General features: G+C 46.8%; 3 protein-coding genes across 3 annotated transcripts; 2 read left to right on the top strand and 1 right to left on the bottom strand.

The window, feature by feature from the left end:
- Positions 1-13044: 13044 nt before the first annotated feature.
- On the top strand, positions 13045-31898 carry ANXA4 (annexin A4). The gene is made up of 12 exons (XM_063311576.1): positions 13045-13110; positions 15997-16084; positions 16661-16755; positions 21609-21722; positions 22476-22566; positions 25926-26005; positions 27067-27123; positions 27722-27815; positions 28276-28371; positions 29648-29706; positions 30203-30325; positions 30730-31898. The coding sequence occupies exons 4-12, from the start codon at positions 21615-21617 to the stop codon at positions 30787-30789; spliced, it is 768 nt and encodes a 255-aa protein (XP_063167646.1). The 5' UTR covers positions 13045-13110; positions 15997-16084; positions 16661-16755; positions 21609-21614; the 3' UTR covers positions 30790-31898.
- Positions 31899-32122: 224 nt separating this feature from the next.
- Positions 32123-41297, bottom strand: TSR1 (TSR1 ribosome maturation factor). The gene is made up of 15 exons (XM_063311564.1): positions 41173-41297; positions 40684-40787; positions 40363-40579; positions 40102-40236; positions 39121-39542; positions 38873-39032; positions 38175-38332; positions 37847-38037; positions 37460-37622; positions 35883-35996; positions 35233-35365; positions 34071-34187; positions 32983-33123; positions 32558-32632; positions 32123-32470 (listed from the first exon to the last, which is right to left on the bottom strand). The coding sequence occupies exons 1-15, from the start codon at positions 41279-41281 to the stop codon at positions 32292-32294; spliced, it is 2418 nt and encodes an 805-aa protein (XP_063167634.1). The 5' UTR covers positions 41282-41297; the 3' UTR covers positions 32123-32291.
- Positions 41298-41552: 255 nt separating this feature from the next.
- Positions 41553-70472, top strand: GMCL1 (germ cell-less 1, spermatogenesis associated). The gene is made up of 14 exons (XM_063311572.1): positions 41553-41764; positions 43056-43179; positions 47509-47605; positions 49413-49510; positions 49979-50091; positions 51942-52007; positions 52141-52225; positions 52858-52948; positions 53349-53489; positions 55026-55095; positions 60015-60090; positions 60484-60629; positions 66178-66265; positions 68830-70472. Exons 1-14 carry the CDS (start codon positions 41568-41570, stop codon positions 68956-68958), a joined length of 1521 nt encoding a protein of 506 aa, XP_063167642.1. The 5' UTR covers positions 41553-41567; the 3' UTR covers positions 68959-70472.
- Positions 70473-103343: the final 32871 nt, after the last annotated feature.

Here is a 103343-nt window from a genome sequence, read left to right as displayed (position 1 = left end):
AAAAGGCAGCAGGAAAATACCATCAAAGCAGAAAGAGGCTATCAAATGCATCTGATATCCCAGCCCTTGTGTATCCCAACCCTGATCTTCCAAGCACGTGATATGAACCCACAGGTGACTTTATTTATCTAGAACAATGTTTCTCAACCTTGGCAACTTTAAGATGTGTGGACTTCAGCTCCCAGAACTCCCCAGCTAGCCATGCTGGCTGGGGAACTCTGGGAGCTGAAGTCCACACATCTTAAAGTTGCCAAGGTTGAGCAACACTGCGTTAGAAGGAACCTCATCTATTCATCAGCTTTAAAGCTTTGTGATCCCATTTTTACCTTTCAAAGCCCAATGTGGGTCCTCCTTAATGGAAATGCTCTTCATTTATCCAAGATGGCTTTCTTGATTTTCTGCTTCTATAAATTCTTCTTAATTGCCACGCCAGTTTCCTCATGTTCAGACTCCAAACGATTAGATTGTGGCTTTGTATGTACAGCAGAATACCAGCTTGGTGCTCTGTCAGCCCTTTAATCATGGAATCATCGAGTTGGAAGGGATATTAGAGGTCATATAGCCCAACCCTCTGCCCAGTGCAGGATTCAGTGGAGCTCCTCTGACAGAGGACCATCCAGCCTCTGCAGAAGACCTCAGTAAAGGAGACCACCATGAGGCGACCTGTTCCACTGGCTGGCAGCTTGTAATCTGGAAGTTCCCCCGGACATTTAACCAAAGGCCTTTCTCTGATAGAAAGGACCACATTTTATGCATTTATTTCTTTTCACTTATCTTTTGTTGTACAAATCTGCCCCTTGTAGATCAATTTTATTACAGCCTTTAGCCAGCAAACAAAACAAAGATAAAAGAGGAAAAATAATCAAAACAGACACCAATAAACGTATAAAGCAATCCATCTTAATTCCTACGATGGATCCCTGCCAAAGCCTCAATGCTAAATATCAAAACTCGACAAATTTGTAGGTTGTGGAAGAAATCTTATCCGCGAGCAGAAAATCGACATAGAAGCTGTCAGATTGTCTGGGGACTGCTGCTAGAAGGGGAAAAATAAGGTTGGTTGATTGATTGATTGATTGATTGATTTCAATTTATATGGCTGCCCATCTCACCATCATGACTCTGGATGGCTAACACACTATAACAACAACATCACAATAAACACATAAATTGGGAGATTTGAAAGGTGCTGTATAGAACCTGCAATACAGAAGAACGTGGATTATCGATGCTACTTCTTGGGTGCCATTGGGGCACAATCTGCACCTTATTCTCTTTTTTTATCTGCCACTCCTTTAGAGCATCCATTATTAGGCACATTGTTTTCTATTAGCAGTTTCGGAATACGGGTATAGCACAAGCCACAGTAACACTCATTTTTCTTTGATCACATCATCTCTATAACTTTTTAGAAAAGTTTTCTGAAAAAAAATTTAGGAGTAGGTAATCTTTCCCTATATTTTGGTCTTCCCTCATAATCAGGTTCATATCAACTTGTGTATGTCAACTTTGTTTTTCTGTTCAGGCCTCATCAGGATTCAGTGGATATTTGAATAATTCACTGGCTATTTGAATAATTTGATATTTGGATATTCGACATTTCAATATATTCATAGCCAGTTGCTTTTCAGCCTTTCTGGATGAGTTGAGTTGATAATCTGGAACCGAACCCTTCTTCAACTCTCTCTTAAACCATTGAATTTTCACTCGTCTTTTAGTCACCTTAATTTCTATATCTAAAAACAAAAACTGTCAGTTTTACACTTTTCACTTTCTTCATTGCATTACATACTTCACCCACCATCACCCATGACATCCGGCAATAGATGTAAAGCCGATTGTAATGTCATCACAAGGACTACATCACAATTCAGGCATAAATTCTGAATGGCAGTAGTAGAAGTGATCACTAGCAATGGAGCTAAATAGCTAAACCATTTAAAAATGGTTTCTAAAAATCAATTAAAGTGGGGGAAAAAAGTTAAAATTTCTCTAAGTAAGTAAGTCAGTCAGTCAGTCAGTCAGTAAGTAAATGGAGAACTCTGCATTATGTTTGTTTTTTTTAAAACTCCCTTGATTTATAGGACCATCCTGTCTAAGGCATTTTCATCTTCTGCTCTGAACACTTAGGTGGGAAAAACCAGCATTTAGAATGAAAAATGCTGATATAAATGCTCAGTGTACAAACACCAGTGTTTCCAGTTGCGCAGAACCCGCTCCTTCACTACGAAATGTTTTACACAGAAGGAAGGTCCCCATCGCTGTGGGAAGCAGCATCAGCTCCAGGGCTGTGGTGCAAAGGAGTTAATAAATGCACGATCGGAAAGTGTCTGTCCGATAATGTGGTTCTCCAGGTTTCCGATTTGTCCAGCTGGACTGTTGCCTTGGTGTTAGTCACAGTGAAGGAGACACCACGTCAATCCATATTATATTGGGTTTTACACAATTCTACAATAAGGTCGAGTGATGGGGGCCCCTAATCACCCCTACCGTTTATGAAAAAGGGAGTTGAGGGCCCTGGTTAGAAGAATCCATTACAAATATCCATTCAGAAAATGCCAGGAAATGAATGGATGATCGCTACAGATGCCCAACACCTGCACTTGGTATGGTCAAAAAAGTCAAGATGGTGGCCACACTGATGCAGTGGAAGCTTCATGTGTTTTTTGTGTGTGATGCATGTAAAAACAGGTGGAGCAATGATTGTACCATACCCTGCACACACTTCTGGTGGCCACCAAAGCTGAACTTCTTAAACTTACAATCCTTTCCATCCATTTTTAGAGCCAGTCCTGAGACATGCCAGGCACATTGCTGTTCAGATTATTTTATTATTTCATTTAAAAGTAAACATATTTTAACTTAAATGTAAGTTAACGTAACATAATAAGTTGGTCATTCTTCCTAAAAAGACTTATTATCTGGCAGCAGAGCAAATTCCATTGTATCCTTGCATTCATGATGGTTTTAATTAAGTTTAAAAAGAGTGCCGCGTCTTCCTTCTTTCCTCCCTTTCTTTCTCAAGTCTGGGCTGCGAAACTCTTGACGTCCACTAGGTGGCAATGAAGAGGTACAGAAAGCTCTGAAATGCTGCCATCTAGTGGATGTTGAGCTTCTTACAGACTAGATCCAGCATTCTGCAGTCAGTGATTAACAAGCAGGTTCCTTCCCGCTGCCCAACTTTTCAGGAAGTGGAACCAGTTCTGAAGCATGAAATGGGGATGGAGGGAAATGCAAGGTCCTTTTTTAAAAATGTCTTCCATAGCTCACCTGGCTGTCCAAAGGCCCATCCTATAAAACTGGGAGGGCAATGGGGAGAAGTAAAGGCAATTGGAACATCTCATTAGCTTCCTCTGTCTCTTGCTTTTCATCCCCGTGTCCTACCAGTCCGTAATTGGATTGGTTTCATTGGCATTCAGCTGATGTTCCTGTTTTGAGAAGGAGGGGGGGGATTTTTTTTTTTTTTAAAAGGAGAGCCTTAATCCTCAGATACCAGGCGATGGTGGAAGGGCCTGTTTTCTGCACACCCCGAAGCACCACCATCTTGGAAGATGGTCTAAGCGAGCACCTAATTCCAAAACCGAATGCAGGTGTGCAAAGGGACGCAAACGGCCTCAGGATTTCCTTGCTGGACCAGACGCAGGTTCTGTTTTCACCCTTCCCACAGCAGTCACCCAAACCCCACCAGGGCTCTCTGGTTGCCTGGACTGAGGACCTTCCCTCTGCATCTTCCACCATCTGGGGAGCATCTTTGTTAGAAAGGTGGGAAAAGCCAACTCAGCTGGAACTCACAAAGAGGAAGCAAAAATGTGAACGGAGCAGCAGAGAAAATGACGGAGAAGTGAGGGATGCTGGGTTTCTGGTGTGCCTGTCCCTTCCTGGCAGCCTTCAGCACTGATTGCAGATGAACCTTTTGGCTCAGTTCCTCCATTGATAAGGAATGCATTGTGGTTATCAATATTTATTACTTGGATATGTGTATTGGCATTTTATTGAAATGGCTTTATTATGGCTTATGTTTTACCCTGTTGGTATTTTTGTACACTGCTTAGGGATTATTTTAATGGTAAGTGGTTTACTGGCTTAAATTTAATGATAAGATTTAAATTTAGTAAGTAGAAACATGGCCTGACTGTATTTGGCAGTTCAGATGCAGAGTACCTTGACTGCAATTTTATGTCTCCGATTCTCCTTCTCCTATCAACTTCTTACAGACGAGAAACTCCATAAAATAAGAGCTTCTTTGCCAGGAATTTGCTGCCGACTGTCAGGATACATTAAACTGACCATCTTTTCCTTTTTTTCTACCTGGTGGTGATCTGATGCCTCTAAGAGGGTGGTTAAGCAATCCAGGCCTTTCCTTCTAGAAAGCTGCCAGCTGAGCAGAGGCATTCACCTTGATCCAAAGGGGGGGGGGCTTCAAGGGTGTGGCTGCTGATGCCATCTTGCCTTTTTTGGACACCCCCCTCAGGCAGAGGCCCCTGGTCCCCCGCTGTCACTTTGCAGCTGGTGTTGGTGCCCCTTGTGTTCCAGAAAAGGATGTGGGGGAATGTCTCGCTGTCTTCGCCAAGGCTTGTTGCAGGTGATTGCAATCCCTGCACACACGGGGCGGCCCACCTGTGGTGGTCTCTCATGAAGGATACACAGGCTGCAAGTTTTCTCGGGATGAGAGCTTGTGGTCTCTCATGAAGAATGTAGGAAGAATGCACAGACACAACTTCCTCGGGATGAGAGCCCCGATTCAAGCCGTAAGCTCTCTTTTATTTTCCCCCAGCTAAGCAAGTGCACTAAAACAGTAATTCACATAGCAGAAGGCCGATTGGTCCAAATAGCAATGCATACCTCAGGTAAACACCCCCCCCCCCATAGCCTCCTGGCACAGCTCAGGTTACAGCTCGTGTTGCCTTGTGAGGAAAGTTTTTGCTACAACCTTATTCACTATGGAAGTTCAAGGAAGGTTCAATGTAAATAAGCATCTTGCACAGCTGTTGTGGTTTGCCAGCCAACAGCGTAGCATACAATGCTCTCTACACCCACCCTTAGGCTTGCCAGATTTCAGGCAGAGGAGGACACGGACCATTGGAAAGGAGGAGGCACTAACAGTTTAACCTTCTTGGCGTCCACAACAAAGATAACAGCGAGAAACTGCCGAAGAAAGAACTTAGGCCCACATGTATATGAAATTACTTTTTCCAGCAGCAGAAAGGCTGGTTTTTCAATCGCCATATTTCAATTATTTCAATCAGGAAATCAATTAAATCACGTAAATCTAGGCTGTCGAGTCTGTGGAAGATGGGGGAAAAGAGTGTCAATGACTATTGTTGCAAAAACAGTCCGAAATAAAACATATATACAAACAAGACACTCCAAAAATCGTACAATACTGGATTTTAAGGCGCTGCCTGTTGGACGGAGGACATGAGGACGAAAAGCAGACGCGTCCTCCATTTGCCGGACGTCGGGTGGCTCTACTGGACCTGGCCTCTTCCTTGGAGCGGGGGATTGACCTGGCCCGGGAGGAGCTTTGCCCGGTGCGTGGCGGTGCCGGACGTCGCGTGCATAAGCCAGAGCTGGGGAAACCCGGGTCGAGCGGCTCCGGTTGGGGCGGCATCTGCGCTCTTCCCTCCAGCGCAACAGCTGCTTTCCCGGAAGCGCTGCAACCCGACCCGCGAAGCTCCTGGCAGCCGGTCGGCGTCCGCCCAGCGGGGGCGGGCCTTGGAGTCCTCCCGGGGCGGCGTCCTCCCGGGGCGGGCCTTGGCGTCCCAGAAAAGGGAAGCGGAGCCGGGCAGGGCCGCTTCCAGGGCTGGCGGGCGCGCAGCAGGTAGGCAGGCGGGCGGGCGGCGGAGGCCAGGCGGCCCGGCCGCGGGGACCGGCGCGGGCGCCTGGCGGAGGCGCTGCTTCGGCCGGCCGTTCCGCTTCCCTCGGCCGGGCGCGCAGGGCTCCTCGCTGGGGCCGGGCGGCTGCGGACGACCTCCGGGCGGGCGGGGGCCCGGGGGGGCGGGGTCCTTCCCGCGGGCGAGGGCGGCGGGCGAGCCCGGGCTGGTTCCGAGCAAGCGGGCGCAAGTCCCGCACTCGGACCCAGCTGCGGCGCCCGAGGGCGGCGGGCAGGGCGCGCCCGGAGAGCCCGGCTTGCCTGCCTGGGAACGCGGGAAGCGGCCTCTCCCCGCTGCCTGGGACCGGGCGTCGCTCCGCGCGCGGGTGACGCGGGGAGGGCGCCCCTGAGCGCCTGCAGAGCGCCTCGGTGCCGGGATCGCCCGCCGGAGGCCGGGAGGGGTCGGGTGCGGCCTGGCCCGGCCCGCGGCGGAGTCGCCCGCTTCGGGTCGGGGACCTGTGGTTTCGCCGGGTGCGCTCAGCCACAGAGGGGACGAAGCGCTGCGTCGCGGCTGGTTCGAGCCCGGGTCTGTGGCGGGACGAGAGTCGCAAAGCGTTTCGCCCGCGTCGTGGGAGGTCGTCCCATGAATCGGTCCGCAGCGATCGTTGGTGGGAGCGCGGCTTTTTTGTCCCCGACCCCCCCCCCCGCTCCCTCCGCCGCCTATCGCGCTAGGGGGATCCCCAGGGGGTCCCCGGTTGCGAAGGGACGGTTCGCTCTGCGGAGCCGCCTAGGCGGGCTTGCGGTTCGGCGGTCAGGCTGTGCGGCCGCGACGCGGGTCGTTTGGGGACGGGAGCGCCGCCGCTCCGATTCGGGGTTCCGCGTGTTGCACCCAAGGGTGGGCTTGGCCCCGACCCAAAGGCCGCTGAGTGGGTCTGAGTGGAAGGTCTACAGGCGAGCAGCTTATGCTGCCCCTTGACTCCGTTTCTTAAGGCGGCTTTGACGCTTTCCTGCTTTAGGAAAGACCCACTGCGGAGCAGCCGCCACAATCCCTGCGGAGCTCGTCGTTGGAGGGGCGCTGACGGCTGGGCAGCTTTTGAGTTTGAAGGGGAAGGCAGAAGCTGCAGTGCCTTATTTCTGGCCTGGATGGGGCCGGCACCAATTGGTCCCTTCCCGTCTGCTGCTCGCCATAAGTAATAGCCCGGGCCCGGCTTGGATGGGCAACTCGCACTTTCTTGCTCAACAAGCAGGCAGCTGTTTTAAAGGCGCCTTTTAAAAAGTGTCCCCCCTTTATCGCAAGTTGGGTGACTTGGAAGCACCCTTCTCCCCCGCTGTGAAGTGCCGGGGGTGTGTGGTGTTCCTCGACCTGTGGAGTATGTTTAAAGCCAGAAAAGCTTCTGGACTGGATTGCCTCGAGCACCTCAGACTTGGGAAGCCGTGGCTGAGCGGCTGCAGTGCGCAGGGCGAGTTGGGGTTGGAAAGCGGAACGGTGCCTCCGTTCTCCACTTGGCTGCGATGACGGCCTTTGAGAGCAAGGTAGAAAACGAGCGGAGCCAGCATATCGAGGGGTAAACGTGAGCAAATGGACTGCCGACTGCGTTACGGGCTCAGAATGACCATGCGGCCCTGAGCGTTGGTGCTCGGACGTCAGTCCCAAGGACCGGGCTTTATCCCCCCACACTTAACCGGCTGCCTTTGCTCAACGTGCTCAGCCTGGTTAGCTGAAACCTCGGTTGGGTTTGTGGTGGTTCGGCAGGTGCAAACTGAGTGCCCGTGGTTTGTTGATGGCTCAGGGCGCTGCTTGCATGCAGAAAATGAGTTAATTTGGCCACCTGGTGAAGCGTAGGGGGAGAACCTTGCTGATGAATTTGACGGAGCATCGTGCCTGTTCCTCGCCTTAGCCAACATGGTGGGTCGGAGAATTTAAGGGCTGTGCACCCTGTGACTCTGGGGCTCGTTCTGCAGCACCCCAGGCCAGGGGGCCAGCTGGCCAGCACTTCTGACCTTCTGTGAACATGTACGTGAAGAGATGGCATGGAGGGATCCTGGCATGACTTTGCCGCTCGTAGTACTCTCCCCCTGGGCCCCCCGGTCTGGATCCAGAAGGAGGAAGAGGGAGCTGGGCGAAGAAAGGTGGCTTCAGTTGGGAAGCTGTTTGTAGGCCTAGTGGTTAAGACTCTGGGCTAGAAACTGGGAGGCAGTGAGTTCTAGTCTTGCCTTAGGCGTGGAAGCCAGCTCGGTGACCCTGGGTTAGTCCCTCCCTCTAAGCCCAACCACCTCACGGGGTGGTTGTTGTGGGGAAAAGAGGAGGAGGAAGGAGTACTTGGTATGTTCACCGCCTTGAGTTATTTATAAAAACAATAAAGGTGGGATAAAAAAATCTGAAAAAAAATCCTCTAAATAAAGCAAGCATCACCTTTGCTCTTTTTTAGCCAGAGAATGTAATTACAGGTAGTCCTCACTTAACAACCATTTGTTTAGTGACAGTTCAGACTTACAATGTGTTGAAAAACGACTTACGACCAGTTCTCACACTTATGACCATTGCAGCGTCCTCTCGGTCACATGATCACGATTTGGGTGCTTGGCAACTGGTTCATATTTATGACCGTCGCAGCATCCTGTTGTCATGCGATCGCCATTTTTGACCTTCCTGGCTGGCTTCTGGCAAGCAGAATCAATGGGGAACCGCTTGATTTGCTTAACAACCACATGGTTTGCTTAATGACTGCTGCAAAAGTCGTAAAATGGGTCGGATTTGCTTAATGACCACTACACTTAGCAACCAAAATTCTGGTCCCAATTGTGGTTGTTAAACGAGGACTTCCTGTATGCCTGGTTCATCCCTAAGGGCTGTTCCTGGGATCTACAAATCCCTAAGATGCCTCAGTTGTGATCAGGGTCTGCAACGTTGGAGTTTCAATTACAGGCTTGGGGCTGCCCTCTTGACTTTTTTGACCCTATCTCTGTGGACACCCCTGACTGGGATGTTGCAGAACCTCTGGTGCCAAGGGAATAACAGCATGATCAGTATTCTTAAAACCATTTGGACAAGTCTTGCCCCTTGGATCCAGGGGAGGAGATGCGTTTGTGTGTTTCCTGACTGTCCTAGCCTGCTCTTTGCAAACCAGGCAATTAGATTATTTCCCTCTGTCCTTCTTTACATCTTTTGCCTTTTTCTGGACTGAGTCCCTATTTTTAAAAAAAGGTCTCTAACAGACAAACTCTTTTCTCTAATTGTGTATAATCTCCCATGCAATCTTACTGTTTTTAGCAATTTCCCTGTCAAACAAATGGCACCGAACCCATTAGTTTGTCTCTGCAAGATTTCATCAGGCATGATCCATTATGTCGCCACAGTTTAAAATCATGAGGGCTAGAATCTTGCCCTTTAAATGAGTACATTTGATGGCCTGATGTGTCTATTGGCTGAGGGTGACTGCTGGCTGGGGAATTCTGGGAGTTGAAGTCCATATATCTTAAAGCTCCTGAGATTGAGAAACTAATCTAATCTAATCTAATACTTCTGGAACTGGGTTGGAGAAGGATGCTGAAGAGAAGGCGGAGCCATAAGGGACAAAACTGGTGCCTTAAGCTTTTGAAACCAGAAGCCTCCTAAAATTGGCCTGTTTCTCAGTTTTGGGAGCTGAATGTTCTTTGATCCCCATGCATCAAATGAGTAACAGTGGGTCCAAAATTAACCCTATCTGCTGTCTTTGAGACTCAGCCCCAAGGGGAAGAGGTGGTGCAGGCCAAGTTTCTCTCCAAGATCTCGAGCTGAGGGACAGGACCCCCAACCCGGGAAAAACACTGCAGGAGAAGAATAGGATGGACTGATCTCCGGGCTCGGCATCTTCAGGTGGAAATGGATTATGGCTTCCCCCTTTCTCCTAGAGCCCCAGGAGAGACAGACAGTGCCTCCCCACTGGGCCAGTTGGAAGGAAGTGGGCTGTGGGGCTCGGTTGTGTTTTTTTATTTTTAATTTATTTTTAATTTATTTTATTTTTATCCCGCCATTATTATTTTTATAAATGTCTCGAGGCAGCAAACATACCCAATACTCCTTCTTCCTCCTATTTTTCCCCACAACAGCAACCCTGTGAGGTGGGCTGGGCTGAGAGAGAGGGACTAGCCCAAGGTCACCCAGCCGGCTTGGGGGGGACTGCAGGGATGTGGGGGGGGGAGAGTCAAAGTCAAGATGGCCGCTGCAACTGCATGATCCAAGTGACACACGTATCAAAGGGCAGGGCTTCGATTGTGTAGTTGCGGCCACCACCTTGACTTTTTTGACCCCCGTCCACATGGATGCCCTCATTCTGTTCATTCCAGTGAGGGGCCAGAATCCAAGTCACCCGGCTTCACTGCTGCTCAAAAGGAAACTGCAGCAGGAGTGGGTTGAGTGAGAAAATGTGGACCATGAACGCTTGGCGTTAATTCTATAAAACGTTCCTCCTCGGTAGGACTTTTGGCAGTCCTTTAAAAAGGAGACTTTTCATTCCTTGCGGCGACCAGTTCTATGTGGATTGTTTGCCGCTTCTGCCGACCTTCTAGTGTTGGGCCATCAGTCGCGCGATGGCTTGGAAAAGGGTTAGACCAGCCTTTTGAAGGCAGTCGACTACGCACCTTGGACAAGATGTTGCTGGCCCATCTGAAAAAAGGGAGGTGATCGTTCTGAAGGGATCAGCCATGCTCTTCTCTGGCCAACCGCTCGGAGTCAGTAGCCCACTTTTTCCAAATGAGGCCCAGAGTGGAACAGGGGCAGAGCAGGAAACGCAGCTCCAAAATTTTCCGTCGCTCCATGCGGAGCAGTTGCAAAGTAGATGGAAATAAGACCAACCAATGCAATAGCCAGTGGGGAGAGACCAGATTCACGTTGCTTGACAGAGCTCCAAGGCAAGATGCCAAAGGGAATTACTGGATTTATATTCAATCTGTGGAGTTCTTTAGTGTGCCTTCAGTTTTTTAACCTTTCTGTTTGGTTTCAGTTACTTATTAAAGCTCCGAGGCATTAATAAGTATGCCACCTGACATGGAATTGATTTTCTGCCTATGCAGAGATTGTCTCCTGGGAAAGAATGGGGCGGGGGGCGCAGTATGGGCTGCCTTGGAGAGAACGTGCCAGTTCATCAAATGGATGCCAGGCAGATTAAATCTGCTGGCTTTATACGGTCATGACTCATCCAGCTTTTGCCACATCGCAGGCCTGGAGCAGATGTGCAAATTTCCACCTCTTGCGAGGGAGGCTGTGGAAACTCTCCTCCGGTTTCAGCCCAGCCCACATTAGGGGCTCCTTTGCAGCTGTTCCCAACCTGATGCCCTGAAGGTGTGTTGGGACTGCCAGCTCCCAGGATTCCCTAGCCAGCCAGACTGGCTGGGGAATTGTGGGAAAGCATCCCCAGATTCTGGAGGGTGCCAGCCTGTAGGGAAGGCTGCATTCAGGGCATAGTTTGGCCATTCTGAGCAAGAGGTTGAATTGTATTTGCAAGGAGCTCCATAGCCACAATTCGTGGCCATGAGGTCAGCCTCACCAGGCAGAACAGGCCGGGGAAAACTGTACAGGAAGGCTAAAGCCACCTTTATCGAGGTGGGCCGTAAGAACAGAATCTTGCGAGTTTGATAGTGCTGGACCTCCTCCTCCATATACTCAAGTGAAATTAGGAAGGTGTCTGCCTGATCTGCTTCCAAACATTATCTGGATGTTCTGGACTTAAAAATGGCTTTAGTCCCTTTGCCTGGACTTTGCTCCTGCCTGTCTCCATCAAGGTCATCTTCCTTCCTTATGATTTAGTATAGATTTTCTGACTTCAGCCATGGTTCGGTGTTCTCTGAACCCAGATCAGAAGCGGGGCTCTGCCTGGAGGAAAGGTGGATGCGTGGGAGTCCCTGTGGGCAGCAGCATTTCCCCCTCCCCTCCCAGGCATGTGCAGGTGATGAAAGAAGGACGCCAAGCGTTGGGTGAGGAGATGCTCAATCTTCTCCCATCCTGGGCAATCCCAGCTGGTCCTTCGGAGAGGGAGAGAGGGAGAGACTGCTTGCTTGAAGGAGCTGCCAGACAAAAACAGGTGGTGCCAGCCAGTTGGCATAGCAAAGGTGGCAGGGAGGCCAACCCGCCTGCCAAGAGGGATGGCAGACCAAGGCCTGGGTGTACCTCATGCCATCCTGCAGGACAGCCACTCTGGGAAGGCTCTTCTGAATGGCTGGGATTAGTAAGCCAAGTTCTGCATGTTGTGTGAATACACCTTCAGCGTGCCTTGACCAGCTCTTCGATCCTTGTGGACAAATAAATCTCTCCGCAGATTCTTTTTGGCACCTTTTGCAGAAGTCCCATTCTTGGGGCTTATTCAGGGAGGGAGCAGCTGAGTTGTAGTGGCAGTGGGAGAAGACTGTATGTATCTGCAAGCTTCAAAGAAACAGTTCTGAGAACAACCGTCATGTGTGGAAGAGAGGAATTTTACAAAGTAGACCAGTGTTTCTCAACCTTGACAACTTTAAGATGGGAGGACTTCAATTCCCAGAATTCCCCAGCCAGCCATGCTGGCTGGGGAATTCTGGGAATTGAAGTCCTCCCATCTTAAAGTTGTCAAGGTTGAGAAACACTGAAATAGTTTGCAATGAACCCACTGACAGATGCATAAAATATGACTTGGGTATGACTTAAAGATGGGCACGCACCGCTGTCTATTCGGACATAGTCCAAGGTCAAAGTAGGCTTTGCCATGATCAGCAAAACCTTAGACCCTTTTGAACAACTTCACACATTCAGTGGGTAACTGAATTCGTCCTGTTACGGTGTTTATTCTGGGAGTTTGATGTTTTTGCAGCTCAGTTTGAGGACACTGCCCTGTTGGAGCCTGTAATGCCTTGGGCAAGGGTGTGCTGATTTTTCGCCCAACCTATCTTTTGTGTAGCTTGCATTCAATTAAATGGAATGAAATTATTTGCGTACGCTTAATGTGATTAGTTCCTCTTTTAAAAGTGGCAGTTTCATGCAATTAGGGGGGCGGGGCTTGGGCGGCCCACGTTCATGGTCTTCAGGGCCCACGTATAGCTCTAGGGCCCGTATGTTACATGTATCCCTACTGGGGATGTTCATGCCCTCCCATAACCCCTCCAAGCATCAAACATTGTTTCATGTTCCTCTTTCATATTAGAAGGTACCACAGAGGTTAATAACTGCTCCTTTCTTGTAAGAGGTGCCCCGTGTTTGCTGAGCCTTATCTGAATTTATTCCCTTTTTTATTGCAGGGACCATCTGCAGGGCTGACTGGCTGCTAGAGGATCGCGGACGTTTTATTGCCATGGTACGTGGTTTTGCTTGCTGGCAGTACCAGGCGGTGGCTGGAGCACCCTGGATCTGATAAACAGGGTCAATGTCCTGAGCTGTTGGTTCAGGGTAATTAAACAGACAGAAGTCTTCTTGTCAGGGTTTATAGCACCATCGGGTACCGCTACAAGGGCTTGATGGGGCAGCTGAGGTGGCAGTTGGTCAGTGGTGGTGTTGCCCCAGGAAGCCTGGTTTCTTTAAACCTGGCATGCTTCGCCAATTAACAAGCGCGGCAGAAATCTCTTTTACAGCTTTATTCTGTACAGGATAATGGCACTTGGAAATTGGCTTTCAAAGCAAGTGCAGAAGAATCCTAGGGCATCAGGGTTTGAACAGCTACTATCAGAAAATCATTACGTCGTAAGCAAATACAATTCCGTTGGCAAAGAATAATTATTCGCACCCTTGGGTGGGCAAAACACTCCCAAAAGGTGGGCACTAATGCCCAAGAGTGGGCACTTGCTGATGCTAAGGGAAATACGAGCTCAGCTGGTGCCTAATCCATTAGGTTAGAAGCCCTCCCCACTGCCGTCCATTCTCCACTTCCCACTCTGGCTGATACCACAACAATACACAAAGGGAATGCGATTCAAACCCGATTTGCAGCTTTATTATCTGCTTCTTCCCAGCAGTTTGTGACAGCCAGTTCTGGAGCCATCACGTTTCTGCTGCCTTCTCCAAATTTACCCTAAAATCACCGTTCCATCAGTGTCAGTTGCTGTCTGTAGTTTTCATTCTGCCGTACCACATAACTGGCCTTTGAGGACAAGAGCCTTTCTGGGTCATGCTAAATCGAAATATGGTTCCTTTGGTTTGGGTTTAGCGAATGGGGTGACGCCAGCCACTGTGGGCTGTAAATGGTGGTTTACGGCTGTGCTTCTTGTGCCAAGGCAGCCAATTGTGGTTTATTCAGCAAGCCATAGTTAAACCTTGGTTTAGCACAATGTGCAAACCCAATTCACTTTCCTCTCTTTCCCTCCCTTCTGTATTTGCCTTGTGTAGACAAGCTCCGAGGCTCTTTCAAGCTGTTTTGTGCCAGCCGGGCCGCCAGTCCACGGGGTGCAGCGGGGCCTGCTCCGGCTCGTGAGGCTCTGGGGCAGGGTTTCCTCCAGTCCTTTCAGTAATTGGCAGTGGCCTTTCTGCCAGCAAAGCTTCTGTTGCAGCCCAGAACTCGACCCAGTGGAGGGGCATCTGTGAGATGCCCCTGCATCTCGGCCTCCTCTGCGGGTGACCCTGAAAGCTGCTAAAAATTCTTCATCACTTCCGGGCATAGGATGGATAACATAGGGCCCTAACAACTTCCTTGGGAGTCAGTTTGGTGTACTGTAGTGGTGAAAGGCACCAGACCAGGAGCAGGGTTCTAGTCCTGCCGTTGGCACGGAAGCCAGGTGGGGGAATTTGGGCTGGTACCCCCCTCTCAGCCCCAGGAAGGAGGAGGCCAGGGCAAAGCACTTCTGGAAATCTTGCCAAGGCAACCGCAGGGACTGGTCCATGTGTAGGTCAACAGGAGTCACGGCTGACTCAAATAAAGCCAGTTTGGTGTGGTGGTTGAAGGCACCAGGCTGGAAACCAGGAGACTGTGAGTTCTAGTCCTGCCATCGTCACAAAGCCTACTGGGTGACCATCCAGCTTCCGTGCCGGTCACTCTCTCTCAGCCCGAGGAAGAAGAAAGGGGCAGGGGCCTGTCCAGGTAGTTACCAGGAGTCAAGATTGACTTGAAGGTGCGCGCGCACACACACACACACACACTCCTTATTCTGTGGCTGAACAGGGCTTGATGGGCTCAGTGGCCCTTTCCAGTCCAGTTCTGGGATTACTGCCTTTGATCTCTGCCTTTGTTCTTCTGATCTTGCCCTCACCCCACAGAGAGGCCAAGGGGTGTGTGCCCGTCCTGGAAGATAATAGATATTAGAAGATAAACGTCTTTACTGTGTCTTTTGTGAAACTGAGCAGCAGGTGATACAATGAACAAATGGAACAGTGTTCTTTTCCTGTTTGCCACTAGTTGCATTGAAGAGTTAAGAGAAGGGAAAAAAGGTCTTATCTTCAGACTGACAAGGAGTTGCTGGGTTGGCACTCTTGTCCCCTGAGGTCAGGTACAACCAACCTGCTCTTTAAAATTAAGTCTGGTTTCCTCTTCCTGCTCGGGCAGTCCAGCAACATCCCAATGGACCTGGGTTGGTTGAATTTCTCCCCTCCCTGCTTACACCGAGGGGTTTTATTCTGGGGAAATCGATGCCTTCCCCAAAGCAGTTCCCTCTTTCCTATCCCTTCCTGTGCCCCCCTTTGAGCTGAGCTGCAGCTTTGGGTGACTTGCTTATCAGGTCTGCGACGCAGACTTCCATGATGCCATCCCACCCACCATGGTGTCGTGCAAAATGATACTTCTGTATAGCTGGCAGCACAGTGAACAAAAAGGAGGGGATTCTCTCTGTCCTTCCCTGCTATGGCCTTATCCACAATTGTAAGCATCTGCTCCAGTTTTAATAGGACAATATTGCATGCAAATGCGGTCAGCAGGAGTTGATGCTGAAATACATTGATTGGCCTTCAAGGTGCCCCCAGACATTGGTGGCTTCCATTGCGAAAGTTAACACAACCACTAAGAGTGTACTAGGATACTTGTGAGATTCCTGCTGGCTAACTGGGAAGGATTTTGCAAGGCCTGAACTCTGTTTTGGTGTTCAGGGGGGCCCGATCCTAACACATGAGGTTGGGGGAAGTTGGTCTGATTTCAGAGCTGCCTCCCTAGCCACGTTCTCTTGCTGCTCCAAAGTCCAGAGGGATACTTCAGGGTCTTTTCTTGCTGACTCTGTTGTTCCATCTCTTCTGGTGTTTGACTGTGGATGTTCTGTGGCTTTAGGCAGGAAACAGAGGAACCATCAAGGGAGCTTCCAACTTCAACCCCAATGCTGATGCCCAGAAGCTCCGCAAAGCTATGAAAGGGTTGGGTGAGTTGTGTGCTTTATTCTTCGTGCCTCTTGTGCATGTTTGTGATTTTTTGCTCTGAAACGCTAATGCTTCTGCCTCACGGTCTCCTCTGATCAGGCCATTAGAAAGCATGCAGTGTTCTAGATCATCTTTTCCTACCTGGCACCCATCAGGAGTATTTGGACTGGAGCTCCCAACATTTCCAACCAGAAGATTATGCCAGCTGGGAATTGTACTCCCAGCCCAGCTGGAGGTGGAAGGGCTTACCTTCCTTTGTGCAGAGAGTATTCATAAAAGAAATCTGACAGAAGTGCGTCAAACAGACCGTGAGAAATGGCCTTGTTCTGAGTTAGGTCCAAACATCGGTCTCCATCACCTGATATTATCTCCCCTGGCTTGTGTTACCTTTTGCCTTGGTCTTTGACCTGGAGGCCCTGAATACCTGGCCTTTCCTGCTTGCCAAACTTGTACTTGACCGCACCTGCCTCTTTCTGAAGCCCCACTAGCTCTTCCCCACATTGTACTCTGTGGATCTTAGTTTCTGTTCCTTGGTCAACCTCCTTGCCCTTCTCTGAATCTTCAGTCTCTTGTCCCAGGTACCGATGAAGATACTATCATTGAGGTTTTGGTCAGCAGGAATTTGTCCCAACGGTAAGAAATTAAGACGACCTACAAAGCTACTATTGGTCGGGTAGGTAGCACCGAATGTGAACTCTGGGACTGGATTCACATATAGACTGTGCCAGGGATGGGCAAACTTTGGGGGCTGAGGGCTTCCCAGAATGTTTTGGAGTCAGCCAACGGCAGCAGTGGGTGGACTGCTGAGAGAAATTGGGAGGAGCTGTGTCAGATATGTGTGAATCCAGGGCTTTTTGTTTCTGGATATGGAACCGAATCATTCTTGGATGGTCATCACAGAGAGAGTGACTTGTTGGTTTTCCTGGATCTTTTCCTGGTTTTTGATGCCACAGTGACTTACCTCCTTCTGGGTTGGGTCTATGGGCTTAAAAATAAGATCCTGGTGTGACAGAATTGTTCTCCTGCCCACAGGGCCATGTTCAGAACACAGCACTGGGTTCAGCCGCATGGCAGTAGTGCTGTGAGATTCCTTAGGCATCCTTTTTGTTGTGACACTGTTTAGCTTCTGTATGAAACTTTTGAGAGCAATCAGAAGATTTTGAATGATGCTTCAGCCGTCTGCTGATGACACTCAGCTTGACTTCCCATCTGAGGGAGAAGAAAGAGCACAGGCCCTGCTCTGGCTTCTGGATGCAGTAGTGGGCTGGATGAGAGTCAGAAAGCTGAGACTAAATCTTGGGAAGCTGGCAGGATGGACAGGCGGTTCCTCTATCAAGGAGTTAGAGCGATTTTCTGCTTTGGATGGAGAAAATCTGTGAAATCTGGGGTTCTTCTAGAGCCATTGTGGCATACTCTAAATCAAGGGGCCACCCAGGAGGAAACAGATCCCCTATCAACAGGTGGCAAACCCCACCTTCCCTTCCCCTAGATGGGTAATAAAACCTCTACAAGCCAACAGCCCAGCTCAGAGCGCCCCCGCGACTCCGCAGTTCAGCCCTGAGCTACAGAGAGTCTCTTAGAGCCATCGTGATTGATGGAATTGATTCTAGAGCCAGAAAGCACCTCTTTCTGCTCCTGCTGGTTCAATTACACACAGACTTGCTCCAAAGCCACCTCACCGACTGATGACCCAACATCAAGCAAGTTTAAGACACTTTTGGTGACATTTGAAGCCTCGCTATTTCAGAAGCGTCTTTCCCCTTTCTGCTAGCTGAGATCTTGAGGGAATCTCTTGAGGGACCCAAGAGAGTAAGACAGATGTCCTGATGGTGAAGTTCCCTCCCTGCTGAGGGATGGTCGGTGCTGAGCTTTCTAAGCTTGAGGGACCAGCTTAAGAGGCATCGGGCCTGGTTACAGGAGGGACTGCTTGTGGCCTACAGTATCTGCCCAGCTGATTCGACCCAGCAGGGTTGGCGCGCTCCAGGTCCCCTTGATCAAGCAACGCCATCTCCTGGGACCCTGGAAGCGCGTCTTCTCTGCCATGGTGCCTGCCCTCTGGAGTGGGGTTCCCTTGAGATTTGGATGGCCCCCACCTCACAGGTATTTTGGAGAGCCTTGAAGACCTGGCTCTTCACCAGCCTTTGGGGAGTGAAGCCCCCTTCTGCATCAGGTGGGCTTGCTGTGGTCGTTGTTCGGTTGGTGCCATCTTTAGTTCTTTGTTTTTATGGTTGTGTTATTTTATTCTTCTGTATGTTTGCCCAATATCCCAGCCCAAAGCAGACAAGCCATCTCATGACATATGTGTGAATCCAAGCCACCCTCTCTTTGTTCATTAAGAGCAATCCACATGCTTGTGGGTTCTGTTCCAGGCCCTCCTGTTGGAAGAATTGTTACAGTCATTTTGTTCTTCAGAATTAAAGCATAATCTCATTAACCCAGGATGTCTCTCTAAAGAATCGATTGCTTTTACTGTTAATGCCAAAACCTTTCTTTGTTTGGAGATTGTTTGATTTCCCAATATTTCTCTCTGTCTCCCTCTCTCTCTGGAAGATACAGCCACTCTGTAAATGTTTAAATAAGGAACTGAATCAATTATTATTAAATAGAGAGGGACCGGCCAAGGTCACCATCACCTGGCTTCGTGCCTAAGGCAGGACTAGAATTCACGGTCTCCCAGTTTCTGGCTTGATGCCTCAAATACTACATCAAACTGGCCCTCTTTCCTTTGATATTGTGACATATTTATAGGCTTCCTGGTACAATATATGTTTTCTTTAGCCTGGGACTGATAGAGATTACCCTAGGCTTGAACCCTGAGCTTTCCTCCAACCTGTCTTTCTAACCACAACTCCTAAATCCCCATTCCCTCTGGAAAATAAACAAGGAGGAGATGCCCTGTGTTACAGGCAGCTGCTCTGGAAAAAATCTGGAACAGCAATACCAGCCATTAGAGGTGTGGCCATCCCATGGGAATAGTGCTCTCTGGATAGATTTATTTCCATGCTGTGTGGTTGAGTCCAGCACATCAAGGGTTCTTGGGCATGGCAAGCCTCAACATTCTTGCCTTTGATGAACCTGGTGCCATGAACACCAATTGGATGGTGACCCTTGTGCTGGGTAGTCTAGAGGAGTGTTTCTCAACCTCAGCAACTTTAGGATGTGTGGACTTCGACTTCCGGAGTTCCCCAGCCAGCAATTCTGGGAGTTGAAGTCCACATGTCCTAAAGATGCTGAGGCTGATAAACACTGATATAGAGGACAATGGTCACCCAATCAGTTGCCTGGCTCACACTGAGAATCTGCTCCAGGACTCATTTTGCCTTTGTGAGAACTTCCTGCTTTTCCAACAAATCCTGTGCTACATCTGGAAAAGGTCCAGTTTCTGCTTGGAAATCCTCTTCTCCTTCTGAAAGAGTGGATTCGTGCAAGATGGGCAGTGACGAAATTTGAAATATAAACTTGGTCTTTTCCCTCCTGGCATATTTCCTGGAGAGCACCAGCTGCAAGCACCATATGTTGGAGGCTTCTGGGAGGGTTATGGAGATGTCCCATCGGCTTAGTTTGGACAGGATCAAAATTTGTCCTTGGGAACTCTGTCCCAGACCTTGCTGGGCTTCTGCTTTTGTGCAAGGGGTGGGAGAGCTGCCTGCCACACCCAACTGAGATACCTTCAAGGGTCTGCAGGAGTGTGAAATTGTATGTGTGAAAAGACAGGTAAACTCCTTCCTTTATATTCCACACTTCTGCTGTGGTAGTGTCCAACTGTATGTGTGAAAAACTGAAACTGCCTCCCTTCCGGTTACTCTTTTGTGCCCAGAATCCAGCAGAGAAGGATCTCGGGCACACACCCTGAGTTCTTCCAGGGAGATGCCAGGACCGAAAGATGGGCTGTTTGTGACTTGCTCTAAAATTGTCCAAGCATTGCTCACAGATTTGGGGAGCAAAGACAAGGGCTGGGCCTTCTCCTAATGCTTCCCTGCCCCAGAATTCTTCTCCAGACGTCTTCGAATTCTTGGAACTGAGATGCCAGGTCCAAGCCCAGGGGCAGCACTGCTCTGACTGCTAGTCCTCAGGCCGTGTTCGTGGGAGCCTTTCCACTCAGGGGTGGGCAGCTTGGGGGCCTGAGGGCTGCACTGCTGTCATCCAAAGGCGATCTTACCGGGGCATGGGTAGCAAAAGTCAGAAATGGAAGGTTTTACGCCGCAGGACCCTTGTCCCCAAATTATGGTCCTAAAATTGCAGTGCCAGAATTGAGCTATTTTCTTGCTGCTGAGGTTGATTCTGTGGGATCTGCCTGTTTTCTGGGAGAATTAGAGGGACGTTTCACTTCCCAGTTTTACTTCACTTCACATTCATTTACCAGCCTTTATTTCCACCAGAAGCCCTAAATCGCACTGCTGAACCGGATTCCTGCAGCACCCTCTCCAGATGCCAGCCGGACTGTAAATGGGGTGCTAAGAGATACTTGCGAGGCGACCCTCCCTTATGTGAAGAGAGGCAGTTTACCCGTCTTAGATGTACAGTGCGATTAAGCCTGCAGGGGAACATACTGCGGATTCTTCAAAGTGGCAGATAGCCGCTTGCTTGGTCACCTTTGGTGTGCTGGAATCCTGCCAATGCAAACGGGAAAAATCTTTCCCTCCTCCTCCTCCCTTTATATTCCACACTTCTGCTCTGGTAGCTTCCATGAGATTAATATTGCCAAAAGTCATTGCTAAAACAGAAAAAGGTGAATCGAATGAATAAGAAATGTAAAAGGCCTTTAAAAACCAAGGGGGCCATACGTTACAAAAACATTAAAGGGGGATTAGTGTGGTAGGTAAACACATTTATTTTGTCTTGTGCAGCTAATACCTTAAAGCAGTGTTTCTTGACCTTGGCAGCTTGAAGATGTGTGGACTTCAGCTCCCAGAATTCCCCATGCTGGCTGTTGAAGTCCACACCTCTTAAAGTTGACAAGTCAAGAAACACTGCCTTAAAGCAATGCATGATGAACTGTGGTTAAGAGAATTAATTAAGGGGTTGTATGCACCTATAGAAGGACAGACTTTATGGCTTATTTTAGGAGGGTGAGCCTGCACAAATCACTTTAGCGTGAGGTGCTGTGATGTAACAAACTCCCTAAATCCAGGCGTGGCTTTAGTATGATCAACCACCATGCCACAAAGAACATTCAAGCATTTGTCTTTATCCAACGTAGCACATACAAGAAGCAGGAGGTGGAGGAAGAAACAAAAGTAAAAAAAAATTGGCCATGTGGATTTTCATTAGTCACTGCTAAGTTGCCAAAGATCATGTGAAATGTGGGATTCTGCGGTCAACGAAACAAAGACTGATCTGTGTTTATATTCTGAAGACTGAAAAGCCAGCTGTAGTGCAGGTTTGCCTTCTGCTTTCAATGAAATACACCAAGTTCTAGAAGAAAATTAGAAGTGAAGATTTAATTTTGGGTGGTGCACTTGAGAGAGGAAAAAAACAACAGCTGGTAGGTAGTGTGATGTTACCTAATCCTTTTCTTCCCAACAGGATTTAATGGATGACTTGAAGTCCGAGCTAAGTGGGAAGTTTGAGAAAGTGATCATTGGATTGATGACCCCCATCACCCTGTATGATGTGGAGGAGCTGAAAAGAGCGATGAAGGTTTACAAAAACTTTAACTACCACACAGTACCAGTGATTTGTGTAGAATTGTCCATGGGGTTGTTCCATACCAAACCAAGACCTGCATCTCAGGAGGCAATCTGGAATATACTCTTCGAGCAGTTGGCTTCAAGGTTCCAGGATGTGGGACTGGGTAGCATGGGGTGCCTTGCTCACCTGTAGATGTGGCATTACAACCTGGATTCCGCTGGGGTGTTGCAGGAGGTCAAAAAAGACAAGATGGTGCCTGAAACCCCATAACTGAAGCCCCACCCTTTTTGTACAAGGGTTGACACATGTAAAAAAGGGGCAGGCTTGAATCACACAGTTATGGCCATGACTGTATCTCTACTTTTTGCCTCCCCTTCCCCTGGCTCAATTTAGCATATTGTAGACTCTGTAGAGGATGTCAGGATGGGAGGAAGGAAATCTATTCAAAGTGAATCAGGCTGCTGGTAAATCTTCACGTCACTTGAGGTCTTCAAACAGAGGCTGGATGCTCACCTGCCACAGATGCTGTAGTGGATCCTGCAATGAGCTGGGTTGGACTAAATGGCCTCTAAGGTCCCTCCCAACTCTGTAATGCTATGAAACAGAACTTCCTGAGGGGTTAGTCTGCTTGACAGTAAAAACGTGACACACGATACCTTAAAGATGTGCTGTTGCAAAAGCTTGTGTGGGTTGGAGCCGCCTTTGATTATATGTAGAGCTTGATAGCTTCAACTCTCTTGAAGCACTTCGTCTGTCTTGCAGGGGGCTGGGACAGATGAGGGCTGCCTGGCAGAAATCTTGGCATCTCGTACGAACGAGGAAATCCGGAGGATTAACGACACCTACAAACGTCGTAAGTATTCTGTCCAGTATCTCCCACCACTCACCTGTCCAGTATCTCCCACCACTCACCTGCAGCCAGTTCATGGAGCTTTCTAGAACCCAGATGGCCAGCTGTGCACTAACAGCAGTTTTGCCTTTAATATCATTCCCTCAAGTGAGCAGTCTGGCTTTATTTCCTGGAGGATGGACTGGTTGGATCTTCTTGCAGTCCAAGGCACTCTCAGAATTTTCCTCCAACACCACAGTTCAAAAGCATCGATCTTCCTTCGCTCAGCCTTCCTTATGGTCCAGCTCTCACAGCCATATGTTACTACAGGGAACACCATTGCTTTAACTATGCGGGCCTTTGTTGTCAGTGTGATGTCTCTGCTCTTAACTATTTTATCGAGATTTGTCATTGCTCTTCTCCCAAGGATTAAGCGTCTTCTGATTTCCTGACTGCAGTCAGCATCTGCAGTAATCTTTGCACCTAGGAATACAAAGTCTTTCACTGCTTCTACATTTTCTCCCTCTATTTGCCAGTTATCAATCAAGCTGGTTGCCATCATCTTGGTTTTTTTGAGGTTTAGCTGCAAGCCAGCTTTTGCACTTTCTTCTTTCACCTTCATCATAAGGCTCCTCAGTTCCTCTTCGCTTTCAGCCATCAAAGTGGTATCATCTGCATATCTGAGATTGTTAATGTTTCTTCCAGAGATTTTAACTCCAGCCCTGGATTCCTCAAGCCCAGCTTGTCGCATGATGTGTTCTGCATACAAGTTGAATAGGTAGGGTGAGAGTATACAGCCCTGCCGTACTCCTTTCCCAATCTTAAACCAGTCCGTTGTTCCGTGGTCTGTTCTTACTGTTGCTACTTGGTCGTTATACAGATTCTTCAGGAGGCAGACAAGATGACTTGGTATCCCCATACCGCTAAGAACTTGCCACAATTTGTTATGGTCCACACAGTCAAAGGCTTTAGAAAAGTCAATAAAACAGAAATAGATGTTTTTCTGAAACTCCCTGGCTTTTTCCATTATCCAGCGGATATTGGCAATTTGGTCTCTAGTTCCTCTGCCTTTTCTAAACCCAGCTTGTACATCTGGCAATTCTCGCTCCATGAATTGCTGAAGTCTACCTTGCAGGATCTTGAGCATTACCTTACTGGCATGTGAAATGAGTGCCACTGTTCGATAGTTTGAACATTCTTTAGTGTTTCCCTTTTTTGGTATGGGGATATAAGTTGATTTTTTCCAATCTGATGGCCATTCTTGTGTTTTCCAAATTTGCTGGCATATAGCATGCATTACCTTGACAGCATCATCTTGCAAGATTTTGAACAGTTCAGCTGGGATGCCGTCGTCTCCTGCTGCCTTGTTATTAGCAATGCTTCTTAAGGCCCACTCAACCTCACTCTTCAGGATGTCTGGCTCTAGCTCACTGACCACACCGTCAAAGCTATCCCCGATATTGTTATCCTTCCTATACAGGCCTTCTGTATATTCTTGCCACCTTTTCTTGATCTCTTCTGCTTCTGTTAGGTCCTTGCCATCTTTGTTTTTGATCATACCCATTTTTGCCTGGAATTTACCTCCAATGTTTCTAATTTTCTGGAAGAGGTCTCTTGTCCTTCCTATTCTATTGTCTTCTTCCACTTCCGCGCATTGCTTGTTTAAAAATAATTCCTTATCTCTTCTGGCTAACCTCTGGAATTTTGCATTTAATTGGGCATATCTCCCCCTATCACTGTTGCCTTTTGCTTTCCTTCTTTCTTGGGCTACTTCTAGTGTCTCAGCAGACAGCCATTTTGCCTTCTTGGTTTTCTCTTTCTTTGGGATGTATTTTGTTGCCGCCTCCTGAACAATGCTGCCAACTTCTGTCCATAATTCTTCCGGGACCCTATCTACTAAGTCCAGTCCCTTAAATCGATTCCTCACCTCCACTGCATATTCCTTAGGAATATTAGTGAGCTCATATCTAGCTGATCTGTGGGTCTTCCGTAATCTCTTTAGTCTGATCCTAAATTGTGCAAGAAGAAGTTCGTGATCTGAACTACAGTCAGCTCCAGGCCTTGTTTTTACCGACTGTACAGATGTCCGCCACCTTTGGCTGCAAAGGATGTAATCAATCTGATTTCGGTGTTGTCCATCTGGTGAAGTCCATGTATAAAGCCGTCTCTTAGGTTGTTGGAAGAGAGTGTTTGTTATGCAGAGCGAATTGTCTTGGCAAAATTCTATCAGCCTATGTCCTGCTTCATTTTGTTCTCCCAGGCCATACTTTCCTGTAATTCGAGGTGTCATTTGACTGCCCACCTTAGCATTCCAGTCTCCTGTGATGAAAATAACATCTCTTTTAGGTGTGTTGTCCAGTAGGTGCTGCAGATCCTCATAGAACTGCTCTACTTCAGCTTCTTCAGCATTTGTGGTTGGGGCGTATATTTGGATCACTGTGATGTTAGATGGCTTGCCCTGAATTCGAATTGAGATCATTCTGTTGTTTTTTGGGTTGTATCCAAGCACTACTTTAGCCACTTTACTATTAATTATGAAGGCTACTCCATTTCTTCTGTGGTCCTCTTGTCCACAGTAGTAGATCTGGTGGTCATTTGATGTGAAGTGGCCCATTCCAGTCCATTTCAGTTCACTGACGCCCAGGATGTCTATCTTTAATCTTGACATCTCACCAAGAACCACATCCAATTTGCCCTGGCTCATAGATCTTACATTCCAGGTTCCAATGGTGTGTTGATCCTTAGAACATCGGATTCGCCGTTCACCACCAGCACCGTCGGCCGCTAGCCGTCCTTTCGGCTTTGAGCTAGCTGCGTCATCACGTCTGGGGCTAGTTGAGCTCATCCTCTGTTCCTCCCCAGTAGCATTTTGACCATCTTCCGACCTGGGGGTCTCATCTTCCGATGGTATACCGACATATCTCTGGTTGTACTGATCCATTTAGTTTTCACGGCAAGAATACTGGGGTGGGTTGCCATTACCTTCCCCAGGGATCGCATTTAGTCTGACCTCTCTGTCATGACCTTCCCGTCTTGGGTGGCCCTTCACGGTTTAGCTCATGGCATCATTGAGGTGCTCAAGCTCCAGCACCACGACAAGGTAACGATCCTTTGCTGAAGTCCTTTGGGCTTAGCTTTCTCTTATCCTCTTCTCCAACCACTTGGCTGTGGTTCTTCCTCCTGTTCCTCAAGATGATTCTCACAGCCCATTACATCTGGAGACACCATCTCGAACTTTTTTGACCATGCCCTGCAGACACCCCTGTAGTTTAAGGGTTGCTTTTCAAAATGTCACTGTAGTTGTGAAGCTTCCCTCAGTTCCACCAATTCTCTGGATATGACAATTGTGCTTTTTTGAGATATATATCTGGACCTTTTTGCAGATTACGGAACCAGCCTTGAGAAAGACATCGTTTCAGATACTTCCTCCATGTTCCAGAGAGTCCTGGTATCCCTGGCAACTGTAAGTATTTGGCTCTTCTTGTCATGCCTCAGACTGCTCTTCACATAGGAGATGCATCCCACCTCGCCCTAAATCATTTGCTTTAGCCACCCTTTGTTGAACAACCCAGAAGCAAGCATTCTTGCAAATGAGCAAATGAATCATGGCTTGTTTGAGAACATTTTGTTTTTTTGTCCTTCCCTTGCCGCTCTATGGTATGGTTCAAAACTTGTGTGTGCGCAAAAACAAGCCAGGAAGAAGCCAGGAACCCAAAAAGTAAACCACATGTCCCTTGTGGGAGCATGATGTTAAACTGCCATTGCTGCAGTAAGCTAGCAATGAACCATGGCTTCCAGCTGTGTTTCCCATTCAAAAATACTCAGTGATTTTCACTATGTTGATTGCACCCACTGGATTCCCATCCTCTATTCCAGTGACCTTTTCAAATTGCGTTGAACATCTAAGACAGTGTTTCGTCAGCCTTGGCCACTTGAAGATGTGTGGACTTCAACTCCCAGAATATCCCAGTCAGCATGGCTGGCTGGGGAATTCTGGGAGTTGAAGTCCTTGGATTTTCAGCACATTCTATTGAAAAATCACCCTCTGTTTTGGAGGCTTTCTTGGGCCTCCTGCATGGACAGGGTCACAAATTCTAAACTGGGGGAAAAATGCAGTGTTGAGAACTTGTGGGTGGAGAGGAACTTTCTCAAAGGCAAGTGCATCCATGTGAGAGTTTCCTTCTTTCAAGCTTGCATGGACCAGGGTTTCAGGTGAAGATTTGGTGCCATGCTGAATTTTTTTCAGCTTATTTATGGCCCTCCACCCCAACCCGGTAAGACGGCTTTGTTGGGCTACCCTCCTCTGCGGTTGGGTTGATGGACCTGTTCCAATGACCCAGGGAGCGATCTCCCTGCCTTTTAAAGGATTTGTGCCCCTGCCCCAACTATTTGTCTTTCTGCATCCCACTGATGTGGCAGATATTTCTGCTAAAGATCCTTCTTGTTCACTCCTTCCCACTAGTCATGCTGTATCTGAAATTGCTGTTAAGCTTCACTTGCCTCTTGCCTGACTCTTCTTCCCAGGGCAACCGAGATGAGAGTCCTCACGTTGACCAGGGGCTGGTCCAGCAGGATGCCCAGGTGAGTAGCCCATTTGCAGGAACGAGTAAGCAGTTTGCTCCTTCATTTCCCAACTGGTTTTACTTTAAATAGGATGTGACTTAACTCTTGATCTCAGCCTCCTTACATCTTCCAGAACAGAGCAGGGGAGCACAGGTGGACACTGCAGGCCTCTTTCAGGGCCACAAAAATTTAGCAGCCAAATGGTAATTTTCAGTGACACCATTTTTCTCTCCTTCTCCCCACCCCATTATACTGTATACCACGTACAGACCATTATACCAGGTGCATTAAGACCCTGGTAAGCTTAAAACACTTTATTTTGAGCAACATTGCACCCCCAGGGCCAAAACAGTTAGCTTCACCTCTCCAATCACATCCCTGCTTTACCATGATGCCCCTTACAGCTCTTGGAGGCAGAGATTTCTGCACGTTTATCTGGGTAAAGTTGCCCATCCCCACTGTCTGTGAAAACGTGAAGGAAGCTGCCTTGTGGCCTGGATTGGTGCAGATGCTGGGCTGTGGCTCAGCGGTCAGAGCCTCAAACTCCCCCCATCCCCCTTCCTGTTCTTCAGCTACGGCTTTTGCAAAATCTGTTGTTTGTGCTCCTTTCCTTTAGTGCCTGTATGAAGCAGGAGAGAAGAAGTGGGGCACAGATGAGGGCCAGTTCGTAACCATCTTATGCTCCAGAAGCAGGAACCACCTGTTAAGGGGTAAGGCAGGGAAGGTGGCAGTGGATTTTTGCAAAAAGGAATCATCCTGGGAATCTGTAGGGTATTCTAGAATGAACGCTAAGGAGGGATCCACCCTCCAACTCCTTCCTGTACTGAGAAGCATCATAACGATCAGTTGGTTGTATGCTGGGAATGAGAATTGCAGCAATGGAGATGTGTTGCTTGACTCAAGGCAAGATGGTGCGATTCCCCATCGCTTTTGGCCACCACAGACTAACACAAGTCTTTTCCTGTCCTATTTCAGTTCGTTTCCAGGACATCTGCTGTTTTCTATCTTTTTTAGAAAAAAAATATGAATATGGAAATTGGAAATATTGGAAATTTGAATATGGAAATAACAGAACAGAGGATGCTCGTAGACATATCTGAGTCTCCAGGTTTGGGGAACTCTGGCACAGCTTTTTTTTTGGCTAATAAAAACCTTTATTTATTTTTTTAGTATTTGATGAATACAAGAACATTGCTAAGAAAGATATTACGGAGAGTATTAAATCTGAGATGTCAGGAGACCTTGAAGATGCCTTATTGGCAATAGGTGAGGATTCTATATCAGCTTGTATTCTTCTCTAGCTGGCGATAGATTTGCTTTGCAGTGGTTGTTGTCAACAACTTGATCCCAACTCATCCACAGGGAGAGGTCAAAATCTGTGCAACGGCGGGCATGATGCCTTGGCCCAAGCCCTTCTGTATGTGACGCAATGCTGCTGCTTGGTCCTACCATACTTTAAACTGCAGTGAAGAATAGTTGTTGCATTTGTTCTTGTTTTAACCTCCCCAAAGTCCTGGGAGTGAAACAAGGCTAAGAGATGGTGGTTCAGGATCACCCTGGGACTTCCTGTAGGGCAAGGATATGTTTCCTCCCAAGAAAATTGGGAGGTTTGCAGAGGAGGCACATTTGGTTGGGATGTGGGAGAAACAAGGTAGACTTGCTTGCCGTAAGATATTAGTCTCTCTTGACCACTTCTTGTCTAGGAGATCCTTGGCCTGCTAAGCTAAGCTGCTTGCATAGGTTTGAGTGGACTGATTCATGCTTTGGGGCACATTTGTTTTTACGCCAAATTATTTTATGTCCGGTAACTATGGGAAGTTGAGCCGAGTATTGATATAGAAGGGACATGCATTGGTTGCCCTCTGGGTGAGTCAATTCTAGGACTTGGATTTCCACTCTCAAAGCCTTGAAAAGGATGGCTTAGTTTCTGTTGCTTCGAAAAGGGGGGCAAGGAAGCAAGAACTACACAAATTTCAGCAAGGTCTCGTAATCCTCGCCTGGGATAAGTATGGAGTGTGGGAAACTTCGAAGCGCTTTTTCCCAGGTTCCTGGCCACCTGGGCTGAGTTTTGTCATTGGCAAAATCAGCTGCCAACAGACCTGCCCTCTGCCCTCTTGTCTAAGTCTCCCCTCTCTCTTCCATTCCTTTCCCAGCCTCCCCACAATCTCTCGGGGGAGGAAGAGACCTGGAATTTGAACCCTGGAGCTAGGCATGTATATAAGCACTGACTTGTGGGTGTGCAGATGACTTCATTAGTGCAGTGAAGCAACAACTCTACTTGTGTTGTGTTGTATCTGGGGGCTTCTGCCCAAAGCAAGTTCCTGGATCTAGGATAGCTGAGCAGATTCATTGCTGTTTGGCCCAAAGCCTGCTGCAGCCATGTTCTGAGATGGTCCACACACCTGGAAGACACTGCAGCTCCAGCATTTTAGATATTGGATGCTTTAATAACATAGTAATTCTGAGGTTTTAATTTTTTCCCCCAAGGATGACTGAGTGTTGCTATGCTAACTGCCCTTCCTTTATTCTCCTCTCCTCCCAGTGAAGTGCATGAGAAACAAGACTGCCTACTTTGCTGAACGGCTGTACAGATCCATGAAGGTAAACCCATGAATAAAAGTAGCTGTAAACTCCACAGGAGCTTCCTTATTAGGTGTATTCGGTTAATTGACTGATACCCTGTAACTGCAGGGTGGGTGGATCAGTTCCTCGTAATTACAGGGTTGTTTGTGATCCAGACGCAGGCTTTGCATGAAAAAGGCTGGCATTTAATCCCTGGCATCTCCAGGAAGGGTTGGGGAATTCTCCCCTCTCCTGGAGGTTCTGCAGGGCGCCAGGGTGAACAGGATGGACCAGAGCAGTGTTTTTCAACCTCTACGACTTTAAGATGTGTGGACTTAGATGATGGCTGGGGAATTCTGGGAGTTGAAGTCCACACATCTTAAAGACACCGAGGTTGAGAAACACTGGACTAGAGGCTCGGCGTAGCACAATTAGCAGCCGCCTGGCTTCGAAAGGGACAGAGTGCTGCGCTGGTTCAACTTGGGCACGTGGCGTGACTTGGCTTACCTTCTTTCTTTTCCTTCCCCCAAACCAGGGGTTAGGGACAGATGACGACACTCTCATTCGAGTGATGATCTCCCGCTGCGAGATCGATATGATTGATATCAAGGCAGAGTTCAAGCGCACGTATGGAAAATCCCTCCACTCTTTCATCAAGGTGAGCGTCAGGGTTAATCTTGTGGAGTTCCTGCACACAGGATTACAGCTGTGCCAGGCGGGCTGTCCCGACCTTACTGGAATACTTCCAACCAGAGGCGCCCGTAGCTTGCAGTCATAAATGTCAAGATGGCAGCCGCAACGGTATGACAAGCGCTGCCAATTTTCTGCATGTCGTGGATCTTTGGATGCATCATCATGGCCGCCATCTTGACTTTTCTGACCATACCTTGTGGGCTTCCAGTGAAGGTAAGAGCAGTCCGTATTAAAAACATTTTGAACTTTGTTCTGGACACCTGTAGTTCAGATGTAAATGCTAAGGCAGGAGCTGTGAGACTTCCTTTGCTAGAATTTGCATCCTTTTAATTAAATAAAAGTTAATTGGGCTTTGTTTTCCCCCTTTAGGGAGACACCTCAGGGGACTACAGGAAAATTCTGCTCCTTCTGTGCGGTGGGGAAGACTAAGAGATACAAGATATTTTTTCCCCCGTTGACATTACATAGCAGCTGTGTGGCTGGCAGTCCCTGTAGGAGATGCCAAGTAGTCCTAACCTTTTGCAGTAGTGCTTTTAAAAATGCCAACAAAATCATGTCAGCATTGATTTTGCCTGCCTCTCCCTCTAAATATAAATTTAAAAATTGCCTTGAAAAGAATTAGTCCCTGCTTTGAAACAGGTGGACAATATGCAGCATAGAATGCACAATATAATCCAATCTTTTAAAATCTCAGCTCCTTCGAGTCTATCCTGCAGAAAGGTGAGGAAGTTCAGTGGAAGCTGAGAAATGCCAAATTTCCTATGATGGCTGGACATTTCTTTCCCGTTGGCAAGGCGGAGGGCCCTTGTATTCAGTCCCACATATGTATCTCTCACCTCCACCCCCAAAAGATGATTGATCATTAACTGAGCTCGTGATGCCGTATTTCACCCTCATGCGGGGAGTCTGTCCCGCTTACAAGGGCTTAAACTCCAAGTTGGCAGAAATCTTGCAGGAAGAATATGCAACTTCAGACACACTAACACCACTTCCGAGGTTCCTGCTAATTCCCACTCCCACAGCAGCTCATATCAAGTGAGTTGTGTTAAAAAGCACAAATATAGGGTGTAAGCCTTTCTTTATGCTGGATTTTAGTAATTCAAGGGAGCAGTTTAAAAAGAAAATTCCCAGCAAACTCCTTTATACAGGTATTATACTCCAGCCTTTCTAGTTTCTAAACATGAGCAATTTGATATTCACACTGGACCAGTGCACCCTGAAACATGCCAAGCAATCTAGAAATCCCAGCTAGTGATCTTTTAAAAAGGCTATCTAGAGCCTCATTCGTATATTTAGCTGCAAATAGCCACCCGTTGTACGTGTCCCACACCATGCCAGATTTTGGTATTCCCGTCCAAGTGATGCAACGGATCCTTGTTTCCCTGGAACACAAGCAGAGGAGCCCCACCCGCACGGAGCCGTAGCCGAAAGAAGAGCGCTTTAACTTTTGCCTGATCTAAACTGCTCTGGAAGCAATCATGAGCTGTGATGTATTTTCCAGATCAATAAAGAGAGGAATCTTGCTGTTTCAATAAAAATGTTGTTTTAAGATGAGGAATACCTAAGAACGTAATAAAATAGTAAGGTTTACTCTCGCCTCTGCCGGTAAGAGGCTCAAATCTCGTTTTAAGGCTCCTCTTCAGGAGTTGGTGTCTCAACATATTGTGCTTTCTCTCTCTGCTAGAGAAGGAAGCCTTGCTACACAGAACCAAATTTTACCCTAAATAAACCCCTGCGTTTGCGAGAGAACTACTCCAGTGGCTCCATTAAGTGTGAAGCCTATTAAGGCAAGTCAAACAAGGGACATCCTGGCTGCTTCGTGGATACCTCAGGATGTTGGACCACCAGGAGAAATGCTAAATAACCCAGAAGTTTATTCTTGCAGCAAACAGTATGCTTCCCTGCGGTAAATAGTAGCCCAACTTGAGCTGCTAGTCCATTTTTTCCTCTTCATCCAGGCCATGCTGGATGCGGTCCCTCCACCTCGCCGGCTCTGGCACGTAAGGGTCGAATGTCCATCTGGGAAAGACCCGCTTGTACAAGGTCATCAGCACCGTGTCCTGGGACTTCAGCTGCCCGTCAAACTGGCATTTCATGTGACCATGGGTTCCTGGCAGGGAGGAGGAGATTGGGGGTCAGGGCAGGCAGGCAGGCAGCGAGGAAGGGGGATTTGCGGGGCCACCGGTGTCCCACTCACCCAGAGGCTCCTTGATGTGGCCGCGGCGGCCCCACTTGGTCCGGAGCTCCACTGGTTTGAACCACAGGATGTCCTCTGCAGGAGAGGGATATGTAAGAACTCAGGCAGGGTTAAAAGCAACACCAGAGATGATAACCACAGAAAACCAGGAGTTGCATAAATTCTATAAAGTGAGGATGTTTATACAGCATAGACCTGAGGGAGGGGGGGGGAGTGGGAGGGGGGTGGGAGAGAGAGAGAATGTGTGTGTTGGGGAGGGAGTGGATCCCTGAGACACTGCATGTGGGAAGCTGCTCTGGCAGAGCAACACATGGACAGGTCAGCCTTGCACTCCTATACGCTGAATGGATCCGTTGCCATTTCTCTATAGCTGCTACTGCAGCTCCCCTGCCCCCCCACCCCTCCCCGGTCTTTAGGCACAATACCTCTGTTGAAGAACATGTAGCGCACAACAGCCAGCTTGCTGAAGATCTTGAATGGGTGGCCACTGAGCACCACCCGTTTGATGACCAGCCGGTTGGGATCTACGCTGAGCAGGGAGCCCGTAGCTAAGAGCTTATGTGCTCCTACAAAGAAACACAAGCGCCTGTCATATGGCTAAGCGGCGAATGGCCTCAGGGCACTACAGACAGGCCCAGGGCACAGCTTCAGCCTGGGCAATCTATAAGCAGTATTTGCATTGCCAAGGAATCGAGTCCAACTGACTCCAAGGTCAGCAAAGTGGCAGAAAAAATACCGAGGCTTAAATCCAAACGACATTTTCAGCTATCCTCACTGGTAATGTGCTCACCAATCAGGTAATTGTATGGCACAGATAGGCAATACCCTATTCACCACAGTGGACGGGGCTGTTGGGAACTGTAGTTCAGCAACAGGTTTATCCCTGCTGCATGCAAGTTTTAATACAAATCTGAATGAACCAGAGCAGTGTCACCAATAAAACAAGTGCAAGGCAAGGCATGAGGTCCTTGGCGAGCTTTGCTGGGGAAGCCCCACGCTGCCTGTCCCCCCAGGAAAAGGCTTTGCTCTGGGACACTCTTCCTCCAGGCCCTGAAGGGATCACAGCAGAGACTGACAAACTAGGGCAGTGTTTCTCAACCTGGGCAACTTTAAGATGTGTGGACTTCAGCATGGCTGGTTGGGGAATTCTGGGAGTTGAAGTCCGCACATCTTAAAGTTGCCCAGGTTGAGAAACACTGCCCTAGGGGGCTGGGGCAGCATCTCACAGAGGAAAATGCTGGCTTTCCCAGCTGCTGCAGAGGCACGTTTCCCCTCCTGGCACCCTGCAGACATTCTGAGATGCAAATGCCATCTTTTCAAGCCTTAGAGTAAAGGGGCTAGTAGTCCAGCACACCCGACCCATCGGCAGGGAACAGGTAGAGGCGGCTGCTGGAAAGGAAGGCAGGAGCTAGAAATGCCAGCAGAAGTGGCGGGGACGGCGGCAGCAGCTCACCAGGGGATGCCGAAGCATGCGAGCCCAGGTTGAGAAACACCTTCCCAATTTCCAACTCACCGTTACTTTCCTGTTTGAACAGCAGCACGGAAGCAGGTGGAAAAGTGATGGGGGCATAGATCGTGGCCACCACGGCAGCATCAGCATGCAGAAACTTCTCCAGCTTGTGTTTATCCGCTGGGGTGGGGAATTTGCATGTTTAGCTTGGGAACAAATTCTGACATTAAGCTACTTTGTTTATAAATTAAAAGAATTGCTCTCTCACACTCCAGATGAGAAAAGCTGCTGAGCAGCTTACAAAGATCAGAAATAAAAAAGTTTGCCTTTGCATTTACCATTTTAAATGGTGTGGCACAAAAGGAAATGGACTGGGGGAGGAGCTAAATAAACAAACTCGTTTTAGCAGCTTAAGCTTTAAAATCACGGTTGACTGTTGCAAAGCTCAAGCGACCCGCAAAAGGCTGCAGCTTGAATGTGGGGAAATCCGCAGATTCTGAGTTTTCTCCCAGAACTCGGCTGCGCGGTTTCTTCAAGGGAAGGTCCTATGTGAAATCACTGATTATGTACCATCAGATTGGTGCTGACGCTTAGCAACCACATGGTAGACTTTCTCCATGATGGTCTGTCCCTAACCTGGTCCTTCAGGTCTCCCAAGGGTGTCCCCACTGCCCTGTAACTGAGTCCCTCCATCTTGCTGCTGGTTGTCCTCTTCTTCCCTTCCCCAGCATCAGAGCCTTCTTCAGTGGGCTGGGGCTTCGTATAATGCGTCCGAAGAAAGATAATTTGAGCCTGGTTGTTTGTGCCTCAATGTGAGAACTCTGGGTTGATGTGTTCGATGATCCATCGGTTTGACACATCACAGCATGTGAATATCTTTTCCAAATATGCATGATCAAAAGGAGGCAGAAAGAAGCGGATCCACCTTATCTTTCCCCTGCATTCTGAACTAGATTTGAGCCCACTTGAGCCCAACTGGGTTGGGTGGCCGATACCCTGAAAGAAGCGTGTTAAGACACATCCTTTGATTCAGCCTTGCCAAACGCTCTCCACAACAACCAGGAGTTTCAGCCAGCCCTGCCTCTCTGCTGACCTCCTCCCATTCTCCCCAGCCCAGAGTCACTGAGCAGCAAAGAAACCCAAGGATTCCCACCCCTTTTTTTAGAGAGGAACCTGCAGGGACTTAATCTCCCCTTGGGAGGGCTTGAGGACAGTATTTCCCCACCTGAAGTGTGCTGAGAGTAGAGAGGGGAGGCCCGGAAGCGGCGGAATCCACAATGGACAATCACATCCTCTTTGGCCTGGACTGGCTCACTGTATCCTTGATGGCGTCTCACCAGCAGATTCAGCACAGACATCTGGAGACCATGAAAGGGAGGGGAGGACTCTGAGGCTGAATTCCTGCCCTGGGGAGGCAGATGGCAGCCCAAACTCACCCCCCCCACGCACACACACCCATTCAGGCCCAAGAAATCTCAGACCATCAAGGGATCATCAGTTGGATTCAGGAACATTAGAGCAGTGTTTCTCAACCTTGGGAACTTTCAGATGCGTGGACTTCAACTCCCAGAATTCCCCAGCCAGCCATGCTGAAGTCCACACATCTTAAAGTTGCCCAGGTTGAGAAACACTGCCCTAGTTTGTCAGTCTCTGCTGTGATCCCTTCAGGGCCTGGAGGAAGAGTGTCCCACAGCTGGCTGGGGAATTCTGGGAGTTGAAGTCCACGCATCTGAAAGTTCCCAAGGTTGAGAAACACTGCATTACAGGAAAGTCATCTTAGCCTCTTCCAGGCCTTGAGCCAGTCCCAATCAAGCCAGCCCCTCAGATGCCTTGCTCCAAAGAAAGAATACGACCGCCCCCCTCCTTCGGATTCACCTTCTGCTCATAGGGAAGCAACGTGAAAAGGACCAGAGGCTCCTGCTTCTCCCGGAAGCTCTCCATAACAGAAAGTGGGACGTTGCAGAGGTGGAGCGTAACGTACCATCCCACCTGTGGAAGGAGCACATGTGCCAGTTACAAGGAAATCACAGCACAGAGGGCAACAAAGCCAGGTTACGCTCTGCGTAAGGTTCACACACTTAGCTCAACGTCTTCCCCCCCCAAACACTGCAGAAAACCAGTTCTGAAATACCAGGTTGACAGCGTTGCCATGACCACGATCCAAGTTTCCACCGTTTTCCTCTCTATGGCCGCCTCCCTTGGCTGAGCATTATAGGAACTAGTACCAGTGGTCCTCGGGTTAACCCGCCCGTGACACTTACAAACGCGCTGAACGACTGGTCGTTACGACCAGTCCTTGGAATTCCGGCTGTCGCAGCATCCACGCAGTCACGTGACCATAACCCAGACACACAGGTTGCAATTACTACATTGCAGCGAGCTGCAGTCACGTGACCGCCATTTTCGACATTCCCTGCCGGCTTCCCACAAGCAAAGTCAATTGGGAAGCCAGCAGGAAGTTGAAAGTTGTGGACACGCAAGGTCCTCACTTAATGACCTGCATGGTCCTCCCTTAACAATGGCAATGGGAACTGCTGTTGCTAAGCAGCAAGGTCATGTGACATCATGCTTTACAATGGCAATTCCAGTCCCAATTACCATTGTAAACCAAGGACTACCTGTAGTTTAACATGTCAACACAGCATCTGGGTTTCTGATAGCTGCGCAAATAGACACTCTGTGAAAACAAATTTTGGACACAGGCAGAGTGCCCGCACTGCTACCAGAGTCCATCAATATTCATAAGCTATGCCAAGGATATTATAAATATGGATTGTTAGCTTCAACAGTGGTGGAAGGCAGGTCCTTGTAGCCTCAGGTCTGCACCAGCACCCTTCCAGCTCAACGTGAACAGCCACATGAGGAATCAGGCATGAAGCAGTCTTTGCAACCATTGGAAATTTAGGCTACATTTTCAGCAGAGGTTCAAGCTTGGTTTTGAAGCTACAGCGGCTCAAGACCTGCCTTTAAGTTCGGAAAACTCAAGTAGCTGAATACTGTGTTCAAAATGGGTGTAGCACACTGAAATTAGGTAAACCCAAGCCGTCCTGCTCATACACCCAACCACTACGTTAAAAGTATTACTGCTCTCTTTCAAGTAGCTGGAGAGGGCTTAATCTTCTCTGAAATCAGACCTTTCCCCTGCAGATGCCTTTAGCGTAACGGGCTTCACTCCTTTTCTTGCCTTAGAAATTATACGTAAACCAGAACCTACCAGAATAGGCAAAGGAAGTGCCAGATAACCCCCAAACGCCTCGTGCAACTCTCAAGACTGAGTGCCCCCGGGAGTCAGACTCTCTCTTCTAGCTTAAGAAGTTATGGCTTGGATACTGCACAGAGAGTTTTAAGCAGCTGACAACAAACAGTTAAAGTATCACTCCAGAAGTATCAGAACTTCTAAAAATTGAAGCCCGGCAACTGTTAAGAAGAGCGGGATTGGAGAAAGGGCCCACCTGAACTCCATCCATTTCCTCTTTTTCCAACCGCTGGAAGATGTGTTTCCTTGTCCGGGAAAAGTCCTGGAACTGGAAGATCCGGGCATAGTCCCTGGGGAGGTTCTCTTGGGGATCCCAAGGAGACGTCCGGAAGCTTTTTAGTCCTCTGAACTTCTGGAACCTGAGGGAGCCGGTGGGGTCACTCCTCCCCCTCCCCTTCGGCCCCTCCACCTGCCCCCGGCAGCCGCTGCTGCCCTCTCCCCCCACGCCCTGCAGCCCAGCTGGCCGCCGGCTGAAAGAAGCCTCCCCCAGGCAGCCAGCGGGTTATCCGGGGCAGCAGGCCAGGCCTTGCCTTGGCCCCTCCGACCCCAGCGCAACAGCGCCAATGCCAGCCGAGGCTCTTACCGGACCCGGGCTGGCACATCCCGGGGGGTGTCCACCTCATCCGGAAACATTTCTTCTTGCCGCTCCTGCCGGTATTTCTCCAGCATGGCTGCTTCTTCCTCCATTTTGTCCTCGGCCTCCTCGGGCAGCGTCATGGTTTCGCACTCCTCCTCTTCCTCCTCTGCGGACTCCTCCGCACTGCTGCCCCCATCCTGGCAGAACAAAAGCAAGCCAGTCCCTCAGTGCCTGCCACGTACTAATCTCCCCTTCAAAGCCCCCTCTGGGGGTCTTTCGCATCCTGCACAGACGCTTAGCCAGGCTGCCATAAAAATGATGCCAAATCCATTACCTGGGAGACCGCCTCTTCCACAATATCTTCCTCCTCTTCTTCCTCCTCCTCCTCGCTGCCATTTCCCCATTCTTCCTTGTCCAGGATCCAGGCAGCCTGGTAGGCAGATGTGCCTTTGGGAACCCTCTTGACCACCTTCTTGCTCTGCTTAAGAGATTCTGTGCATTGTGGGAAGGGGAGTTACTGCGGAGGAACCTCTCCTCACAAAAAGAAAAAGTAAAAAAAAAAGAAAAAGAAAATAAGGCAACCCTCCTGTCAGGACAAAGCCATGGGACTTCTTATGCCCTCCCTTTAACATAATGAAAGCAGGTGACTGTCTCTGAAGGCCATCTGTTGGGAGACCAGTGGGCTTCTTTGTGCAGTTGGTTGGCCAGCGAGGAGAGACTATGGGCTAGATGGGCCGGGGGTCTGATCCAGCAGGGCACAGCTTATGTACAGGCCAAGAAACTGGAGAACTAAGAATGGTTTTCTTTTGACTATTTCATAGAGAAAACCAGGCTGCACCAAGGAAGAACACTTGAAAAAGACTGAGTCCTTTTTCAAGTGTTTTATTTTAATGCATTTTGTAGTTGTTTATTGTTTCGTAGTTTATTATAAGCTACCACTTAGCTCTAGATATAAAAATCAATCAACCTTACGCTTCTTTGCATTTTAGAAATGATAGTTAACATTGTAATGCACCGTAATCTCTGACTGACCCGCTGCCTCCCTCAGCTCTTCCTCCGTGGGCCAGGTCTGCTCTCCTTCCATTGGATCTGGGACCACTTCCGACTGCAGAGACTCCTGCTTGCCAGGATCAGCCTTGCTCAGCACCTTCACCTCTTCCTCCATCTCACTGACACTGCTGACAGGGTCATCCTGCAAGAGTCAAGAGAGAGCAGCTCAGACCACGTCCCCTCTGTGGGAGGAGCGTTTCAGACACCCTCTGTCCAGGAACAGACCCCACCTGTTTCTTCCTCCTTGCCAGCTGTCCTCCTGGGAACCTGACGTTCAGGTTGAAGAGGTCCCGGGGGGCATCCACCTGACTCATCTGGAAGTCTCCATGCCCAACAATATGCACCAGGGTGTTGACATCCAAGCTTCGTCCTCTCACATAGCCAGACACCTTTAAGGTCCCCACCAAGGTACTGTCAGGGCTGGGCACAAATTCGGCAGCTTCACCCAGCAGGTGAGCCCGCCGGTCTCGGAATGCCAAGTGCTGGTGTTTCTGGCTGGCCAGGTGCTGCAGTAGCAGCGCAGACTCCTGCTCCGTGTCGAGAGGGAAAAGCTTGGCCCCAGGAAATCGCTTCTCAACAGCCTTGCTCAGCTTTTTCCGGCAATCAGTTTGCTTCTTTGGCAGCTGCTCGGCCAGACCTTGAACAGCAAGACCTGCAAGGAACAAAAAGAAAGAAAGGCTTCCTTAACTACAGAAAGCTAGATAGGTTTGCCTTTCCTCTTATCATAATTGAGGCTGTTACTGCCTGCACAACAAGTCCTTCTGGCTAACCAGAGTGCTCCATCCATCCAGCAGCTTCTTGAATTCTATGCAAGGAACAGAATCCTTTGGCTGTAAGGAATTAAGCCACACTAGAACCTTCCGTTGCACAGCTCTTTGTGGCTCTGCCTAACGGGTATGCCCCCTCAATCATCAAAGTAACTCAAGGTGGCTGATACGTTAGTGCTAAAATTAGAGCGTAATATAATGAGAAAAGAGTAACAACAAAGCAATAAAAATAATTACAGGCCTTTAGGGGAAGCAAACGCAAAGACCTAAAAGTGCTGTCAGGGAGTGGATATTCCACAGAGCAGGTTCAGTTACAAAGAACGCGGAACTCACAGGTCCCACAACAGGACAAGGCTGCTTTACAGCAGAGGCTGGAGCCTGCCACCTGTCCCAGATCTTACTGGATGGATGGAAACCACAGGATGCATTTGGCACCCCACTCACCACAGCTGGGGAGACCCTGTACAAAGATGCAGGAGAGGCAATGATCACCAGTGGCATCCCAGCCTTCCACAGCATCGAGCACGAAAAGGAGAGTATCGGCTACTTTGGCAAGATCCAGCACAGCATGAAGGTTTCCTGGAGGGTAAGAATTACAGAAGTTACAACACCCTAAAAGACCCTGGAAAAATGGGGGAATACCCCAAAAGCTGTTTCTGTAGGTGTAGAAACTGCCCGGAGACTTCTGCAAAATGCAGCCTGTACCTGCATCAGCCACTATGAAGCGCCAGCGCAGCTTGGACCGGGGGCACAGCAGGGCAAAACCGGGTGGCCCCCCATTTGCTGGGAGCACAACAGAGGCCTCGGTACTCTGGAAAAGGTCCAAGGCCGTGCGGGGATCGACGGCGGCATGCAGCGGCACCAGCACCACCAGGTGTGGCGGCCCATCCTTGCGCCCCAAATTCCGCTTTTCTTCCAGCACCTGCAGCCGGAAAGAGCAAGGGTAAGTGGAGGTCCCGGTCCTCCCCGCTCCGAGCTAGCTGCCCCCGGTCCAGCTCCTCCGCCCTGCTCCCGCTGCTGACTCACGGCCTCCTTGCTCTGCCGGCGGAGCTGCCAAGCCCGGTGCTTGCGGTCCTGCTTCGACAAGTTGCGGTGCACCTGCCGCGTGAGGGTCTTGACGGGGACCCGCCCTGGAAAAGGACAGAGGGAGAAGTGGCAGGAGACACCGGGCTCCCCTCGTTCCACCTGCTACGCCTCTTCGGACGAAGAGGCAGATTATGCATTTTACTAGTTTGGTGCTGCTTAATCTCAGCGACCCTAAGAGGCGCGGACTTCAACTCCCAGAGTTCCTCAGCCAGGAATTCTGGGAGTTGAAGTCCACCCTCTTAAAGTCATTGAGACTGAGAAACACCGAACTAGAGCGAGGCGAGGAACAGACTGGGCCGGGCAGACTGGCCCTCGACTGGAGGATCTCCTCAAGGGGCCCGGCGACCATCGACGGTTCCCGGCTTCCGCAGCGACTTTACCAAAATGACCCCCCTCCCCCCCGAAAAAGGAGGCCCTCGACGCACTCACCTCCCTGCCTCCGCGCGCAGCTCCCACGGTGCCTCCCGGCCTTGTGCGGCTTGTTCTGCTGCTTCAAGGCGCCGGCTCGGTGGGCGGCGGCGGCGGCCTCCTTAGCCATGGCCACGCGCTTCTAGCGCAGGAAGTGACGCCCCCGAAGTTCCCGTCTGTGCCGCTCTAGGACGCGCGTCTCTCGGGCCGCAGCGCCTCCAGCTGGCTCGGGCGCCAGGCCAGACCGCCGGCGCATGCGCGGGAGGAGGGCGCGTCGGTCCCTCCCTCCGTCCGGAGTGGGAGCGCATGCGCCGCGGCGGCTTCGGTGGCGAAAGGGTCCCTCAGGTGGCCGGCCGCGTCCCCATGAGGAGAAAGCGGCGGCGGCGGCGGCGTTGGCGGCGGTCGGGCGGCCGGCCATGGGCTCGCTGAGCAGCCGCGTGTGGGGGTCCAGGGCCGGGGCGGCGGCGGCGGCGGCGGCGGCGGCGGCGGGGCCGAGGGGCGGCGGCGGCGGCGCGGGGGGCGCCCCCAAGCGGAAGCGCGGCGAGGGCCTGAGCGACAGCGAGAGCGGCGAGGAGAGCGAGCGCGAGGAGCGGCTGCTCAACACCCCCCGGAGGTACCGGCCGGCGGCTCCCAGGCAGCCCCAGGCCCGTCGTGGGGGTGTTTCCGCGGGGATTGGAAGAGGCCCGGGCAAGAGGGAGGCGGAGGGCCGCGCAGCCCCGGAAGCCTTGAGGCTCCGGCGCAAAAGGCCCGGAGGAGTCCGGAAGCCCCTTTCCTCGAGGGCTCCCTATGTCCAGCGCAGCGTGTCTCAACCTTGGCGGCTTTACGAGGGGTGGGCTTCAACTCCCAGAATTCCCCAGGCTGGGGAACTCTGGGAGTTGAAGCCCACCCCTCGTAAAGCCGCCAAGGTTGAGGAGCGCTGGCCCAGTGCATGGAGGGGCTGCGCAGTTGCAGGATTTAAATTGGGAAGCGGGGAGGCAGGTGAGCGATGCAGATGATTCTCTTCAGTGGAGTTGGTGACCATCCCGCTGTGCCTTTTGAGACCTTCGGAGATCGCCTGAAACCTCTCCATGTAGGGGAGTTCCCCAGTTTCCCCTAGGCGGGTGCTGTTTTTGGAAATCCCGCTTTTCCAACAGTGTCACCAATGAAATGAGCAGCAGCTCAGGAAAGCTTCTGCCTTTGAATGAAATCCGTTGGCCAGGAAAGGGGCTCCCCGACTTCTGAAAAACACTGTTCTGTTAAGATTGGGGGAAAGCTACCTGACCAAATGAAGGTTGCTTGTAGAGGAGCATATTACTCAGCCATTCAAATCCCTTCTTTAATGTTATGTATGATATTATGTATAATATTAAAGGTATTATATTAAGATACAATATTATGGAGTCCTTGGGGCTATCTGAGCTTGGTGGTTTGCTTGCAGATGTTTCGTGACCCAACTAGGTAACATCATCAGTGCCAGGGAGGGTGGGGTTTGCTGCCTGTTGATATATGGTAGCTTATACATCAACCACATTTACACACCCTTCAAAAGAGAATAAAAAACCAGAAAGGAAACAAAAAGACTAGAACACTTCGGCAGCCAACATTCAGATAATGCGGGATCCACACCAGACAAACAACTAGGCAGAAGAAAATACTCTAGGATCCACCAAGGAAGAAACCAGGCCCCTATCTAAGCTGGCAGGGCAAGCTACTGTACATAAACAGGGAGCAAACCCCACCCTCCCTCGCACTGATGATGTTACCCAATTGGGTCATGAAATATCTACAAGCAAACAACCAAGCTCAGAGAGCCCCAAAAACTCCACAGTTCAACCCTGAGCTGCAGATATTTTCTTTTATTGGTATATTATGTAATATGACATATATTAAAATTCAGCACTTACATTTATCTTTTCCTAACTCAGGAAGAAGCTAAAAAGCACTTCGAAGTATATTTATCAGACACTGTTCCTGAATGGTGAAAACAGTGATGTTAAAATTTGTGCCCTGGGAGAAGAATGGAACTTGCACAAGATATACCTCTGTCAGGTAAAAATTGCCTTTGTGTTTCTCAGACATCCAATATTGTTAGGACAGAGGCGGGAGACCTTTTGTTTAATACTCAAGCGCAGAGCTCTGCTGACTCAAGCGTGGTGCAGAAAACACAGGTATGGTTCTCCTTGAGACTTAGTCCATGCACTATGTTAAGCCGCAAGATAGTTTGCTTCTCTGCAACTCAGCGGAGTTATAAGCCCATCCAACGTTGGATGGTATATTTAGTTTAATAAACTGTGTTTAAGCAAACTGTGTTTAGGGGTTTTGTGTGAGTATAGTCATAGTGTGGTTCGTAGTTCAGTGTGAAATGAAAAACTGCAGAGCTAAAGGATAACTGAGCCCGTAAACTTCAATATCAATGTTCAGTATAACTCATAGTTCTTGCACAAAGGTCCAATCCTGTAGTGTCAAACTTTCTTGACTGTGGCATTGCAATCAAGGGGCAAGAAATGTATGATCGCAAGTAACTGGGATTCATAGTCCGTCCAGATCTCACTTCTGCCTATTCCTGTAGTAGTGGAGAGTAAATCCCAGAGACCAGGATGGGGATGCAGCCTTTGAATTACTTTGTTGGAGCCTCTTTCATGCTCGGTTGCAGAAAATTGATGGCATGCTTTCCCATAGTTTAAGGCAGGAAAGGTGGAAAAATTAGTGTCAGCCCAAAATAAGCTTGGCAGTTTAAAAAACCAAAATGAGTTCCCTGAACCAACAGAGAAGTTGTCCAACTCACATGTTGTGGCCTTGTGTGCTTTACATTATTGCTTTGTTCACTCTTCTCTCCCCATTAAATATTACAAATAAGTAGTCCCCCCCCCCCCAAATGGTTGCCCATCCCTGGTATGCATTTCCTATTAATCTGTTGCTGGCAACTTTAAGCTTCCAAAAATTGCAATAAAGTATAGATATATTCTATCTTTATCTAAGTCTTTTAAATTAATGGAAAAAATCAGAAATTAACACAATTATTCTTAGGTAATGTATATGCTTAAACACTATAAAGGATAGCGTTGATAGTTACGTAGCTCTTCCTACAGCAAGATTTGGGCAACTAGATTCTGTGGTCAAAGACGGACGATTCCACCAAGTGCCTTACCTCGAGCGGACATGTGTTTGTGGAGCACCCGAAGTAGAAGACACTGCACATGTCCTATTTAACTGCCAACTCTGTGCCCCAGCAAGGGCTCGGTACCTTCAGACACTAATTGACAGAACCGCATACTGGGATTGTAACAAAAGACTATGTCACTTCCTCCGGGGTGCAACTACGTATGTGGTCAATAGGACTGTTAAGTTTATGGTTAGGGCTGTCCAGCTGAGAACGCAATTCATAGAACGCATTGGGGTGGCATGTAAAGGTGATGAATTCATTTAAACCCACATTGTTTCTGTATTTTATTACTCATTTTATTAGATCTTGCATTTTTATCTTACTATTTTATCTCTATTTTACCCTATCATATTTTATCGTATTTTATCTTACCATAGTATATTTTATCTAATCTTTCTATATTTTAGCTGTTTTATGGTATCATATTTTATATTTTATATCTTAAGTGGCTGATGCCCAACTTTCTGATATGGTCATTTGACTAATCAATAACATTATTCATTCATTCATTAGTTATTTAATTAATAATTATCAGTGTTGGGGTGCTTGATCTGGTGGTGATGCATGTTTGTATATGGCCAGAGGCTGGCTGGCTTGTTACGCTTGTTTCTGATATATTTCCTTGGCCTAATCTATCAAGATTCTCTGGTGCTTATTGCAAATAAAAATTCAAAGTATTAACCTAAGTATTTTCATTTCTTCAGTCCAGTACAGATCTTTGCATTATATCTATATGTTTTTCAATAGTAAACTTTGTTTCTGCTCAAAATTTGCCTACTTCTAAAGCTTTGTAGTGAAAAGGTAGGTGCAGTCAGGCAGTGATGCTGGATCCTTCCTCATAGGAAGTAAGATTTTTTTTTCACCTAGCAGTTTCATCATGCTTTAGGCTCTCGGCTGAAATCTCAGCTCCACCAGAGTCTCAGCAATTGGGCTAGATAAGCCATTGATAGAATTTGGAAATAATACTGGATTACTAGACAGTCTTGTAATGAGACTATGTAAGTTAACCGCCCAGAGCCACCCGTATGGGGGAGATGGGCGGTGATAAAAATATGATAAATAAATAAAAAGTTACATTAAGTAATGAAAAGAATGTGCTGTTCTTCTGGTCTTGCTCCGTTAGTAGTCAGGAGCCATGTATACCTGGGTGAGGGAAGTTGCTTTCTCCAACCCTGAGTACAGAGAACCAATGAACTCCAAAATTACATAATGCACATTGATTTCTCCTGGCCTGCTGCTTCATAATTTCCCTTCTGAGGAGCCCCTTCTACGAGTCCCACGCATCTCCACCTAAAAGATTTCCCAAAACTTACCTAGGAAAGGCCCCACCCCATAAATCCTGCACAGGGCCTGTATTCAGAGTAACTGAACTGGATGTGTAAGACTTTGGTTCGGTAGAAGGGCAGTTTCACTTTCAGATTTGTTTGTTTTTAAGCAGAGATTCCAGTTATTTAGGCAGCATTGTGTAGTAAAAAAGCAATTTATGCTCTCGTGGGCTTTTCAGTTATTGGAAGAGAGAGTTGGGTAGACCTTTTTTCCTGCCATTCTAGTAACAGCTGGAACTGCTTTTCTTTCCCTTGTCCACTGTATTGACGACATTGTCAGCAATGTGATCACATCTGGCAATAAAATTCCTGTTAACATTTTCAGACTTACTAGTTGCAAGATTCTGCTTTGCTGATGAAATTCTAGATGGTGCTCGTTTCAGCTGATCTAATATTTTTTCTGATAAAAAATTAAGATAATGAGAAAAAATGTGTACCCTGCTACTTTATTTTAAATAAAATATGTAGCTGGCTAGACCAAGCCTAATTAGCAAAGTACAGTACTCTGGCCAAAGAGAGTTAAATTACAATTCATGTCCATGAAAAAGGGAGTAGATCAAATTTGTATTTTTGTATTTGTGAGTAGTTTTTCAAAACCGAGGCTGAAATTTCAATAATTTGTTTTGTTTTATGCTGACAAGTTGGTGTTTTTTCCTAACAACAGCTTGTTGGCTTTACTGAAAAATGCCATAGTCACATAATAAATTTGAAGGTGGCAAAATAAAATATTGGGTATTAAGTAAAGTTCAGCAGCTAGACAAATACTAGTCTGCAGTCACAATATGTTATTAGTATAGATACCAGAGCAATAGAGAGGCTTAATAGCGAATAATAGTAATTAAATAACATAATTTATGAATAATACAGATTTGTCAGGCTCAAGGAAAATAAGTTTGGTTAATGGAACAGGGCCTATACTGCTGTATAAATAGATTTCATTTTTTTTTAATCTCAGGTAAACATCAGTGAGTGATAGCGGCTCATAATGGGTCACCTCCAGCTGTGATGTGAAGTTCTAGTAAAGCAGTATTTTTCTCCTCATTGGGTCAAAAACTAGCTATTTCTAGTTTTATAAGAATTGCACTGTAATGAAAAGGCGTATCTAAGTGGTGTATGTGTATGTGCGTATTAACTTACCTACCTGTATGTGTGCGTATGGAAAGGTCAGTGTATCTACAGCGTAAGACTCCTTTCCCCCCATTGAATTGTACCTCTTGCATGTAGTTCCTTCTTCAATACCTCTGTATAGTTGTGTCTGCAGGAATTTTTGACCAAGGTTCAGGTAGCATTATATATTTTGGATGCCCATTATTTTTTTTACAATCAGTTATCCTTTACTTGGTTCAGTTGCAGTCGCTCCACGTGTATAAATGATATAAAACAAGGGTTTGGCCAGCCCCCTCCCTCTTCTTCCCTTTGCATGCTGGTTTCAACGCTTAGATTCCAGTTTAAGCTGCAGTGCCCTGTTACAGTCAAGTTGATAAAGGGTGGTTTAATACTAGTTTACTAATCAAATTTGACAGCATAGCTTCTTTTAGTTTTAGTTCCTGGAACAACCATGAAAGGACCCTTTCCCGCATTGGATGCAGTGAAAACCCATTTATTGTGTTCAAATCAAAGCACTGAAGCCAGTACAGGGAGGTGGAGGGGGGTTGGCAGGGCAAATGAAGAGTGAATTGGTGCAAAATATGAGTAGGATTGAAATTTAATAAGCATATTTTCAAATTAGGAGAGACAAATGGAAAATTTCATTCATGTGTGCCTAAAGAAACCTCTCTCAGTTCCTCTTGCTGTGAAAATTACATTGCGTTAATTCTTATTCTTAACATATCACATGTTTAATGGCAAGATTTTTTTTATTATTTAAATGCATGACTTTTCTGTTTGCAGTCTGGTTACTTTTCATGTATGTTCAGTGGCTCTTGGAGGGAGTCAGGAATGGACACAATAGAGTTGGAGATTCCTGATCAGAATATTGACATAGAAGGTAAGCAGAGAATTCTTATCGGACTCTTTTTAACTTAAAAGTTTCAAGTTGAAATAGATTACTTGGATCAGGTATTACAGAGCAGACTTGGGCATTTATAAATTATCTTGGGAAGGGCATTCTGGTATTTTATCTCAGTATCGCAAAATATATTTTAGCAAAACTCATCTTTCTAGATAATCCATCAGAAAAACAGATTTCTCCATTTGGGGGCAGTATTAAACCAAGTGAGGAAGGCATAAATGGTGCTCTTCTAAATGGTGGTGGTGGTGAAACTAGACACATCTAAAATATTCTGTACTTCTATCATAATTTTTGTTATAAATGAACAGTGAATTATGAAAATTACCATTATGGTATAGGAGATGAAGTTGCTAATGCTTTGCCACATTATAAAGGATAATAAAAAGGATTTCCATTTAATTTCATAGCTGTTCATTCTGGCCATTATGAAACTTTGGGATAATGTAAGGTTTTGTTTCTGTTTTCGTTGAGAGGCTTGAGATACAGTTGCTTAACAGAAAAGCAGCTCAGTTTGAGCAAGAATCATTATGCAACATTACGGATAGTTTATGCCACCATCAGGCAGGGTTGCAGACTACACCCTCTCCTCATTTAGCAACTGCATTCTGTTCCAATGACCAGGTCGTTAAGCAGAAAGGTTGCTATGGTGAATACATGAGAGATGCTGGAAGATCACTGGTTGCTGTCCTCTCATTCAGATAAAGTTCTCTGTACAGTGACCTGTGCTTGACCGCCCCCCCCCTTTGCCCCCTTGCAGGTTGGAGAGATTGCTTAAACAAGCTATCTCTTCCTGAGTTGCTTTTCTTCCCAAAAACGCTAGTGGCAAATTAAGAAGCTCAGCTCTGTGACCTTAGTTAGTTGTGTAGAACCCTCTGCCTGAAACTGACCAGGCCTTAATCAGTATCACACTGAAGGTTTTTTTTTTCCAGATGGACTAAATGTGGTAAATGCACACTTACCATTTATTACCGTCGTATTTGTGAATAGTCAATAACTGATGCAGTCGCTAAACGAGGAGTGGCTGTATAGGCATTGCAGCCCATAATATCTGAAGGGTTCAAGCTGCCAGTCATTCTAAATTCATCTGGAAATGTTTGCATGGAATCTTGGATCTTTTGATGGCAAAGCAGGTTCTTTCTCCTTGAGCTACAGTCCTTCTTGGAAAATAAATAAATCTTTGAGTACTGCCTTGAATATGGTGGGATATAAAGTGAATAGATAAAATTTAAAATGGCATTAAATCTCATTCCTGAGCATGTGCCTGTCAGCTTTTCAACTCAGTTGGAAATGTCCATGTGACTGATGTTAATAGTTAAGTAGCTGATACTATTAAATAGGAGAATTTGGCTTAATTAAACCATTGGTGGGAGAAAAATTAAAACTGCTGTTACTGATTAGATACTGTGGAGCATACTTCTCCCTGAAGCGCTGAAGTACTATGTTGAGCCACATATGCCTGCATTCCTGATGCTGTTTTGAATTACGACCTGCATCAAGGGGAGGTTTTCTGGAGTGAGGGGTGCCTAAGTTTACCCTCCAAATGCAGTTTCTGCCTGCACTTAAATTAACCATTTTTCCTACTTAGAGTTTACATTGTTTTTTAAAATAGCATCTGACCTACCATTTGCTTAAGATTCTGGGTATGTTGTTGTTACTATGTTTAAAATTGTTTGAGAAGTAACACTTTTTGTATATCACTCTTAATAGCTCTATTAAATTGGAAAAAAATAAATGTATACCCTGTGTTCTATGTGTGAGGACTCTTAGTGTGTGTTTTCTTTAGCTTTACAGGTTGCCTTTGGCTCACTTTACCGGGATGAAGTGTTAATAAATCCTAGTAGGGTCATTGCCCTCCTGGCAGCTGCCAGCATGTTACAGCTGGTAAGTGGAAATGGCTGCCATTATTTTGCAATTCTTTGGTTGGCAAAGTACAGGGCTTTCAGCTCTGCATGTAAGTCCAGTCTTCATTTGTATTCCAGGGATAAGCCTATGGTAAATGCCATATCACTTCTGTTATTCTGTGGCCACGTCTTAAAGCATATGCTTTAAGGCCCCAGCATCAAAATCTCTCTAACGCATTTTGATTGGCAGAGCTGGGAAAGACATTTTCTTGCTATCTCCCCTTTCTATATGGGGGCATATGAATGAATTGATTGATGCTGCAAGCCAGGACACATGCACTGTGACTTCTTACGTGGCCTTTGGAAATGCGTTCAAAACTATTAGGATGCCTCTGAGCCTCAAAATTAAACATTAGGGTATCAGTCCTTCCCTTTTCTCCTTATATAAATACAGACTATAATTTTGCCTGAGAGTAAGGATTCATTTTGAATCATTATATGTTTACAGGATGGCTTAATACAGCAGTGTGGTGAGACAATGAAGGAAACAATTAATGCAAAAACTGTGTGTAGTTACTATAATTCTGCAGGAACATACGGATTAGATTCTTTGAAAAAAAAGTAAGTATTGGCACTGAGACAAGTTTTGTTCAAGAAGGCACTGTTCCAAAAATTAGTATGATTCCCCCTGGATTTTCTAATGCGACTTACCTTGCTTTTGAGAAGCATCTCACATGATTTTTTTCAGCAGAAACCTTGCTGCTTATTTCTCCATTCAAATATGTGAATATAAAAATATGTTTAATTTTAGAAACATAATACTTTCAGTTCGTGCAGTAATTGACATTCTTTGGCTGACATACAGGGAAATTACATTAAAACATGTTATTTAACATCATGATAAAACAGCGTAAGTTTAATTCTGCAGCAAAACGTGCCATATGTAATATAGCCAGAGTAAGGCCATAAGCCAAAAATGGAACACGTAAAAGCCACAAGGCAATTATAAAAATACTTGAGGAGGGAAAAGATCTTTACCTCCTACCCAAGGAACATAACATGTTGCTTGGTGAGCAGGGGGATGGCATTGTTGTAGTTGGGGAGGGGGTGGTTACTGAAATGGCTCTCTTGCTTGGAGCCGCCCACCTCTTGTGTAGGAGGGGCCCCTGTGGGAGAGCTGAGGCAAGGATCTTGGAGTCCCGGTAAAAAGCATGAAGGGCCCACGTTTTGTTCCCCAAGCTGTCTTCTCCTTGGCCACTGCCCCAGAATAGGCTTGCAAATGAGGTCTCATCTGTGTTTGATATGCTTCATACGCATTTTCCTCCACTTGATGCCAGGAAAGAGAACCCAATTGTGTCAGTTGGCTCGGAATGCTTTTGCATTCCTTAGTGACCAAGGGAAGCCCAGGAACACCAGCCAGAAATTCTCACACAGCCTTTTCAGTTCTGATATAATGATTATTATTTTAATTTTCTTACCTTTGTTGTAGGGGGGAAAAAGCTACTGAAAATCTAGCACCATATGACCTGACTAGGATAAGGGAATCATTGTTAAATCTCTCACCTACAGATTACCATTTTTCTGCTTAACTGAAAAGACCATATTGAGAATGTGTCTTTTCACATGTGTTGGGTGGTTTATGTTGAGGTTTTACCCAAACGATTGGGTTTGGAGATTCACAACGCCATATGCATATTTTAACACCATTTTGTCAGCTGAGGCAGGAGACTGGTAGTAGGCGTACCAGTGGAACCCACAGCTGAATGCTCAGCATAAGACACAAACACTTAGGAGCTTGGAGCCAGAAGTGAAATTCTTATAAATTCCTTTTCTCAATTTGCAAGTTTCTTTCTGTTTTTGCGGTAAATAACCTGGGAGAAAAAGGGAGAGATTCAGTCCTTGTTCTCACAACTAGTTTTCAATTAAATATAACAGGTCAGCCATAGTTAAATAATAAATGAAAGAGATTGTGGTTTGAATTGGGCAGGCATTCAAAATCAATACCAGCAGTCCAGACCAAAACAACAACAACAACAAACAAAGACAACCAGGATTTTTTCAGCTGAGGAAAGAAAGCAGCAGAAGAGCAAACAGACATGAGGTGTCCAGTAATTTGTTTCTTGGTTGTAGATCTGTGAAAAGATCATCTGCTTGAAGAGCTGGTTGTTTCTCCCGAGCGTCAAGGCTCTTTGATTATCAGGAGCTGCTAGTGGGACTTCCATGTTCTCTTCTTGTGAATTGAAAGCAAGTATAGGAAGCCCAAGTTAAAAATGGAATGGAAGTGGTGTGTAGTCCATAATAGTCTGAAGGGCATCACAGTAGATTGGGTGGGCTTTGGAGTATGGTGGACGTGGGCTTCCTGTTATACTATGACCTCTGGGGAAAAGTGCTCAGCAGCTTGTTTAAAACATACATTGCATGCCGGAACTTTACCTATGTGCTATGAAAGGACTTACTTATTTTAAATCTAGGTGTCTTGAATGGCTCTTGAACAACCTGATGACCCACCAGAGTGTGGAACTCCTCAAAGAACTCAGGTATTGAGTTTTCAGGATTAACCAAGATACTATGGGAACATGTTTAGCATAATGAAATGCACTTCATATAAGTCTGTTGACCGAAACACAATTCATGCCCTTTACAATTCAAAGGTCACATTGTTTGTTTCAGCATAAACCTCATGAAGCAGCTGATTAGTTCCTCTAACCTGTTCGTCATGCAAGTGGAGATGGACATATATACTGCTCTAAAGAAGGTACTAACATTTAATAATGTCACAGTTCGTTCCAAGTTTGTTTTTGTGGTAGAAAAATAACCTTTTAAATCCTGCTGCTATTTCCTCCAAATGGGCAATATTCTTATATTGGAATATGAACTTAGGCTGATGTTGTCACCTCTCCTACCTGTTTTTTCCTGATGGTGTAGTATCTTTGAGGGGTGAAAGTACACGAAAAACTCCTCTGTGTGTATTTACAGAATGATTATTTGGTTCTTTCTTTTCTCTCATTTTACTCTGTCCCACTATCAGCTGCCTCTCCTCTCTTGTCCTCTCCTCTCTTGTCCTCTCCTCCTCCTCCTCCTCCTCCTCCTCCTCCTCCTCCTCCTTATTTTTTGCTTGCTTTCCTTACAAGGATGTGGCCGGTTAACCCTTTAGAACCCTTCTAACAGGGGAACAAACTCCCATTTCATCACTTCACCAAAAATCCCAAGAAATGATTTGTACCATACTACAGTTAAACTGGTACTGTAATGTCTTTATTCCCAAATACAAGCCAGAGCAGTCATGATACTCTCTATCTGTCAACAACCATTTTTAGTAGTGTAAAGCTTTAGTTACTTAGTGTGTACTTGAAGTCAACCTTACAGCTACTTCTTTGTTTTATGTAGTGGATGTTCCTTCAACTGGTGCCTTCTTGGAATGGGTCACTCAAACAGCTTTTAAGTGAAGCAGATGCCTGGTTTTCCAAACGCAGGAAAGGTGTTTATAAAATGCTTTGTGAATATTTCGCAGGCTGGAAAGTTTTGAAGCCGGATATACCTTGAAGTTAACTCTTCCCTAATGGGTTGTTCCACATGTGCCCAATATGCATTTCTTTTGTGTGGGATGGGATGCTTATCATCCATAATTCTGTTCTTCCCCCAAAATTCCACTTTCTACTAGTTTTCTCTCTGATTCACTGTCACCTACTTTAAAAAGCAAATCAGGATATAATCCTATTAAACTGTATCTGAATTGACTTCTGTATTGGGATTGATAAATTACCAACAGAATACACCACCACTTTTTACTTAATAGATGATCAATAATATATAGCTTTTCTGAAATGCATAAAACCAAAATATGTTTGAACGCTTAAGAATCTGCTGTAACTTTTCAGATTTTGGGGATGGCATCTCATTCTTGGAAACTGAACAAGGAAATGGGTTTTTAACAGTGTTCAAACATCTGAGGCTGCAGTATATAATCAGTGATCTGGCATCGGCAAGAATTGTTGAACGAGATAGCCTGATCCCTGCAGGTAAGAATGGAATAGCTTTTTTTTTCTTTGTCTGTCCTGCCATACAGTTGAGGAAGTGAAATCAGAATTGAGTTTATGGGTCTTTGAAAGAGTTCCCACATACAGAATATAGAAATCTGTGTGCCACCAACAAGCATACATGACTTGGTAGTAAAATTGGCCAGTCATTATTTTTTCAACCATTGAATCCAGTTTCAGGCACTTAAACTAGTTTGTGGCCAGGTTTAAGTTATTTCTGTTACAGTTTTTAAAAAGTTGTTTCCAGCCCAGTAAATTCCTCTTTTTTCTTTATTACTTACTTTTAAACATTACTCTTCAAACCTATCTAGAACATGTTTCGGCTCTTGGTCACTGCCTTCCCCCTTAATCTTGGCACGTGCCACTTGCCATCATTTCTTTATTTAAATAAATACTATTTTATTTAATGTTTTGTGTAAAATTTTCTTGTCTTGTCTGCATAAAGCCCATTACTGCTAAATTCGAAAAGCTGATAAAAATATTATCTCTTAATCTTCACCTTCTGTGAGAGTATGTGTGTGCACGCAAGCACACATTTCACAGTTTCTATCATATATTGAACCCATTTCCTCATTTCATTTAGATGCTAACAGAATGTTTTAGAGTCGAGTGGCTGGTGCTCTTACAATAGATAGCTTGTTACCTACAGGTAGTCCTCGCTTAATGACTGTTCAAAGTAACGACAGCCTTGGAAAGGGTGCTTTACGGCCCATAAAGCACTTCTGGCTGTTGTGAAGCATTGCGCCATCCCCCAGCGGTCACGTGACCGCATTTCAGGCACTCGGCAACCGGCTGGCATTTACAACCAATTGCCAAGCGCCCCGTGATCCTATGGTTGCCATTTGCAGTCTGGCCTGCCGGCTTCCCCAGAAAATTAGTGGGGAAGCTGGCAGGGAGGGAAGATTGCAAGCAGAGGGGACGGTGGGGAGGGGAAACCCTTTGTGGAGCCTCAAGAACGAAGTTCAGATCCTAAATAGCTCTTCTCCCAGATCCTGAAGAACTCTTCCTCCGGGGAGGGGAAACCCTTTGGCAGGCAGCTCTTTCGCTCCATCTGCTTAACAACCCAGGAGATTGCTTAACGACTGCAACTAAGAGTGGTGGGATTGCGATTGTTGAGCAAAGTAGTCACATGGGTGTCTCGATTAATGGCAGATTTGCTCAACGACTGAGATTCTGGTCCCAATTGTGGTCATTAATCAAGAACTACCTGTAGTTTTAGTAATGCTCATCTGTGAAAAAGAGGAGTTAGGACAGTCCTGCTGTGCGGAAGAAGAGTAAAGGAGATCATTGCCGTTCCATTTTTTTGGCCCTCACTTCCTTCTCTAAACTTGTTGCCTTTTGTTTTTAGACTCTGTTTTTTAGTCTCCTTTGCACCAGTGGGGTACATAAGCTGCTTGAATCAGTTTTGATTGAGACGGCATAGAAGCCTTGTAAATAAATACAAGTAAAACGTTTAAGTGCTGCTTAACTTACTTGCCTCATTCATAAAAGGCCCACTTTGGTCTTTCTAAATTTTAGACTGGCTGTCCTCTGTTTACAAACAGCAGTGGTTTGCCATGCTCAGAGCAGAACAAGACAATGATGTTGGGTATGTATAATGCCTCTTTCTATGTAACCGAGGAGCGCATCTTGCAGTGTTCGTACAATGAAAACAAACAAGTCCAGCTTTTGTGTTGTAACTGCTCTCCTGTTAGAAATACCAACCTTGTTTGTGTAGTTGAATTCAGGGGTCCAGAATATGTGCACCTGGAGACAGGGGAGGTGGTAAAATGAAACTAGCCACATTTTCTTTTTCCGTATTTATTTATTCTTGGTGCAAACAAGAAGATCAAAGCTTTCTCCTCTCCCCAAGTCTGCCTACCCCAGAGGATTAGGAGAAGAATCTTGTTTAAGGTTGCGAGAGATGGGCCTCTCTGCCACTGATACAGAATTTGGGAGAGCACCGACATCCTCCTGGTTGGTGGAGCTGATTCTGTGAATATGTAGCACAGCTGGGCTTTTATTTAACAAAATAAGGAAAGTTGTTTGAATTGATTTTTCTTTGAATATTGGTCTGTACACGAACAGCTTTGTTACAGTGTTAAGGATTTAGCAGAGCTTTGTTTATGCAGACAGCTCTCATTACTGAACAAAACATAGTTGATGAAAGTTCAAGTATTGCTCTCTGCAGGCTTATATCTTGATGTTCCTGAATTTCAGGTTTGCCATTCATATGGAAAAAATGCTAGAAGTTATCTGTGGTTTCATGTTAATTATAAAAACAAAACCCAAACCTTCCAAAACATTAAAAAAGAATTATATTCATTGATATTTTTGGTAATGTTTCCCTGGAAAATGCAAGTTGTAGCCAGTAAGCTTAAATGAGAATAGTATTGGGTGTCCTAAAGCCACTTTGACAAAATAGCATAGGATTGAGGCAATATTTTACAGCTCAGTCATATGTGTGTTTTCTCAGAAATCCTTCTGTGTCTTATTCCTCTTGGCTTTTCAGCCAGTGGGCATATTTAAACACCAAAAATTAAGAGCTCTGTAATTTGTTTCTAAACTAAGACTCCTGGATTGTTTACCCTTTTGATTTGTGTAGCTAATGAACAATAAGCCAGGATTCTCCAGAATTCTGATTTAAAGTTCTCTGCGTGATAGAGCACCTAGCTGATTTTTTTTAAAAAAAGGGTTTGGGTCTTCTGGGTCTTCACATTGGCAGCCTCCATGTCCTCCTTTGGCCAGCTCACTATACCAGCCGGGTATCTGATGGCTGGCAGGGCATCCATGTTGATGGTGTGGATCTTGTTCTTCCCATTGCGCTGGTTCTTCAGGACCTGCTTACCCTTTGGTGGTACTTGGATGTTGCTGTCTTCCTTGCCTCCTCATTGTGGTTCCCATGTGATTGTAGGATACTAAGGTACCTGTAGCTGGTTTGTATGTGTGGTGTGTCACCTGCTGGTCGTTCCATCCCATCAATTTTGACTACCTTCCCTCTCTTTACTACCATCTGGCCACACTTCTCTAGTGCAAATGACATCCCAATGTCCTCACTGTACATCTGTGTCAGGTATATATATTGTGCCTTCGGGTCAGTGTTGACTCCTGGCGATTGCCTGGACTAGTCCTTACAGTTTTCTTGGCAGCATTTCAGAAGTGTCTTGCTATTGCCTTCTTCCTAGGGCTGTGTAATGGTATGTGGGACTGACCTTGGGAGACAGGAGGAAGAGCCGCAGCCTAGATAATGGTCTGATAAACAAAATTTGAGTCTGAAGGAGAAGAAGTCACAAAAGTGTCCCAGAAGGGACCCTCCCTAGTTTTCAGGAGAGCAAAAGTGAGGGATGGGAAGAATACTTTCAGACTTCCAAGATTCTATTAATGTAACCGTACAATAAAGATAGAGCTAACACTCCTGGGTGTGCTTCTTGTCTGGAGTACCTCACAAGGCTGATAGTCTGAGAGAGAGTGACTGCCCAAGGTTAACCGGCTGGCTTTGTGCCCAAGGCAGGACTAGAACTCACTGTCTCCCAGTTTCTAGCTTGGTACCTTGACCACTACACCAGACTGACACTCTACCCATACCCATACTCATACCAGTAGTCCTTGACTTATGACCATTCATTCAGCGACCATTTGAAATTACGATGGAGCTGAATGAATAGTGGTTACAACCAGTCCTTGGAGTTCCGGCCGTCCCGGCACCCCCGTGGTCACATGATCGCAATCTGGGCAACCAGGTTGCGCTTACGACTGGTTGCGGCGCCCCATGATCATGTGATCTCCATTTGTGACATTCCCTGCCAGCTTCCCCAGAAGGCAGCGCGGAAGCCTGCAGGGAAGGTTGCAAGTTGCTGTGGTAAGTCTCCCCCACTCAGGCACCCTGCCCGAGCCTCACACCTCCCACGCACCCCGTGCACCCTTGTGCACCCTCCCTGACCCTCAGTGTGCCTCCTGTGCACTCACTCATGCCTTCCCCTGCCCGTCAGCAGCCCCTTGCCTGCCTGCCAGCTTGAATTATTCTAGGAATTGGATTAACGGTTGCATGTTGTAGACATGCAGCCTTATCACCGTAGATGTAGATCTCTCTTGACGGTTCTTTCTGAAATGGTTATTCTGAGCTTGCTATTCTGCAAAGCCCCAATATATGTGTGTGTGTATAATAATGCTGTTTTATCAAAAACCATTTCTCAGGGGTGTTTTAATTGGAAAATGTCTCTGTAGCAATAGTACTGGCAAAAGTGAATTCCTTAGCAGTTCCATATCTCTGAAGTAATTCACTGCTGCAGTGAATGCCACCGTTCTCTTGATCCTTTGATCGGTCGCTGCCTCACTGATTTTTTCACAGTGTGTGGTTTTGGTTGCCTTCACATTGGCTAGATTAATTTGTGTATTGGAATAAGTGGACAAAACATAAGAAAGATAGCTGTGCCTTATCGAAGTTAATTGTGGCTAGAGGAGAGGCCAAGCCAGACTTATTCCTGGGCGGTCTTGAGAAGGCATAAAGCTGAATCAATTGGAAATGGTACCTGGCTACAGTGCTGTGGTCTCAGCCATTCCACACCAGATAACTAAACATGACTGTGTAAGGTTAACTTCCACATGAGTGTGAGAAATAAAGTTAATTTAAATCACAATAGATACCCCATTAGAAAGTGTACCATGAAGGAAGGAAGGTTAAAACAAGTCAAGGGGATGCCAATATGGTTGACGATGAGAATCAAGGAAGCTAAATACTTCTGTTCAGATATGGAAGTCATGCCTAAATGACTCCAAAACAAGCACAAATCCTGGCAAAACAAATGTTGACAAAGAATCTGAGGAACAAATGGCTAAAACAGCAGAAAAGTCATTAAAATCAGAATCTGGAGACCAAATCTAGGAAGTTATAAGAAAGATGGCAAACATGAAAAAGAAATGAAAGGAAGAGGAGAAGATATCTGGAAGGGTTGCTCCAGTGCTTGGAGCTCAAGAAAGTCATTCAAAGAGCTAAATCAAATAAAGGTAATTAAAATGGAATATCTGATGTTACTCGAAACGTTAAACTAATAAGCCACTGTTTGCAGGTGAAGTATATTCAAGAGTCCTGAGAGAACGCAAATGTATTCTGATGTCATTAAACCTGTCATGAAAATCAGCCATTGTGTAAAATCACTGAAAAGTAGCCTAGATATTGCTTATTTTAAAAGATTTTGGTGTGGTAAGAAACTCTAGGCCTGTGAATATCCAATACTTGTTTTGGATAAATTTGTGGAAGATATTATAAAACCTCAGGGTATTAAACCGGTAGGGGACTCTCGTCCTGTATGAATTCGCACGCTTCCTGCAGAGAAAGTCTTTTTTCCCCCAACAATATTACTTGCCCACAAGCATTTATCAAAAGTAAGCCAGAAATATTGCATGCTTTGATTTCCAAAAAGCTTTTGATTTCACCTTCAATGGAGATCCTGAATAATGTAGCAGGCATAGCATAACAGGACACCCTTTTCAGGGAATGGAGACTGGCCAAAGAAGAGAAGGTCAAGATTAAGAGGGAATGGACAGTTCTAAATTATCTACAGCTTGCATCTGAATTGTGGAAAGTAATCCAGGTTAGTGGATTATTCCCAATTATTCAGAATGTAACGAAACCTAACAATGTTGTAAAGATTGCCAGATCTCTTCTAATGAAGTGATGAGCTCAGGGCACAGTACTTTGTATTAGAACAAGGAATTTTCAAGGGACCGGGTTGTGCTGGGCAATGTCACTATCCTGGTTTGGGTTTAACGGACAGGCACCTCTTCTAATAGTTTTTCAGTTGGTAGTACAATTTTTAATTTTAAATCTAAGGTATCTGATGGATCCTTTTAGGAAGGTGAAAGGTGGTTAAAAGGACATGTGAATTACGTTACTTTGTTTTGGTACTTGTACTCCTGATGCTATTCTGTGATTCACGTAAGTCCTCTTTAGGTATTCGCAACACAGCATTTTAGCCTTTGGTTAAATGTGCGAAGTTCGGCATACCTTTGCTCTGAGGGCCAGGTATAGTCCTCTGCCAGGCGACTTTCAGTGCCTGGAAAGAACGTCTTGCTGTCTTTTGCAGCTTAGTGACAGCATAGAGGTCAAAAAGCGGAGCAGAATGTGGCTTTTTTCTCATTTGCACACTACGTATTAACCCAGGGTCAGAGACACTAACAAGCCCGGGACAAAAAAGCTCTTCTGTGCTCATTCAGCTTTCTCTCCGTCATGAAGCACAATATTCTGCCTTGCTCTGGGAGCGTCTGCAAGATATTGCTACTGTACTGCTGGCGTGCTGGTCTTCCCAGGCACAGCATACTTAGGCAGGCATCTTAGCCTGGCCCAGGAAGATAACCACTAGATGCACTAGCCAGGAAGGAACTGGAGGACACTAACAAGCAGAAGATAACCTACCGGGGGAAAATGAATTTATTTTGCATTAAGATCTGTATGCAACCAGTTAGAATACTTTTCTTATGCTGTCTTTTGATAAAATGCCATTTTATAGAAAGTTATTTTGTATGTTCAAGGCCTCAAGAGATTAATAAAGAGGAACTAGAAGGAAACAGTATGCGGTGTGGCAGAAAACTTGCCAAAGATGGTGATGTAAGCACAAATATTTTTCCATGTCCTTTTAAAAATGTGTAATTCATTTACAGTTTTCATAAGCTGTTTGTTTTCCAACAAACAGTGTTTTCATAACTGGATCATTTTAAAAGGTTAAGTACTTTGTTATTGGAAAATATAAAAGTGGTAACAAGGCTGATAGAGCTTTTTTAAGCAACAAACCTTGAATTTCCTGAGCTGACAAAAAATGCAAGGTGTCAACGTGGAGGTCCTTAGCAAGTTTCTTAAGATCAGAACTTAATCCACTCATTCAGAGTACAAATTTCTTAAATTATCCCTCTCTCTCTCTCTCTCTCTGTTTCTTTCTTTCTTTCTTTCTTTCTTTCTTTCTTTCTTTCTTTCTTTCTTTCTTTCTTTCTTTCTTTCCACAAGTATTGCTGGAGATGGACGGGCTTCAATTTCGGCTTTGATCTGCTGGTCACGTACACCAACCGTTACATTGTCTTCAAACGCAACACGCTAAATCAGCCCTGCAGTGGCTCGGTCAGTTTGCAGCCCCGGAGGAATATCGCTTTCAGGTGGGTTCTCTTGCTTGGCTGGGCAGTTCTGCGTTGCTAGAAGGTGAGAGAACCCTGTCGGCACTCATGTCTTCTGGGAGGATTCCGTGTTCACCAGCAGTTGTGGGAGGGAAGGAAATCAGTATCATTTATCCTTCCATTAAAAAACAGGAGAAGGTTGAATTATCTCCTCCCCAACCCCCAATGGGCCACTTAGGAGCTAGCTAGCTAGCTATCAAATTTTATCACTGCCCATCTCCCTGCAAAAGGAGGGACTCTGGGCAGTTTACAGTAAAAGCAAAATATAAAATTCAAAACAATTATAAGTACCATAAATATAAATAAATAGACAATAAAAATATAAAATATGCTAAAATCCAGATGGCTAACGATTCTGTATCAATCCATGAGTAAAGGGCCATTCTAGGGGGCTAGCTGTCCCCAGGAATGACTTTTCCCCTTCCTGCTCCAGGCACACTGAAAAAACCAGGTTTTTAGTTGTCTTCAAAAGTCCAGGAGCGAGGGGGTGTGTCTTCATCTCCAGGGGAAGGATGTTCCAGAGGGCGGGGGCTGCTGCAGAGAAGGCCCGCTTCCTGGACCCCGCCAGGTGGAATTCTTTTACAGATGGGGTCTGTAACATGCCGTCTCTGCATGACCAGGTGGGACGTGTCGATGTGATGGGGATGAGACAGTCCCTCAGGTATCCTGGTCCCATGCCATGTAGGGCTTTAAAGGTGATAACCAACACCTTGAATTGGACCCGGAAGCAAATTGGAACCCAGTGCAGCTCGCGTATCAAAGGTGCTACATGTGCCAACCTTGGGGCACATAGAATTGCCTGTGTGGCTGCATTCTGGACCAGTTGTAGCTTCTGGACATTCTTCAAGGGTAGCCCCATGTAGAGCGCATTACAGTAGTCTATATGGGAGATGACCAGGGCACGAGTGACCATTCGAAGGGCCTCTCGGTCCAGGAAAGGGCGTAACTGGTGCACAACACGGAGCTGCGCAAAGGCCCCTCTGGCCATGACTGCCACGTGCTCTTCGGGCAGGAGTCATGAGTCCAAGAAGACCCCCAAGTTATGCACCAGGTCTGTCTGGGGCAGTGCGACCCCATCCAGAACCAAAGATGGCAAATTCCTGGGAGCCGAGGGGCCGTTGATCCACAGCCACTCCGTCTTACCAGGGTTCCGCATCCAGACCCCCACAGCCCCCGGGCACCTGGAGAGGACGGTCACCTCATCATTTACCTCACCCAGGATGGAGATGTACAATTGAGTATCATCGGCATATTGATGATACCTCATCCCATGGTGACGAGTGATCTCTCCCAGCGGTCTCATGTAGATGTTGAAAAGGAGTGGAGAGAGAACCGAGCCCTGCGGCACCCCACAAAGAAGGGGTCAAGGGTTGAATCTCTCCCCTCCTATCACCACCGGCTGGGACCGGCCCTGGAGGAAGGAGGTGAATCAGCGCAAAACCACGCCACCTACCCCCAACTCCCTAAGTCGGTTCAGAAGGATACCATGGTCGATGGTATCGAAAGCTGCTGAGAGGTCAAGAAGAGCAAGGATGGATGCACTGCCTCCATCCCGCTCCTGCCAGAGGTCATCCATAAGTGTGACCAATGCTGTTTCCATCCCATGACCGGGCCTGAAAGTGACTGAAAGGGGTCCAGATAATCCAGAGTCCTCTGGAACTGCAATGCCACCACTTGCTCTACCACCTTCCCCCAAAAGGGGAGGTGGGAGACTGGATGAAAATTGTCTAGTACAGTAGGGTCCAGCAATGGTTTCTTGAGGAGGGGGCACACCAGTGCCTCCTTAAAGGCGACCGGGAACACCCCCTCTCTCAAGGATGTATTTACCATCGCTTGGACCCAACCACACGTCACCTCCCAAGCTGCCTTCACCAGCCAGGAGGGGCATGGATCTAATTGGCAAGTGGTGTTTATAGTCCTGAGGATCCTGTCCACTTCCTCGGGCCCAACAGGATCGAACTGTTCCTAGATAACTGGGTAGGTACGTTCCCCAGGCATCTCCACAGACCCTGTCCCATGCTTGGAGTCCAACTTGGAATGGATCCGAGCAGTTTTATCCTGCAGATGCCCAGAAAACTCCTCAGCACAGCCCTGTAGATGAATTTCTAAGTCCCCTTTCCCCAAAAGGGATCGGGTGATCTTAAACAGGGCCGCTGGGCGGCATTCCATGGCAATAACGGCGGAGAAGTACTGATGTTTCTTCGCTCTTACCGCCACAAGGTAGGCCTTAATAGTGGCTCTAACCTGTATTTGGTAGGATTCGGTCTTTGTCTTCCTCCAGCGGCGCTCTAGGCATCTCTTAAGCCTCTTCAAAACTCTCAGCTCCTCCGTGAACCACGGGGAGTGTTGGGTTGAATGAAGCAAGAGAGGCCGCACAGGCGCGATCCTGTCCAAGGCCCCAGCCGCCTCCCTGTTCCAGGCCGCAGCCAGGGCCTCCGCTGGACCGTGCAGCAGATCCCTGAGCACCTCCCCCAGCTCCCTCTGAAACCCTGCTGGGTCCATCAGTCGCCGAATGGGTCCTGCCTCCCTGCAGAGGGGAGCGGCATAGGAGAATCTCAGGGCCACCAGGGCATGATCTGACTATGACAATGGGGACAGATGCAGCTCTCCCCTCAGATCACGTTGCCACTGCTCCGACAAGAAGACCAAGTCCGGAGTGAGACCACTGTCTCGAGTCGGGTCCCAAATGATCTGGGACAGGCCCATGGCTGCCATGATAGCCACGAACTCCCGAGCTGCCTCCGAGGCACGCCCCAGGGAAGGCAGATTGAAGTCCTCCAGAACCATAAGTTTGGGGAACTCCACCGCCAAACCTGAGACGGCCTCAGGCAGGGAGGTTGCAACGCAGCAGGGGGGCTGGTACAGCAGCAATACTCCCAGCTGTTCTTGGGAGCCCAACTTGAGAAACAGGGTCTCACACCCAGCCACTTGTGGAGCCGGACCCCTGACGGCTACTAGGGATTCTCGGATGACAACAGCCACCCCTCCTCCCCTGCCCTGAGGTCTCGGCTGGTGCTGTACTCGGAATCCGGGCGGGCATACCTCCAAAAGAGCAACACCTCCTTCCAGGCCCAGCCAGGTTTCGGTAATACATGCCAGGTCTGCCCCCTCCTTCGTGATCAAATCACATATGAGGGGAGCCTTGTTGTTAACTGACCTGGCGTCAAGCAACAGCCGAAGACCAGGGCTTCCACAAGTCTGCTGTCAAGGACCTAGGTCTGAGCACGGAGGGCCAGAGCATGCCACAGGTAATAAACACGGGGGGCATCTTCCCCAAAGATGGCCTGCCCTCTGGCTCCCGTCGTAATGTCCCTGGCCCATCACCACCTCGATAACCTGCCCCGCCCTACAACCCCCAGATTCTCAGAGTCTATTAGCCCCCAGTCCTGCACTCCAGAGATCCCTGGATAAAAATAGGGATCCCTCCATTCATTCATACAACCTTGTACACTCTCAGTCAGCCACAGGACTATGGTGGGCCCCTCCAGTGCACCAGCTCATGCTCTTGGCACTGTCAGAGCCCAACCATTGCCCACCTGCTCACTCACTGTGCCCCCCCCGGCCTCTCCCACTGGTCGGCAGGAGGGGCACTCCATTCACTACTCCTCACCCCCTGCCTCTCACTCGGGGTGGGTGTTTTCACACACTCCATCCAAACCTGTACTCCCTCCCGCACCTCACATCTGAGGGGGGGTACCCCATTCACCCAGGAGGGACCCTAATAACCCTGGTCACCTCTAGGATGGTGCGGGAGGGATGGCTGATTTTTAATTCTAGACTCCATGGCACCCACTGTCCAGCTATTCGAAAGTTCGCCAGGCGTAAGGGCCAGTGCCCCCCAGGAGGTTCCCCCCCCCAATGTCACTGCCGGCACCAGGGCCAGGAGACCCCAAAAGTCCCCCAGGGCTCACCGTGTGGCCCAGGCCGCCACTGCATTGAGGCCAGCAGGGCCCATTCACCACAATGAGGCCCACCGCGTTACTAAGTCCACGCCGAGGCCTATCACATTGCCAAAGTTCCCTATGCTGCCCAGGCTGCCAGGTCCACTGCACCACCAGAATTCGCTGCGTCACTGAGCCAGTCCACTGGTCCAAGGCCGATCTGCCACGCTGAGATTCGCTGCGTCGCCGAGGCCAGTCCACCGGTCTTAGGGCCCTGAGCCTTAAGCTGTGTCACTGAGGCCAGTCTGCTGCCCAGGGCCGCTGCGTTGCCAAGACTGGTCTGCTGCCGCGAGGCTCCCTCCATTGCCAGTCACCCCACCGAGGTCTGCTGCACCGCCAAAGTTGGTCTACTGTGCCGGTGCTCACCACCCCGCCTGGACCTGCTGCCGGGGTCTGCTGTGCCTTGCAACCGCCGAGATGTATCGTCGCCCTCACTCAATCCAGGGGGCTCCGGCGAAAGCTCTGGCAGCAGCTCCTGGCCACAGCAGCTCCAGCTAAAAAAAGGCTCCGGCAGAGGGACTGCTGCGCCATCAAGACCCACTGAGGCCCGCCACCACCCACCATTCTGTCAAGGGGGTTCTGTCTGGCCTCACACCCAACCCATCAGATATGGGGTCAGAGACCATCAAAATCTCCCCGCAAAACCTCGACAAGCAAGGTTAAAGCTGGGGGGGTGGGGGTCGAAAGATATTAGGACTCACCCCTTTAGAGCAGTGAACGGCATCTACTCATGGTCACCATCTTGAATTTTTATTCAAGATGGCGACCGTGAGCATTGGAGTTAGACAGCAATTTGCTGGCTGTGGCTGCTGTCTGGAGAGGCAGAGAGTGACTCCTCGCGGCTCCCTCTCCTCCTCCGGCAGAGTAAGCCTTGTCCGTTCCAAGACTCAGGTTGGTTTTCTCTACCTCTTTTGCTGAAGTTTTAGGTGCTTATTTTGTTACGCTGTGGTCCATGACTACAACAAAGTCATTTGTTCATTGGGATCTTGAAGCAGCAGCAGGCAGGAGGTGGAAAGTTGTTAGAAACAACTGTGAAAGTGCACAACTTTCCAGGGGAAAGTAGTGTGGAGGGCTTAGCATAGGAAGAGAAATGGGGAAAAGAAGGCTAAAGCAGCAAAGGAACCTGTCCCTCCCTGACACTGTTTCTCTTTGCTCTTTTGGTATATAGATGGGGAAATTTGCTGGGTGAATAGCAGATAAAATACTGCAGTACTTGCTAGAGTCATAACATTCAAATCCCCACAGGTGTATAGAAATCTGTGTTTAGGATAATGACAGACACCAGCAGGTCACCGTTACCCATGACAGGCCAAGTGTTCTTCCCAAGCACAAAGATTTGTCATACTTTTTGCCAAAACAGAGTCAGCTCAGGCCTTTCAATGAGCAAGCTGGGTGTGTTTTTAGCTGAACAGACTTTTCCATCATCCTCCACACTACTGGCATTGCTACACATTGTTCTGGGAACTGTAACAGGGCTATAAGAGATGCTTTTTTTTTTAATCTCTCCTCACCCTCCCCTCAGGAAATGCCACCACCACCACCATTTTTTCATAGATTTTAGCTTAGTGTAATTTCTCTTCTGTCCTTAGGCTGCGACTGGCTTCTTTTGATAGCAGTGGAAAGCTTATTTGTAGCCGAACTGCAGGATATCAGATACTAACCCTTGAAAAAGATCAGGTTTGTATTTGCAAAGCTTTTGCTTCATTTTAGCCAGCGGTGTCAGAAAAGAAAGTATTATCCCCTCATAAGAAGCAGGAGAGTTAAACAGAGAAATGAACTGGGTTCCACCATTGGCTGTCTCAAAATTATGTTCCTTTGTGACGCTGTATTTGCGCATTGCAGTCTCGCTAAGGGCTTCTGGCCTCTGCTACAGAAACTGAGGCTTCCTGTTCAGAGCGCCAAGTTTCCGTAGGGACAGCCTAAGTAGGAAGTAGTTGATAATTCCTTTTAAGAATTTAAATTGGAAGCCATTAAATGGATTATGTACCTCAAGTTGGTGTCAACTCTTAGTGACCACTTAGGTAGATTTTCACCAAGAGGATCGGCCATCAACCTGGTCTTTTGGTCTTCCAGCAGTGCACCCATTGCTTGCTGTAGTTGAGTCCCTCCACCTTAACTGCTGATGGTCCTCTTCTCTTTTCTTTCCCCTGCTTGTCTTTCAAATTGTTTGGTGGGAAGCTTTGTTCAACTGTTGAGCTGAAGAGGAAGAATAAGAGTCGGGTGAGACAGACGGGAGCAGCATAAGAAGTCTGTGAGCGGCTTCTCAGGGACAGCAGGGGCCAGAAAGAGAAAAACTGCTTTTTAAATTTCTGTGAGCATGATCTTCTCGGCCTGTTTCTTCAGCGCAAGACACATGGAAGCAGTGAACTTACACCAGTTTCCCAGAAAATGGGTGGGGATGGCCCCTGGTTGAAACAGGCATTTTAAAAAAAAATGTCTCGAAGGAGTACAGTAAGCTGTTTGCAGGAAACGAGGCCTTGCGAGCCGTTCCTTCTGAGCCCTGCAGGTATGCTGACAAGCATCTGAACAGAGCCTTGGCAATGGTATGATGGGTAAATGCCAGAGTTCACTAGGAAAGATGCCAGCATCCATTTGCGTGTGCCTGAACTTCTTCATCTACAATGCCCCAAGGAAAAGTGCATTCCAGTAGCCTAGATGCTACTGGTAGGTGGGTAATTGGCACAAGGTCCAGCTTTTACAAACAGCTGACATCCCCGGACAAGCTCATGTACCTATGCAATAGAATCCAGGAGCACCCCAGAACCACAGACTTGTTTTTCAGGGTGTGTGCAAGCCTATTCAAGATCAGAGACAAACCTCCAGTGGTAGTCATCATCGTCTGTATCTGCAGTGCCTCTGTCTGGTCTGCCTAGGTCTTGTTTCCCGGCATCCCCTCCAAAACCTTCTGACTGAAGAGTCACGCAGCCTTCCAGGAAGACAAGTTGAAAATAGGAGGCTCATCCACAGTCCAAACATCCCAGTAGTTTCCTGTAGCTTTTAGAAAATGGTGAAAACAAACCAGAATGTTGTGATGCTCCTGAGGCTAATGGCTGGGGAGAACAACAGAAGCTCCCTACTACTTGGTTGAGACAGTTCTTCCAGGAAGAGGCTGAACTCCATGGGCCTCCACCGTTTAAAAGAAACATTCTGGAAGGATCCTATCGTGGATAGTGGCGTAGATAAGCTATCCAGAAAGATACTGAGATAGATATAGATAGATAGATATTTGACTGCAAAGTCAAATAAGAATAAGGGTTGGGTGAGGTAGAAGATGGGAGTAAAACAAGTCTTGTTTTTCAAGAAACAAGAAAACCAACGGGTATATTTGTTCTTTCCCTGGCACAGCTAATTCTTCAGGGTACCTGAGACTGTTCTTGTCTTATCAGATGAATGAATGCCTGCCTGGTTGGATTGGTGCCATCAGCACTTCCTCAAGAGACTGTCTAATGCTCCAAGACTGGTAAATTCATAGGCACAGATTTGGTTTCTTCAACAAAGGTTTTGCTGATGTTTTCTACAGAGCACTGGGAATCTCTGCATCCCTCAAGAAGAATTTCAGTACCTCCACGGTCCAAATGCTTACCCTGCTATCTGGAATAGGCCGAGAATGTGTAGCAAAGCTGGAAGGGCTGCCAGCTTTTCTCCCCACAGAGGAAGATAGTGTGAGGTTGCTTCTTCCTTCCTGCAGGGCACTGAGAAAGTCAGGTGAAATGCAGTATTTCTTACAGCTCTCGTCAGATGATTCTTGGAGAGAATTCCTTTCCTCGAGAACCCCAGTGTTTCTGAGCACAAGAAGGAAGGATGTTTTGAAGAGTATCACTTGCTGGATAATCAGCTGCAAGCAGTCGGAGCAGGCAGCCAATTCCTTTCATTTTATTCAGGCGTTTAAACACATGGAAAAGTATCGATTTGAAGCCTCCTGGTGCAAGTGAAAGCTGGCAGGATAAGCTGGCCCCTTCAGTGGCTGCTGTTTTGGTGGATTGTGCTGGAAGGGCTAGAAATCCTTGAAAGCCTAAAAAATACAACTAGGGAAAGTACTTAGAGAAGTGATGGTTTTCTCCTTCTGTAAGAAATTAACTGATGGACACTTGGTTGAACAATGTCTCTGAAGTTACATGATTATGGCTCAAATTAATTGCTTTCATAATTTCTAGCATTTTCTCTAAACCTTTTTGCAGGGTTTCTGAAAGCATTTTTTTCGGTCTCATAACTTGCCTTTTTTTTTTTTTTTTGCTTTTTAGGAACAGGTAGTGATGAATTTGGACAGTAGGCTGCTGGTCTTCCCTCTGTATATCTGTTGCAACTTCCTGTATACCTCCCCAGAGAAGAGAAAGGAAAATGACGGACAGTCAGATAACCTAGACAGCTGAGAGTGACGTTTGAAACTTCTTTGCATGGTTGCTTTAACTTGGAAGCTCCTGATGCACTGAAAGAAAAACAATGAGATGGCCTTACACATTGAAGCAAAGGGAGGGGGAACTGTGATATTCTACCAATTGTCAGAATACAAGCCCCAGCAGCACCAGCCGGCATGACTAACCAGTGAGGTATGTTGGGAGCTGTAGTTTTGAGATATTGTGAACCAGAGTTCCCCACCCCTGCCGTAGCAGATAAATGCAACTTCCACCTCGTGTCTATACATTCCTATGCATATCTGAATAGCTGAAACTACTTATGATGACCTCTTCTTTTCCTGTGAATTCTGAGCCCCAGAGAGTGATAAATATGAGGATTACCACCAGTTTCCTGACAGTACAGAAATAATTCAAACGCAGTTCATTAACTGGGCCTGCTTAATTAAAAGGAATATGATGATACATGTATAAAACCCACATTAACTTAAATACAACATACTGTTTTTACTTTACGGTCTCGATTTGTTCTTCTGACCAAGCCCTTCATTGTTAAGGGTCAGTTACTGGCTTGGTGAAATCTCTATTTCTGGATTGCTTTTAATTCATTACACTTGTAAGTACTTCCTGTTGAGTTGAAGCCTTTCTATAATATATATTGTTTTGTTTTCAAGAAACATACATTTTTTAAACATTGGATGTATTTTTAAAAGTCATTCTGTAGCATCTGGCTGCCTCAGTTCAGCATTTTTAATTCATCAGAACTCAGATCCATTGTTTTATTATTTGATACCTGTTTTCACTTTTTTACTTTTTGTTTTTTGACTTTAAGCAAAAAAGCACTCCCCAACCGTGGGCTGGGTGAACCTCTGCTAGTCAGGCAGCCAAGTCCAGCCCCAAAGAGAAAAGGGGCTCCAGCTGAGAATTGCATTTTGACCCCTGGGGTTTCTCTGATGGCTTCCACTCTGTTGTCAGAAGGGCCAGCCAGGTGAAATTCTGGATCCTGCGTAGCTTTAAAGGCACTGAAGTTCTGTGGGTCTGCCTATACACACAGCGCAGCAACATGTCTCAGGATTGCAACAAATATCCTGTTGAAGCTGAACACACACTAAATACAAGCATTTGAAAGCATTTTAGTGACTGAAATCAAACTCAGAGCGGGAATATATATCCTGTGTTCAGGAATCTAGAACTTTTGAGTGCCTTTTGAGTTGTATCTATATTTGAACACTCTCTTTACCTTGCTTAAGATAGATTGCTGTTCCAAAAACTGAAACTTAAAGAATTTGTGTCTTGAATTAGTGTTTAAAAAAATAAGCTATTAAAAGTGATCATAAACTGTTACTTGGTTTGTACATATCTTTGATGGTTGGGATGGTTGTCCATTGTCTATCCTTAAATACTTGCTGGTAGCATATTTTTGTAATACTTAATTTAAAATATACCCTTCATGTGCTATGAAGATAAAATAGCTTGTTCAGCACAGTGAAACAACAACAAACTGAAAATAAACCATCTGCATTTTAGAATTCGTAATTGTTTGTTTTGTGTTGGGGACACTTCTTTAAAAACGATTGCTAATATTGGCTTCTTTTATTTGCACGGTTTTGTAACCGAACAAAAACCCACCTATTTTGTTTTTCTGGAAGATAACGCTGTTAAATACCTTAGGTCTAAACCTGTGGTAGCATGATAAAATTGCACAACTTGGTATTGAATATCAAATTCAACTTAATTTAATTTAATTCAATTTAATTCCATAAGGAAAGGTGCAGTACTTGTTGCTGCAAAAATATCCCTGTCAATATGAGTGGATTCCTTGCTTGAAGGCCTTTAGCGTCCATTTTAGCCTACTGTACTGTAGTCAGGAAAGGTTTTCACCTGGTGCTCACAATGAGGCAAATATTGGTCCAGCCTGAATGTCTGTAGAGAAGATATTCCATAAATCGGGTCCACCCTATTAAAAGCTCCAAAGGCTTAGTTTGGTAACCAATGTAGGGGGAGACCAGAAGAAGGCAGAGCAGCCATACTGTTGCTGAAAAAAAACATGTCCGTGTCCATGAAGTCATCCAGAATTGAACTCAACGCAAGGGAGACTGCTTTAATACAGGGGGAGACACTCATCACAGTTTTCTTAGGGGCATTGTAATATGTAAGGGATTTGCAGGACACCATGAGCTACAAAGCTTGAATTAAAGAGCCAGGCAACATTTTGGATTGCAGCTGCTGCTGTTGCTTTTCCTCCATTAATGGGGGTGTAAAATTCGTGGCTATGCTTTTTTTTTAGGCATCAAGGTGATGCAGGCACCTTCCTGGGTGCCCACCAGACTCCCTGCCAATGTTTATGGTGAATGTTTTAAAATTAAAAATAGGAAGCTGATACCTGCAAACCAATGCACTGCACTAGCATCATGTTTACAAGGATGTCCTTGGCCCCGCTAAAATGTCCCTGGTAGAGAGCAGATTGCCTTTGGGTGAATGGGTGTTCTGTGACTGGACGTACCCACGATGGCAGCCATTTTGTGAACGGGCAGGTATGTCGCATCCGAATGGTAAGTGCCCATCACGGGCTCTTGAAATTCCAAATGTGCTCTACTTAAAAAATAAGGTGGCTTAGGTCTGCAGTTGATACTGCTGGTCAAACAATGGGAGGGGGATTGAGGACCCTTTCTCCCTCCCCCCAGATGTCTATCTGACTGAAATCTGCATAAACAAGAAAATAAATAAATGTGTAAAGTATTTTGTAACTCTTCCCCTAATTAAAAATCTTCTGGGCATTTGGGGAAAAAAAAATGAAAGAAAGCCAGAATTTTGCATCTGCTTCTCTGATACTGGGCAGATTTTATACCTTCAAAAAGGTTATCATTTACTATAAATTTCTCCATTTTCTTTTAAGTAGCAGGACTTTGTGCTTTCCTCTTGTTAGCAGGCGACACAAAACTCATTTCATATCTCCCTTCAGAAATGAGCCCAAGATAATTGACTGTACTGTACTTAATTTATTTGACCAATCACAGCAAGTGTGCTGGTACAATTCCTACTACATGCGTTTATCATGCAACCTTTATTTTTATATAACTCCAAGTGAAGTACATAATGCGCCTGCTTCCTATTTTCCCTACAACAATAACCCTATGAGCGGGTTGGGCTGTGACAGCCAGCTTTCATGTCCTGGTTTCTAGTTCAGCACCTTAACCACAACACCAAACTTTGGTCTGATGGCCCCCCAAATAGTTTTTTTTTTCCTTTCCATAATGAAGAGTTGGTAGCATCTAACCATCTGGTCATGGAGAACATCAACAAAGTTACACAGAATCAAGAAGGAAGAAAAGCCAAGTTGCTGTTGCCCTGGGTGTTCCCCAGCCGCTCTGAGGAAGCATCCTGAAGGCATGGAAGAGAATAAAGCAGAAATGCAGCAGCAGCAAAGGAAATTACTGGTTCTGGTCCTTGTGGCTTTCCCCCGTAATGATAATACAGATTACTAGGGTGTTTTAAAGAACGAACTAACTTTATCAGTAGTCTGTTATCTAAACAATAGAGTGTTGTTAATCTTCAATTAATATTAAATAGCACTGTTTCGAAACGATATAATGTATTAAGATTTACAACACAATGAAGAAAGAAAACACAGTTACAAGACAACCTGGGGGCGTGAACTGGAGGCTGGAGACCATACATAGAGCTATGATTCCTTGCCTGGAAATGTGCACTTGGGGGCTTCCAACATTAACACAGGCATCTGTTCCATGTGCAATGCTTTGGGAAGTATTCCCATTCGTTGTTCAGGAAAGTGAATTCCACAGCTCAGTGTTTCTCAATCTTGGCTGCTTTAAGATGTGTGGACTTCAACTCCCAGAATTCCCCAGCCAGCCTTGGCCAATTCTGGGAGTTGAAGTCCACATCTTAAAGCAGCCAAGGTTGAGAAACCCTGCCATAGCTCATGAGATGAGCTGTCCAGGGTGGTGAATCCAAAAACTTCCCTGTGTGTGGAGCTCTCCAGCGTGCTGAATGCCTTGTGCTGGGTGGTCTGTTAGGAAGCTGTCACTGTGCTAAAGCTCAAAGCTACCCATTTCCAATCTGGACCAGCAGTGAACTTCTGTTTTGTTCTGTCCATTTCTCCTTTTCTGAAGACTACCAAGCTTCCTAATACACAACCGGTTCTCTTCTTTCACACTCTACTAAGATTCAACAGGTGAGCTTTCACAACACAGCTCATCCCAGAGTCTCAAGTTCCATTGCAGTCAGAGCAACAGGGTGATGCAATGTGTGGGGCAAGGGAGATTAATCTTAGCCCTGTTAATTGAGAGCCTTGTTCAAGGGGAATAATTTCTTGGGAGGGAATGTACAAGGATCTGGTCCAGAACTAGTTCTGCCAACTTTAGCTGATTTCATCAAAGAATGAGTCAACTAAATAAATCATGGATTGATGGTTTTAGCTCATGGGGCTAAGATTGAAGGGCTTTTGCTGAGCAGGCTACTCAAACCGACCCCCGCTTCAGCCAACTACAAAAGGTTCTGGGCCTCTGGCTCCAACTATTTAACCAATGTAAGGAATGGCGTTGTTCTTACACCAAAACCAATCTTCCAATTTCCCAAGAAGACCCTTTCCCTCCAACAAACTTCTGTTTTCCTATCTCATTCTCAGGATGCTTTGAATTTCCTTAGAATGTCTTTTGCTGTGGATGTTGAGTTTATTTTATTGACGCTAGGGTCATTCATTAAGTATTTTACAATATTTTACATCTGTTAAACTCCCAATGGCATCTGGGTGGCCAAGGCAGAAAATAAGATTCCAGGATATAGGCAGTTGGCCTTACCCATCAGGATTCTTGCCTACTGATTTTATGACTGCTTGGCCATAAAGAGCCCAACACAGAGAAATGTTGAAATTCAGACATAATGCATGAATCCTACTATTTTCTCTCATACCAAACATTACAGTATATTTAAAGCTTTTAAGGCTGCAGGCAATCTGGTTTTCCAAGGAAGGGATCCTTCTATCTCAGCAGTTACAAACCTTTCTGCACCTCCCCCCACCCCAATTTTCTCACCGGGTAGAGGGGGATTCTTGAAAAACTAGAGAAAGGGGATGAGCAGTGCAGGTGGTAAGGTAAGAGTATTGTCCATTATCAGTAATCATTTTGTCCCAGAACTACTGGACCAGATTAGCTTCACGTTCAGAATTTTAAAATTATTATTGCACCTACAATGATTTTGAAATTTGAAAGGCTCTCTTCTCACACCGATAATGTAGCTAAGGCTGGCTACAGTACAGGCAGGAGATTTTACTCCTGCATTGTTTGTGTTTATATTTAAGCAACATAGTACAGCAAAAGAAAAGATCAGTCTTTGGTCTGAATAAGAAGTTGAAATACCATCGCTACCTCTGCCAGCCCCATCATCTGATAACCAACCAAGTTTCCATATTTTCCCTTAGATACATAGAGATGAACTCTGCATATCTGATTAATGAATTTTACAGATTAAATAAAGGAAGCGAAAGAAAGGGAAGGTCTGGAATGAACAACTTTGGAAAGACAGGTTATCAGTCCAAAAAGGCGTGACCAGTTGCTTTGCTGTAGATGCATGTATCTTGGTGCTTGGATGGGAGATCACTTGGAGGGGTTATTTTATTAGATACTGCCTTGAGGAAGAAAGCTGTAGAATTGATCTATTTAAAAAAAACAATTTTGCATTTAGTGTGCATTTTACACATTTTCTTTACAACAGCCCTGTAAGTCAGTCACTACTATTACCAAATTATCAATAGTCCCCGAGGGAGCTGCTTGGCAGGATGGCCTCCAGATTCCCTAGCAAATATAATAACTGACATGGGACTTTCCAATTCATACACCACTTCCCCCAGTGGGAACCTTCTAGCTTACAGTAGTTTGGACTGATGTCTGCTTGAGTTCATGAGTAATAAAGTGTGAAAGGGACTTGATGTACGGGGAAATCTCAGAATACGTCTTCCTCTTGATATCAAAATGAAGTTTGGAAACCAATCAAACTGAGTGATCTCCCATATAGGGTTTGCTGATCACTTTCTCAGCTCTTGAGGGTCCTTGATCTGCTTCAATGACATCATCTTTCATCATCATAACCTACTTTGAATATTGCATTTGCCCCCGCATCACAATCCCCTTGGTTGCCATGGGGACAAGAATAAACAACTTTGCTTTGATGCAATTCTGTTATTCACTCCTTACTGGATGCTCTTTCAGTTAGGTGTGCAGGAGTCGTTTCTCCACTGATTCAAAAACTAACTTATTTTCTTGCCTTTCTTGAACACGTACTTTTTCCATCATGGCAGGTAGGAAATTGTGCCATTTTCATATGCTGACAAATCCTTAAATTCCCCAGGAGACTCTCAGAGGTTATATCAAGTTATGAATTCATAGTTGGGGAAACCAAAGTCTTTGGTTAAAGAAGAAAGAAAGAAATGTGGAAGCTTAGGGGGGAAAAGTAGAATAAGAACTAAAAAAAGCCAAAAGACTCACAGGATTTGATGGACTGATTAGATGATCTGGTTCAGGTATCACCCAGAAGTCAGAAGGGAGTGTTTTTGGTTTGGGCTGAATGTGTAGACACCCACTCTGGTTTGTAAATGATGGTCATTAGAGCTTGTTCAAATATACAATGAACAGTGGCTTTGTGTAATGTGCGAACCTAGAAATGTGCTTGCCACTTTCTCCAGATTTATGGCTTAGGGGTAAGGTTAATATATGTGACATTTTGCTACACATCATGAATTTGGAAATGAAACAAAACCAAACCAAACCAAACCCACCTTCTACTACCAAAGACCACAGTCGTTACAATAGGAGAAAAGGATGAGGATGGGGAGGGCAGGGGATCTGTCCAGTTGGTGTCTTAAGCAGTCTGTAGGCTTGTAAGTTTTGGTTTGTCAAGAAAGGGAGAGAAGGACCCTTGTGAGGGTATAGAGATAGAGCCATCAGTCCTGCCCATTGTGCCCTTGAGATGCCCATTGAGCATTATGGTTTTGGACTTTGGGGCACACGCTGATGATTCAAACACGGACTTTGTTTAATGTGTTAGGAAAGATTCTATCAGTACAAAACCTGTTAGAAACTGTTATCTACAAAAGTGGGAGAAGGGCAGGATTTGCACAGCACATGGCCAGGAAGGGACCCTTGAATCTGATGGACATATGGTGGCTTGGTTTGGTTTTGATCAAGAGTGGGCATCTCTGTACAAGCACAACCAGAAAGGGAAATTGATTAAAGCCACAGTCTAAAACATGTTTAACAACGTAAGGTTGCCCATACTCTTTCACACGGTTTGTTCATCCCACAAAGCTGAAATTTGGGTGGCTTGTTTTGGCTTAGCCTTCTTGTGAGTCCAGCCATTAGATACTGTAAACCATGGTTTAAGGCTTACAGGAATCATGTCATTTGGACTTTATTTTAAAAAATGTGATTAAACCAACCATGGCATAGTACAGTGAATGAATATGGTGAATGGCTTCTCCTATTTCACAGGTTTTCAGTTGCTCTAACTGCTCTCCCCTTGGACTCCCTTTCGGATCACAACATTCTGTTGGAATCTTGGGGTTACCATGGGGACGACAAAGAACAAGGTTTATGATCTCAGATCCATGGATTCCTCTACTGGAAACTGACTTGACCAAACCCCTCAGTTTTGATTTCTCCAGTTGAAAAAAGACTTGTTTCATTTCTGTTTTGAGAATAATGGTTGAAGGAGCTTCAGATAGACTTAGGTGTGTGTAGGAAACCAGTTTCTGCTTCTACACCCAAATGTGTATAGCTCTATTAACACACAGGATTTTTGGCCAGAAGGCCCCAGCACCAACTTTATAGGATTTGAGGAAAAGCACTAAGAAACACACATGTTGAAACTCTTAGAGAACCCATGCAAATCAGCAGTTTAACCAAATATAGAGCATCTTCAAACATAAGAAAAACAGAAAGGAAATTCACTAAGAGGGAAATGTGTAGGAAATTCATAGAATCATAGTTGGAAGGGACCTAAGGAAGGGACCTAATGGGTAGGAATCATAGAATCATAGTTGGAAGGGACCTAAGAGGTCATCACGTCCAACCCCAGGATTCACTAGGCCATCCCTGATAAATGACTGTTGCTCCTTACTGGTCTTCAGACTTTGAACAGCTCCATACTGGGAGGAATACAATAGCAGGAAGACTTCCAGACAGAAAATGGGAACAAGCTGTTGGAGCCTCCAAAATCTTGTAGAGGTCCTCAGGGTGAAGAAACTTCTAGGATCAAATTTGGGGGAGAAGCAAAGTGGCCCCTATTGGGTTTAGGAAGACGGGGGAGAGCGGGCGGTAACAGTTCAGGTGACCTAGAGATTCACACTTCAGAATAGGAACATTCCAGCAGGGACCTTGAATGATGGAGAAAGTACCTGGTCTGAATCTCTACTGCTCCCTCCCAGCTTCCAAACAGCAGTCCTGGTTTTCTGTACAGGATTCGTGTACAGTATATTGAGATGCTGAATGCAAATACTCAGAATTGTGTATGTGTATTAATCTGGCTGATCCATAGGTAAATGGCTAAATCCTCACCCTTCTTTGTGTGTGTGTTTGTCTGTATGTTGCAGATCAGACTCATAACTTGTGGGCAGCAAAAGATAAGGACCTTCAGCCTCTGAGCTGTCCCACAGTGACAGATGTCTCTGCAACAGGGGGAGAGCCTCATGGTGGCTCTGGAACCGAGTCACCAGTTCTGATGGATCTTTGCGCCCAGCCTCCCATTTTAAATTTCCCTGCTCAGCAAGCCCCAGGCAATGCGAGCAGCCAAAGCTACCTGCCTCCAGGGACTTCACATCCCCAAAATATTCATGGAGAACAACCACTCTTGGCAGCCTGTAAATCTCCTGAATCTGGGTGGAAAAGCAATGATCCCTCTCAGAACTTTTATGCACCATTCCCACCTCCCTATAGAAATCTTCCTACCACCAGTCCCATGCAGCAGATATACAGGCACTCCCGCTGCCGGTATTTGCCCTGCCTTCAGCTGGTACAGAAGCCGCTGCTTGAGCACGGGCCCAGCCAGCCCACCTCTTTGCAGGATGAGAGCTACCTGCACAGCCCTGGCCCTCTGGCCCTCATCCCTCTGGAAGGGAGAAATCCAGCTCAGACAGCACTGCCACCTCCAACCGGCCAAGTGGTCCTGGTCCTCAAAGACGTGGAGCCTCAGATCTCTGAGACATCAGTGCCAGCAGGGCCATCCAGACACAGCACTGCAAAACCCTCAGCTGCAGACCTCAAAGGTTGGTGTTGCTCATTCTTCCAATTTCACATCAAGCTTGAAAATATTACATTTTGCCATTTCTGGCGGTAATAAGGACAGACTTCCTCAGACTGGATAGAAGCACATCTTATTTATTCTGATTGCTTATTTTTATCACATTGGCTGCCTTTATAAAGTACTGGATATCGATTTGATTTGAATAATGGTTTTATGGGGTTAAACTGACATCAGATCTCCTTTATAAGCAGCACTAATCCCATGTTCCTTCACACCCGTCACAGCCCCCAATGGGGAGCAGCACAAACGCCAGACTAATGGTCTTAATGAAGTTCTTGCTCAGCCCAGAAGTGAGCACCACCCACGTAGCCTCCATCGGTTTGTGAGGACACCTGAGATCCTCTTGGCTCCTGCTTCATCCTTAGATACTGAGTTTGAGAACATGCCTCATATCCTTCCTGGGTTGCAAGGTGAGTGCTGAACAGACTTGGTACCAGGAGTCACCCACAGACTTGACCTGCTTCAGGCAGCAAACCGGTCTTTTGTAGCCTCAGTTTGTTCCTGTCCCTGTTCAAGGCAGCAGGAAGGACCTACGCGCTAGTCAAGAGCTTCTGGGGTCCTTCCAAGCTGAGAGGACCTCAAACCGAGGGTTCAGCCTCTGGCTACCCTCTTCTTCCAATGAGTCTTACTGGGGCCGCTTCTCCTAGCCTTGGCCCCAAGCCCTCCATGTCCCCAAGCCAGGTGCAGCCCTCCCCCAGGATATCCCTCGACGTACCAAGCAAGCGCAGGGATGAAGGGGAATGGTCTTCAGAGAGAGGGAGAGCCCCTGGTGACCATCTGCACTAGCTGAGAGTGTATGAAGAGGGTGGGGAAAGAGGGGCATCCATGGGGCAGAAGCCGCAGCTCTTGGAAGGCAGAGCAAAGTGGCTTTTAGGGAAGCAGAGGGAGAGCCAGCCTGCTGCATGAGGCTCAGGCCATCAGGAGGGCTTCTGCCCTGCACAGTCCCCTGCAAGATCCAGTTTCAACACATTAAACGATCCCAGTAGCTATCAGCTATGACGGAACAGAAAGAAACCACAAACTCTCCCTGTGAGAAAACAGGAAAAATTTGGACTCCAGCAAAAGAGAAAGAGAAATTCAGCCAGATGACCCTTGCTTTCTCTTTGCAGGCATCCTGCAGTTCAAGGCTGCTGAACATCTGAGAAGGGGATCAGTAGTTGGGAGGAAGGAAGAGCTTCCTTGCTTGTAGAATCACCTCTTGGCTGCTTTCTTTCAGAGGCCCAAGCTCCAGGAGGAGCCCCGTCAGGGGCTCGTCTGAAGACTGGCGTCCCACAGACCTCTCAAGGCCCTCTGGTCCAGGCGGGATCAAAGCAAGCCCACGGCAACAAGTCTGGGCTGAACGGTGAGTGCCGTAGCATTGCAGATGGGGAGACTGTCCACCTGCCAAGGGAGGACTCCTTGCAAGATGCCTGTCCCATCATGCTCTTCCAAGATGTGTGAAATTGTGCTGTGGGCTTTAGAGAATACAACGCATTGAGATGAATCGCCCATAAATAATGACATTGATCCAGACCCATGTCAGAAAAAGTAATTAATATACATAGTTACAACACCACATAAAACCTAAAATTAATCTTAAAGCAAACATCTTAAATATCTTACATCTTAACACGAAAGGCAAGTGGTTAACAAGCTGCCTTCCTGTGTGGTTGCTGGTATTTCAGGAGAGAACCTGGAGGACCACTCACCCATTTTCAGTCTGGCAGGTGAGTCCAGCCTGACTGGGTGTACCTGATCAGTTGCTGACTGAGGTTCACTAGCATTCAGCAGGTGACCTCCAGGAAGTGCAGGAAGGGAGCCATACGGTCCTGGACCACTGCAGTCCATGGCAATCCTACTCCTAGAGATGATGAGACAGATAGAGCCCAAAGGCAGCTCAGCTTCCTCACCACATCTCTGAACATTTGCGAGGGGTTGGTGGGAGAAGCACCTCTTCATCCTGATGATCCCTCAGGGTGTTCTCCAAAGTAATCTCTGCTTCACTCCTGCCAGTCCTTACTGGCCTTGTGTTCATCAACTGAGCCAGTTTTGCAAAATTTTCCAAGCTTGTAGATTGTCTGTTCTGATGCTGTGAACCAGGAAGGAAGTTGCTACTTGGAGAAATGGTCTGCAGAGGTTGGAGACAGTCCTTTGTTTCCTTCTTTCATAGCAGAGCAGGGGCAAATGTGGAGGTGGGAGAAGTATGGGAACCTAAGAATGGCTCACATTTTGTCTCAGCGAACTAGAAGAGATTTGGTGTCCTCCAATCATAGGTTCCATTTTTGGTTTCTTTCAGTTAGGGGTGCTCATATTGGGCTAGAGAAGAACCATCAGTCACCTCCTTCCTGGGCAGAAGGTGAAGGAACTATGTTAATGGGTTTCATGGGTGAGTTCCATGTGCAACAAGAGCTCCTGATTGAGCTGGTCAATGTGCAGGCAAAAGAAGACATAGTGTTCCAAGAAAAATGTTCTGAATTCTCCCTTGCAGGGAATGCTGTGGGAGCTGGCTTACCCAAGCGTGACAGAGACCAGCCTCAGGACCACCCGTGCTTGGCCACTGGCACTCTGGGAATTGCAAGCTCTAGTCAGCATCATGTGGATTCTTCAGGGAGCAAGCTATCACCAATGCCCACGTCACCAGGCAAAGAGGTGATGCCAGTTATTGATCTCTGCAGTTCTGATGAGGACCTTAAAGAAGTAACGGGAGCCCAGAATTCAGACTCTTCCACTGAACTTCATGCTACCAAAGAGCCTAATAAAACATCTTTGCAGAAGAAAATTGACTGTAACTTATTTGTACAAGGAACAAAGATCAGAATGTCAGGAAGAGTCCTTGCCCCAGCAAGAAATCACCAGGAAAGGAAGCAGGATGCAGCCACCTTTAAATCCTTGGGAAACAAAAAGAAATCCGACAATGGTCAAAGCAAAGACGAGGGTGAGGGGAAGCTGAAGAACTCCTGGAAGGCATCTGGGGGTACATCCAAACGAAAGGGTGTCAGTCCAGGATCCCCACCTTTAGGTAAAAGCTCCAGGATTAGCATGATGACAGGGCACAACAGTCAAGCCACCCATCTTTTGTCTTCACGGTCAGCAATGGACCCTACGGTGAAAGGGAAAAGGAAAACCTCTTTAACTGAAATGGAGCCTTCACCAAAAAAAACCCAAATAACTTTGGAAATAGATACAGCCACATCCCCACATCAGCAGGGAAAAAAGCTCTTAAGGTCTGAGAACAGTCAGATGAGTCTCAAGAAGGAGCAGAATAAAACCAGGGGTGGTGTGTCCTCTGAGATTAGGGGAAATTGGCAGTTTCTCCAGAAGAGAGAAGAACCTTGGAAAAAAATCCATGCAAAGGTAGCAGCAGAAGCCTCTAGAATCAAAAGCATCCCTTGCCTTCTGGAACCACTTAAAGACCCAACTCAGACAGGGATGCCCAGTGAAGTTCTAACTCCAAATGAAGACCCAAAGGTCTTCCTCCCAGAACTTCTACTGCAAGAGCCAAGCAAACTGGATGAGGACCAGGCTGGTTCTACTTCCAAAGATCTTGAGATGGGCCATGACGCTTCAGGGTTAGAGAGGATTCAGTCTAAAACCCAGTGTAAAAAGAAAGCAAGGATAAATGTGAGCCTCTCTGGGATGAAAGGCAAAAAGTGCTACCCCAAAACAGAAGCAGAAGACGCACCGAAGCCAGTCCCCAGGACCAACCTGGCTTTACAAATGATGGAGTCCGTGCAAGTGTTGTACCCACTGGGGAAGAGCAACGTTTCATCTATGCCAAGCAAGAAAGTCCACTCAGCTCCATCGTACAATCCTGTTCCAGAAAATCTACTTATTAGAAAGGCAAAGATTTTGCCTAAACCATTAACTAAAGCACCGTTGCAACCTCCGACTAAGCCAACTTTGCAAATAGTGCCCAAGCCACCAGCACATGCCTGGCCCAAGCCCATATCATACCATTTGTCTAAATTAACTTCATACCCAGTGCCTAAGCCTGAAGCACAGCAGGTGTCTAAGCCACCTTTACGTGCCCCTCGACAGAAACTGCCCTTAGTTTCTGTCCCTACTCAAGAGCTGACTTTAGATCTGCCAGATCCGGACCCAAAGCCAGTATGGAAGCAGGTGCCCCTTGCTCCGATCCCACCTGCCACAAAGCCATCAGGTTCTCAGCTCCTGTACAACAAGAGCAGGAAAATACAGGCCATTAGGAAAGTGACCAGTCTGACCGAGACAGCAATCCGGCCAGGTCAAACGTCCACAGCCTTCAAAGCCTCTCCTTTGCTTGAGGATCCCTCTTCATCCCCCCCCTATGAAGGGGCGACTTTCATCCCTTGGAGGACGCCACCCCAGGACCTGGAGGCCTCGGAGCCCATTTCAGCTACGCAACGGCCCCTTCGGGAGCAGATGAAGCGGGACGCACAGAGGGAGAGGGAGGAGGCAGCCTTCTGGACCTCCATGGGCAGAATTAAAGCCTTTTTGGAGCGGGAGAGAGAAATGGACACCTCTCTACAGTTTGGTTACCCCAAATTTGGCTGTCCTTGGCGATAGTCCCCTTCAGGCGATAGACCACTTCAGAAGGTGCTGGGCAGGGAGTTTAATGCAAGATCAAGAGTTTAGTTATTGTATATTTTGCTTGTATATAGTTCAGTTTTCTTTTAAGTAAGGATTTTAAAATATTTTGTATTTGCGTCTGATTTTATATTACAGTATTCTTAAAATGCGCTATTTTTTTAAAGTTCATTTTGTTGTTGAAATGCCTTCAAAATGTCAATTAAAAGGGGAAAAAACTCTCAGTTTTGGGGTGATTCATTTATTATCGTAGGCAGCATTTCAGGAGAGGCATGCGTTCCTATAAAACAGAGGGCTTAAAAGCATAGAACTAGCCTACCTGGGTCAGGCCGAAGTCCATACTAATCCAGCATTTGGCTTCTCACCCCAACCAAATGCCTCTGGAAGATGGAGCTCTGTCCATTTTGGCCACTGTTTCCCTGCAACTGGCATTTGGAAGTCAGCAGCTTCTGACTTGGAGGTAGGGCTGGGTCTTCAAGACCACTTGAAGGTGTCAGAAACAAAAGAAAAAGCCAACAGTTTGTACAAGGGGTGACTTGGTGACAGGTGTCGGTGAGAAGCTGAACTTCTCAACACCTATTTTGCATCTACCTCTTTTCCGAAGAAGGGAGTTGCAGCTAAGGATAGACAAGGTGAGGGTAAAATAACCCTTAGCTAATTTAAATGAATTAATGAATCCCTCCTGAGTACTGAAGGAACTGGGTAATCTCAGATCTGGGTAACTTAATCTTTGAGATCATTTAAAGATCTGCAGAAGAGCAAATGTCACCACCTGAGAAATTATAGCCCTGTTACCTTGATACCCTTGCAGGGCAAGGTCTTCAGGCAGATTATTCAATAGCGTATTTGTGAGCATTGGGATAGGATAGCAACAATTAACAAGAGCAAGCATGGATTTGTTACAAGATGTGCCAACTTGACCTTGTCACCTTTTTGGACAGAGTTAAGTAGCTTGTTATTAAGCTTATTAAGTAGCTTAATTCAGGAGATAACCTAAGATACCCTGAGTTCAGCAAAGCGTTCAGCCAAGTAACAGATGATACCTTCAATAAAATGGTGAAATATGGACTATATAATACTACTGTTCGCTAGACTAGCTAACTCGCTAAATGGGTACAGCAAACAGCACTCATAAGTGGCTCCACTTGAGCCTGGGGCTCTGCTTGGGCCCTGCACTGATCAACATCTTTCTCAAGACTTGGATAAGGTGGTTGGGGGGACTTACCAAGTCTACAGATGATCCAGGCTGGAAGGGGTAGATGAAGAGAGACAATTCAAAAAGCTCTAGACAGGCTTGAGCTGACATAATTAAGAGGGAATTGAACAGGGAGAAAAGTAATCTGGGTAAGGAAAACGGAGGAGATGTGGTTTGGCGACAGTCCATGGGAAAAGGATCTGGGTGCCTCCTTGGCCACAAGCTAAATGACAGCCAGGAGTGTGATGTGACTTCAGAAAAGTCTTGGGATGCGTGAATAGGAGCACAGAATCCAGATAAATTACACTTTCTCATCCTTAGCTCCTCCCATTCACAAAGGTAATTCCTTTGCAGTTTCTAATGGATCTGCTAAACCTTCAGGTTTTCCTTTTTCTCCAATCGTTGTATTTCTGTCATTGGGCCGTGGATCTGGGTGTGGACAGTGCCAGGTCAAGGTGGAATAGGGAGAATGGCTGTTGCGTTGCCATTCTGTAAAACGAAATAATTATTTCAGGAGAGGAAACAGGAATCTTTTGCTGCTAGAGCATCACCATAGTCGTACTCTGGTGACAGCCAAGAAGATCGTATCTATCCTTAATATATAGCAGTTGATCATGAGCCGTATTAACAATCCTGTTGATGTCAGCTCAAAACACAAATTACCAGTTTTTCTCATTAAACATTATCTGAGGTTCCAAAAGAGTTTCTTTTGTTCCATTAAGCCTATTTTAAGATCATAAACTAATTGTACATTGTTCAGTTATTGATTTAACAACAAAAGATATTCAAAGCTCATTATTCCAAAAATCACATAAACAATGAGTATTAATTTCATCAGCTTCTGATAAAGAAGGGTTGTTGGCTTTAGGAGGCATAGATAATTCCTCCAGGACATTTATTTATTTATCTATCAAATTTGTCACTGCCCATCTCCGAACAGGGGAAATCTGGGCAGTTTACAATATAAAACAATAAATATAGAATAACATTTCAATGTAATCACTCTGGATCTTTCCAGAGTGTTCCCCTAGGCATCTGGGCCAGGAGGTTAGGTGAGTCTGCTGGTTCATGTTGCTTTTTATGAGGTGGGATTGTTGTTTGTGACCCTGGGTGTTATGCGTGGTTTGTTGAAATGGAAGCCTGAGAAGCTCACAAAGCAGTGGTGTTATAGGGATGTAAAGAGAAACACCAAAAACTGTACCAGCTGCAGCTTCCAAACACTCTCCAAAATTTCAGTATAATCACTCTGGATCTTCAGAAGAAGGGAAAGGAAGTCCTTTCAGCCGCATTTCTCCAGACTAAAAGGACTGAAGAGGTGTCATTTGGGAGCATCAGAATGAATTGGTCTAGATGAGAGAGTCTAGATGAACCAGGGACAGGTTTTGACAAACAACAACAACAACAACAACAACAACACAAAGAAACTGGTGAAGGTAAGTGTTTTTCTACCTTTATGGCTTTAGAAAAAGACAGACTATGACTGAGTTCAACAGCAGCCTCCTTCCTCTGTCCTTGCTTTGAATTGACATTCCTTTCTGAAGTCATACCATCCACGAAGAGCCACGGGGCCAAGGAGCACCAGACAGAAGAGGTTCACAGGTGATCGTTGTGATTCTCTGTAACCGCCACCAGTGGGATCCCAGTTTGGAGATCGGGTGTCTGGGGCAGTCGGGGGGTGCTTTTTTAAAAAAAAGTCAAGATGGTGTCTGTGACACCATACAACCGACAGATGGATTTATTTAAACCATTTATATGACCACCAATTTCACAAAGACTCGAGGTGGCATAAAAGAAGCAAAAGCAATTTAACAAACCACGCATAACACCCAGGGTCACAAACAACAGTCCCACCTCATAAAAAGCAACATGAACCAGCAGACTCACCTAACCTCCTGGCCCAGATGCCTAGGGGAACAGCCAGCTTAGGCCTTTAACATGCAGTGGAAGGCTAACAGAGTCAGGGCCACCTGAATCTCGGGGGGGATGCCGTTGCATAGGGCAGGCACTGCCACAGAGAAGGCGTGATTTGGGTCCAACTAGATGACGTTGCCTAATGAAAGGGACCCAAAGCATCCCCTCCCGGCTTGATGTGGTGGGGTGAGCAGAACCAGTGGGAGACTGGCAGTCCCTCAACTAGCCAGGCCAATGCCTTGTAGGGCTTGATAGGTGACTGCCGGCATCTTGATTCACACCTGGAACCCACTGGAAGCCTGAGCAGCTCGCAAAGTAGTGGTGTTATAGGGGTGTAAAGAGAAACACCAAAAACTGTACCAGCTGCAGCTTCCAAATGCTCTCCAAGGGCAGCCCCACATAGTGCGTGTTACAGTAATCCAGATGGGAGGTAACTAAGGCGTGAGTCACCATGAGCTAGGCCTTGAAAGAAGTCAAAACAAAACTTCTGGCAGAGTCTAGTCCTTCTGTGAGATCTCCAACCCTTCTTGTGAGGATCATCTGCTTATGAGCATTTTGCTTGAGCTTTTAGGGATGCAGCTTACCGAGCACAAGCATATCTTTAAATTCACCCTGATACTTAATAATGCCCTCTTACTACAGCGAATAGCCCATTTTTATCTCCTTTCCATCACCGTTTTACTGAGTGGTGCTCCTCTACATGGGTAGAAGGATCCAACCCGAACCTTCTTTCAGAAAAGCCATGGATGCTCTTCGACCAGATGGGTGGGGTTCTAGAAACCAGTTTCTGGATCAGAACGGGGTTTGATTTTCAGCTTGGGTTCATGGGGTCTCACATCACCCCTCCCACCACGCAGGGCCACTGACGTTGCAGCTCTTTTCATTCTGCTAAGTTCCAGAATTTGGAACCTTCAGTTACGAAACCACGCCACGGGTTAGGGATACCCACCAACTCGCCCATCTTGCCCGCTGGATGAAGGGAAGAGAGCAGGGACATGGGAGTGAACAGGACAAACTTTAGGAACATAAGCAACTGAACCTACCCGTCAAAGATCTGAATGGGGACATTCAGAGCACAAGGGATCTCAAATTGCATAACACCACGCCCCCCTAAAGTGAGAAAGGGATTTCTGTGACCCCAGCAGGAATCAAGCAAACTCAAAAGTGTGAGCTCAACTCCAAGTCTGAGGCAACATTTAAAAAAATTGGGGGTCCCCGTCTTGGTTGCTTGCAACTCCTGAGTAGGTGCCAACTTACAGTTTGAGAGCACCTGCTGCTGAGACTTTTTCAGTGGTAAAATATGGAGCAAGAATGAAAAGTACGGATGTTGCACTGTACTTTCAACAGCAGAAAAAGAAAAAGAAGCAACATTTTGCTATGAAAACAAAAATATCTCAAAACAATTAACATCTTTTTTTTTCTTTTTTGCCCACTACCCACTGGGTCAGCCCTTCACAGTAGACCAGACTGAGAAATCAATCATGCAGGCCAATCCTACTTTTATTATGAGGTTATGATAACAGAACCTTGCAAGTCTGAATGCTCTTCCCACTCCCTCTATTTTTGCGAGAACTATGGATGGTCAAGTCTGAGATGCCTTTTCAAGTTGCATTTCTGCCCCAGACTCAGGTTTCTTTTATCTGACAGTTGTCTTGGCTCTCCCTCCAGCTCCTTAAGGTCATTCATTCTTCCCATTACCCACTGGCATTTACAGGGGAAAGTAAGAAAACATCATGATGATGAGCAAGCCCTGTATAGTGTCTGATCTCAGCAAATCCTGATGGTGCAGCAGATCAGCAAAGCTGCGCTCATCCCAAGTGAAACTGAGTGGAGCTGAGAAAAAAAACACACACACCCCAGCACACAGTGGCCTCACTGGAATCCAAGTTTCCTCCACGGCTGGAGGAAGGGAGGAAAAGAAAAAGAAATCTGGTTTCCAAGAAGGGAGAGGAAGTCATGTTCTCAGACTGCACAGGCTGTGACTGCTGGTTTGTTGTCATCATGCTGGCGTCGGTAGGGTATGTACAGCCACAGAGGTGGGGCAAAATCTCATCTGGTAGATCCCGTGAAATGTGTGCTGCAATTCATATTTTAATGTTCCAGAAAGAGGTGTTCAAGACTCACTCTCACTTTTTCCCAGCAAGCAAAACAGTTTGGCCTCTGAGCCTCATTTCTTCTTGATCTCCCCCTGATGGATGTCCACATTGGGTTGCTCTCAGGAGTGGCAAGCTGGACACTCATCCTGGCCCCTGGCTGAAAGAGTGCGAAGCTCCCTTCCGATGGCTTTTTGTCTTCATAGCAGTTCGGATGGACAAAAAGAACTAAAAGGCAGCCTGATTCCGAAGTCCTCTTTGAATTCCCTCCTTCCGCCCTGCTACCTTGAGGACTGTTTAATGTTCCTTTAGTGCTTCTCCTTCTTGGGTTTTATTAATTGGCAGAACTTGCCATCCTTGTTAAGGTACCACTGGAGGGGGGGCAGGGTGAGCAGAAGGATACTGTACAAGTGCTCCTATCCGGCTACTTATGGGCAGCAGGGCCTGCCCATGGCAGTATCAAGAAATGTAGTTCTGATCTTGGGGATGTGGAAGGCATGAGAGAGCCATTAAGGGGGGAAGGAAAGAGTGAGACATTCAGGAGGGACTTGCAGAAAAGATTACTTTGTTCTGAGAAAGAGGGAGGGGTGAGAAAGAAAATCAAAATGATCCTGCCTTGATTTTGCTCAGTATAAGATGGACAGAGAGAAACTGGGGCAGGCGGTCAAGATTCTGTTCTTCTACCTTAATACAATGAAAGGTATAAACCGCCCAGAGTCGTCGTAATACGAGATGGGTGGGGTAGAAATATGATTGATTGATAGATAGATAGATATAGATACACAAATAAATGTATTCCTGGAATCCCTCCCATGCCTCTTTCTGGGCCCAGCCTACCTCAAAGAGCTGACAGAAAGCTGCTTGCAGGTCCATGCAATGAACATTAAAAAGTGACATGATTTTGCACAGTCATAACCATCATCTTGATTTTTTTTTACTCTTCTGCAGACTCCCTTGACAATGGCCACCTTCCTCTGGGTCAGGTCTTTCAGCCCCAGCCACAAACCAAAGAATGTGAAAAGAACAGAACAGAACAGAACTCTGAAAAAAAACTTTAAAACCCTAACTAAATTTGACAAATTCCAATACTAAACATCTAACATATATAGTATATACATTAGACTGTCAACATATATATGTTGACCAATGAAACCATATAGTACTATATGGTAATCAATACTGACAAATAACAAGAAATTACCTAAGAATACCCCTATATTATTGTACAGTATAGCATCTATACCAGAGAAGAACACATTGCTTCGTTATTAGATCAGCTGAACATCTTGCCTTTTCCCGAACGGATCAATGACGCGTTTCCACGGAAGGAATCCATGGAGCTGATCCTTGCGCCTTCAGGAGCAGAGACATGGCCCTCTACTCAGGCAGCTGCTCCACTTCTCTAAGAGACTGAGAGAAGTTGGCTCAGCATGTGTGTTAGAAGATGGAAGGAGAATTTTCTTGGGTTTGAAAAGAGGCAACAGGCAGTAGGCATAATGGCCGAGCCAGTCTCTGCACCTGCAGAGCTTGCCAGGACAGGGCCAGATCTACGTATCCTGGAAATGTTTCCGTGGGACCTGACAGTCTCACACTGCGTGAAAGAAGAGAAGCAGCTCTTAAGCAGCACTAGGCAAGGAACAGGAGGGAGAGGATCCCACTGAGGTGTGGAGGGGGTTGCGTTTCTCTGCTTTTTTCTTGCTGCAGCCCCCAGCTGGATTTGGCCCATTTTCAAACTCAGTGTTTCTTTTGCTGGCTTCTCCTCTACACCAATTTGGTCCCAGCCTGTTCTGCTTCGGAGACCTATCCCGTGATGGACAGACAGATGGATGGATGAACTCATGAGCCCTCTTGCAGAATCCCTTCCCAACCTTCCATTGGGTTCGAAAGGATAAAAATGCCCTGCCTGGGTAGAAAAAATGAGAGCCCTCATCAATGATTTTTCGTCACCCATCAAGAATCTGCTGCAATCAAGTGCTTTAGATGTTGGCCACCAGCCTCCCTGGCTGGAAGGAGTGCTGTGCCCCAGATGCATATCCTCCATAGCCTCTTTAGAAATCCTATAAAAATTTTCTTCCACCTCTCTTTTGGAGCATTGCCACCCATTACGAACTCTGAGGGCTTTGGTGATCCACAAGACTCAGGACGTTCAAGTTTACAGCCAGTGTTTTCTTGGCCTAATGCTCTTTGGGCTGTCCCCAGGTGCCATATGGGTACTACCTTCCCCCCCCCAAAATTACAAGAATAAAATGTGGAGCTCCCATTCAGGTAACACTTTAAAGAAAGGTAACATGACTGATGGATTGAGGAACTCAGATGAGGCTTCTCCCACTGCTCATCCGTCCACCAGTGGGGACGGTCTTCTAGCATTCATAGTTCCAAGCAATGAGGCACGAATTCAGCATTCAGCTGAAATCTTTGCAAATTTTGCCTGGCAAATAAATCATACTGAGTGCCATGAAGCTTTCTTCTGAATAAATATGTACAGGAGCTCCCTGTTCATCAAATTTCCTTACTGGACAAACTGTCAGATACAACTTGGGGTTGTACGGTTGGGTCACAAAACACACCAAGATTGAGCTCACATAGCACAATTTAGCTTAGTGCCTTGTGAAAAGCCAGCCCACATCATACATGTATAGTTAGTGAATTGTGCAAAGCCGGAAAATTTAGCTGAGTCAACAAACCGTGATTAAGCTCACTGTGTTATGTGAACATGGCCTAGCCAAACCAAACAATTAAAGCTCTGCGGGTTAAACCGCTGAGCTGCTGAGCTTGCCGATTGGAAGGTCGGCAGTTCGAATCCGCGTGACGGGGTGAGCTCCAGTTGCTAGTCCCAGCTCCTGCCAACCTAGCAGTTCGAAAACACGCAAATGTGAGTAGATTAATAGGTACCGCTTCGGTGGGCAGGTAACGGCGTTCCGTTTAGTCATGCTGGCCACATGACCACAGAAGTGTCTACGGACAAACGCCGGCTCTTCGGCTTTGAAACGGAGATGAGCACTGCCCCCTAGAGTCGGACACGACTGGACTTAACATCAAGGGAACCCTTTACCTTTACCTTTACCTTTACCTATGTTGTGTGAACCCAGCCAGGTGGGTTTGTGAGTACATGCACACATGCAGCTTGGACTCTCACCTGGAGAATGGCACAAGAACATAATTTCTGAAACCACTGTAATAAATTTTATTTATTTATCATTCAAATTTATATAGCTGCCCATCTCATATGGACTCTGGGTGGCTTACAAACCACTAAAACAAGTATAAAACAACAAAAAGAACAATACAATTTAAAAGCAAGAAAAAAACAATATAAAAGCATATAAAAAGCAACCATAAAATACATAAAACTCACAGCCAAGTTAATCCCATTCATCTAAACAATGGCACAGCCGCTCTGCCATGCTCCTGGGCCCCCATGCCCATTGGCAAAACCACATCTTCAGGACCTTGCAAAAAGCCAGCAGGGTCGGGACAATCTGATCTGCAAGGGGATGCTTTCCAAAGGGTGGGTGCCATGGCAGGAAAGCCTCCCTTCCTGGATCCTGCCAGAAGACACCCTTTCGTAGACGGAACCTGTGACATGCCTCTCCTGCTGGTCCGGATGAGACAGGTGGGTGAGGCTCTCCCCCAAATGAGCCGGTCCCATGCCACATGGGGCTTCATAGTGTTGGAATTATCAGGGGTCAACTCAGCATTGTCTCATAAGCATAAGGGGGTCGCTCTAGCAAATCGCATCTCTATTGTGCTTGTGGGATGTCACATGGGTCACCTGATTTCCCCTTCCTCCTTCTTCTTGGGCTTGGGGATTAACAATCTCCATTACTTCATGGGCAGACATGCAAGCAGGGGGGCTGCACAATGCAGCTCCTCACCCTTTCTATTCCACACAGAAAGTGTCTACAAAGGACCAGTAATAATTAAGTGCTTTCTACTATGAATCTACCTGTATCCAGATCTACTGAATAAAAGTAAGCTATCTCTATTTTCCTTCATCTAACTACCGTGTGAAGACTGAATTTATTTCTGAACATAATTAAGCTTAACGTGCAAGTTTTTTCTTGTTTCATGCTTCTACTTTGCAAGATTGTTGTTAGCTGCTTGGAGTTCTTTTATTAACCTTTAAGAATTCCATCACATAGGTCATAACCAGCACCTTAAATTTAACCTGGAAGCATACTGGCCATCAACGCAGCTTGAGGCACAGGGGTGTAATGTGTGCTTCACTATGTCCTCCAGACCAGTGTAGAGATAGGCAAGTAAGTAAAGCTGCCATATGTGACATACCACACTTTCTCTCTTCCAAGACCTTTGAGGGTGCTCTCTGAGGGTATGCTCCAAAAAGTCAAGATGTCAGCCACGTCAATGCAAGCGCAGTTTTCACATGTGGCATGTGTAAAAAATGGGGAGCTTTGATCACCACCATCTTGACTTTTTGGACCACACTATGAGGACACCCCAGCCCCTGATCAGTCCAAAGAGGCAGCCTCTTCATCAGAAAAGGGCACGAAGGAAGGGTGCTCATTACTTTGAGGCAACACTCACACCACATGAAGCTACCTGAAGGTTGACTTCACCTTGTCAGTTGAATACAGTGACTGAAGTTAGACCCACCGGATCATAATTTCACCACAGTGGTTGGATTTGCACAGCATGCCTGAGCTATAGACTAGCCATCATGTCTTAGTTCACCATGTCATGCCTTGCTCCTCCTGTCCAGCCAGCAAGAAAAGGAAATGTTGGGGCAAGACAAAAGGGGCAAGAAAACAATTTTTTTCACCTGGGTTGCCAGATCATTGGCCTGGGCTGGGCTACGGTGCACGCAATGGGGAGACACCCTCTACTGCTCTGTCCTGGGGGCAAATGGTCTTCAGGCTGCATCCCCTGAGCCACTGCCCCTGCCTAAGAGACATCAACCCTCTTTCGCTCACTATAGACCAATTTTCCAGGTTGATCTCAGATGCATGGTAGTCATACCTTAATCATGCATAAAATGTCACGATTAAAAATATAGCCTGTTATATGCTCTCCTAGCTGAATCTTCTTCAACATGCATGTTTCCCTTTAGACGATGCCTATAATCTTGCCCAAAGGAAGCATTCAAGAGCAAAATCTCCCCATCATTAGTTACAGCCTGGCAACTCTCCCAGGGGCCTTCTCCTTGTCTTCTCGCACCCTGCTCTCCACCTCTTATTGGAGCTCATCGGAGAAAGGAGTCTTCTGTATCGCTGGCAGGTTAATTAAGCAGGACAGACTTTCGGGAGTCTACTGTGGCTGGCCAGGCATCTCTGCCTGTGCAACAGCAGCTACTGATTCATGTTCGCTGTGAACCCTGCAGATGGGAGAGGAGGCTCCCTCGTTCAGAAGATCCAGGCTTCTCTGTGAGGAGCTTCTCAGGGTCTGAGGGAGGAGGCAATGAAACTATGCCCATGGAGAGCCTGAGCTAGTGAAAGCCACCTCCACTCTGTGTGTTTTTTCTAAGATATAAATCAAGAGTTCCCTCCCCAGTGGCCGGAATGAGGATCCATCTTTGCTATTTATGAATCTTCTGGCAGTTTCTTGGCCAACCAAAATTGGCACTCTGCGTAGAAGGATTTGCCTCTTTCTTTCCTGTCCCACTCAATTGCCTTCAGGGTCATCACACGATTGGCTTTCTTGCACGGTGACACCAGCCCTTTCATGGGGTGGGTCCTGATAGGGTGGGACTGCTGTTGGGACCAGCCGAGGAAGAAGGAAGAGGCAGTGTTCTCATGACAAGCCAAGTGGAAAACCTTACTTCAGCAGATCTTGCCTGGTGCCGTGTTTAGACCCCCACCCTCAACGTTTCCTCCACGGCTTCAGAAACATACGCTGAGCCAGCTCAGATCAGATGCCAACTCACCCCTTTATCCTGGATGCAGTATCTTTAGTTTCTTGTTTGGATGATGGTTAGGCCTAGTCCCACAATCTGCCAAAATAGTATCTGGATTTCCACAGACTCTAAGAATCACAGGCTGTGTCTGTGTGTTCTTCTTCACTAAGATTTTCTTCTCTGCAGGTTGTGCGAACGCAGCCAGAAGCAGCAGCTAGAGTTGAACACGTTGAAGGAAAACCGGCAGCCAAAGGAAACAGGAAAGGACAGTGAGCATTTACGTAGTCTAGCAGCTTTTTTCTTTGTTGTCAATGGAGTTCTCTATAGACAGTGCTAAAACTTTCATATTCAAGAGCATATTTTTTTTCTAAATGACCTGAAATACATTAAGTTTGCAGGTAATATTCTGTATAAATGTGCCCAGTCTGAAACTTCTTGGCAGTGACCCCATCTCTAAACAGAATCTCATTAAAGAAATTTTTCGTTAAAAAGCCTTTATAAGGTGAGAGCCAGAGTTGGCTAAATATTGACTTTGCCAAAAGCCATGGATTGCTGACTGCCAGGGCCATGCAAAAGGGTTCTCTGCACATTTAAGAGGCTCTTCCCACTGGTGCAGGGAGATGCTCAGGAAAAGTAAGAGGTATGATGAGGGGGAACAGCTGAAAATAGCAGGACATGCGTCCCTTGGCTGTACATACTGAAGAGCGTGGGCGCATCCCGTTTTCTACCTGATGGCCATTAGATGCAGCCTTCAAGGTGTGGAACCCGAAGATCCTTCCGGCTCCTAATGGCCAGTTGAGTTCTCAGCTGTCAGGAAAGCCTCTGAAGTATTTCAAATGGGGAAATGCACTTGGCTATTGGCAGCTCAGTCATTGGGTCCTTACAGTACCTTAACTTGGTTACTAACCCTTTTTTGGGTTCACACAGTATGATGAACAATCAATGAATCAAGTGGGCTAGGTTTATCTGACCAACTAAGCCAGAAGAATAACCCAACATTATCTTGAGCCATCCTTATTAAATATTGTGCAACCCCAATCACTATGGGCTAGTTTACAGGATGAAGCCCGTTAGATAATTTGATTCAATAAATCATGGTCCAACTAATTAACCAGTAGTGTGTGGTGGTGACACAGAGGCTGTATCCATGTTGTTCTAGACAGGGCTAAAATGGAGTTGGTTAGTTTGTCATTCAGTGTGTTTTGGTACCATCTCAGATAAGGGGTGAAGTAGGACGTTGTGTGCAATCATACTAGAGTTTGTTTATTTGGGCACTGTATGTTCTGTGATCCCAGCAAGAATGGTTCATTTATCCAGTTCAACAGCTTTATTTATTTATTGAGCATATTTGTATGGCTGTCTGTCTACCGAAGACACTCAGGGCAGCCAAAGAAGTTAAAAACAAAACCAAACTCACAATTCATTACAGGGGGAAACAAAAAAAAAGATAAGGCCGCTAAGCAATCTCAACAGGCACATGACAGATGAGCCCACGGCCATCCAGAGCTCCGTTCCCACCCCAGTCCCGGTGCCTGGGGGAAGCGCCAGGTCTTCACGGCCCCCAGAAGGCCAGCAGGTAGCTCTTCCTGCGGTGGATGGACGCAGCAAAGCTTAGCAGCCTTTCACAGAGGTTACTGGTCCAGTGGGGTAATTAAGCTCATCCCTGGGAAGTGTGTCTTGGGAATTATTCTAGTAGACTGTGGTGGCTCTGTGCAGTCTGTTTCAAAAAACAGTATAAGATATTATTGTAAGATACCACGAAAGGCTCGGTGCAGCCTTAGTTTTCGCTGGCTGCTTTGGACGCATCAAAGGGAGAGACGATTGCCCCAAAGCATTGCAGTGATTCGTATGCGCTAGTTAAAACGCACCGAAAGGGGATCCATGGAGGCGTCTCTGTATCACAGGTTCAAAAATGGGCATCAAATGCAGAAAAAGTGGAGTGAAGGGAGGACTTAAGTCCCCTGAGCAGCTCAGGCAGCTTTTTCCAAGAGCAAACACCTGGTTCTTTTAGAGAGCTACTTGAAAGCGCGTGGAGAAGATCTGCCGAAAATGCAGAAACAGAGAGGCGGCTGAATAGGATTCACAAGACTAGTGAAACGTGAAGAACAAAAACGGCAACTGCAGACATCCCGGGGGAACAATTTTGCAGTTGCTATCAGCCTTCAGACTTAACAAGGATTGCTGCACAACTTTCTTGGGGCAGAAAATTGGGAGAACACACACACACACACACACACTAATGACAGGGTAAAACCAGATTAGCTGATGCTACCCTTCAAGGCCTCCAGTGGCTTTTTGCATAATAAGAAACGAAGATAGCCGAGGAAGAAAGCGTGGATTCTGGGGCGCTCGGGCTGCATCTGCCATGGCACGTTCTGGGTTTTGCGCCAAGCTGCTGTTCCCCTGCCCGGCTGGCTGCTGGGCTGCCAGCACGGCCTTTGAAAGTCTTGTCTTGTTCTGCCCACTGGTAGCCGAGCCCCCAAAAGAAGGCCGCCTTTCAGAAGCTTGCTTTCCCTAGACAGAAAATGGTCATTTCTCAAGCATGGGGCCCACTTTCCTCAGGCCAGAGCCCTTCAGCCTGGATGCGCTGACGGCGGCCTCCTCTGTGATGGTTTCTCCTTCTCAGGGCTGCAACTGGGGGTGGGGGCAAGCGGGGCATGTGTCCCCTGGCGCTGCATTGGGAGGGCGCCAAAATGAGCACTGGGGGGCACCAAAATAGGTGCGGAATCCATGTTTGCCCTGGGTGACACAGGCCCAAGTTGCGGGCCTGCTCATTCTTGGGGAGGGGGGAGTTTTGTCTCTCCTCAATGGCAGCCCCCTTGACCGCCCCAAGGAGTACAGTCGGCCGGGATCTGGAGTGGGGGGAGAAGGGAGCAGGTGACTGTCTGCCCATCTCCCCTGACTGCTCAAGGCTGTGGGAAGGAACGCTGGCGCTCCGGCCTGAGAAACAGCCAGGGCCGGGGCACGACCGAGCCGATGATCCAAAGGGCACCCTCCTTTGTGCCAATTCAGAAGGGGTCCCGTGCGGGGGGCAGTTTTCATGTGCCAGCAGCATGGAGAGGAGCGGGAGCCAGGCAGAAGGAATGGGGCCTGTCCGTCTCCCAGGGTTGCACCCACTGGTGCTCTGAGACTTGGCCAAGAATCACCCGGCCGTCACTGGAGGGAGGGGCACTCGCCCATCTCGGTCACCACTGGAAGGACAATGGCATTTTCCTCCCCCCAACAAGAAAAGAAAATAGGTGTCCTCCAGTTACCCCATTGTGTAAGTCCTCTATAGCAACGTGACTCCGTAGAATCTCCCTTTAAGTATCCAACTGCATTACGTGCATCATGTTTCCTTTTAATCTTAAACTTGGGAAATCCACACTTATTAGACATCAAGGTGGGCTGCTTTCTTAAAACTGAAAATCATTTGATTCCCCTCTTCCTTCTCAGTGAATCCTTTTCAATGTACAGTAACTAGTTCTCCCTTGAAGTCAACAGCATAATCGCCTTTGAACTTTCCAGCTATGTTTTGGAAGGGTCTCCCCAGGTTGTAGAGTTGGGGGTGCTCTGGGGTGCCCCCAACATACCAAAGTGCCCTTGACAAGCAAGATTACACTATGCAGATTTATATTCATTTGTCAGCTGGATGAATGGGGAGTCTTTAAGAATAAGAAAGTCCAGCAAAGACCTCTGAACTTTTAAGACCTCCGGAATGTGGAGGTCAGATTGGAGCTAAGATGCTGAGCAACCCCAGGAGAGTTTGGGGAGGAGAAACAGGCCTACCAAGATTCCCTATAGGGCAGTGTTTCTCAACCTTGGCCACTTTAAGATGGGTGGACTTCAACTCCCAGAATGCCCCAGCCAGCCATGCTGAAGTCCACCCATCTTCAAGTCGCCAAGGTTGAGAAACACTGCCCTATAGTAACTGACAGGGGTGGATTTGTAAGCAACCAAAGATGACCAAGTTTATATATTTATTTACTTTAAAAGATTTGTATAGCTGCCCATATTGTGATACCAGTTCTCCTCTTGCAGATGCTCTTGGACTTGCAGACCTATCATCCCCAGACAACCGCCAGGGCAATGAAAGCTGCAGGCCACCCTACTTGGAGTGCTGCAGCCCAGAGATGGAGGTTTTGGGTTGGGTTGGGGTTCTGGAAGGGGTAAGGAAAATTATGTCCTCTGGATTTGCTCTCCTGGATGAAAATGGGCTTGCTGTTCAGGACGTTGCCCCAAACCCATTCATTGTGCGAATCAGACCTTCATTTGAAACTGTAAAATGGTGCATTTATTCAAGTATAGTCAGAAGCATCAGTAATGGCGGTTGAAAGGTCAAGATGACGTGATGGAAGCCAGGCTCAATATTTTTGTTTGTGGTACAATGCTCATAAAATGGGGTAGAGGTTCAAATGCATGGCGATGGCCACCATCTTGACTGTTTTGATCCCCATGGGAACCCCCTGGGTACCACATGTGATGCAAAAATAGCAATTGTGGGTTTTAAAATTGTGGGTTAGGGTGAGGGTGTCCACAGTGGGGAGTGATACCATAGTCCTCCCTTGGGCATGAAAGCTGGTGCTGGTTGACTTTGGGACCGTCCTGCTCCCCCGGCCAAGCCCACCTCACAGGGTGTTGTGGGGGGAAAATAGGAGGTGGGAGCATTAGGTATGTGCATCACCTTGCGCTGGCCAAAAATAAAAGATAAAACTCTAATAAATGAATTTTTAAAAGGTGTTGTAACTTCATTCCACCCATGCTGGGGATGATGAGTTTTCATGTTGGCTGGGGAATTCTGGGAGTTGAAGTCCACACATCTTAAGTTGCCAAGGTTGAGAAACACTGCCCTGGAATCGGAGCTTACTAAGATGTAAGTCTCCTTGATTCTGAGGAACCTTACCCCGCAGGAAGAGCAGGTGGGCTTGCCACTTCCATCTGCTCCCAGGCAGGGGGGCAATGCTTCTCTCCCGTTTGGTGCAGAACGCAAGGCTTCACCGACTGTGAACCTAAATGCACAAATGTGGAAATCAACATCCGTTCTCCTCCGAAAGAGTTTTCTTCCAAGTAAACGTTGTTTAAATCAGTGCCTTCCCTCGATTTGGGGTAAAAGTTTCCACGGGCAGCGACAGACCCCAAGCGAAGGTCGTTCTGGCCCTTCTGGAGCAGAGTCCTGCCGTGCGGTGGAGCCGCACAACTCACCATCCAGTGATATCACCTCTCGCCCAGTCCATCCTGCCACACCTACCCCTCCTGTGGGAGGAGTGAATGCTCTGTGCCTCTTCCTCTGGCTCCAGGGCAGAGACAGGACGAAAAAGGAAAAGACAGTGCCCCTGTGAATCTGGAGTGCTCCCTTCTCCAGAGGAGGCCCTTCGCCGAGGTCTCAGCGGGTCACGCTCCATCAAGCTGTGAGCAACAACATTCCTTATCCTGTTTGCTTTAAGCTGAGCTAATAAGTGACTAAATCATTCTTCAGCTGGGGCAGCGCAGCAGCAGTTTGCCAGACAGTGGAGCATTTTCTGTGAAAATGGGTATGTTCGGATGCCGGTTGTGGAAGTGCTGTTAACAGAGACCTCTCTTTTGGGCGAGGCGCACATCACAAATAGGCACAGCTTTGATTGCGCCGTTGCAGCTACCTCCTAGGCTTTTTGTTGTATCCTGTGGACACTGCTGGGTGTAACCGTCCCCCTTCGCTTCATCTGAAGAACAAACTGGTTGATAAGAAAGCAGGCAAAAGGGCACACTCGCCTACTGCACTTCTCCATTGCTTGCTTAGCCACGGTTTAAGCTGTGCAATACACTAGGCCCCACTCAGTTCCCTGTTTTTTCGACTACAGTACGCCCAGGCTGCAATTGCGGGGTTAGAAAAAATCACAGGCAAAGTTAAAATAATGAAATAGCAGAGGCAGGAGCCACAATTCTATCCAATCTGGGTGGATTTTCTAGTTTATCTCCATAGCCACAGACTATAATATGGTAATATTTTGCCTATATGGGTATATGTGAACGTGTACAGTACCTGTCTCTTTTTTACTTAATTTTTTAGGGGATGTTTTGCATTTTCTGTATTGTTTTTCTCTATGCATCTCAGTGTTATTCAGTGGCTTGATAATGTTTGTTAGTCACAGTTCAATAAAAATATATATGGGGAAAAAATGGACCAAAAAACCTACACATGTGCGGTTGGTGGCACGCCAGGTGTCCAGGATTTCAATGGGATTGCACCCAACACATTGCAGGGACAAGGGTGCTTCCCCCTCCCTTTCCAAACTCTTGTGCTGTTGTTGTTTTCATGGTTCCCTGCTTTGTGGTCCACCTTTCTGCCCAAAGGAATTTCTTTCCTTCCTTCCTTCTCATCCTCACATGACGCATCTTTCTCTCTCTTTCGTGCTGGGGGGGGGGGCAGTATCATTGGCTCACTCAATTCTCCAGGGCGTGTCTGTGTGTGGGTGAGTGTTACCTTCACCCACCAGTGAGAAAACTGCCCATAATTTGGCTGTTAATGAGGATTTAATCAGGTAACCAGCTGGGGAGCTGCTTGTTGGCCTCTCCTACCCCCAGAAGAAAGCATCTGCCTGAGAAAGTCCTTTGTTCTGGGTACAGCAGTTGGGGCAGGGAGGGGTGCGATGGGGCACCACCCACCTCCCTGTTGCCTCCCAGGTGCCAAAGGGCTGGAACGCCCTCCCACCACGCGGCAGCGGCTCCTCCCGGGCACCTTGGGCAGGCCAAATACCTGGCATTCCTGGGAGCGAAGTCACACCTGAGGGAGCTAGGGAGGAAAGGACGAGGGTTTCCCAGGGCTGCGCTGGGCCCTCCCCAACTCACCCTTCTGCTTCCAGGAGCCAGAAGGGAGTCATTTCTGGAGGGGACGGAGAAGGTGCTTCCTTTCACCTGAGAAGAAGGGGTGGTGGTGGAGAGGAAGCCAGGGAAAGCTCATCCAAGGTGGAGCCCCACAGGAGCCCCTGCCCACCGGTGCGCTTCCCTGCCCCTCCCCCAGTGCCTGGAAAAGCCACTGTCAGTGAGAAGAGCTCACTGGTGCCAGTTAAGCCCACCCCCAAATGCCACCTGAGCTCTGACCCCTGTTCTTGGGCTTCTTGGTTTGGCTTCCCACGTCGGGTGAAGCATCTCCTGGGGCTTGGAAGCCCTGACTTCTGGCTCAGCATGAACTCGTCCAACCGGTCAAAAGTCAGCCACCTGTGGGGCATTATAAGATGTATTAGCACAAGCCACGCATTGCGCTCCTTCTCTCTGGGCCTCCGTGCTGCTCTCTGTCTGATGGGCGTTGGGGCAGGGAACCAAGGCTGGCACCCGCAGTTCCCCTTTGTGGGCCGCAGTCTCTCAAGCAGGTTTCTCCCCCTCTTGCTCCCTCCTTCTCGCCTCTGCCTCTGGGAAGGAGCAGCCCATTTTGTGAGAGCGCCTCCAACCCTCCACAAAGGTCTAAACGTGTCCGGTGGCCAAAGATATTTCAGGTCTGCCTGGCATTTCCTCTGCTTGAGACAAGCCCGGGCAGCTATGTCTAATGTAAAGAAGGTTTATCTGTGTATTAAGCGTATATCCCACCTTTCATTCAGAGGCTCAAGCAGTGCACAGAGCATTTCAGCTGCCTAATTTTTCCCACAGCACCAGCCCTGTGAGGCAGGGCCCCCCCCAACTTCCCCAGGGAGCTGCCATGACTGAGGGGGGCACTTGAACCTGGGTCTCCCCAGTCCAACAGCTTCACCACTAGACTAGATCGGTCCTTCTCCCCAGGTAGAAGAGCATCCAGGTGGTAGAGCACCAGGGGATGGGTTCATACAACACCCTTAACCAGGTCAGAGACCGAGTGCTGGCTTCTTCTACAATTAAGCTTGGTTACTCTCTTGTGGTTAAATGTACGTTTGCTTAGTTTATGATTCAATGTCATTTTCTGGCTTCGTTCAGTGACCAAGTTAAGCATCTTGTCTGAACTCAATCCCTAAAGGGGGTTGGGGGGCAGGCCATGTCGTTTTTATTTTTCTGTACTCATAAAGTTTAGGGCAGTCCCGGACTGAACTGTCCAGCCTTAAGGAGCTCCTTGCATAGCAGGTGATTTGGGGCCTCTGTTCTCCCCACATGGAAAGCCTTGCGAAGCGCATGAATCAGCGCATCAGTGAGAAGACATTGTTTCACTAGATAGGAGAAGATACCAAATAGTAACAAATCTAGAAATGCAGAAAGCTTATTGCATAATAATACCAGCACTCTGACTCATCAAAATTCATGTAGGTCGAACGGCCTGGTTTCACAGCTTGTATAACTTCAAAAAAATGAAATGAATCATCACACGAAGGACATCTGAGCTGCTCTTGGACTGAGTTGTGATGGACTTCACTGCCCTTACAGTTTAGGGCCATGAGTGAACTGGCCTATTTGCTGAAATGGGGATGAATGAAGGATGTGGTTTTATCCACTTAAAATTCTCTCCCTCGGTGTATCTTGGGGGACATTTCCAGGTAGATGAGCCTGGGATTGGAGCCAGAGACATCCACTGAAGGGGAGATCCCCAAAACCTCAAGTTGGCAGCTACCATTTGTGTCCAAAGTCCCAAAGTGGTTGTGGTTGCCACCTTGACTCTTTTGACCCCCTGCCCCATAGATGCCCCTGACTGGAGCCTGGAACGCCCAACACCTCCAACATCAAGAGGACCCTTGAGCCAATTCAGTCAGTCACACAGGCGAGGGGAAGAAAAGCAGCCTCTTCTGCTGAAATTCTCTTTCTGGGCACCAGCTGCATTGCCTGGCATCTGGCCACAACTGCAAAACACTGAAGGCTGATTTACTCCCCAAAGCTGATTCATGCTGACAAATCTTGATTATCACAGGTTTGTTTTGCCTCCCTAATCGCGTCCCTTTGTTAAAGGAATCTCCCGCTAGTGTCCAACATGGATAATTCATTCTGAATCACTCAGATATTGAGAGGGAAAAGGAGGTGGCGGCGGCGGCAGAGAAGAAATGGAAGGCCTTCTATTTATATCAGGAACTGTTGGGCTGCCCGCCTATGCACCGGACATGAAGGGGACCTGGAGCCGGCCTGTGCCTTTAACATGTCAGCTTAATTTGCAGAAATCACCTGGTGAAACTTTTGCCAAGCAGTGGTTCAGTCTGTCAATTTAGCACAGGAACTGAGTGAAATACTTTTCTGAGTAGTGCGACAATTTGTTCAGCTGCTGGTTCAGAGATTGGTTACTGGTCTCTCTACGTTTTTCTTGGCCAGATAGCCTATAGACACCCAGGACAAATGGCAAGACACCCAAGGGTTGGATTCACCATGTCACTGCTTCTCAACCCCAGGGACATTAAGATGTGTGGACTTCAACTCCCAGAATTCCCCCAGCCAGTTCAAAACGTTTGTGCATGCAAAAACAAGCCAGGAAGAAGCCAGGAACCCAAAAAGTAAACCACATGTCCCTTGTGGGAGCATGATGTTAAACTGCCATTGCTGCAGTAAGCTAGCAATGAACCATGGCTTCCAGCTGTGTTTCCCATTCAAAAATACTCAG

Source organism: Candoia aspera, chromosome 9, assembly GCF_035149785.1.
Source record: "Candoia aspera isolate rCanAsp1 chromosome 9, rCanAsp1.hap2, whole genome shotgun sequence".
Taxonomy (NCBI): domain Eukaryota; kingdom Metazoa; phylum Chordata; class Lepidosauria; order Squamata; family Boidae; genus Candoia; species Candoia aspera.
The sequence above is the reverse complement of the archived record's forward strand: the minus strand, read 5'-3'. Positions and strand labels throughout refer to the sequence as shown.

What these genes read in the sequence shown, in the direction of transcription:
- ANXA4 (XM_063311576.1), top strand. Translation starts at nt 21,615, where the DNA reads ATGGATGACTTGAAGTCCGAGCTAAGTGGGAAGTTTGAGAAAGTGATC. An exon ending in TCCTGGTATCCCTGGCAACT is followed by an intron (nt 26,006 to 27,066) that starts GTAAGTATTTGG and finishes TCTTCTTCCCAG; the next exon opens with GGCAACCGAGATGAGAGTCC. An exon ending in AGATGCCTTATTGGCAATAG is followed by an intron (nt 28,372 to 29,647) that starts GTGAGGATTCTA and finishes CTCTCCTCCCAG; the next exon opens with TGAAGTGCATGAGAAACAAG.
- TSR1 (XM_063311564.1), bottom strand. Translation starts at nt 41,281, where the DNA reads ATGGCTAAGGAGGCCGCCGCCGCCGCCCACCGAGCCGGCGCCTTGAAG. An exon ending in AGAGCTGAGGGAGGCAGCGG is followed by an intron (nt 38,333 to 38,872) that starts GTCAGTCAGAGA and finishes CACAATGCACAG; the next exon opens with AATCTCTTAAGCAGAGCAAG. An exon ending in GTTCAAACAGGAAAGTAACG is followed by an intron (nt 33,124 to 34,070) that starts GTGAGTTGGAAA and finishes GTTTCTTTGTAG; the next exon opens with GAGCACATAAGCTCTTAGCT.
- GMCL1 (XM_063311572.1), top strand. Translation starts at nt 41,568, where the DNA reads ATGGGCTCGCTGAGCAGCCGCGTGTGGGGGTCCAGGGCCGGGGCGGCG. An exon ending in CTGCTCAACACCCCCCGGAG is followed by an intron (nt 41,765 to 43,055) that starts GTACCGGCCGGC and finishes TTCCTAACTCAG; the next exon opens with GAAGAAGCTAAAAAGCACTT. An exon ending in AACTTGCCAAAGATGGTGAT is followed by an intron (nt 60,091 to 60,483) that starts GTAAGCACAAAT and finishes TCTTTCCACAAG; the next exon opens with TATTGCTGGAGATGGACGGG.